This window comes from Dendrobates tinctorius, unplaced genomic scaffold (genome assembly GCF_039654945.1).
Source record: "Dendrobates tinctorius isolate UK_male_01 unplaced genomic scaffold, ASM3965494v1 ptg000020l, whole genome shotgun sequence".
In the NCBI taxonomy this organism is placed as follows: Eukaryota; Metazoa; Chordata; class Amphibia; order Anura; family Dendrobatidae; genus Dendrobates; species Dendrobates tinctorius.
The window spans coordinates 936236-1080414 of NW_027361688.1; the positions used below are offsets into that span (position 1 = coordinate 936236).

Genomic DNA, 144179 nt, shown 5'->3' on the forward strand with positions numbered 1-144179 from the left:
GGGGGTCATTATACTATATGGAGGGCTATGTGATGGCCATTATACTATATAGAGGGCCATGTGGGGCCATTATACTATATGGAGGGTTATGTGGGGGCCATTATACTATATGGAGGGCTATGTGGGGCCATTATATTGTTTGGAGGACTATGTGGGGGACATTATACTGTTTGGAGGGCTATGTGGGGGCCATTATACTATATGGAGGGCTATGTGGGGCCCATTATACTATATGGAGGGCTACGTGGGGACATTATACTATATGGAGGACTATGTGGGAGCCATTATACAGTATGGAGGACTATGTGGGGGCCATTATACTATATGGAGGGCTATGTGGGACATTATACTATATGGAGGGCTATGTGGGGACCATTACACTGTATTGAGGACTATGTGTCAGCCATTATACTATATGGAGGGCTATGTGGGGGGCAATATACTGTTTGGAGGGCTATGTGGGGGACATTATACTGTTTGGAGGGCTATGTGGGGGCCTTTATACTATATAGAGGGCTATGTGGGGGTCATTATACTATATGGAGGGCTATGTGATGGCCATTATACTATATAGAGGGCCATGTGGGGCCATTATACTATATGGAGGGTTATGTGGGGGCCATTATACTATATGGAGGGCTATGTGGGGCCATTATATTGTTTGGAGGACTATGTGGGGGACATTATACTGTTTGGAGGGCTATGTGGGGGCCATTATACTATATGGAGGGCTATGTGGTGGCCATTATACTATATAGAGGGCTATGTGGGGCCATTATACTATATGGAGGGCTACGTGGGGGGCAATATACTGTTTGGAGGGCTATGCGGGGGACATTATACTATATGGATGGCTATGTGGGGGCCATTACACTGTATGGAGGACTATGTGTCAGCCATTATACTATATGGAGGGCTACGTGGGGGGCAATATACTGTTTGGAGGGCTATGCGGGGGACATTATACTATATGGATGGCTATGTGGGGGCCATTACACTGTATGGAGGACTATGTGTCAGCCATTATACTATATGGAGGGCTACGTGGGGGGCAATATACTGTTTGGAGGGCTATGTGGGGGACATTATACTGTTTGGAGGGCTATGTGGCACCATTATACTATATGGAGGGTTATGTGGGGGCCATTATACTATATGGAGGGCTATGTGGGGCCATTATACTGTATGGAGGGCTCTGTGGGGCCATTATACTGTATGGAGGGCTATGTGGGGCCATTATACTGTATGGAGGGCTATGTGGGGCCATTATACTATATGGAGGGCTTTGTGGGGGCCATTATACTGTATGGAGGGCTATGTGGGGGCCATTATACTGTATGGAGGGCTATGTGGGGCCATTATACTGTATGGAGGGCTATGTGGGGCCATTATATTATATGGAGGGTTATGTGGGGGCCATTATACTATATGGAGGGCTATGTGGGGCCATTATATTGTTTGGAGGACTATGTGGGGGACATTATACTGTACATAAGCAATTATACAGTCTGAAAGGTTTTCTGGGGTCCATAGTACTCTGTAGGGGGCTGTATGTGGGTCAGTATGATGTTTTGAGGGCTGGGTGGGGGCCATTATATTATTTGGAGGGCTAGTTGGGGCCACTATACAGTGTGGATGTTGTATTGGGGCCATCATACAGGGTAGGGGTATGGAGGCCATTATACTGCATGGCGGGCTGTGTGGGGATCACAGTTGGGGCATTATATTATGTTGGGGTCACCATACCTTGCCGGTGGAGTGTGGAGGGTCAGGAGGGGGGGTACAGTAGGGTCATCATACCGTGTGTCGGGTGCTGTAGAAGAATTCACTGTGGGGGTATCAAACTGTGTTTCAGGGGGACACTAAAGTTGGCATCATACTTTATGGGGGGTAATGAAGGGGGCTCCAATAGGGGGGAAATTACTTTGTAATAGCTGCCAAGTTGTGAGACATGCTCCTCTGTGACCCCGCCGGATATTATGTTTTCTTTGGGGGTGGGGGGAAGCCCCATGCTTAATCTGCACACCCCTGGCACCGGGTGTAAGGGGGAGGAGCATGATACTGAGCCATGCCCCGCCCCCTGCTACGAGGTTTTCTCAGGGAAATTCCTCAATGTCCCAATCCGAGAGCTGGAGTCTCCGCCATCATCTCACTCCATTGCTCGTCTCTGATGATCCGTCACCGTCTGACTCATCCGCATAATTGCGGCTCATGGAAATTATTCCAGGAAGAGAAACGACTGATTACATGATCAACTCTGAGATCACCGACCACAAAGCCGATGACATCACAGCGAGACCCAAATTACTGTCACCGCCCCCACCGAAAATACTCTGTGCTACAGGATAATGAGCGCAGCTCTGGGGTAGAATACCGCATGTAACTCAGGATCAGTAATGTAATGTATGTACACAGTGACTGCACCAGCAGAATAGTGAGTGCAGCTCTGGAGTATAATACAGGAGGTAACTCAGGAACAGTAATGTAATGTATGTACACAGTGACTGCACCAGCAGAATAGTGAGCGCAGCTCTGGAGTATAATACAGGATGTAACTCAGGATCAGTAATGTAATGTATGTACACAGTGACTGCACCAGCAGAATAGTGAGTGCAGCTCTGGGGTATAATACAGGATGTAACTCAGGATCAGTAATGTAATGTATGTACACAGTGACTGCACCAGCAGAATAGTGAGTGCTGCTCTGGAGTATAATACAGGATGTAACTCAGGATCAGTAATGTAATGTATGTACACAGTGACTGCACCAGCAGAATAGTGAGCGCAGCTCTGGAGTATAATACAGGATGTAACTCAGGATCAGTAATGTAATGTATGTACACAGTGACTGCACCAGCAGAATAGTGAGTGCAGCTCTGGGGTATAATACAGGATGTAACTCAGGATCAGTAATGTAATGTATGTACACAGTGACTGCACCAGCAGAATAGTGAGTGCCGCTCTGGAGTATAATACAGGAGGTAACTCAGGATCAGTAATGTAATGTATGTACACAGTGACTGCACCAGCAGAATAGTGAGTGCAGCTCTGGAGTATAATACAGGAGGTAACTCAGGATCAGTAATGTATGTACACAGTGACTGCACCAGCAGAATAGTGAGTGCAGCTATGGAGTATAATACAGGATGTAACTCAGGATCAGTAATGTAATGTATGTACACAGTGACTGCACCAGCAGAATAGTGAGTGCAGCTCTGGAGTATAATACAGGATGTAACTCAGGATCAGTAATGTAATGTATGTACACAGTGACTGCACCAGCAGAATAGTGAGTGCCGCTCTGGAGTATAATACAGGAGGTAACTCAGGATCAGTAATGTATGTGCACAGTGACTGCACCAGCAGAATAGTGAGTGCCGCTCTGGAGTATAATACAGGAGGTAACTCAGGATCAGTAATGTAATGTATGTACACAGTGACTGCACCAGCAGAATAGTGAGTGCAGCTCTGGGGTATAATACAGGATGTAACTCAGGATCAGTAATGTAATGTGTGTACACAGTGACTGCACCAGCAGAATAGTGAGTGCAGCTCTGGGGTATAATACAGGATGTAACTCAGGATCAGTAATGTAATGTATGTACACAGTGACTGCACCAGCAGAATAGTGAGTGCCGCTCTGGAGTATAATACAGGAGGTAACTCAGGATCAGTAATGTAATGTATGTACACAGTGACTGCACCAGCAGAATAGTGAGTGCAGCTCTGGAGTATAATACAGGAGGTAACTCAGGATCAGTAATGTATGTACACAGTGACTGCACCAGCAGAATAGTGAGTGCAGCTATGGAGTATAATACAGGATGTAACTCAGGATCAGTAATGTAATGTATGTACACAGTGACTGCACCAGCAGAATAATGAGTGCAGCTCTGGGGTATAATACAGGAGGTAACTCGGGATCAGTAATGTATGTACACAGTGACTGCACCAGCAGAATAGTGAGTGCAGCTCTGGAGTATAATACCGCATATAACTCAGGATCAGTAATGTAATGTATGTACACAGTGACTGCACCAACAGAATAGTGAGTGCAGCTCTGGGGTATAATACAGGATGTAACTCAGTATCAGTAATGTAATGTATGTGCACAGTATGTGCACAGTGACTGCACCAGCAGAATAGTGAGTGCAGCTCTGGAGTATAACACAGGATGTAACCCAGGATCAGTAATGTATGTACACAGTGACTGCACCAGCAGAATAGTGAGTGCAGCTCTGGAGTATAATACAGGATGTAACTCAGTATCAGTAATGTAATGTATGTACACAGTGACTGCACCAGCAGAATAGTGAGTGCAGCTCTGGGGTATAATACAAGATGTAACCCAGGATCATTACTGTAATGTATGTACACAGTGACTGCACCAGCAGAATAGTGAGTGCAGCTCTGGGGTATAATACAGGAAGTAAATCAGGATCAGTAATGTGTGTACACAGTGACTGCACCAGCAGAATAGTGAGTGCAGCTCTGGAGTATACCGCATATAACTCAGGATCAGTAATGTAATGTATGTACACAGTGACTGCACCAGCAGAATAGTGAGTGCAGCTCTGGGGTATAATACAGGATGTAACTCAGGATCAGTAATGTAATGTATGTACACAGTGCCTGCACCAGCAGAATAGTGAGTGCAGCTCTGGGGTATAATACAGGATGTAACTCAGGATCAGTAATGTATGTACACAGTCACTGCACCAGCAGAATAGTGAGTGCAGCTCTGGAGTATAATACAGGATGAACTCAGGATCAGTAATGTATGTACACAGTGACTGCACCAGCAGAATAGTGAGTGCAGCTCTGGAGTATAATACAGGATGTAACTCAGGATCAGTAATGTATGTACACAGTGACTGCACCATCAGAATAGCGAGTGCAGCTCTGGAGTATAATACAGGAGGTAACTCAGGATCAGTAATGTACAGTATGTACACAGTGACTGCACCAGCAGAATAGTGAGTGCAGCTCTGGGGTATAATACAGGATGTAACTCAGGATCAGTAATGTATGTACACAGTCACTGCACCAGCAGAATAGTGAGTGCAGCTCTGGAGTATAATACAGGATGAACTCAGGATCAGTAATGTATGTACACAGTGACTGCACCAGCAGAATAGTGAGTGCAGCTCTGGGGTATAATACAGGATGTAACTCAGGATCAGTAATGTATGTACACAGTGACTGCACCATCAGAATAGCGAGTGCAGCTCTGGAGTATAATACAGGATGTAACTCAGGATCAGTATTGTATGTGCACAGTGACTGCACCAGCAGAATAGTGAGTGCAGCTGTGGAGTATAATACAGGATGTAACTCAGGATCAGTAATGTATGTACTCAATCACTGCATCAGCACAATAGTGAGTGCAGCTCTGGGGTATAATACAGGATGTAACTCAGGATCAGTAATGTATGTACACAGTCACTGCACCAGCAGAATAGTGAGTGCAGCTATGGGGTATAATGCAGGATGTAACTCAGGATCAGTAATGTAATGTATGTACACAGTGACTGCACCAGCAGAATAGTGAGTGCAGCTCTGGAGGATAATGTAGATGGTTAGTCTGATACTCTGTACATAATTCTCGGTTGCTCCTGATTTTTACTCTTCTGGTGATGGTCTCCACCCTGTGCTGTGGAGGGTCAGACACCATTTACATATAGATGCCAGGCAGAGATGATGCGTGTCCGGGCGAAGCACAAGGGTAAGGTTTAGGAATATTAATGATGCCATACCCTCTCTGCAGATCCTGGAGCCAACCACACCCGTACGCTGCAGCAGCGAGGCACGATCTCGTGATTGGCACCATGACATATGTGAGTTATACATGGCAGATGCTGCACAGGCGGCCCGAGGACATGTGAGCTGGGCCGACGAGTGACAGCACACGAGCCATCACCACACCATGTCTGTCTGCGAAGAGGAGTGCGGCCACCGTGCCCTCTAGTGGAGGTTAGAGACTTAGAGAAGACGCCGTGCCGTCATCAGAAAACATCTTTATTAGTTCTAGTTGGGTTTATTGCATGAATGCCGTCACTGAAGAGCTGAGATTGCTTATATGGCCAAAACGCGCAACCACTGCCTCAATGGGTACAGTGCGCTAGAAAGTCTGCAGTCATCAGTGTCCTATCTGCCAAAGCGCAGGGTACAAAGATGCTGTAGAGTCTCCAGTGGGAGGAAACAATGACCAAGCCCATCTGTGGCCACCACTAGAGGGAGCTCACAGCACAGGAATGTATACAGAGTCTGAGTTCCATACTATACATAGCACTCTGTATTTCACTCCCTCATACATCACCATCATAATCCGCAGCGCTTTACTGATATCACTGTCACCGTCCGGACTCACAGTCAAAGCTCCTCATCAGTATGTTTGTGTGTGCGAGAAAACAGGAGGGAAACCACACAAACACGGGGAGAACATACAAACTCCTGCAGATGTTGTCCTTGGTGGGTACATGCAGTGAGCTCCCTCTAGTGGCGACTGTATAAATCTGTATGCAGTGAGCTCCCTCTAGTGGCGACTGTATAAATCTGTATGCAGTGAGCTCCCTCTAGTGGCGACTGTATAAATCTGTATGCAGTGAGCTCCCTCTAGTGGCGACTGTATAAATCTGTATGCAGTGAGCTCCCTCTAGTGGCGACTGTATAAATCTGTATGCAGTGAGCTCCCTCTAGTGGTGGGTAAAGGAAAAAGTTTAGAATAGGAAAAAAATAATCACTTCCATAGATATTAGAGGGGATTCGACTTTATAATTCACTTTTGTGTTTTTCAACCAGCATTAAAGGTTTGTGTTTGCTGTCAGTGAATGGAGCTTTCTTTTTTTGCTTCCACTGCCGGGGCATGCTGGGAGTAGTAGTTTCACAAGAACTTAAGTGCTGCACATTGTCGACCTCTGGGCCCGCATAATGCTCCGAGCGTGAAAACAACTGGAACAAACCCTCATAAAATTACACGTTGCAGATCTGAACCCGATCAAATATTTTAATATATATATTGCTCTTTTTCTTTACTTTTTCATCCATTATTAGAAGCAGCCTCTTCCACCTGGAGGTCAGTAACGAATATTAGAAGGATGCCGGACCCCGACCGTGGAAAGAAATGAAGATTAAATTCTAACCGGACACCGTAGAATAAATAATCATAAAATTAAAAATGTACAAATAAAAAAGTAACAGGGAAAAATCATGGTTTTCTCCACCGACCGGCAGCTGCCCCTTTAAAACAAAACACAGCCCCTACGATCCCAATCATCCCTGGAATCCCGTCATGGAACGGTCGTCATCAGATCCCAGAGTGACGGTGATCGGCGGCAGAGTGCAGCTCTGGGGGTCTCATAATGCAAAAAAAAAAAATGGCAAGAAAAACAAAAAAGACCCCCGTGGTTAATTGCAGGGCCTGAGGCTCTTGATCCAGTACCCTCATAACATAATTTAAGCCCCTCCTTAGTTCCTAAATATAAAAAGGTGGGAAAGGAAGTCTCCGGGCGCGTGCTGCCATCATGCGAGAAATCCAGGGCCTGCAGGATCTCCTTGGCATTGGCGTCGCTCCTGCGCAGCTCCTGATGACCAACCGAGTCAGTCTGACAGATTCCCGAGAATCTTTTTTGTAATATTTTTTTCTCATTTTAAGCTCAAGTCAAAAAAGCAGCAGATGCATCTCATAACTTTCCAGACTTCATGTAGGACGGGATGGAGCCGCGCTGCGTCAGACCCTCAAAGCGCTTGTAGGTGTAGTTTAGGAAAACCCAGTCCTTGGATTTGTAGTCTGGCTCCGTCGTGTTTGGTACTAACGAGACAACAGAGAAAAAAAAGCTTCAGAAGTCTAAAGATGTATAGGAAAAAGCGCAAAATAAGAACTAAGGAGGCGGCAGAGAGCGGCCGAGCGAGCGAGAGGCGGCAGAGAGCGGCCGAGCGAGCGAGAGGCGGCCGAGCGAGCGAGAGGCGGCAGAGAGCGGCCGAGCGAGCGAGAGGCGGCAGAGAGCGGCCGAGCGAGCGAGAGGCGGCAGAGAGCGGCCGAGCGAGCGAGAGGCGGCAGAGAGCGGCCGAGCGAGCGAGAGGCGGCAGAGAGCGGCCGAGCGAGCGAGAGGCGGCAGAGAGCGGCCGAGCGAGCGAGAGGCGGCAGAGAGCGGCCGAGCGAGCGAGAGGCGGCAGAGAGCGGCAGCAGGCACAGAGAACCTTCAATAAGTTATTCCCGGACAAAAGCTTTAATGGAGTAGTCACTTATTTTCACTACAGAAATGCATGGAGTGGATCATACTTACACTTACCTGGCTGCAGAATATCTGATTCTGGGAATTCATCAAAGTTGGACGTGTCATCAATGCTCTTTATCTCAATGTTAATAGCGGCTGGTCTCTCCCTGTATCAAGAAAAGAAAAGACTCAACATGACAACGGAAAAATTGTATCTAACTATATCGAAAGCACGGACAGGATCTTATCATGTATCTCTGTATACAGGGAGCTCCCCCTAGTGGTGACTGCAGACAGGATCTTATCATGTATCTCTGTATACAGGGAGCTCCCCCTAGTGGTGACTGCAGACAGGATCTTATCATGTATCTCTGTATACAGGGAGCTCCCCCTAGTGGTGACTGCAGACAGGATCTTATCATCTATCTCTGTATACAGGGAGCTCCCCCTAGTGGTGACTGCAGACAGGATCTTATGTATCTCTGTATACAGGGAGCTCCCCCTAATGGTGGCTGCAGACAGGATCTTATCATCTATCTCTGTATACAGGGAGCTCCCCCTAGTGGTGACTGCAGACAGGATCTTATGCATCTCTGTATACAGGGAGCTCCCCCTAGTGGTGGCTGCAGACAGGATGTCATCATGTATCTATACAGGGAACTCCCCTTAGTGGTGACTGCAGACGTCTCTCGTGTTGGATCCTCTGTACCTGATATGTCCCCAGTCCACACATTCAAAAAACGGGTGAGTTTTTATTTCCTCTACTCCAATTGCACCAATTCGGTTGTCCGCGTCGTTGCAAAACCTGTTTGGAAGAAACATAGGCTGTAATATTGGGGACAGTAAAGTCTCCATTCCTTGAATGTATTAAATATCTATCCTGGGACGGCGCCAGCAATCACGGAGGGTCCGCGTCTCCGGCTCTAACGGCGTCACACGCACCTGAGGATTAAGTCTTTGGCCTTTTCGGATATTGGCACCTCTGGAGGGAACACGAGGGTCTCTTTCCAGGTCATCACTTTCCGATACGTCTCTTGAGGAGTTTCCGAGCAGAAGGGAGGATATCCTGCGAGAGGCGAAACACTGCGATGAGCGCGCGGGTTATTGCGACAGCGCAACATGACAGGAGGGTTCTCATCACACCCCGGCAGTGAAATATGGGGGGTCCGTACCTATCAGCATCTCGTACATAATGACTCCGAGCGACCACCAGTCACACAGCTTGTTGTATCCCGTCTGCATGAAGACCTCCGGAGCGATGTAGTCAGGGGTCCCGACTGTAGAATAGGCCTGTGCGCAAACACAAAGGACACCACACCATAACTGACAGAAACAGTGAGGGTCCGACATCTGGGGGTCTGCTGCATCCCATCCACAGCAGCACTACAAAACCTGGGTGTCCGGGGAACAGCGACACATCCAGTAACGCGCCTATAAGATAAGGGGCAGTCCACAGCAAAGTATGACAGCGACCTACCAGCTGCCGACGATTCTTTTTCCAAGTCTCCGCTTTCCTCTTTGAGTTCATATTCTGAAAAGCTGAAAAAAAAAAAAAAAAAAGAATTTTCATCTAACTTTATACTGATTGCAGCTCAGTATATCTGATACAGAGTCTGTCTGCAGCCACCACTAGGGGGAGCTCCCTGTATACAGAGATATATGATGAGATTCTGTCTGCAGCTACCACTAGGGGGAGCTCCCTGTATACAGAGATACATGATAAGATCCTGTCTGCAGTCACCACTAGGGGGAGCTCCATTGTATACAGAGATACATGATAAGATCCTGTCTGCAGCCACCACTAGGGGGAGCTCCCTGTATACAGAGATATATGATGAGATTCTGTCTGCAGCTACCACTAGGGGGAGCTCCATTGTATACAGAGATACATGATAAGATCCTGTCTGCAGCCACCACTAGGGGGAGCTCCCTGTATACAGAGATACATAAGCCACTAGGGGGAGCTCCCTGTATACAGAGATACATGATAAGATCCTGTCTGCAGCCGCCACTAGGGGGAGCTCCCTGTATACAGAGATACATGATAAGATCCTGTCTGCAGCCACCAGTAGGGGGAGCTCCTTGTATACGGAGATACATAAGCCACTAGGGGGAGCTCTCTTTATACGGAGATACATGATAAGATCCTGTCTGTAGCCACCGCTAGGGGGAGCTCACTGTATACAGAAAAACATGATAAGAACCTGTCTGCAGACACCACTAGGGGGAGTGCCCTGTATACAGAGATACATGATAAGATCCTGTCTGCAGCCACCACTAGGGGGAGCTCCCTGTATACAGAGATACATGAGATCATGTCTGCAGCCACCACTAGGGGGAGCTCCCTGTTTACAGAGATACATGAGAAGATCCTGCATGCAGCCACCACTAGGGGGAGCTCCTGTATATGGTTTAGTATACATCACACAGTGAGCTCCCTCTACTGGTGGCTCTTGGCAGAAAGAATGCACATAGTTGCCCCAGAGCTGGGGGTCTGGAGCTGTGTATCAGTGTGTTACATCCTTGTACTTACAGAAGTCGCTGGGCGGATTGTGGCTGAGATTCCGGTAGAATTCGGTCCGATGAGCTTTTTTCAGGCCTGTGCAAAGGCCAAAATCTGAGAGCTTGACGTGACCCTGCAAGTAGAAGAAGAGTTGGAGGTCTCCACTATACACTACACCTCCCCAAACTGTAGCAGCAGATAACAGGGAGCAATAGCTCATTATCTGTGATGTTAGACGGTCCCATAAGGGCGAGAGACAGTAAAGCAGCGGCTGCACCGGATCTCACCTTCGCGTCCAGCAGGAGATTGTCCGGCTTGATGTCTCGGTGGATGAAGCCCAACTGGTGAATGGCATCAATGGCCAAGACCGTCTCTGCAATGTAGAACTGCGTCTCCTCCTCCGACAGCGTGTCCTTCTTCATCAGCAGCGTCATCATGTCACCTACACACCACAGAGCGGAATAGTGAGTGCAGCTCTGGAGTATAATACAGGATGTAACTCAGGATCAGTAATGTAATGTATGTACACAGTGACTGCACCAGCAGAATAGTGAGTGCAGCTCTGGGGTATAATACAGGATGTAACTCAGGATCAGTAATGTAATGTATGTACACAGTGACTGCACCAGCAGAATAGTGAGTGCAGCTCTGGAGTATAATACAGGATGTAACTCAGGATCAGTAATGTAATGTATGTACACAGTGACTGCACCAGCAGAATAGTGAGTGCAGCTCTGGGGTATAATACAGGAGGTAACTCAGGATCAGTAATGTAATGTATGTACACAGTGACTGCACCAGCAGAATAGTGAGTGCAGCTCTGGGTATAATACAGGATGTAACTCAGGATCAGGAATGTAATTTATGTACACAGTGACTGCACCAGCAGAATAGTGAGTGCAGCTCTGGGGTATAATACAGGATGAAACTCAGGATCAGTAATGTAATGTATGTACACAGTGACTGCACCAGCAGAATAGTGAGTGCAGCTCTGGGGTATAATACAGGATGTAACTCAGGATCAGTAATGTAATAATAATAATAATAATAATAATCTTTATTTATATAGCGCCAACATATTCCGCAGCGCTTTACAGTTTAACAGTTTCAAAACACAAGTCATAAGTAACAACGCTAACAATACAATAATTAAAGCAAAATAAGACGAAATAAGACGACCCTGCTCGTGAGAGCTTACAATCTACAATGAGGTGAGGGAGATACAGAGTACAGGTGTGTATTTACAATGGTGGATTTACAATGAAGGTCCAGCCATCTTGCGGGAGTCAAGGATGGATGGAGATAGTGAATGGGCTACACACGCACACTTACACAGAGAATGACTTTGATTAGTGAATGTGATAGGCCGCTCTGAACAGGTGTGTTTTGAGGGAGCGCCTAAAACTATGCAAATTGTGGATAGTCCTGATTTCTTGGGGTAGAGCATTCCAGTGGATAGGAGCAGCACGGGAGAAGTCTTGGAGTCGGGAGTGGGAGGTACGGATTAGTGCAGAGGTTAGTCGAAAGTCGTTTGCAGAGCGCAGCGATCGGCTAGGCCGATAGACAGAAATGAGAGAAGAGATGTAAGGGGGTGCCGCACTGTAGAGAGCTTTGTGGGTGAGAACAAGTACTTTGAATTGGATCCTATAATGAATGGGCAGCCAATGTAAGGACTGGCGAAGAGCGGACGCGTCCGAGTACCGATTACCCAGATGGACGATCCTGGCCGCTGCATTAAGTATGGACTGGAGAGGGGATAGTCGAGCGACGGGGAGGCCAATTAATAGAGCGTTGCAGTAATCCAGGCGAGAGTGGATGTAATGTATGTACACAGTGACTGCACCAACAGAATAGTGAGTGCAGCTCTGGGGTATAATACAGGAGGTAACTCAGGATCAGTAATGTATGTACACAGTGACTGCACCAGCAGAATAGTGAGTGCAGCTCTGGGGTATAATACAGGATGTAACTCAGGATCAGGAATGTAATGTATGTACACAGTGACTGCACCAGCAGAATAGTGAGTGCAGCTCTGGAGTATAATACAGGATGTAACTCAGGATCAGTAATGTAATGTATGTACACAGTGACTGCACCAGCAGAATAGTGAGTGCAGCTCTGGAGTATAATACAGGATGTAACTCAGGATCAGTAATGTAATGTATGTACACAGTGACTGCACCAGCAGGATAGTGAGTGCAGCTCTGGAGTATAACACAGGATATAATTGATGACACTACCTCCGGGTAAGAACTCCATGATCAGATACAGGTTACTTTTGTCCTGGAAGCTGTAGAACATTTTCACCACCCAGGCCCCGTCCGCTTCCACCAATATGTCTCTCTCGGCTCGGATGTGCGCCACCTATGGGGGGGGGGGGGATGTAGAGACTGTGACTTGTACAGGATGAGACACAATGACTGCAGAAAAATCCCATAGACACAGACAGCAGTGATCTATAGACCCCGCCGTGCTTCACCTGCTCCTTCTCCAACATGTCTGCTTTCCTGAGGATCTTCATTGCATAGATGTGGCCCGTGTCCTTCTTCTGAACAAGTCGCACCTACAATGGGATAATATTATTTTCCCCATGCGCCCACATTGGCGATCACTACTGAACGGCTGGAGCTCTATGACTGGACGCACCTCCCCGAAGGCTCCTCTCCCGATAACCTTCAATGACTCAAAGTCATCCAGGCCCAGCCTCGTCCTCTTCAGGCGCAGGAACTCAGTCTCTTTCCGTGCGTGCTGCGACCGCCGCAGCCTTTTCTGCAGGAATTAATCATAATTTAAGTGAAAGGTGCATTTCCTAGTCCTGACACTAGAGGGCAACATGGGACTAAGAGGGTGCAGTTCTCAGTCCTGACACCAGAGGGCAGATAGTTTAATAACGCAGTGTGCAGTTCTCAATCCTGAAACCAGAGGGCAGACAAGGGAATAATGGAGGGAGCAGTTCTCAGTCCTGACACCAGAGGGCAGACAAGGGAATAATGGAGGGAGCAGTTCTCAATCCTGAAACCAGAGGGCAGACAAGGGAATAATGGAGGGAGCAGTTCTCAGTCCTGACAGCAGAGGGCAGACAAGGGAACAATGGAGGGAGCAGTTCTCAGTCCTGACACCAGAGGGCAGACAAGGGAGTAATGGAGGGAGCAGTTCTTAGTCCTGACACCAGAGGGGAGCAGACAAGGGAATAATGGAGGGTGCAGTTCCCAGTCCCGACACCAGAAGGGAGCAGACAAGGGAACAATGGAGGGAGCAGTTCTCAGTCCTGACACCAGAGGGCAGACAAGGGAGTAATGGAGGGAGCAGTTCTTAGTCCCGACACCAGAGGGGAGCAGAAAAGGGAATAATGGAGGGTGCAGTTCCCAGTCCTGACACCAGAGGGCAGACAAGGGAATAATGGAGGGAGCAGTTCTCAGTCCCGACACCAGATGGGAGCAGACAAGGGAATAATGGAGGGAGCAGTTCTCCGTCCTGACACCAGAGGGCAGACTCACATCGTCGTCTGCTAGTCCCTCTTCGTCCATGGCGATCTCCAACTTCTTTTGCCTGTTGGAAAGGGAATCTCCCGTTATGCTCCTGCTCGGCTCTGGGCTATCACCATTGTATTACATCGCAACCAGTCTCCAGCTGATTGTTAACTACAACTCCCAGCATGCCCTGTGCCATCTGTTAGAGCATGCTGGGAGTTGTAGTGCAGCAGGGTGCGGCCCCGGTACCTGGTCTCGCGCTCCTCGTGCTGCAGGATCAGGTTGCTGTAGAAGGTCTCCAGCGTCAGTTTGGCCACCGTCACCCGCTCCCGGGTGTGATTACTCATGGGGAAGGCAGTGGCGTTCGTGGCCGTCATCGCCATAGTAACGAGCGCTGGAAAAGAAAACAAAAAACTATTAAAGTGGAAGTGTCGAAAGGGGCAGCGGCCCACCCCAGAGGGGACACTGCACCGGCCCGCCCCGCCCCAGAGGGGACACCACACCGGCCCGCCCACCCCAGAGGGGACGCCCGACCTGCCCACCAACCCCAGAGGGGACGCCCGACCGGTCCACCAACCCCAGAGGGGACGCCCGACCGGCACCGACTCACCCACCCCAGAGGGGACGCCTGACCTGCCCACCAACCCCAGAGGGGACGCCCGACCGGCACCGACTCACCCACCCCAGAGGGGACGCCCGACCGGCACCGGCTCACCCACCCCAGAGGGGACGCCCGACCTGCCCACCAACCCCAGAGGGGACGCCCGACCGGCACCGACTCACCCACCCCAGAGGGGACGCCCGACCGGCACCGACTCACCCACCCCAGAGGGGACGCCCGACCTGCCCACCAACCCCAGAGGGGACGCCCGACCGGCACCGACTCACCCACCCCAGAGGGGACGCCCGACCGGCACCGACTCACCCACCCCAGAGGGGACGCCTGACCTGCCCACCAACCCCAGAGGGGACGCCCGACCGGCACCGACTCACCCACCCCAGAGGGGACGCCCGACCGGCACCGGCTCACCCACCCCAGAGGGGACGCCCGACCTGCCCACCAACCCCAGAGGGGACGCCCGACCGGCACCGACTCACCCACCCCAGAGGGGACGCCCGACCGGCACCGACTCACCCACCCCAGAGGGGACGCCCGACCTGCCCACCAACCCCAGAGGGGACGCCCGACCGGCACCGACTCACCCACCCCAGAGGGGACGCCCGACCGGCACCGACTCACCCACCCCAGAGGGGACGCCCGACCGGCACCGACTCACCCACCCCAGAGGGGACGCCCGACCGGCACCGGCCCACTGGCAGATACTCCGCCTTTCTGCTAATGACCTCGACCCTAGAAAGAGAGGGTCATACTCATCACAACTACAACTCCCAGCATGCCTCTCTTGGTCTCCAATGCCATGCAGATGCCCCGTGCCCCCTCTCAGCACCATGGTACGGAGCTGTCTGTCTCTCCTGAGTGCCAGCTACTGTTTTCTGCTATCAGCCACTGCCCGCGGCGGTCTCTAAGGGTCTTGTGTTTCCGGGTGCGGCAGTAAGGAAGATCCTGTGTCCCCTCAGAGCAGCGGTCAGGTTCTTACACCCGGGTGCGGTATGTGACACGTCCACACGGCATGCGGGGTGGCCGCTGTACACTGTGGGGGGGGCAGCCACATATAGCAAGATCCCCCTCCGAGCTGCCGGGGAAAGCTGGGTGACGACTGCCACCATTGCCACCCTTACATAAGACTCTGAGCTGGCAGAGCGCCCCACACTGGTGGAGTAGGACAACTCCCAGCATGAACCGGAGAAGCCACGGTGCCCAGGAAAGTACAGAGATCTCATATCTGGGGAGCGACAGCTACTGCAGGACTACAACCCCCAGCACTGCCCTGCCCCCAGACATGATGAGGGGTGAGGCCGCCGGGGTCGGGGGCTTCCTCGCTGCCCCTCCTCTAGTTTGCAGCTATTTTTAGTCATTTGATGAATGAAGTGGAAAAAGCGACTGAGAAAGGAAATCTGCAAAATCCCATCGGTGCGACGTAATAAGGACAGTGGGAGCAGAACTCCCCCGTATAGAGTCACTGCCCGGACAACCATCTGCCCCCGGAATCACTTCAGGGTCGGCAAGAGAGAGGAAGGACCCCAAAAGCGGCATCAACTAGTAACGCCCTAAGATTGATATAGGACCCCCAGAGACTGTGTGACAAAGTGATAACCTGCACCCCAAAATCACTGCACCTCATGTAATGCAGGAGGAAGAGGAGGCAGCACATTACTGCCATCATCCAAATACTATAATACTGCCCCCTATGTACAAGAATATAACTACTATAATACTGCTCCTATGTACAAGAATATAACTACTATAATACTGCTCCTATGTACAAGAATATAACTACTATAATACTGCCCCTATGTATAAGAATATAACTACTATAATACTGCCTCCTATGTACAAGAATATAACTACTATAATACTGCCACCAATGTACAAGAATATAACTACTATAATACTGCCCCTATGTACAAGAATATAACTACTATAATACTGCTCCTATGTACAAGAATATAACTACTATAATACTGCCCCTATGTACAAGAATATAACTACTATAATACTGCCCCTATGTACAAGAATATAACTACTATAATACTGCCCCCATGTACAAGAATATAACTACTATAATACTGCCCCTATGTACAAGAATATAACTACTATAATACTGCCCCTATGTACAAGAATATAACTACTATAATACTGCCCCCATGTACAAGAATATAACTACTATAATACTGCCCCTATGTACAAGAATATAACTACTATAATACTGCTCCTATGTACAAGAATATAACTACTATAATACTGCCCCTATGTACAAGAATATAACTACTATAATACTGCTCCTATGTACAAGAATATAACTACTATAATACTGCACCCTATGTACAAGAATATAACTACTATAATACTGCCCCCTATATACAAGAATATAACTACTATAATACTGCCCCTATATACAAGAATATAACTACTATAATACTGCCCCCTATGTACAAGAATATAACTACTATAATACTGCTCCTATGTACAAGAATATAACTACTATAATACTGCTCCTATGTACAAGAATATAACTACTATAATACTGCCCCCATGTACAAGAATATAACTACTATAATACTGCCCCTATGTACAAGAATATAACTACTATAATACTGCTCCTATGTACAAGAATATAACTACTATAATACTGCCCCCATGTACAAGAATATAACTACTATAATACTGCCCCCATGTACAAGAATATAACTACTATAATACTGCCCCTATGTACAAGAATATAACTACTATAATACTGCTCCTATGTACAAGAATATAACTACTATAATACTGCCCCTATGTACAAGAATATAACTACTATAATACTGCTCCTATGTACAAGAATATAACTACTATAATACTGCCCCTATGTACAAGAATATAACCACTATAATACTGCTCCGATGTACAAGAATATAACTACTATAATACTGCACCCTATGTACAAGAATATAACTACTATAATACTGCCCCCTATATACAAGAATATAACTACTATAATACTGCCCCCTATATACAAGAATATAACTACTATAATACTGCCCCTATATACAAGAATATAACTACTATAATACTGCCCCCTATGTACAAGAATATAACTACTATAATACTGCTCCTATGTACAAGAATATAACTACTATAATACTGCTCCTATGTACAAGAATATAACTACTATAATACTGCTCCTATGTACAAGAATATAACTACTATAATACTGCCTCCTATGTACAAGAATATAACTACTATAATACTGCCCCCTATGTACAAGAATATAACTACTATAATACTGCCCCCATGTACAAGAATATAACTACTATAATACTGGCCCCTATGTACAAGAATATAACTACTATAATACTGCCCCTATGTACAAGAATATAACTACTATAATACTGCTCCTATGTACAAGAATATGACTACTATAATACTGCCCCTATATACAAGAATATAACTACTATAATACTGGCCCCTATGTACAAGAATATAACTACTATAATACTACCCCCTATGTACAGGAATATAAATACTATAATACTGCCCCTATATACAAGAATATAACTACTATAATACTGCTCCCTATGTAGAAGAATATAACTACTATAATACTGCTCCTATGTACAAGAATATGACTACTATAATACTGCCCCTATATACAAGAATATAACTACTATAATACTGGCCCCTATGTACAAGAATATAACTACTATAATACTACCCCCTATGTACAGGAATATAAATACTATAATGCTGCCCCTATGTACAAGAATATAACTACTATAATACTGCCCCCTATGTACAAGAATATAACTACTATAATACTGCCTCCTATGTACAGGAATATAAATACTATAATACTGCCCCTATGTACAGGAATATAAATACTATAATACTGCCCCTATATACAAGAATATAACTACTATAATACTGCTCCTATGTACAAGAATATAACTACTATAATACTGCCCCTATATACAAGAATATAACTACTATAATACTGCCCCTATGTACAAGAATATAACTACTATAATACTGCCCCCTATATACAAGAATATAACTACTATAATACTGCCCCTATGTACAAGAATATAACTACTATAATACTGCCCCCTATGTACAGGAATATAACTACTATAATACTGCAGATGCGGATTGGAGCGGTAGCAGACGACAGTGGATTGCGGTATTACGTTATTACACCTCGCCCTCGCCTGACACCTGTGTACACAGGACGGGGGAGGGGATTGTGCCGCCTGACAGTCACTGAGAACCGTCCTTACCTGCAGACCCCGTTACCCCCGGGGAATATACGGTATATACTGGAGGTGTATGCCGCCAGTGATTACACAGCCCGGTCGCAGTCACGGTGCAGATATTTGGGGCGGTGTCACGATTACTGTACCAGGTGTAAACACTGTACCGCCACGTGGGGCACGAATACTTTTATCCCGCGTCACGCGCTGATGTGATTGGCTGGCAGTCAGCAGGGTGTGTGGCCCTTTAAATAGCAGACATGTTATAAAGTGAGTGGTACACCACAACTCCCAGCATGCCCTCAGTACAGACACACACTGGGGGTCCTGCAGAACGAGACCCTTTATACCCCCTACCTCTGCCTGCTGTCAGTGACTTGCCTCCTCCCCTCTCACAGCTGCGGCTTTGTTACAATGTGTCAGGGCGACCAGAACATAGTGACAGGAAGCAGAGGAACCGCCAGCCGAGCGCACTGCGCCTGCGCACGTACCTGCTCCGTGGTCTCCCCCGCACTGACGTCCTGTCTCACCGGTGACCAGACCCGTACTGACTACTGAGCGCAGCCCGCCTCCTCCGGCCGCTTCACTCACCGCCACTCGCGAGAACTGCGCACCTGCCCCGCTGTCCCCGCCCCCTGGTCACACCCACCGTCTTAGGACACGCCCCTGTTCCATCTGCTCAGTCTTGGGCACAAGAGGGCGAACAGTCCTCATCACTAGCTCTCCTTGACGTCCATTTTGTTGTAGTCTTCTCTCGCTTAACATATATAGGAAATCATCACAAGAATGGACTCCACACTGGGGACAATATTTATCTTTCATTTTCAATAGAGTTGACGTGACGTCGTGTCGGTTGTTATTTTAAAATCCTCAGCAGGTGCGTATTCAAAAGTCGCGCAACTTTATTGAATTGTGAAGTTTACATTTTCCAGATAAGTACTAGCCAGTGTCGTGCCTCAGTGGTCACCAGTGGGATTTTATCGTGTGTCTATGTGGCTAGGGCGACACATTGTAAAATCCTTTTTAAAGGGAGAAAAAAACAAGTCAAATGAGATGTCCGCTCGTCTCAGTGTGTCCATTCATCAGTGTGTTGTATCTATGTGACGTATTCGAGTCCCTCAAAAAACAACATTATTCTAGGACAAGCACGGAAAAAAAAAAACACCCTGAAAGGACCTTCAGTGTAAATAAAAAATGTGAAAACGGATTTTTAATAACTTTCTTCTAGGCTGAGATATATGCATTTGGAGGCACAGGCCCGAAGCCTGAGGCTGCACTACTGCAGTGTTGTCATGGAGACCGTGTGTTTATCACTGATATCAGAACTTGAAGCCAAAGTTTCCATGACAACGCTGCAGCACCAGGGAGTCGGCGGCCTCAGTAGTGCAGCCTCAAGCTTCAGGCCTTAACGTGTAGACACTGTATCGCAAATCACAAGTGAGTTATTTGGAAATGGTTTCATCAGTGTTAATATAGAGGGGTAAATCTGCAGAGTGATGAGGGGATCCGGATCCACCATGTCATACAAAATGTGCAAGAAATGCCAGGTAGAAGGGGAGACACCACCCCGCGGATCCCTCACATCTCACCCACACACTCGGCTGCACTTCCATCCTCCTCGGGTGCAGCTGGAGACATTGTACTGACTGGGGAAAAGTGCAGGCTATAAACCAATCTGTACGTATACAGGAGGGGTCTGGTCTGGGGTCTGTATACAGGAGGGGTCTGGTCTGGGGTCTGTATACAGGAGGGGTCTGGTCTGGGGTCTGTATGTGTAGTGGTCTGCTGCTTGTATACAGGGTGCTCTGGTCTGAGGTCTTTATACAGGAGGGGTCTTGTCTTTGATCTGTATACTTGAGTGATCTGGGGTTTGTATACAAGGAGCGGTCTGGGGTCTGTATACAGGAGGGGAATGGTCTGTTGTCTGTATGTATTTAGGGGTCTGGGGTTTGTATACAGGAAACGTCTGGTCTGGGATTTGCATGCAGGAGGCGTCTATTCTGGAGTCTGTATATGTGGGGTCTGTATATATTTAAGGGTCTGGTCTGGGGTCTGTATACAGGAGGAGTCTGGTCTGTATGGTCTGGGGTCTGTATACATGGGGGTCTGATCTAGGGTCTGTATACATGACGCTCTTCAACATTTACATCAATGAGCTGGCTACCGCTCTGGAATCTTCCACAGCACCAGGTCTCACCCTCCACGACGTGCAGGTGAAATTCCTGCTGTATGCAGATGACCTGCTGCTTCTGTCACCAACCGAGAAAGGCCTCCAAGACAACCTGAAAATCTTAGAGAAATTCAGCTCCACCTGGGCTCTACCGGTCAACCTAAAGAAAACCAACATCATGGTGTTCCAGAAGAGAAAGAGAAAATCAGACCAGCACCCTTCATTTATCCTCAACAACTGCGCCCTTTCAGGAACGGACAAATATACCTACCTGGGCCTAGAGATTCACCGGTCAGGGAGCTTCAAACAAGCCATAGAGACCCTGAAAGACAAGGCCTGCAAAACCTTCTATGCCATCCGAAAGAAACTCTACCATCTAAAGCCACCAGTGAGGGTCTGGTTAAAAATCATCGATTCTATCATCGCCCCAATCCTCCTGTATGGCAGCGAAGTCTGGGGTCCTCACACCTACCCAGACTGGTCAAGGTGGGATTCCAGCCCAACAGAAATATTCCACCTGGAATTCTGCAATCACCTTCTCCAAGTCCATCGGAGCACCTCCAACAGCGCTTGCCGGGCCGAGCTGGGCAGATTCCCTCTACACCTAACGGTTCTAAAGAGGGCACTGTCATTCCGGGCTCACCTACGTAGGAGCAATCCAAGCTCCCATCACCATAAAGCCCTGACACATGTAGGGAAAACAGAAAAACCAGGACCCTTGGAACAGCCCACCCAAACCCAACCTGACCAGAACACCAATCACAACAACCTGACAAAAGCCGGAATCAGGAAGATGGTAGACGAAGGCCAGGAGAGGTACGTAAGTGACTGGAAGAGCGACATCATCAGCTCACAGAAACCATGTACCGGAGTCTACAGGGAGACTACAGACTGGCCCCATACCTGGAGAAACTCCCGCACCCCAGAGACCGCAAGATCCTGAGCCGGTATAGACTCAGTGCCCACAGTCTGGCCATCGAATCCGGCCGACACAGGCAGAGCTACAAGCCCAGGGAGGAAAGACTGTGCCAACACTGTGACCAGGAGGCCCTGGAGAATGACACCCACTACACTGCCCCAAATACTCAGCAGTGAGGGACACTCACTTCAGGAGACTCTCACATCTCTTCCCGGATTTCACCACCATGAAGGAGGAAGAGAAAACATACATCCTGCTGGGGAAGAAGAGAGAGCAGTGGAGATAGCAGCGCAATATGTGAGCGAATGCCATAGACTGCGAGAAAGAGAACTATGATATGCCATGGTCTTCTATGGCCCCCACCCTGGATAGCCCCAATCCCCCATCCACCTTCCCTATGCCATGGACTTCTATAGCCCCATCCTGGATCTGCCCCCATGCCCCCATCCACCTTCCCTATGCCATGGACTTCTATAGCCCCAACCTGGATCTGCCCCCATCCACCTTTCCTACAGCCCCTTCCCAACATCCCTACAGTCCCTATCCCTATTCCCTTCTGTACACCTGCTTTGGCAAAACTAATGTGTATTTAGTCCTGCCAATAAAGCTTCTTTGAATCTTAAAATACATGGGGGTCTGATCTAGGGTCTGTATACATGGGGGTCTGGCCTGGGCTCTATTTATAGGAGTCTGGTCTGTATGGTCTGGGGTCTGTATACATGGGGGTCTATATACACAGATGTCTGATCTAAGGTCTGTATACATGGGGGTCTGGTCTGGGGTCTGTATTTATTTAAGGATCTGTATACATGGGGGTCTGGTCTGGGGTCTGTATACATGGGGGTCTGGTCTGGGGTCTGTATACATGGGGGTCTGGTCTGGGGTCTTTATACATGGGGGTCTTGGTCTGGGGTCTGTATACATGGGGGGGGTCTGGTCTGGGGTCTGTATACATGGGGGTCTGGTCTGGGGTCTGTATACATGGGGGTCTGGTCTGGGGTCTGTATACATGGGGGTCTGGTCTGGGGTCTGTATACATGGGGGGGGTCTGGTCTGGGGTCTGTATACATGGGGGTCTGGTCTGGGGTCTGTATACATGGGGGGGTCTGGTCTGGGGTCTGTATACATGGGGGGGTCTGGTCTGGGGTCTGTATACATGGGGGGTCTGGTCTGGGGTCTGAATACATGGGGGGGTCTGGTCTGGGGTCTGTATACATGGGGGGTCTGGTCTGGGGTCTGTATACATGGGGGGTCTGGTCTGGGGTCTGTATACATGGGGGGGTCTGGTCTGGGGTCTGTATACATGGGGGTCTGGTCTGGGGTCTGTATACATGGGGTCTGGTCTGGGGTCTGTATTTAAGGGTCTGTGCACAGATAGACATGAGTTAATAGATAGGTCTTTGCTTTTCATCCTGCGGTCAGTCGGCCATGTTGTGACGGCTCGGTCCCCGGCGCAGTCTTGTCTTCCAGGCTTTAGGTCACATTCTTCTTATATGCTGTGATTTTAGTCATTTTGCCCCTAGCGCCCCCCGCAGGGCAGACACTTTCTCACTCGGTCACATACTTTCATCCATAACTGCCTCCACATCGGTCTCATTACATTTTTAAGAGCGTAAGCTAGAAGTGGCGCCCATTAACCCCTTCAGACCAGTTTGTCAGGTTCCTAGCGCCTACAGCCAGTAACCCTATGAAGCCACGTTCACACATTCAGTATGTGGTCAGGATTTTAATATGGCCGCCGTTACCTCACAGATCAGTTATCTCACACCCCACAGGGCTCCCTGGGCAGCCATTATGGGGTGAGAAACCTCTGGCCTGCGAGGTAATGGCGGCCATACTGTCGTCACACAGCTTCTTGGAGGAAGATTTATCAAAACTAGTAGAAGCGTTGTCAGTGCTGCCCCAGCAACCAATCACAGCGCAGCTTCCATTTCAGAATACTTATTTGAAAAATGAAATCTGCGCTGTAATTGGTCGCTAGGGAGTAACCATGACAGATTTGATAAATGAGGCCTAGTGAGGCTTTCTGCGCTGTGTGTACAGGGCTCGGCCTCCCTCAGCAATAAAATAACATTAAACTTCACTACATTACACTGTCAGACGTGAGACCGCCGGAGCAGCCCCATGTAAGGTGTAAACACAGCGCCGCCCTGCTGGGCACACCACCCTCACCAGAATCACAGACAACCCCATAATCAGGATTCCTGGCGCCCCGCACGCTCCTATCAATGTGTCACATTCGAGAGACAATAATAATTAAGCGTGGCTCATCACATAAACCGTGTGCGAGAGCCGAGGAGTCATCATGGCGGGAAGTAACAGCACCTGACTAACCAGCGCTGAGAAAATAATCATTACTGACTAATGTGCCCATGTCTGTTATGTCACAGGACGGCGAAGCCTTCAGACAAGTGATCCCAAAATTATTAGGGAACCTGGACAACAAAAGAAGAAAGAAAAAAAAAACAATAAAAAAAATAAAATAAAACAGAATTAAAAAAATGCATAAAATAAACAAAATAAAAAAGGAAAAAAAACAACGAAAACAATAGAATAAAATAAAAAAAATACTAGAATAGAAAAAAATTGAAAAAATATAGGAAAAAAAATAAATCAATGTCGGCCATATTGGTTGTTACCCAGCTTTTGACAGCAATAAAAGAGCTGACTGGAAATTTTCCAACAACCTTCCAGACGAGGAGGACTAGGACAACACCCGCATCTGGACTGGTGATTATGGTGGCTCTGGTGCTGCTTCTGACTCCTCTGATGTCTTCTCTGAGGGGAAATGGAGGCATAAAGGGACTTTGGCGCCATGATAAGATGGCTGCTCATGCCGCGACACCTGACCGACTCTAGACTGCCTGGGGAATTGGGGGAAAGTGGTCACCGGCTTTTCTAGAGACTGAAAAAAAGGAGCCATTTTGAAAAGTGTCTCCATGGTGACAGACTACAAACAACCCCGCTGTAGTCACGCTTTAGTCCCCCCCTTCCTGGGTCCTCCATGCGTTTCCATGGTTACAGACTACAATCTACCTCCGTGTAGTCTGGCCCTGAAGTCGTGTGTTATCCCCCTTTGTCTGACTGCAGGATCAGACTACAAGGCTTTTGTTTGTAGTCTGTAACTATAGAGACGCATAGAAGCTGTATACACAAAACGGTAAGGGGTTTTTGTCTTTAAGAAAATTTTTAAAAGTTTTCAATGTTTGCGCGGAAGGCGTGTGATGTGGGAGAGTCGGGAATGGAAATAGGATGCTTACGCTTAATAAATAATGCCGCCATGATGTGCAGACACATCTGTTCACCACCGATATGATAGCGGCCAGCTGTACCACTGTTGTATAGTATAAATAATAACGCCATATGTGACTCCTCCAAATAATGCCGCCATAAGAGGCTCACACAATACTGATCGGTATTGCTCCAACAGTGCGATACCAAACCTAAAAAATACCACTAAACTTATTACACCCATACAGTGTCCGTAGAAAGCTGGGTGGAAGCTCTTAAAGGCACAGTAACAGCACAAGTCATACACAAGTCATGGATTTCCAGGGTGTGTTCCTCTGCCAAATCATCCAATTAGTAGAGCGACAGGAAAGGATTTTTTACTTTTAATACAGAAGGGAAAAAAAAAAAATGCGGCGGCGCTTCACCCCACCATCCACAGCGGACTGAATTCCTTTCTGATTATGTGACGTCTGTATATATGTATTTATAGCTCGCCAGGCCACTCTGGCACCGCAAGGAAATTGTACATATATACACATACACATATAAAGCTCATTTAAAGGGGTGGAAAAAACACACAGTGCCCCCATCTGCCTGTAGGTTGAGTCTGGCACTGCAGCTGAGCTCGATTACAAGTCAATAGGACAGAGTTGAAGTACCAGACATGGCCTGCGGAGATGTGAGGCGCCGTTTTGGTCCCACACAATCCTTTAATTCACTTTTCCTATAAAAATATCACCTATCCTCCGAGGCAGAAGACAGTGGGATATTTCAGTGGGGCGACGTCACCCTCGTATCCCACCCACCGTCTTATTCCACAATGACACCAGTGTTCCTGGACAGACTCCTGCATGTTCTTATGAAGCCCCTGCTAGAAATCCCCCCCACACCTTCTTAAAGGAGCCTTTGAGGATCATGACGTGTTTTCCTCCAGGCTAATAAATGGCTGTTATATGATCCAGACAGGGAGGGGAGAGGATTGTGGTGGGACACAGAGCGGCCCTGTAGGAAAACCCACAAGATGAACACACTTATTGTAACCACGCACCGGTCTGTACATCGGGAGTCTGTATACTGAGGGTCTGTACGCTGGGGGTCTGTAGGCAGGGGTACTGTATACTGAGGGTCTGTATGCTGGGGGTCTGTAGGCAGGGGTACTGTATACAGAGGGTCTGTACGCTGGGGGTCTGTAGGCAGGGGTACTGTATACAGAGGGTCTGTACGCTGGGGGTCTGTACATTAGGGGGGGGAACTTCCCCCTGATGATACAGCAAATGCAGCCAAAAAAAAAGCTGAAACCAAAGTGCGATCACACTACTCTTCCTGTATAACACCCAGGTGCCACCACTACTCCTCCCGCCCTCCCGCATAATACCCAGGTGCCACCACTACTCCTCCCGTATAATACCCAGGTGCCATCACTACTCCTCCCGCCCTCCCGTACAATACCCAGGTGCCACCACTACTCCTCCCGCCCTCCCGTACAATACCCAGGTGCCACCACTACTCCTCCTGCCCTCCCGTACAATACCCAGGTGCCACCACTACTCCTCCCGCCCTCCCGTACAATACCCAGGTGCCACCACTACTCCTCCCGTATAATACCCAGGTGCCATCACTACTCCTCCCGCCCTCCCGTATAATACCCAGGTGCCACTACTCGCGCCCTCCCGTATAATACCCAGGTGACACCGCTTTTTCCTCCCGTATAATACCCATGTGCCACCACTACTCCTCCCGCCCTCCCGTATAATACCCAGGTGCCACCACTACTTGCGCCCTCCCGTACAATACCCAGGTGCCACCACTACTCCTCCTGCCCTCCCGTACAATACCCAGGTGCCACCACTACTCCTCCTGCCCTCCCGTACAATACCCAGGTGCCACCACTACTCCTCCTGCCCTCCCGTACAATACCCAGGTGCCACCACTACTCCTCCTGCCCTCCCGTACAATACCCAGGTGCCACCACTACTCCTCCTGCCCTCCCGTACAATACCCAGGTGCCACCACTACTCCTCCTGCCCTCCCGTACAATACCCAGGTGCCACCACTACTCCTCCTGCCCTCCCGTACAATACCCAGGTGCCACCACTACTCCTCCTGCCCTCCCGTACAATACCCAGGTGCCACCACTACTCCTCCTGCCCTCCCGTACAATACCCAGGTGCCACCACTACTCCTCCTGCCCTCCCGTACAATACCCAGGTGCCACCACTACTCCTCCTGCCCTCCCGTACAATACCCAGGTGCCACCACTACTCCTCCTGCCCTCCCGTACAATACCCAGGTGCCACCACTACTCCTCCTGCCCTCCCGTACAATACCCAGGTGCCACCACTACTCCTCCTGCCCTCCCGTACAATACCCAGGTGCCACCACTACTCCTCCTGCCCTCCCGTACAATACCCAGGTGCCACCACTACTCCTCCTGCCCTCCCGTACAATACCCAGGTGCCACCACTACTCCTCCTGCCCTCCCGTACAATACCCAGGTGCCACCACTACTCGCGCCCTCCCGTACAATACCCAGGTGCCACCACTACTCGCGCCCTCCCGTACAATACCCAGGTGCCACCACTACTCGCGCCCTCCCGTACAATACCCAGGTGCCACCACTACTCGCGCCCTCCCGTACAATACCCAGGTGCCACCACTACTCGCGCCCTCCCGTACAATACCCAGGTGCCACCACTACTCGCGCCCTCCCGTACAATACCCAGGTGCCACCACTACTCGCGCCCTCCCGTATAATACCCAGGTGCCACCACTACTCCTCCCGTATAATACCCAGGTGCCATCACTACTCCTCCCGCCCTCCCGTATAATACCCAGGTGCCACCACTGTTACTCCTGCCCTCCTGTATAACACAGGTGCCACCACTACTCCTCCCGCATAATAACCAGGTGCCACCACTACTCGCGCATAATACCCAGGTGCCATCACTACTCCTCCCGCCCTCCCGTACAACACCCAGGTGCCACCACTACTTGCGCCCTCGCGTATAATACCCAGGTGCCATCACTACTCCTCCCGCCCTCCCGTATAATACCCAGGTGCCACCACTACTCCTCCCGCATAATACCCAGGTGCCACCACTACTCCTCCCGTATAATACCCAGGTGCCACCACTACTCCTCCCGCCCTCCCGTACAATACCCAGGTGCCACCACTACTCCTGCTGCCCTCCCGTACAATACCCAGGTGCCACCACTACTCCTCCCGCATAATACCCAGGTGCCACCACTACTCCTCCCGCACAATACCCAGGTGCCACCACTACTCCTCCCGCACAATACCCAGGTGCCACCACTACTCCTCCCGCACAATACCCAGGTGCCACCACTACTCCTCCCGCACAATACCCAGGTGCCACCACTGCTCCTCCCGCCCTCCCGTACAATACCCAGGTGCCACCACTACTCCTGCCGCCCTCCCGTACAATACCCAGGTGCCACCACTACTCCTCCCGTACAATACCCAGGTGCCACCACTACTCCTGCCGCCCTCCCGTACAATACCCAGGTGCCACCACTACTCCTCCCGTATAATACCCAGGTGCCACCACTACTCCTCCCGCACAATACCCAGGTGCCACCACTGCTCCTCCCGCCCTCCCGTACAATACCCAGGTGCCACCACTACTCCTGCCGCCCTCCCGTACAATACCCAGGTGCCACCACTACTCCTCCCGTACAATACCCAGGTGCCACCACTACTCCTGCCGCCCTCCCGTACAATACCCAGGTGCCACCACTACTCCTCCCGTATAATACCCAGGTGCCACCACTACTCCTCCCGCACAATACCCAGGTGCCACCACTGCTCCTCCCGCCCTCCCGTACAATACCCAGGTGCCACCACTACTCCTCCCGCCCTCTTATTTAGCCCATTCACTATCTCCATCCATCCCTCAAGATGGCTGAACCATCACTGTAAATACACCCCTGTCCTCTGTATCTCCCCCACCTCACTGTAGACTGTGAGCTCTCACCAGCAGGGGCGGCTGATTGTGCTTTCATTATTGTTAACGTTGTGACTTGTGTTTTGGAACTGTTAAACTGTAAAGCGCTGCGGAATATGTTGGTGCTGTATAAACATTATTATTGTACCCCGGTGCCATCGCTGCTCCTCCCATCATCCTGGATTGTGGGTTTGGGGAGCCTCAGCAGATGACCGTGCTGTTACTCAACATAAATTACTAAATAAATGCCCTGAGCATGTGCCCACTTATAATGCCCCATGTGCCCCTTTGACGGTCACAGTACTGTGAGTGCCCCTATAACAATAATGTTTTTTAAGTGCCCACTAAACATTTAAAGGGAACCTGTCACCTCGTTTTTCAGCTGTAAGGTGCAGCCACCGCCTTTCAGGGCTGATATACAGAATTCTATAATGCAGGGTTCCCCAACTTCAGTCCTTAAGACCCACCAACAGGTCATGTTTTCAGGATTTCCTTAGTATTGCCCAGGTGATAATTGCTTCACCTGTACAAGGGAAATCCTGAAATCATGACCTGTTGGTGGGTCTTGAGGACTGGAATGGGTGAACCCTGCTGTAGAGAAGCCCCCGATCCGACCTGGAAGATTAGAAAAATAAGTTTTATTATACTCACCCAGGGGCGGTCCGGTCCGATGGGTGTTGCAGGTCCGTTCCGGCGACTCCCATCTTCTTGCGATGCCGCCCTCCTGTTTCTACCTCACTCCCGGCATCGCCCTCCTGCGCAGCCGTGCTTCTCTGTCCTGTTGAGGGCAGACCAAAGTACTGCAGTGCGCAGGGCCTCTCTGACCTTTCCTGGTGTCTGCGCACTGCAGTACTTTGGTCTGCCCTCAACAGAAGTACGGCTGCGCAGGAGGGCGGGCGGGCGGACCCGGACCTGCGACACCCATCGGACTGGACCGCCCTCAGGTGAGTTAACAAAAAAAAAAACAACTTATTTTTCTTCACTTGCAGGTCGGACCAGGGGCTGATCTACAGCATTATAGAATGCTGTAGATCAGCCCTGACAGGCAGTGACCGTATCTTATAGCGGCCCAAACTGCTGACAGGTGCACTTTAAAACTATCCCGAGTCCCATTTCCAGCTGCCCAATACACAATGTGATGGGCCCCCCCCCATAGACACGAGAAGCAATGGGATGAAACTGAAGGGGAGAAGATACAGATTAGATATTAGAAAGACTTATTGACACTGCGGATGATCAATGAGTGGAGCAGGCTGCCACGAGAGGTGGTGAGTTCTCCTTTAATGGAGGTCTTCAAACAAAGGCTGGACAGACAGACAACTGTCTGAGAGGGTTTAGTGACTCCTGCATTGAGCATGGGGTTGGACCAGATGACCCAGGAGGTCCCTACCAACACATTCAGGGATTCTATGAATATGATGCCCCACAGCTCCCCTATACATAGTATGATGACCCGACAACTTAACAGTATGATGCTCCTCCAAAACATTGTACAGCAGCCCCCACACCGTACAGCGGCCCCCTCAGCAGTCCCCACACCGTGCAGCGGCCCCCTCAGCAGTCCCCACACCGTACAGCGGCCCCCTCAGCAGTCCCCACACCGTACAGCGGCCCCCTCAGCAGTCCCCACACCGTACAGGGGCCCCCTCAGCAGTCCCCACACCGTACAGCGGCCCCCTCAGCAGTCCCCACACCGTACAGCGGCCCCCTCAGCAGTCCCCACACCGTACAGCGGCCCCCTCAGCAGTCCCCACACCGTACAGCGGCCCCCTCAGCAGTCCCCACACCGTACAGCGGCCCCCTCAGCAGTCCCCACACCGTACAGCGGCCCCCTCAGCAGTCCCCACACCGTACAGCGGCCCCCTCAGCAGTCCCCACACCGTACAGCGGCCCCCTCAGCAGTCCCCACACCGTACAGCGGCCCCCTCAGCAGTCCCCACACCGTACAGCGGCCCCCTCAGCAGTCCCCACACCGTACAGCGGCCCCCTCAGCAGTCCCCACCCTGTATAATGGCTCATCCGCCTTCCCGCTCTGGACGATCTCGGCTGTGCGCTCCTTGGCCGGGACTCTTTCTACAAGTGTCTAAAAAATTTTTTGTTGAAAAATGGATGATATCTATGAGCCGAATATAACCCGACCCATCGAGCTGTAGACAAAGTACAAACATTTCCAGTGATGGGGGAATGATAGAAAACGCCCCCTTATCAGATAAGGACAACTCTCAGATATGAGAACTGGCCCTTTAAATACCAGGACGGCTCCTATTATCGGTGCACCTGGACCGGTCGGGGTGACGGAACGCAGTGACACAGACTGAGGGCAGCCGAGAGATTAACTCACGAGAGGAAGTGACTGACAGCGGTAATCATCTGAGGCTGGAGATCACTGTTATGATGTCACGCGACAATCATCGATGACATCATACGATCTTGTGATATTATGGACTGAATGTACCATCACAAATACATACGAGTGCAAAAACAAAACTGCAGCTCCATCCCCCTCCTCCCCCTACATCAAGGAACTACAACGTGCGGCTCAGACGGTCAGTATCCTGTGACTGCAGCAGGAGCCTCCCCCCTCTGTAGTAGGACCTACCTGTTGATTTTTAAAGGGATTGAATATTATTGCACATATAAACCAAAATAAATAAATCTAATATTTTTCATCCAATTAATTTTTATTAACAAAAACCTTGTTACAAACGTCGGCAGAGATCCCGGGATCCGGTGCAGGGGGCCTCGCTGTAGAAAATCCACTCCGACCTCCCGGGCCTCATTTATCAGTGACACTGGGGCCACCTACTGGTCGTGAGTGGGAAGTACGGCGCCCGACAGACTTTCCAGAGACGGGCGGGGGCTGTTTTCTGCCATCCTGGGCAGCAGCTTAAGGGGGTCTCCTCCCATAAAATGGTCAGAAGAAGGTTTTCTAAGCACGAGGATACCGAGACTCCCTCCGATGGCTAACACGAAGGCACAGACTCTCAGACACCATCGGTCCGGATGGACGGCAGCGCTGCTTCGCTTTAGCGATCGGCAGGGGCCGGCCTCCATCGCACACAGTGATGTCACGCGGCAGATAGTTCAGTATCTCAGTCCTGAGGCGGGAGAGCGCCCCCTGCTGCTAGCTCTCAGACAGCGGCTGCATGTGGATGATGCTCCTCGTCTTCAGCTGGGACTGAGCGATGTCTGCCAGGGCCGTCTGGATCTTCTCCAGCAACATGTCCCCCCGGTACACCACCTCCTCCAGGCGCGCGGCCGCCGCGTGGTTCTCCTCCTCCAGCTGGTACAGGCTGGCAGCCTAAAGGAAAAAGCGACAAAACAGCCTGATAATCCGGCACCTTGTCCCCGATCTCCTGGACCCTCCGCCGGGGCCCGCAGAGCGTCTCACCTGTAGGGCCGCCGTAGACTCCTCGCTGGGTAAAGACTCGATCAGAACGTCGATATCTTTTGCGGTGCGAGCGATGAGGGCGGCGAAGAGCTGAGCATATTCTGCAAGACAGAAGAGAGGAGGATACAACATGTCTGCTGGGAGGAGGAGGACGGCGAGGACGGGTGAAACTCACCTTCCGTGGGGCTGGAGGGCTGCTCCTTATTTACAGACGTCTGGATGTTACTGAACGAGGCGGGAGGAGCGCACTGCTGCAGCACCCCGATGGCGTTACAGAACTGGTCCGCAAGCTGCAAAACACGGCAGAAGAGTGAGCGCAGCTCTGGGGTATAACACAGGATGTAACTCAGGATCAGTAATGTAATGTATGTACACAGTGACTGCACCAGCAGAATAGTAAGTGCAGCTCTGGGGTATAATACAGGAGGAAACTCAGGATCAGTAATGTAATGTATGTGCACAGTGACTGCACCAGCAGAATAGTGAGTGCAGCTCTGGAGTATAATACAGGATGTAACTCAGGATCAGTAATGTAATGTATGTGCACAGTGACTGCACCAGCAGAATAGTGAGTGCAGCTCTGGGGTATAATACAGGAGGTAACTCAGGATCAGTAATGTAATGTATGTACACAGTGACTGCACCAGCAGAATAGTGAGTGCAGCTCTGGGGTATAATACAGGAGGTAATTCAGGATCAGTAATGTATGTACACAGTGACTGCACCAGCAGAATAGTAAGTGCAGCTCTGGGGTATAATACAGGAGGAAACTCAGGATCAGTAATGTAATATATGTACACAGTGACTGCACCAGCAGAATAGTGAGTGCAGCTCTGGAGTATAATACAGGAGGTAACTCAGGATCAGTAATGTAATGTATGTACACAGTGACTGCACCAGCAGAATAGTGAGTGCAGCTCTGGGGTATAATACAGGAGGTAATTCAGGATCAGTAATGTAATGTATGTACACAGTGACTGCACCAGCAGAATAGTAAGTGCAGCTCTGGGGTATAATACAGGATGTAACTCAGGATCAGTAATGTAATGTATGTACACAGTGACTGCACCAGCAGAATAGTGAGTGCAGCTCTGGAGTATAATACAGGATGTAACTCAGGATCAGTAATGTATGTACACAGTGACTGCACCAGCAGAATAGTGAGTGCAGCTCTGGGGTATAACACAGGAGGTAACTCAGGATCAGTAATGTAATGTATGTACACAGTGACTGCACCAGCAGAATAGTGAGTGCAGCTCTGGAGTATAATACAGGATGTAACTCAGGATCAGTTATGTAATGTATGTGCACAGTGACTGCACCAGCAGAATAGTGAGTGCAGCTCTGGGGTATAATACAGGAGGTAACTCAGGATCAGTAATGTAATGTATGTACACAGTGACTGCACCAGCAGAATAGTGAGTGCAGCTCTGGGGTATAATACAGGAGGTAATTCAGGATCAGTAATGTAATGTATGTACACAGTGACTGCACCAGCAGAATAGTAAGTGCAGCTCTGGGGTATAATACAGGAGGAAACTCAGGATCAGTAATGTAATATATGTACACAGTGACTGCACCAGCAGAATAGTGAGTGCAGCTCTGGAGTATAATACAGGAGGTAACTCAGGATCAGTAATGTAATGTATGTACACAGTGACTGCACCAGCAGAATAGTGAGTGCAGCTCTGGGGTATAATACAGGAGGTAATTCAGGATCAGTAATGTAATGTATGTACACAGTGACTGCACCAGCAGAATAGTAAGTGCAGCTCTGGGGTATAATACAGGATGTAACTCAGGATCAGTAATGTAATGTATGTACACAGTGACTGCCCCAGCAGAATAGTGAGTGCAGCTCTGGAGTATAATACAGGATGTAACTCAGGATCAGTAATGTATGTACACAGTGACTGCACCAGCAGAATAGTGAGTGCAGCTCTGGGGTATAACACAGGAGGTAACTCAGGATCAGTAATGTAATGTATGTACACAGTGACTGCACCAGCAGAATAGTGAGTGCAGCTCTGGAGTATAATACAGGATGTAACTCAGGATCAGTTATGTAATGTATGTACACAGTGACTGCACCAGCAGAATACTGAGTGCAGCTCTGGAGTATAATACAGGATGTAACTCAGGATCAGTAATGTAATGTACGTACACAGTGACTGCACCAGCAGAATAGTGAGTGCAGCTCTGGGGTATAATACAGGATGTAACTCAGGGTCAGTAATGTAATGTATGTACACAGTGACTGCACCAGCAGAATAGTGAGTGCAGCTCTGGAGTATAATACAGGAGGTAACTCAGGATCAGTAATGTATGTACACAGTGACTGCACCAGCAGAATAGTGAGTGCAGCTCTGGAGTATAATACAGGATGTAACTCAGGGTCAGTAATGTAATGTATGTACACAGTGACTGCACCAGCAGAATAGTGAGTGCAGCTCTGGAGTATAATACAGGAGGTAACTCAGGATCAGTAATGTAATGTATGTACACAGTGACTGCACCAGCAGAATAGTGAGTGCAGCTCTGGAGTATAATACAGGATGTAACTCAGGATCAGTAATGTATGTACACAGTGACTGCACCAGCAGAATAGTGAGTGCAGCTCTGGAGTATAATACAGGATGTAACTCAGGATCAGTAATGTAATTTATGTACACAGTGACTGCACCAGCAGAATAGTGAGTGCAGCTCTGGGGTATAATACAGGATGTAACTCAGGGTCAGTAATGTAATGTATGTACACAGTGACTGCACCAGCAGAATAGTGAGTGCAGCTCTGGAATATAATACAGGAGGTAACTCAGGATCAGTAATGTAATGTATGTACACAGTGACTGCACCAGCAGAATAGTGAGTGCAGCTCTGGGGTATAATACAGGATGTAACTCAGGGTCAGTAATGTAATGTATGTACACAGTGACTGCACCAGCAGAATAGTGAGTGCAGCTCTGGGGTATAATACAGGATGTAACTCAGGATCAGTAATGTATGTACACAGTGACTGCACCAGCAGAATAGTGAGTGCAGCTCTGGAGTATAATACAGGATGTAACTCAGGATCAGTAATGTAATTTATGTACACAGTGACTGCACCAGCAGAATAGTGAGTGCAGCTCTGGGGTATAATACAGGATGTAACTCAGGGTCAGTAATGTAATGTATGTACACAGTGACTGCACCAGCAGAATAGTGAGTGCAGCTCTGGGGTATAATACAGGATGTAACTCAGGGTCAGTAATGTATGTACACAGTGACTGCACCAGCAGAATAGTGAGTGCAGCTCTGGAGCAGACATCACACACAGATGATACTGGTGGTCGTGCACTATCATGCAGTCACGAGGGTGTTTACATACAATCTTTCTCGCTATATCGCGGTCTCCTCGGATATACACCGCACAGCGGACGGAGCACGAGCCTCGGGCGGACACCGTGAGTCACTTACCGAGTTGAGCGCGTCCTGCAGCTGCGTCAGGCGATCCGCCATCTTTGACTCGGGCAAAAGCGAAACTGCGCCCACAATCACGACGTGCTCTCCTATTGGTCCGTGACTACTGGGCGTGACACGTACGGTCGACGTAAATTTTTTTCTATTCACCGATTTTTTTTTTTTCTGTATTTACTTTATTGACATCACTCACAACGAACACTTGCGCTGTAGTGACAATGAACCTGTGTAATTCCAGGAGTCGTCTCTGTCTCTGAGGCTCAGGAATGATTTGTCTCTGACATTAAATAAAAACAGATCACCTGTAAATTAAAAGCTCAATACAGCAGTGAGCTGCGCTGTACATGGGGCAAGTACACTAGGGGAAGGTTAAGACAAACCGTGCAGTTCCACCACTAACCTCCAGGTGTCGCACTTGATTCTTTGTGTCCAGAGATTTAACCCCTTCCTGGTGATTTTTTAAAATTTTTTCCTCCCTTATTTTTTACATTTCCCTTCCCCATGTCCACACAAGCATTTTATTTTATTTTTTTTTTTTTAATCGAGTTGTGGTTTCCAACGACACCATATAGTGAAAAAATGGGGAGAAAAAAACTCCAAGTTAGATGAAGCGGTTAAAAAAAAATATCTATAGGGTTTTGTTTTAGCAGTAATCATTGTATGGTAAAAACGAGCCCATCATATAATTCTCGGGGTCAGTACGATGACGGTGATACCAAACTTCAATAGATTTTATTGGCTTAAAATAGGAAAAAACAATTCAGAACTTTTTACATAAAGTTTTTTTTTTAGTCTGTGTCGCCATTTTCTGAGACCTGTAACGTTTTAATCTTCTGTTGATGGAGCTGTTTGTGGGCTCGGGGGTTTTTATTGCATGTAGTTTTCGTGGCTGGGCGCTGACGGGGGTCTTCGTCACACACCTTGTTGTCATGGCAATCCATCTGCGCACAAAAAAATCCTTTCTCAAGAATAAATGACGGCAGCAGCAATCAGATCCAATAATGACTACAATTATTGGTTTTTTTTCTTGTACATGAGGAAAAAATGGACTCTATGGATGCGATTTTCATCCGTTTTTGATCCGAGTGCCCATTTTTACCATTACTGTGAAAAATGGACGCCTGTATGAGGCCTCAGTCACAGACCGAGTCTGAAATGTAAGGGGATCAGCCATATTTCTTCACTATAGCCCCTTTAGGGCCCCCCAATAGCAGCGATCTGAAGACCGCCATTATACAGGAGGGTTGTCGGTAATTTGCCAGGACTGTTTCCATAAATTCTGCAGTGTCTCGCTCAATTTGGGGCTTTTATTATCTAGGCCCATTGTTGTACTGGATAGAGACCTGCAGACGCAATGGTTGGGATATATATTATTATGTTTTTATATAGCACCACTGACATATAATATATATGTCTCTATCACTGTCTCTGTTCTCCAGTTAGTCCGTAAGTCCTCAGCGCCCGGGATCGGCACAGTCGGATCAATCAGAAGGAAGAAAAAGGTGTAGAAATCAGCCTTCAAGAATAAACCAGCCTCGTTGCCCTTAGCAACCAATCAGAGCTCAGCTTTCAGTCTCCCACAGCACTGTGAGGAATGAAAGCTGCGCTCTGATTGGTTGCCATGGACAACGAGGCCTGCTTTACCTTTCTGATAAATGAAGCCTACATACACACAATTCTTTTGGGTCGTTTTTTTTTTTAATTTTTTTGATTCTGCAGCCTTGTGTAGACATAATCTATGTACATCTAAGAGGGACTTGTTCCATGACAGTCCAAAGTCAAACACGAAGAACCTGTCTTTCTGAAACCTAAAGGGCTGCATTAAATCCAACGTATATTTCCAGTAAAAAAAAATAGTGTCTCCTCTCTCCAGCTCCCTGATAGGTCTGTCCATACGTCTGCAGCGTGCGGGAAGCAGAGACGGATGAATCACAAGGAAGAAGTGGTAGAAATCGGTCATCAAGAAGAAACAGGCCTTATTGCCCTTAGCAACCAATCAGAGCTCAGCTTTCATTCTCCCACAGCACTGTGAGGAATGAAAGCTGCGCTCTGATTGGTTGCTAAGGACAACGAGGCCTGCTTTAAATTTCTGATAAAATGGATCCTAACTACACGCAATTCGTTGGGGTCTTTTTATTATGTGTACATCTCCGGCGAATGATCCATGACAATGCAACGCAAAACACGCACAACCCGTCTGGCGGCATTGAATCCAACGTGTATTTCCAGTTTTAGCACCATTGTCATTCAGTGGGCTGATTTTAGGCCTTGAAAGTACTTTTAATTCCTCTGTAGATTCACTGGAGGGGGTCCTCATAGTTTACCTGATAGAATCTGTACAGGAGATAAGGAGCTGCCAAACAGACGCTTATCTCCGCCATTAAACATGATCACTGGTTATGTCATCCATATAGAGATGGAGAGAATAATGGCCGCCCTCTGCATTGTAGGGATTGCCGCTCCCCAGATACTGAGTAACGGGATCTCTGATTTGCATGTCCATTGGTCTTGGAGGCGGGGGTCCGCTTACTCCCCTCCAGCGCTTGTTTACAGGAACGCCTGTCTATCTGGATGTAGAGGAGGCGCAATTCTGATACTAAAACCATTGATCCTGATCCAATGATCCCAAAATTCTTGGGTGGTCTCGTAAAGTAGATGTGCGGCCGACATGAAAGGAAATTGTACGGGGACCCGATGAATGTCCAAATGATCGATTCTTGAAACCTTCCCGGTAATCGAAGAATAACGAGCGCAAACGGACCGGCTACAGTGTTGGATGGCGGAAAAAGGGGAATCGACAGCATTGGCCATTCTTTGGCCACCACTTCCGACTCAAAAATGCAATGAAACCCGCCAAAACATTATACCGACCCCGCAATGGTGTAAAGAACCATCAGCTCGCCGCGCGATAAACGGCCGACACGGCTGCATCGACAGAAGAGTCAAAAAAGTGACCTCACCGGGCTGGAGAGTAACGCCACCGGGCTGGAGAGTAACGCCACCGGGCTGGAGAATAACGCCACCGGGCTGGAGAATAACGCCACCGGGCTGGAGAGTAACGCCACCGGGCTGGAGAGAAACGCCACCGGGCTGGAGAGTAACGCCACCGGCTGGAGAGTAACGCCACCGGGCTGGAGAGTAACGCCACCGGGCTGGAGAGTAACGCCACCGGGCTGGAGAGTAACGCCACCGGGCTGGAGAGAAACGCCACCGGGCTGGAGAATAACGCCACCGGGCTGGAGAACGTCACCGGGCTGGAGAATAACGCCACCGGGCTGGAGAATAACTCCACCGGGCTGGAGAGTAACGCCACCGGGCTGGAGAGTAACGCCACCGGGCTGGAGAGTAACGCCACCGGGCTGGAGAGTAACGCCACCGGGCTGGAGAATAACGCCACCGGGCTGGAGAATAACGCCACCGGGCTGGAGAGTAACGCCACCGGGCTGGAGAATAACGCCACCGGGCTGGAGAGTAACGCCACCGGCTGGAGAGTAACGCCACCGGGCTGGAGAATAACGCCACCGGGCTGGAGAGAAACGCCACCGGGCTGGAGAGAAACGCCACCGGGCTGGAGAATAACGCCACCGGGCTGGAGAATAACGCCATCGGGCTGGAGAACAACGTCACCGGGCTGGAGAATAACGCCACCGGGCTGGAGAATAACGCCACCGGGCTGGAGAGAAACGCCACCGGGCTGGAGAATAACGCCACCGGGCTGGAGAATAACGCCACCGGGCTGGAGAATAACGCCACCGGGCTGGAGAGAAACGCCACCGGGCTGGAGAATAACGCCACCGGGCTGGAGAACAACGTCACCGGGCTGGAGAATAACGCCACCGGGCTGGAGAATAACGCCACCGGGCTGGAGAGTAACGCCACCGGGCTGGAGAGTAACGCCACCGGGCTGGAGAATAACGCCACCGGGCTGGAGAGTAACGCCACCGGGCTGGAGAGTAACGCCACCGGGCTGGAGAATAACGCCACCGGGCTGGAGAATGACGCCACCGGGCTGGAGAGTAACGCCACCGGGCTGGAGAGTAACGCCACCGGGCTGGAGAATAACGCCACCGGGCTGGAGAATAACGCCACCGGGCTGGAGAGTAACGCCACCGGGCTGGAGAGTAACGCCACCGGGCTGGAGAATAACGCCACCGGGCTGGAGAATAACGCCACCGGGCTGGAGAGTAACGCCACCGGGCTGGAGAGTAACGCCACCGGGCTGGAGAATAACGCCACCGGGCTGGAGAATAACGCCACCGGGCTGGAGAGTAACGCCACCGGGCTGGAGAATAACGCCACCGGGCTGGAGAGTAACGCCACCGGCTGGAGAGTAACGCCACCGGGCTGGAGAGTAACGCCACCGGGCTGGAGAATAACGCCACCGGGCTGGAGAGTAACGCCACCGGGCTGGAGAGTAACGCCACCGGGGTACGATCACCGTACAGCGAGAACGTAAAAACATCAGTGGCAGAAATGTGCGGAGGGAGCGGCGGGGGGTGGTGGGGGGCACCATGTCACTGCATTTGGGGTTTTCCCCAGTTTTTCACATTATATGAGAAAGTGAACGGTGTCATTTAAAAGTAAAACTCGCCCCACAGATAACGAGCCGTAATACATAAAGACAAGTCATGGCTTTTGGGAAAAGGGGAGGAAGAAAAATGAAAGAGCAAAAATGGAAAATGACCCTGAAGGAAAGGGTGAAGGAAGGAGTGCGGACACTTATATATCTATGCACTGAGTTTTTTTTAATCTATTATCTATGTATCTATTATCTAGCTATCATCTATCTATTATCTATCTATCTATCTATCTATCTATTATCTATCTATCTATTATCTATCTATCATCTATCTATTATCTATCTATTATCTATCTATCTATCATCTATCTATTATCTATCATCTATCTATTATCTATCTATCATCTATTATCTATCAATTATCTATCATCTATCTATTATCTATCTATCTATTATCTATCTATTATCTATCATCTATCTATTATCTATCTATCTTCTATCTATCTATCTATTATCTATCTATCTATCTATCATCTATCTATTATCTATCTATCATCTATCTATTATCTATCTATCTATCTATCATCTATCTATTATCTATCTATTATCTATCATCTATCTATTATCTATCATCTATCTATTATCTATCTATCATCTATTATCTATCAATTATCTATCATCTATCTATTATCTATCTATCTATCTATCATCTATCAATTATCTATCATCTATTATCTATCTATCATCTATCTATTATCTATCTATCATCTATCATCTATTATCTATCTATCATCTATTATCTATCAATTATCTATCATCTATCTATTATCTATCTATTATCTATCATCTATCTATTATCTATCTATCTTCTATCTATCTATCTATTATCTATCTATCATCTATCTATTATCTATCTATCATCTATCTATTATCTATCTATCTATCTATCATCTATCTATTATCTATCTATTATCTATCTATCATCTATCTATTATCTATCATCTATCTATTATCTATCTATCTTCTATCTATCTATCTATCTATTATCTATCTATCATCTATCTATTATCTATCTATCATCTATCTATTATCTATCTATTATCTATCTATCATCTATCTATTATCTATCATCTATCTATTATCTATCTATTATCTGTCTATCATCTATCTATCATCTATCTATTATCTATCTATTATCTATCTATCATCTATCTATTATCTATCTATCTATCATCTATCTATTATCTATCTATTATCTATCTATCATCTATCTATTATCTATCATCTATCTATTATCTATCTATCTTCTATCTATCTATCTATCTATTATCTATCTATCATCTATCTATTATCTATCTATCATCTATCTATTATCTATCTATCTATCATCTATCTATTATCTATCTATTATCTATCTATCATCTATCTATTATCTATCATCTATCTATTATCTATCTATTATCTGTCTATCATCTATCTATTATCTATCTATCTATCATCTATCTATTATCTATCTATTATCTATCTATCATCTATCTATTATCTATCTATTATCTGTCTATCATCTATCTATTATCTATCTATCTATCATCTATCTATTATCTATCTATTATCTGTCTATCATCTATCTATTATCTATCTATTATCTGTCTATCATCTATCTATTATCTATCTATCTATCATCTATCTATTATCTATCTATTATCTATCTATCATCTATCTATTATCTATCTATTATCTATCTATCATCTATCTATTATCTATCTATTATCTATCTCATATCCAGTATCACAAAAGTCAGACATTTTTATAGTGTGTGGGCAGTGTGTGTGTGTGCAGTGTGCGGGCAGTGTGTGTGTGCAGTGTGCGGGCAGTGTGTGTGTGCAGTGTGCGGGCAGTGTGTGTGTGCAGTGTGCGGGCAGTGTGTGTGTGCAGTGTGCGGGCAGTGTGTGTGTGCAGTGTGCGGGCAGTGTGTGTGTGCAGTGTGTGGGCAGTGGGCAGTATATATGAGGCCTCTGGCTCTGGCAGACAGCGGGTGGATCCCTGGGCAGCATTCCTGGACCACTGAAGACATCCTGCAGCAAGGAAGGGGTTATACAATGGCGGGTGAAGCCCGGGAGGGGGCGTTGCAGGAACAGCCAGACATTAGGTGACAGCAGCCGCCTCCACCCACAGCAATGAGGAGGGGAAGAAGCCTGTGAACATGGCAGGAGGCGACTAACCCTGCCGGCTCTGCAGTGGCACCGGCCGCAGCCTGCCCCCGCTCCTCCCCGGGGGTCGCTCCGCATTGTCTGTGGACGGGCAGCAGGATGAGCTGCAGCCGCGGAGCTGAGGGGGGCGCCCAGTAGCAGCTGAGCCGGCAGTGTGCGCCATGCTGCCCGGGGTCGGGGTGTTCGGCACCAGCCTGACCTCCAGGGTCATCATCCCGCTGCTGAAGGACGAGGGCTTCTCGGTGAAGGCTCTGTGGGGCCGGACCCCGGAGGAGGCGGAGGAGCTGGCCAAGGAGATGAGCGTCCCCTACTACACCAGCCGCATCGACGACGTCCTGCTGCACCAAGACGTGGACCTGGTGTGCATCAACCTGCCGCCCCCCCTCACCAAGCAGGTGGCGGTGAAGACCCTCGGTGAGTGCTGCAGAGACTGGGGGGCATCCATCTGTAGGGGAGGGGGGCTGCAGAGACTGGGGGGCATCCATCTGTAGGGGAGGGGGGCTGCAGAGACTGGGGGGCATCCATCTGTAGGGGAGGGGTGGTACCTGCTGAGAGGAAGACCCCAATGTGCTGCCATTATCACTATTATCGATCTATCCATCTCTCTATCCATCTCTCTATCTATCTATCTATTATCCATCTATTATCTCTCTGTCTATTAGTTTTCCGTGAGACTCTTATAGATGAATGGAATGATTCCAGAAATCTTGGTAACAAATCCCCCGTGTGAATATATTCCTGAGCTCTAGTCCGGAGGCCTGAACCGTCACTGATTCGTTGTACAGCTCGAATGCAGAGGTCTGCGTCTCCATGGTAACAGACTACAAACTACCGTAATTCTGTGTAGTCAGATCATAGAATCGTAGAGTTGGAAGGGACCTCCTGGGCCATCTGGTCCAACCCCCTGCTCAAAGCAGGATTCACTAAATCATCCCAGTCAGATGTCTGTCCAGCCTCTGTTTGAAGACTTCCATTGAAGGAGAACTCACCACTTCTCGTGGCAGCCTGTTCCACTCATTGATCACTCTAACTGTCAAAAAGTTTTTTCTAATTTCTAATCTGTGTCTCCTCCCATTCAGTTTCATCCCATTGCTTCTAGTCTTTCCTTGTGCAAATGAGAATAAAGTTAATCCTTCTACAATGTGACAGCCCTTTAGATATTTGTAGACAGCTATTAAGTCTCCTTTCAGTCTTCTCTTTTGCAAACTTAACATTCCCAAATCCTGCAACCTTTCCTCATAAGACAGGGTTTGCAGACCGGTCACCATTCTGGTCGCTCTTTTCTGAACTTGCTCCAGTTTGTTGATGTCTTTTTTAAAATGTGGTGCCCAAAACTGGACACAATATTCCAGATGAGGTCTGACCAAAGAGGAGTAGAGGGAAATAATGACTTCACGTGATCTAGACTGTATGCTTCTGTTAATACATCCTAGAATTGCATTTGCCTTTTTTGCTGCTGCATCACACTGTTGACTCATATTCAGTCTGTGATCTATTAGTATACCCAAGTCTTTTTCACATGTGCTGTCACTTAGCCCTATTCCTCCCATTCTGTATATGCTTTTTTCATTTTTATTGCCCAGATGTAGTACTTTGCATTTTTCCCTGTTAAAAACCATTCTGTTAGTTGCTGCCCACTTCTCCAGTTTATTTAAATCTTTTTGAATCCTCTCTCTCTTCTCTAGTATTAGCTATCCCTCCTAGCTTTGTGTCATCAGCAAATTTAATCAGTTTACCCTGAGACGGATAATTTTTCCCTCTCTCTACTAATTATTTTTTTTTGTATATATTCTTTATTTAGCGTCTACTAATTGTATATTTGTAATGATGGGGAATAGATGGGACGTATGACGGCCGGATCAGACTACACGGGCGTTGTTTGTAGTCTGTTACCATGGAGACACATCACCTGTAGAACCAAATTCTTACTAAACACCAGTGGCAAATTAGCTTTTTTTTAATTTTAGAATCACTGGCTGATATTTAGAGGCTGCCGTCGGGTTTTGGTTTAATCCGGAAGCATAAATGACAATTCAGTGGTCATAAATGAGGAACAAAGTCAGAAGAAGCTCATGCCGGACGTGTCGCTAGACTAAATATGGCACTTTCTGTAGAACAATCACTAGATTATTACTACATGGGACGATTCCTTGTTTGGGATCAGATTTTGCTCAAGTTTCGTTTTTTTTTTTTTTATTATTTACTTAGAAAATGTAATTTTTACTTACTCTCCATCACATCCGTGGCCGGGTCTGGGTGCGGACTCTCCGCCGTCAGTCCTGTAACTTCTCACAATCTTTTTCCAGGCGAGATGACGTATTTCAGGCGTACACAACATTTTTTGGTCCAAGGGCCACATTGTCATACTAAACCAATCTGAAGGGCCACAAAATATTTAAAGGAGTATTTACATGAATATATCTGCAGAAGCAAGTTTTGAGTATTTTGAGAAGGATTTTGAGAGTTTCTGCTCCAAAAAATCAACGTGAACAACACACCCAAACTGAGTTTTTGGAACAGAAACTAAATTAAATCCTCATAATCTCAAAACTAAATTTTGAGGGTTTTTAAGTTTTGACATGAAACATGGTATGGATTGCTGCATGATCAGAACCACAGTCATTACATGAAAGAAGCGCCAGAACCACCGTCAGTACATGAAAGCAGTGTCAGAACCACCGTCAGTACATGAAAGCAATGCCAGAACCACCATCAGTACATGAAAGCAATGCCAGAACCACCGTCAGTACATGAAAGCAGTGCCAGAACCACCAACAGTACATGAAAGAAACGCAGGAACCACAGTCAGTACATGAAAGCAGTGTCAGAACCACCGTCAGTACATGAAAGCAGTGTCAGAACCACCGTCAGTACATGAAAGCAATGCCAGAACCACCGTCAGTACATGAAAGCAATGCCAGAACCACCGTCAGTACATGAAAGCAGTGCCAGAACCACCAACAGTACATGAAAGAAACGCCAGAACCACAGTCAGTACATGAAAGCAGTGTCAGAACCACAGTCAGTACATGAAAGCAGTGTCAGAACCACCGTCAGTACATGAAAGCAGTGCCAGAACCACCGTCAGTACATGAAAGCAGTGCCAGAACCACCGTCAGTACATGAAAGCAGTGCCAGAACCACCGTCAGTACATGAAAACAGTGTCAGAACCACCGTCAGTTCATGAAAACAGTGTCAGAACCACCGTCAGTTCATGAAAGCAGTGTCAGAACCACCGTCAGTACATAAAAGCAGTGTCAGAACCACCGTCAGTACATGAAAGAAGCGCCAGAACCACCGTCAGTACATGAAAGCAGTGTCAGAACCACCGTCAGTACATGAAAGCAGTGTCAGAACCACCGTCAGTACATGAAAGAAGCGCCAGAACCACCGTCAGTACATAAAAGCAGTGTCAGAACCACCAACAGTACATGAAAGCAGTGCCAGAACCACCGTCAGTACATGAAAGCAGTGCCAGAACCACCGTCAGTACATAAAAGCAGTGTCAGAACCACCAACAGTACATGAAAGCAGTGTCAGAACCACCAACAGTACATGAAAGAAGCGCCAGAACCACCGTCAGTACATGAAAGCAGTGTCAGAACCACCGTCAGTACATGAAAGAAGCGCCAGAACCACCGTCAGTACATAAAAGCAGTGTCAGAACCACCAACAGTACATGAAAGCAGTGTCAGAACCACCGTCAGTACATGAAAGAAGCGCCAGAACCACCGTCAGTACATAAAAGCAGTGTCAAAACCACCAACAGTACATGAAAGCAGTGTCAGAACCACCGTCAGTACATGAAAGCAGCATCAGAACCACCGTCAGTACATGAAAGCAGCATCAGAACCACCGTCAGTACTGGAATATATCACCAAGCTTAGTACAGTGATCACTTGGAGTTTCAGCTCAGCCTCATATACACTTGTTTCACGTAAAACTGCAACTCCCAGTATGTTCTTAAAAATGGTAAGGAGATACTAGGAGTTGTTACCAGCCATCAAAAGACTTTGAACCACAGTACTGTTTAGACACAGGCAGTATCATCAATAAACATTTGCATCCAGGTACCTTATAGGTGACATCTTCTCTGATCATTCCCATCTCTATTGTCTCCACGTAGTATAGACGTCATGATGAGATTTCATGCCCAGTGTTCGTATGTGCAGGCTTCCCTCTGTCTTCAGCAGTGCTTCCCCACATGGTGGCCTTAAAAATAATAGTATCATTATATTGCCCTATAAATAAAGATTTCTCCCATGCTGTGCCCCTGAATAAATAATTGCCCCTTACTGTGCTCCCTGCACAAAATATCCCTCCCACACTGCCCTTCTCCAAAATATCCTTCCCACTGCCCCTCTCCATAATGTCTCACCCACACTGCCCCTCTCCATAATGTCTCACCCACACTGCCCCTTTCCATAATATTCCCCCACACTGCCCCTCTCCATAATATTCCCCCACACTGCCCCTCTTCATAATATTCCCCCACACTGCCCCTCTCCATAATATTCCCCCACACTGCCCCTCACCATAATATTCCCCCACACTGCCCCTCTCCATAATATTCCCCTACACTGCCCCTCTCCATAATGTCTCACCCACACTGCCCCTCTCCATAATATTCCCCCACACTGCCCCTCTCCATAATATTCCCCCACACTGCCCCTCTCCATAATATTCCCCCACACTGCCCCTCTCCATAATATTTCCCCACACTGCCCCTTTCCATAATGTCTCACCCACACTGCCCCTTTCCATAATATTCCCCCACACAGCTCCTCTCCGTAATATTCCCCCCACACTACCCCTCTCCATAATATTCCCCTACACTGCCTCTCTCCATAATGTCTCACCCACACTGCCCCTCTCCATAATATTCCCCCACACTGCCCCTCACCATAATATTCCCCCACACTGCCCCTCTCCATAATATTCCCCCACACTGCCCCTTTCCATAATGTCTCACCCACACTGCCCCTTTCCATAATATTCCCCCACACAGCTCCTCTCCGTAATATTCCCCCCACACTACCCCTCTCCATAATATTCCCCTACACTGCCCCTTTCCATAATATTCCCCTACACTGCCCCTCTCCATAATGTCTCACCCACACTGCCCCTCTCCATAATGTCTCACCCACACTGCCCCTCTCCATAATGTCTCACCCACACTGCCCCTTTCCATAATATTCCCCTACACTGCCCCTCTCCATAATGTCTCACCCACACTGCCCCTCTCCATAATGTCTCACCCACACTGCCCCTTTCCATAATGTCTCACCCACACTGCCCCTTTCCATAATGTCTCACCCACACTGCCCCTTTCCATAATGTCTCACCCACACTGCCCCTTTCCATAATGTCTCACCCACACTGCCCCTTTCCATAATATTCCCCCCACACAGCTCATGTATGTAATATTCCTTGCACACAGTTTCCCTCCTTAAAGGGGTTGTTCACTGCTAGGACAACCCCTTCTTGATCTAAATGATTGTCCCTGATAAAGTAATAAAGCCTGTACTCCCCTCCCCTCTGTGGCTGTTCTAGGTGGGAACCGGGGTCACAACATTGTTCGGCGGACCATTGATTTTTCTTGCCCCCAAACCGCTATAAAGTCATGTGGGTGACGCGCCCCTTCTCCTTTCCTAGAAGTGGAGGACCCCGGATCATCCGGGCTCGTGGCTCTTACACACGCAGTTATCCGGTTTGTCTCAGATCTTCCGTCATCAGTAATTCCAGCTTTTCCACATTCCGTCCTTCAGGGTGTGTTTACTTTTGCATTGGACTTTTTTTTTTGTGGTTAGGGTTGTAATTCTTAGATCAATTCCCAGTTCTCCTACCCCAGCGCCGCCCATCACAAGACCTCTCCGAAAGGAGAAGGGTCACCGCTAAATCCTTACCCCCTACTCCAAATCCTCTCATTTGGAGCTGAGATTAGACCTTCCGGTACTCAGACTTATTGAAAGGAATTTTTTATATTATTTTATTTATATATTCTTGTAATTTTATTGTTAATTATTATTTTTTACTTTTCTTTAATCATGGAGATTTTCAGCTTTTCCTTCCCCTCCTCTCCTCAGGAAACTATTTTTTGTATTACCCCCTTTATAAAAATGTACATTTTTGCTCATGTCCAGTTTCTGCAGTGCTCGGAATGCTGAGCTGTGTGTAACCCCGCCCGCACCCCTGATTGGCAGCTTTCCGTGAACATTCCGTGATGGGGGCGGAGTTACACAAAGCTGTTGACTAGAAGGCACGAGACGCCTAGTCCATCGGCAGTGATAATCTCCTGCTGATAAAACACAGATTTTATTGAAACAGCCTAATAAGGGATACATCGCCGGAATCGGGAACTCGTGCTGCTCTCAGATTACATAGTAGAAAAATTTGCTGATCATTTTCTGTTTATAATATTCCGAGGCTTCGGGAACCGTCACATTTTTGAGATTGTATATAGATGATAGACTTCAGACTATCTTTCATACTTACATTAAAAATTAACTAATGATGTAAAACGCTTCATTTACATTTCCTCGGTGGATCCGGTGTCTGGTGATTACTGTCAGCGAAAAGATGGAAAAATCTATGTTGGGCGCAGTTCACTGTCTTATCGATCCCTGTAAAAGAGCCCCTGAGCGCCTCTATTATATGAGCTGCAATACCCTGAGCGACCACTACATGGTGTTATGAACACTGTTTATATCTGACCGTTGCCGGAGGTGGTCCGTGGGGTGTACCGGGTGTCAGACCCCCGCCAATCTGATATAGGAAACCTTATATTATGCCACCATGTACTGAGTCTCCACCCATTCAACCCAATTGGAAGAGCTCATGCGTCATTGTTTCCTGCCCCTTAAAGGGTTTTTTTTTTCCTCATCTGGGTATCGTCAGAACTCGTAAATACAAGCAATTTTGCAATTTACAGCTTATTAAAATTTTCAACCCTTCTTGAGATATTAACACTTTTCCATTGTTTCCAGCTCGTTACCGCGGAGACTGACCACCGCTGCTCGACAGTAAAACAAGTGCAGAGCTTACAAACTTTTACTGTTGAGCTTGGAAGCGCCATTGCAGCTGGCCAGGATTGCTGGAATGCCCTCATGTCTCTTAATCCCGGGCAGTGCCAACAAACAAGGCAGCAGCGGTGGTCGGTCTCCTAGGCAACAAGCTGTAAATAAAACAAAAGTGTTAATATCTCGAGATCGGCTGCAAAATTTAATAGGCAGCAAATTGCAAAAGTGCTTGTTTTTAGAAGCACTATCCGACAATACCAATCTATGAAGATGGGATTAAACCCATAGTTAGCGGTCTACCAAAGGTCAGCAGCTAGTCCTCCTGACCCCCCCCTCCTAATACTCATGTGACCCCCCCCTCGCTCCATGGAGTGTCCATGTCATGAGAGGTGAGAAAAAAATCTCCTCTGGTGGCTGCTCATCTCCCCGGAGAACAACGGATCGGGCATATTGAAATCCCACAGCCCCATCCTTCTTTTACCCAACATCTAGTCTGAAAATGTTAGGACCCCCCATGAGAATCGTCAGGTGGTCCCACTGATATCAGTGGCTCATCCGTCATTAATCTAATGTGTATGATCACGTCTAGGCTAAAGAAGAAAGTGTCTTGTCTCGGGTGCCATTGTAACCAGTCAAGGTTGGCAAAAAGTAATGTGTGATTGTTGTGGATGATAGTTTTGCACGGTATTGGACCACTGTATTTTGGGTACAGTGTGGTAGTATTATTTAGCCACAAAAGCGTTTTTTAGTTACGCATTATATGACGGTATTAATAAGGTACTATACAACTAGTATTGTAGGTATTACAACTTATGGGTTGGCAGAAAGTAATGTGTGATCGTTGTGGCTGATAATTTGGCACTGTATTGGACCACTGTATTTTGAGCACTGTGTGGTAGTATTATCTAGCCACTATATTTGCCCCTTTTATTTTTGCATTATATGACGGTATTAATAAGGTACTATACAACTAGTATTGTAGGTATTACAATTTATGGGTTTGCAAAAAGTAATGTGTGATCGTTATGGCCGATAGTTTGACATTGTATTGGCCCACTGTATTTTGGGTACGGTGTGGTAGTATTATTTAGCCACTATATTGTGCTTTTTATTTATGCATTATATGACGGTATTAATAAGGCACTATATGGTGGTATTACAACTTATAGGTTGGCGAAAAGTAATGTGTGATCGTTATGGCCGATAGTTTGACATGGTATTGGACCGCTGCATTTTGGGTACCGTGTTGTATTACTATTTAGCCACTATAAAGCTTTTTTATTTATGCAGTGTATGACGGTATTAATAAGGCACTATATGGTGGTATTACAACTTATAGGTTGGCAAAAAGTGTTGTGGTTGATAGTTTGGCACTGTATTGGCCCACGGTATTTTGGGTACGGTGTGGTAGTATTATTTAGCCACTATATTGTGCTTTTTATTTATGCATTATATGACGGTATTAATAAGGCACTATATGGTGGTATTACAACTTATAGGTTGGCGAAAAGTATTGTGTGATCGTTGTGGGTGATAGTTTGGCACGGTATTGGACCACTGTATTTTGGGTATGCTGTGGTAGTATTATTTAGCCACCATATTGCTCTTTTTATGAATTGTATGACAGTATTAATTAAATTTATGGCAAATTACATGTAAAAATGCCACCCAGGGTCCAGATAGCCCTTTTGCCCACACGTCTGAGGGTCCTACAGCTTACATTCACTGCCTTATTCTACAACATCAGGATACGGGGGCTGCGTTTTCCTTCTCCGTTAGTCAGCATTACACATGGAGGAAACGGCACAGTGACCGCCTTCCTCCACCCACTTCCTGACCAATTGTTCAGATATTTACATCGGTGAACACAATAGTATGACGGGCACGTGTTTCATTTTGTGCCAGTTAATCCCTGGGAATCTCTCATGAGTTGTGCTCCGTTATTTCTTCACGATACGGTCTGGACATTCTTTTTAGACCATGTATTTGACTTTTGGGGTTTTTTTGCGTTGTTTACTATCGACCATGTCTCGCCATTTTTGGTCCCTAACCCTTCCATAGGATCTTGGACCATGTAAACATTTAGCATAAGATATGTGACACGAGATCACTTCCCACCACCAGCACTGTCACACTTACATCCCAAACGGTAGTTTTAATTATTGACATAAGGACATAATTATTTTTAATGAGGAGATAAAATTGCTCCGATAATGGACGCCATTTATCAAAACTGTGTTACAGTCATCTGTCACTGTGGCCCCTAGCAACCAATCAGAGCTCAGCTCTCATTTGTAAAAGTGCTCTGGTGAGATGAAAGTTGCGCTGTGATTGGTTGCTAGGGGTAACACAACATTGTTTTGATAAATGAGGCCTAGTTGCTCAGTTTCAGGCCTCAGCAGCATTGTTTCTAACATTATTTTTTTTATATTTTAATATATACTGTCCCAAAATGGACAAAATACTTGATTTTATGAGCCATTTTGGAAAGTTTTATTTTTAATAGAAAGGAAGCGAGAAGTTTCAGCGCCCTGAGTACTTGAAAATTGGGATTTTCTCCACTTTAATATGATAGATATTCTATATAGCCCACATGTAGCGTTCGGTATCATTCATCCATTATATCATGGTGCTTCCTAACATTTGAACCGTGGTGTAGCCAAAATAACAATATGGCTGCCGTTGGGGACTTGTAAATAAGCCACCTATGGAGGCTCCTGAAATCTACCAGAACTTGGGTATTTGGGTAGATCGTTCGGCCGACACTCCTACACACGGAAGCGCTTGCTCGGCCAAGAGCTCCTGTGACCTCTGAGTATGTCGCCGGCTGACATGTCAGCCGATGTCTTTTCTCGGAGGTCAGCAGCCTGAAATCGGACGTATGCGGTCAACATCTCCATTGGCCATCAGCGCCAACATAGACATCAGACCGTCGCCCGAGCCTGTCAGTATCAATGTTTTCAGCTGACTTTAGTTTCGTGTATGAGGGCCTTAAATCTTCCGTGCTCGCTTAGCTCGTTATTTCCCCTTGCGCGTGCGTTCAGCCTGATGAAGGTCAGAATTAGGATATCAAGATGGCACTTGCCTACAGACTGGGTGAGATAATAGAGGAGTAGGGAGGTGTGGTGGTCTGATTTGGTTACTATGCAAGCTGAGAGATGTTGGCAGAAAGCCACCACAGTATGTGGCACGTAATGAAGCAGGTGAGCGCAAGTGCAATTAGGATCGTCCAGGTAGCAGCAAGATCATAAAAGGTGTTTTGTGGGCTGTGTGTCAAGTTTTACAACGCTGAATGGTATTTAAAAAAAAACAACAAAAAGTGGAAAACCCCATTAATGTAAATGTTGGTAGATATAGAATATTGTCATTTTCTGCAAGGAATTAAATGGAGTGTGCAGCTGGTGCCAGTTACAACAATCTGACCATAACGCGATCAAAAACAGACACATTGGAGTCACACGGTCTGAAAAAGTTACGGACATGTTAGCGGCACCATAAATTGCAATGGGTGCTTGTTTTATTTGGATAAAACACATAGGTGAAAAATAGACATCTGAACAAGGCCTAAGGTTGACAGCTGCTATCCTTTTAAAACATGCAACAGGCAAAGTCCATAAGATTTCAAGTTTTTTATGTTTTCTGGCAAACAGACTACAGGTTAGCAGGAAATCTAGTAACAGGGTATGAAGGACCAGAAAGAGCCGTTTGTGTAGTAAAAAAAACTTACCTGTAAGGCCGGTTTCACACGTTTGTGAAACATGGATGGTGCTTGACTCAGAATTCTTGGTCTGCCCACCAGGCCACCTGGTATATATACAGTATGAGACAGGTATTCCAAGCCAAGCACGGTCCTTTCGGCATGGGTGTGTGAAGACGGCCCAATACTCGGTTCCAAAATTATTTTTTTCTGTTCAGTCATATGGGTTTCTGGGATTCTCAATTCATGATTTATCTTTAAGGCCCCAATACACATTGGACGAAAATCGACGGGTTCAGCCGAATTGTGTGTAAGGTAGCTTTGGCTCTCTCCAGACAGATGATGTTGGAGGAGGTGAAGATCCCTCATGTCCCATTTCAGACTGTTAATCCTTTTGTTCTTTAATATAAAAGCCACTGCCACATGTGTTTGTCAGTGGCTTTCTCATAGAGAAGAGCATGGACGAGCGAGCAAGTAGCTGAGTCAGGTAAGATAGCTGCCTCTCGAACGATCATCCATCAGCTATGTAAAGTGTCTGAGGGGGCTTTAAAGGGGTTGTGTGTCCTTAGGGTACAAATCTGTAGTCCCTCTATGTGACCACAGACGTGTGAATCCTCATAAGGCACGCTGTGACAATTTTCCGGTGAAGGTGGCAGGGGCAATTTGCACATTGCAACTAGACATGTCCGGCTTATACTTGTATTGAGCGAGGCTGCGCAAGTCTAGTCGGCACTTGTTCACATGTATGCAAATCACAAATGTGCTGTCATGCGTCCTTCGCTCCCAGCACCGGAGAATCCTCACAGTACTCATATAGTGACTGCAGACTTGTATCCTAAGGCCGGACAAACCCTTTTTCCTAAAAAGCATTATGTGTAAAACCAAGGTTCACAAGTGTCGGATTTGCTGCGTATTTCTTGCGTAGGCAAAATCCATAGCTGGTTACAGTACCCTACCCTACCCTAGATGAGATTTTGCAACTAAAATCCAAACGCTAAGTGTAAAAAAGCTAGGGATTTTATAGACAATTTTTTATTTATTTATTTATAAATTTTCCGTTATAATCCAGCACAGGTAAAATCCCGTCCTTACTAATATATCTTTACTGTATAATATGCATTTTTTTTCTATCTCACATGTGTTTCGCTTTTCATATCATCTGTATGTCTTACTTAGACGGTTTAGGACAGGAAGGAAGGATGCAACATTCATTACCGCGGTCCAGGACGGCGTTTTTTAGCTTAGAATAACAAGACCCTATATTAGTACAATCATCTGCTTCCTTTCCTCTTTTATAATAGCATCATGACCACAGAAACCCAACAGGGAGTGTCGTACATTGCATCAGGCAGGCATCTACTTTACTAATACTTCACATGCTTCCTCCCTATTACAACACCGTCAATTTCACCAATACACTAATGTATAGAATGTATACGATCGCCATCTCCGCAAATAATTTGCTGTGTACGACTGTGAGCACAATTTATATATTCATACCCTTGCAGGTGGAACAACAGAGGCATGGTAGACCCATGCCTCTGTTGTTCCAAGGAGAGGGTGTTTGCCTCACCATAAACTTGTAGCCTTAATCCTCCCCTCTTAAAACCTCAGTCTCTTCTTCCCCAACACCCCGGGACACAAGAAACCTTAAATCTCTGACTTTTGGGAGATTTCTCTCTTTTTTTTTTTTTTTAAGCCTTTCAGACCTTTCCATAAAAAAAAAAAGTTATTTTAAACTTTAGAAATTTGCAAACGCTTTTCGAACGTCTTCGAAATGTGGTAACAGAGATAACACTATGGATGGCGAGAAGAACAAGCAAATTACCGTAATTTCGGAACAAATCAAGCCAGACTTGTCACTCGGAGCAAGGATCACCAAGCTACGACTTGCCTACTTTGGACACGTCCTAAAAAGAGAGCAATCACTGAAGAAGGACATCATGGTCAGAAGAATACAAGGAAGGAGGAAGACAAGCAACCCAATGGCTATCAAGATAACGGTGGAGAAGACCATTGTGAGAAGACCCTGGTGGACCTAACTAGGCTTCCACAAGAATGATTTCCCTACACATCGTTCATCCATCAAGTCGTCATGACTTGAGACCACCCTGAAGGTCAACACTGAAGCCAGGAAGAATTTAGTTCCCCTTCACATTGCTGTTGAGGTTTCACCATTTTTTTGTAAGGGGTGACATTTAGTCAGAAAAACCTTGATCCAGCAGCAACTTGTTGACAGTTACACATTTACGGTGAAAATTGATGGTCGTTGTATATCAGACAGGTTCTAGCCTGTTTCCTTCTGTTTTTCTCAAGTCGATCAGCTGCTTCTAAGGCCAGTGGAATATTGTTATGTCGCGCATTGACTTGCAAGATAGGGATGAAACATTTCCACCTTACAAACCATAGATGTGGTCATGTATGGAAAATGCAAAGATCTGGGCACCAGTTCTCCTGAAAGGATGCCTGGGAAGATGTAAAGTAAAAGAGCCAGAAATCTGATTAGGGGCATGGAGAATTTTTCCTAAAAAAGTGATTAAAAGAACAACCCTTATAGGACTCTCATCTCTCCCAGTTGCCTACTGTCTGGAAAGATGACAGCTCAAACAGGACTAGATATAGGAGCATGCTAAGATGTTATGAAGAAGGATAAGAAGAGAAGTCTTCTGAGCAGACATCAGGACTTGCGTCATCGGTGCTCACTCACACTCTCTACAAGGCAAGAACTGACATTAATATTCATTACGAGCTGTCGGCCTCCCGCTTTGTAGATCTGTCGCGCAGGCCCATAGATCCAGCGTGACGGCTCATAGAAATTAAGGAACTTGTAGAATCGTTTCATTACCCTGGTTTACATTCCTTATAATTAACGGGAAAAATGACGGCATCGAGGAGAAATATTCCAAGTATGGCATTCATACAGCCGGGTGACAACTACTAATAATGTGCCTTGTACTTAGTCATTCATGGTACATCCGAGGCCTAAATACTTGGGCTTAATTCGAGTACTTAGAAGGTTTAAATAAAGAAACGGAGCTGTGCCAAACCTGGTCCCAGAACATGTCTACTAATTCCCATAATCAGTTGTGTACGATCAAAGTTTTTACCTGCCGAATTCAGATATTTGGCATTCAGGAGATCAATAGATGAGCCGGGGCCAGATAACACAGGACTCTTTTGGAGGTTTGGTGGAGTCTACTACTCAAGAGTCCACTACTCAATCGGTCACAGAAGGCGCGCTAGATAGATAGTATTAGGTAGGTGGTAGTAATGCCCAACTGATAGGAGCTTTAATCTTCACATTGTTTCTCTGTGTAAATACATGTACACTTATGCTATAAAGGAAAGACCTGTCCTTGGCCTAAGTCCAACCTTACTATCTCTACAGTTGTGAAGAGCGGTGACTCTAGTACCAGGTACCAAGTATCTAATGTGTGTATAAAACTGATCAGAAGAACGTCGGGTAAACAAAAGAATTTTGTTCTGTGCCGACCACAAATACTTAATTGCGCCTCGCAGAGAATGTACCCATGATTAGATTGGTTACCCAGTGAAAATAAGTTGTCACCTGTCAACGGAAAAGTGATAACTTAGTGTTCGGTGGGGCAGTTGCTCTACCTGCTGGAGCAGTCAGCAGGTAGAGCAATCAGTAGATAGAGCAGTCAGCAGCTAGAGCGGTCAGAAGGTAGAGCAGACAGCAGGTAGATCATTCAGCAGATAGAGCAGTCAGCAGCTAGAACAGTCAGCAGGTAGAGCAATCAGCAAATAGATCAGTCAGCAGATACGTAGAGCAGTCAGCAGGTTGATCAGTCAACAGATAGAGCAGTCAGCAGATAGAGCAATTAGAACAGCCACCAGCTACTGAATCCAGATCGACATGAAATTCCAGCACTTGTCTTGCAGATAAAAACCTATGTACTTTTATTTCATTATTTAAAAATCTAGAGAAGTATAAAAATAACAAATATTCCAAGTTTAAAAAAAATAGCAATAGACGCCAACACATTTAGAATCCAAAGTATAAAAGGGTTCTTAGTCATTGCATCTTTCACGACTCTGTTGTCATTTGTCACCAGGACCAGAGGCTCCTTCTCTGTCCTGTTCTCTGCTTTACTTCTGATGGTGAAGATGCTGGGGCCACGTATGTGGCCTTAGCTCCTGAATCCTTGCTCAGTCTGTACCCTTCTCCCACTCAGGAAAGATGGGAGTAGTAGTTTACCGTAATACATCAACCAGACTAACAAGGTGATACAAATAGGGTTAACACAAAATACCAAACGTACAATTATACTCGCACATATAACAGAGGAATGCATTGTGGAGTGGAGGATGGGGTTAAACCAAAGTAGGAGCAGAAAAGAAATTATCACACACTGAAAACCTAGCAAAAGTCACATATAAATCCACCAAACACCTTCTCTAATAATAACCACTAACAACTTACAGCCATGCAGCATAAGCTTCCTCTGACAGAGTGCTAGCCAGGGCCCAGATTATACAGGAGATGGGAGGAGCAAACAGTGAGCAGCTGAGAGCCTTAATGCTCCGGGAGCTCTCAACTGAGCAGATTATCCCCTGCACTGCTAAAATAAATTTACACCATTTAATATGAAGGTGAAGTGCTTCTAATTAGTACAACAGTAGGACAAATCAGGCGCTGCAGTCTTCTGGCTCCACAATAAACCTGTGACATCATCCTATAAATCTAAATTAAAAAAATTGAATGCTTAATTTCTCCTGTGGGGGCAGTGCAGGAAAACTGAACACCTTTACTGTCAGGTTTCCGCAGAGATTAAAGCTCATTTCTGGAGGTCTCAGCATGGGGGACTTTATGTGATCTAGCCCCATAAATTCTGTCTTGAACTACAATAGGGTCTGACTGTATTTTAACCCCCAAGGGTGGTTTGCACTTTCATGACCGTGCCAATTTTTACAATTCTGACCACTGTCCCTTTATGAGGTAATAATAATAATCTTTATTTTTACATAGCGCTAACATATTCCGCAGAGCTTTACAGTTTGCACACATTATCATCACTGTCCCCGATGGGGCTCACAATCTAAATTCCCTATCAGTATGTCTTTAGAATGTGGGAGGAAACCGGAGTACCTGGAGGAAACCCACGCAAACACGGGGAGAACATACAAACTCCTTGCAGATGTTGTCCTTGGTGGGATTCAAACCCAGGACCCCAGCGTTGCAAGGCTGCAGCACTAACCACTGAGCCACCGTGCCGCCCACTATGAGTTAATAACTCTGAAACGCTTCTATGGATCTCGGTGATTCTGACAATGTTTTCTCGTGACATATTGTACTTCATGTTAGTGGTAAAATTTCATTCAAATAACTTGCATTTATTTGTAAAAAAAACGGAAATTTGGCGAAAATTTTGAAAATGTCGCAATTTTCCAACTTTGAATTTTTATGCCCTTAAATCACAGAGATACGGCACACAAAAAACTTAATAAGTAACATTTCCCACATGTTTACTTTACATCAGCACAATCTTGGAACCAAAAAAAATTGGTTAGGAAGTTATAAGGGTGTGTCCACACGCTGCAGATTCTGCTGCGGTTCCGCAGCGGATTTGGCCACTGCGGGTCCGCAAAACTGCGGTGTACAGTACCATTATTCCCTATGGGAATAAAAAACGCTGTGCAGACAGTGCGGATTTTTCCGCGCGGTTTTCCTGCGGTTTTGAAACCGCAGAAAGAATTGACATGTCAATTCGTTCTTCGGATTCCGCTGCGGTTTGCCATCTCCTCCATTGTGGAGATGAAAAACCGTAGAGCAATCCACAGGTAAAACCGCAGGTCTTTTGACCTGCAGATTTACCTGCGGATTTTACAAAATTTGCGCAGCCAAATCCACACCCCATTCCGCAGCGTGTGCACGTAGCCTTAGGGTTAAAAGTTGACCAGCGATTTCTCATTTTTGAAACACCATTTTATTTTTAGGGACCACATCACATTTGAAGCCACTTTGAGGGGTCTATATGATAGAAAATACCCAAAAGTGACACCATTCTAAAAACTGCACCCCTCAAGGTGCTCAAAACCACATTCAAGAAGTTTATTAACCCTTCAGGTGCGTCACAGGAATTTTTTGAATATTTAAAAAAAATGAACATTTTTTTTTCACAAAAAAAATTCTTAAGGTTCAGTTTTTTTTATTTTACCAAGGGTAACAGGAGAAATTGGATGGCAAAAGTTATTGTGCAATTTGTCCTGAGTACGCTGATACCTGATATGTGGGGGGGAACCACTGTAGAGCTCAGAATGGAAGGAGCGCCGTTTGACTTTTTCAATGCAAAATTGGCTGGAATTCAGATCAGACGCCATGTCACATTTGGAGAGCCCCTGAAGTACCTAAACAGTGGAAACCCCCCCACAAGTGACCCCATTTTGGAAACTAAACCCCCAAGGAACTTATCTAGATATGTGGTGAGAACTTTGAACCCATAAGGGCTTCACGGAAGTTTATAACGTACAGCGGTACAATTAAAAAATCATATTTTTTCCACAAAAATGATCTTTTCACCCCCAATTTTTATTTTTCCAAGGGTAACAGGACCCTAAAAGTTATTGTGCAATTTGTCCTGAGTACGCTGATACCCCATATGTGGGTGTAAACGACTATTTGGGCGCATGGCAGAGCTCAGAAGGGAAGCAGCGCCATTTGACTTTTTTGGCTGGAATTTAGATCGGACACCATGTCGCGTTTGGAAAGCCCCTGATGTACCAAAACAGTGAAACCCCCCAACAAATGACACCATTTTGGAAAATAGACCCCCCAAGGAACTTATCTAGATGTGTGGTGAGCACTTTGACCCCCCTGTGCTTCACAGAAGTTTATAACGCCCGGGTGTGAAAATAAAAAAATCGTATTTTTTCCACAAACATGATCTTTTAGTCACCATTTTTTTTATTTTCCCAAGGGTAACAGGAGAAATTGGACCCCAAAAGTTGTTGTCCAATTTGTCCTGAGTACGCTGATACCCCATATGTGGGAGAAAACTACTGTATGGGCACACGTCGGGGCTCGGAAGGGAAGTAGTGACGTTTTGGAATGCAGACTTTGATGGAATGGTCTGCGGGTGTCATGTTGCGTTTGGAGAGCCCCTAATGTATCTAAACAGTGGAAACTGTTACGGGCTGGCGGAACACACCAAATAATAAGATGGTGTTTAGGTGTGTTCGCAGCCCGGGGTCCACCGTGCAGAGGTGTTAACTGCTGCTCGGTAATGGCGGACGCGATATGGCGGTGAAATAACGGCACACACGGGGTTAACCTCACCCAAGGTGTACCGAGGCGAACTCATGACTTAGAGCCGCACTACCGCAAATAATAGATGCCGTAGCCTGTTTTTGCTCACATAGCTCGGCAGAGTAAGCGCTAGCGTAACGTCACAGAACTCAGCCCTTAGACAGCAGGACTGAAGTCCCTCTAGACCGCTAGCGCCCGGCACCGCGACTGCGATACCAACAGGGATCAAATAAATGGCGTGTTCAAGTGTGCAGACGGCGGGTATGCACTGTGGCCTACAGGCTAGCCACTAGCAGGCGCTAACTCAGTCTCTAAACCCTAACAACAGACGTATCAAAGGGTAGGGGTTTCATAATGAGTCAGACACCAGATACATGCATCCATCATCATACACACCAAACTATTTGAGTCTATCTTAGCGCATGGCCGAGCGGCCATGCGAACCTTTTATAGCCGCAGGCGTCCGTGATCCTCCTTGCTTCTCGGATGGGCCAATCCGAACACGAGCAGGACCTGAGCACATGACCTTTGATCTCCAAAGGGAGTTCACTCCACAGGCATGCTCAGTGGCCCGACATGAGGACTTAGTCCCTGGAGGATCTTGCTGCTGAGCAGCATGCATTGCCAAAGCTGAACCAGGGGTGGCAGCAGCAAGCAAACCCACGGAGCTGGTCTGGACAGAGCGCTGGGAACGACGAGTTTGCTGAGCAAGCTCCTCTGCGGCTGGGGAGGAATGGGAGACCGCCGGAGGCAAGGCTCGGGATTCCCGCTGTGCAGCGCCGGAAATCCGACGCCTAACAGAAACCCCCCACAAGTGACCCCATTTTGGAAACTAGACCCCCCACGGAACTTATCTAGATGTGTGGTGAGCACTATGAACCCCCAAGTGCTTCACAGAAGTTTAACGCCCAGGCGTGAAAATAAAAAAATCATTTTTTTCCACAAAAATGATATTTTTGCCCCCAATTTTTTATTTTCCTAAGGGTAACAGGAGAAATTGGACCCCAAAAGTTGTTTTGCAATTTGTCCTGAGTAGGCTGATACCCCATATGTGGGGGTAAAACACTGTTTGGGCGCATGGCAGAGCTTGGAAGGGAAGGAGCACCATTTGACTTTTTCAACGCCGAATTGGCTGGAATTGAGATCAGGCGCCATGTAGCATTTGGAGAGCCCCTGATGTGCCCAAACAGTGGAAACCCCCAATTCTAACTCCAACCCGAACCCCAACACACCCCTAACCCTAATCTCAGCCCTAACCCTAGCCCTAGCCCTAATCTCAGCCCTAGCCCTAATGGGAAAATGGAAATAAATACTTTTTTTTAATTTTATTATTTTTCCCTAACTAAGGGGGTGATAACGGGGGGTTTGATTTACTATTTATGGCGGTTTTTATGTCTGGCAGCTGTCGCACGCTAAAAGACGCTTTTTATTGTAAAAATAGTGTTTGCATCACCACATATTGAGAGCTATAATTTTTCCATATTTTGACCCACCAAGTCATGTGAGGTCTTATTTTTTGCGGGACGAGTTGACGTTTTTATTGGTACCATTTTCGGGCATGTGACCTCTTTTGATCGCTTTTTATTCCGATTTTTGGGACGCAGAATGAACAAAAACCAGCGTTTCTTGAATTTCTTTGGGGGGGGGCGTTTACACCGTAACGCCTGTGGTAAAATTGATAAAGCGGTTTTATTCTTCGGGTCAGTACGGTTACAGCGATACCTCATTTAGGTCGTTTTTTTATGTTTTGTCGCTTTTATGCAATGGAAACAATTTTATATAAAAAATAATTTTTGCATCGCTTTATTCTGCGAGCTATAACGTTTTTATTTTTTTGCGGATGATGCTGTGTGGCGGCTCGTTTTTTGCGGGACAAGATGACGTTTTCAGCGGTACCATGGATATTTATAATATGCGTCTTTTTGATCACGCGTTATTGCACTTTTTGTTCGGTGGTATGATAATAAATCATTATTTTTTGCTTCGTTTTTTATTTTTTAAGGGGTTCGCTAAAGGGGTTAACTAATTAACTAATGGGACAATTTTATAGGGCGGGTCGTTACGGAGGCGGCGATACCAAATATGTGTACTTTTATTGTTTTTTTATTTTTTTCATTTTCAAAAAATGAATTTATTGGGGAATATATATATATATATATATATATATATATATATATATTTTAATTTATTTAGCGATTTTTTTTTTTAAAGTTATTTTTACACTTTTTTTTCTAACTTTATCTGTCACAGGCACTGCACAAGGCTTCCTCGTGCCTGCGCTTTGCAGGCACTGAGGAAGCCAGCTCCCTGCAGGCCCCCAAAGGTCCCCGTCGCCATCTTGGATTCGGGGACCTGCAGGGATGTAGCCCCCCGCAGCAGCGCTGCACATTGCGCTGCTGTGGGGGGCTCAGGGAAGCACGGAGGGAGCCCCCTCCCTGCCGATGCTTCCCTTTAACCCCCCCGGTACACCGCGATCGTGTTAGATCGCGGTGTGCAAGGGGTTAACGTGTCGGGGGCGGTCCGTGACCTCCCCTGACACATTGTGCCGGGTGTCAGCTGTGATAATCAGCAGACACCCGGCCGCGATCAGTGGCGTTCAACACGTGGGCGCCGCTGATCGCTGTGACGTACTATCCCGTCCCTGGGAATTAAGTCCCAGGGCACATGGACGGGATAGTACGTCAGATGACAGAAAGGGGTTAAAAGTTTGCATCATTTTTCGATTTCAGAATGTAGGGTCTCATTTTACAGTTCCCCTTTAAGGTAGAAGAACATCTGTTTGCTAATCGATGTAAAAATGTTTGCATCTTGGTATATATTTTGCTCGGCCTACACTGCAGGGTGTGTGTCCCCCAGAGCGGTGCGTAACAGGAATTTCTGGAAAGGCGAGTCCTGCATAAAAAACCTTCCTGTCAGTATAATTTGTATGTCAGGATTAAGAGACACATCCTCCCAGCTAAATGGTAAAGACTCCACGAATAGTTTCCTGAATTGTGCAGTAGGGGGCGCTGCTTCAGATTAGTCTTGTATTTGAGGTATGGACAGAGAAAGCGTTGCAAGTAATTGTTGGGTATCGGCAGTGCACACAAGTCGCGGTTGCTTCTTTAGGGTGAGGTGTATAGAGTCTTTTTGCTGAGTTTTTGGAGCAGAAACTCAAGAGTTTTTGAGGAGTTTTGTGATGGATCTGGAGAGTTTCTTCTCCAAAAACTACCCAATTCCCTCATAGATCCGTAGGACTGTGCTCTAAAATGCTCCATCAGAATTGGACAGAGCGTTATCTCCACTAGTCCCATAGAGAATGAGCAAAGCAATGGGGCAAATGTGCGACCAGCACTCCATTCTGAAGGTTGGTGGAGGATTCGGTAGGGGTACAACCACCTTTACTTTTATCCTTTAGACAGGTGATAACTTTTAGGGATCAGGCAGTTTATATTTAATCACCCGATCCGTTTGTTCCCCAGGTAGATGAGCTGCTACCAGATATGTTGTTAGGGATAATTTTTAGGCATGGGAATAATTCTGTAAAGTGCCTGAACCCTTTGTTTTCAACAGGATCTGACAACCGGCAAATGTTTATGGGACCTCCCGACTCTTCCCCGACAGATGATATTGGGGCAAAGAAGGATCAGGCAGCTTGAATTCAATCGCTCTATCCTTTCTTTTCTTCCTGATAAGTCTCTGGTAATAATTTTTAGGGATGGTAATAATCCTTTGAATTGGCTGAACCCTTAGTTTTCGTCAGGATCTGACAACCATCAGATGTTCATGGGACCTCCCGACTCTTCCATGACAGATGATATTTGGGTAAAGAAGGATCAGGCAGCGTAAATTCAATCGCTCAATCCTTTTCTTCACTAGAAATAAGCCGCTACTATATAAGTTGGGCAGCGGCTTGTTCCACCCTACCCCATTCATTAATGCGCCTTTTCCCACCGTGGACATTTTTAGAATTTGACTTTGTGACTTTGGACTTCATAGAGAACAAGTCTGATGGTGACTCTTAAGGATCATATTGATGGCCTACGACAGTTTTTTTTTGTTTTTTTTTTTCGCCAGACGTAAAGAAATTTCTTTCATGTGGGGCGGAGGATAAGCTTCAGGCAGGAGAAAGTGTTTCTCCCTTACTAAACCGATGTAAAGTGGACGGCAAAAAAAAAGTGGAAACGGTGTGTTAAGTCGAGAACAAAGCAACTTCCTGAAAGTAATCAAGACCGGAAGAGCGCAGAAATGTCAGGAAAGTCACCAAGTGTCACTCTGGTAAACGAGCTTCTTGTTATAAAAGTTAATAAAATTGATTGTAAAAAGAAAATAAATAATGTAGGGAAAAAGTGACGCAAGTACATTTATTCCTAAAAACTTCTAAAACTACCATAAAACAATCAAAATTCCAAAAAAAAATACTAAAAGTTGGATGAGTATTTTAACCACATACTATATATGCAGTTTTATAATACTACACATTATTATACGGGGTGGCCAAAGTAAAAAGGATGTTACTAAAAATGTTAATATTATGTCCACCAAAATAGGTTTAGATACTCTTAGTGTCTGCTTAGTGTGTCCTACAAGAGGGAACTTGTGACTGTAAAGTTAGCCACTTGCCCAGGCCAAAGTGACAGATGTCATCATCAAGGTTTGCCAATTTCTGGACTTTGCATAGAACACAATGGGAGAACCAATTTACCTATTTTTCTCGTAAGCTGATTAAAAAGTGTGCCCACAGTAGGCAAATGAAAAATCAAACTAAATATACTTTTGCCTTTAGACAGGATCTTGAAGTTTACTTTATACAGAAAATTGTTAAATATCAGCCATCTCAATAGATTTTTCTGTGTATTATTCAGCCCAGCTAGTGGTGGAGAATATAGCTGCCTGTAAAGGGTTACTCAGCTAGAGGAAGAGGAGGACATAGCTGCTTGTAAAGGGATGATTTTGCTTCAGGAGTACACCCCTGTTTGTAATGGGTCAATTAGCTTCTAAAGGGTTAATTGACTTGAGGAGGACACGGCTGCTAATAAAGGGTTATTCAGTTAGGAGAGGACACAGCTGCTTGTAAAAGGTTAATCTGCAGGAAGAGGCAGAGGATGAAGCTACTTGTAAGGGTGATTGCACGATCTGTGTCATGCTGCATGTATTCAAGACTCCACTCATCATGATGTCGATTGGCCGCACAATTTTGAAGCCAAGTCGTGAGGCCATTGGGCTTCAAAGTGGATGAAGTTTGGGGCTCATGAAGCAAGATGGAGTTAGTGAGCTCACAATAAAGTAGTAAACTGATAGACGATAAATACACTGTGCTAGAGAAGGAAGATGCAGCTGCTACTAAAGGAGTAATCTGCTAGAGGAGGAGGATATAACTGTGTGTAAACTGTTCATGCTTGCATTATGGCGTTTGCTCATACACTGTTGGATCATTATGCAGTTGAATATCACCAGTATTCAAGCAACCCCATTGGTTCAGCCAACGTTTTGCTGAAAAAAAATTATATATACTGCTAAAATAATATACATCGTACTTGCCAACTCTCTCAGAATGCCAATGGGGCTTGGCCAAATAGAGACCTTCTGAACCCACGGAAAGGCTGGCAAATCTTGGGTGTACACACCAAAACCTTTACTGTTGCATACACAGTCATAAAGGGAGGAGGCATGAAAGAAGCTTAGAGGGGAAGTGGCCTAAAAAGGGGCATGGTGAATGGGTGCTGCATCCCATCTTCTCTCGGAAGTACTTAGCTAAACGATGGCAAGTATGATATACATGTTGGGGACTAATATCCAGTTAATAGTAATTTTTTTAATTAAAATCTATTCCCCAGGTCAAAGAAGAATAAAAAATAGACACACTTGTGAGATATGTTTGTATATGACATCCACATATCCTCTATATCCAACAGAGAGATGGCTGCACATACACACTGCACAGTCTTTTAGAATTAACCTAGCACCTCCCATCAAATTCAGCCTCGATGGCCACCACATTTTGCAGATCAAGGGATCTTGTTGCCAACTTAGCTGCTGGTTCCAGAGATGACACTTGCGTCTATAAGACATTAATCTTTGTGGGCAATGCCTTAAATGTCCCTTTAAAAAATGCTCCAGGATCCTCGGACTAATGACGGATAAGCTGGTCCGTCAGTGTTCTAACCATTGGACATGGGAATCACCTTGTATTTATTTGGTGTATTTGTACAAAAAAAATAAAGAAAGTACATTGTGCCTAATAATACTCCAAGACTCCGGTACTGCGCCCGCGACTCCATTAATAGAGTAATCAGGGGAATAGAGGCCATCGTATAAAATATGCAGCGAGCATCAAAAGTCTGTTTAGAGCTAATGGTTCTGAAATTCTCTTGGATTCTCATTCATCATCTTTGCTAAAAGATCGTACTAATTGATTGTGGAAGAATTTAGTACGGCTGACAGGGTTTTCCGGGAGCTCCCCGAGCAGCCGTGTATTTTTCGAGCAGCCATTTATATTTTACCTGTGCTGATCTCAAGGAGTGTCTGAAACTGATATGACCCTATATAAAACGGGGGCTCAATATATAAGTAGCTACCCAGTAAGTCAATGTCTGACCCAATAAAGTGCCTTGAAACAAGCCCAGGGATGGAGGTGATTTTATGACATATGTCTGCTAAGGACAACAGATAAGATTAGTCATCCAAAAAGACAACCCTCGAAAAAAAAAAATTCAGTTTTCTAAAAGAGCCTCTAAAATCTTCTGCATACTCCACACCTAAAGCCTAGAGGTACATGATGACTTTTTTTGTATACCGGTACCTTAGACTGCAGCAATGAACATGTTCCCACATCTAGAGGAAGGGATTCACCATCATCGCAGACAGGGATTCTTTACTGTAAGAGCAGTGAAATTATGGGACTTTCTACAACATGATGATTCATCATCTTCTGGAGTAATTTTGATGCCTTCGTGGAACAAAAAAAATATATAAAATCTTATGAGTACTAAATTTTTACAGGTAGAAAATTGATCCGGGGCATTTGTTCTGCGATATTAGGAATTTTTCCCCTAATATGGGACAATTAACTTCTGACTAGAGAGGTTGGCCTTCTTCTAGATCATCAAGTTAGAATTATAGGTTGGACAAGATGGACCTGTGTGTCTTTTGTTCCAAAGCTAATGATTCAGCAAAGCAATTATGCAAGAATTCTTGTGTAAATCAGTTAGAAAATGTCCAAAAGCTTTGCAATTTTTGGTATTTTCATGACACTTTTGCGTGTACCTCTTAATGAATCAGAAGGTTCGGATGAAAATTACATTTATAGAATGGGAGGAATAGAACTAAGCAACAGCCTGTGTGAAAAAGACTTGGGTATACTAATAGATCACAGACTGCACAAGAGTCAACAGTGTGATGCAGCAGCAAAAAGGGCAAATACAATTCTGGGATGTATTAAGAGGAGCATAGAGTCTGGATCACATGAAGTCATTATTGCCCTCTACTCCTCCTTGGTGAGACCTCATCTGGATTACTGTGTCCAGTTCTGGACACCACGTTTTAAAAGAGCATGATCCCTCATCAAGACCAAAAATTGCCGGTTTTGATTAATCGGTGTCAATGTATTTTTGCTATATTAGGTGAATAAGTAGTGAAGTAATCCTCACATATGACCTCCAGGATTTAGGGTTGGAACTGGGACTATATGAGTAGTTACAGTGTAATGCCGGGTACATTTTTATGAATCTACTAATAGTTTGGTGGATTTTTAATGAATGACCAATAAGAAAATAATCACCTTTAATGACTGTATTAGACTTGCACAAAAAAAATATGTTTCAGTATTATTCATGGTGTCCGTGTCATTGACTCACAGTGTATTTTTTGCAAGAAGTCCGCATTGTCAGACATTATTTCAAATTTCTGAAAAAATTACTGTATGGTATTTAATCTCCAGAAACTTTTGGGCTTGTGTTATATAGAAGACCAAGTGTGAAAAAATTGTGTCCCTAATCATTTCCAAAAATATAGTGTCATACCATGGAGTAGCGGTACTCAACTAATGTTAGTAAGGAAATTTTTTTTGGGGGGGTATGCGTTAAAGATAAAAGGCCGCCAGTAAAGATGGCATATATTTTTCAAGATTTTGCAAACTATAGGACACTAGACGAGCTGAAAGGTACTTATGTGTAGTGTATGATTTCCCGATCGCTCCCCTTGAAGAGTCTGCCACATGTGCTCGCCTTCATATCTACACTATATTGCAGATTAGCATGTCTGGTCTGCCCTCACTGAATACTTGGATGCTTTCCCCTGTTCCACTCTCTCATTTACTCAGTATAGTCATCTTCCCCATCCCTGATACTAACTGTAATAGACCCCTAAAATAATCAGTTCACAAACTTCAACTCTAAAATGAATAAGAACCCAGACTAGACTACTTATATTAATCTTACACTTGACCAAACCATTAATATTAATCAGTAACAAGATCAGGTGAAAGACACTGATGCTAAGGAGTGAGTCACTTCTTCATTCTCCCTCTGATGAGTCTTCTATTTGTGTTTACTTCCCAATCTACACTATCAGATGAGGTTGTGTGATCTGCCCTCCCTGAGTACTTAGATGCTTTCCCCATTTTCTATGCTTTTACCTGCTAAGTACAGTCTTCTTCCCCCTCCCTGTTGCTATCTACAAATAACATCTAAAATTAATCAAGCCCTAAAAAAGACCCCTAAAATTGTCAGAATGCAGACCAGACTCTTAAAATTAATGAGATCCTTAACCAAAGCCATAAAGTTAATCAAACTCCAGATCAGTTGAAAGGCATCAATGCAGTAGTGTGTGTAATTTACCTATCCCTCACCTTGAAACGTTTGCCATGTGTGCTCTCCTCCCTACCTACTCTATGATGGAGATCAGCCGGTGTGATTTGTCCTCCCAGACCACTGGCTGTATTCCTCTTTTTCATACTCTCACCTGCTAAGTACAATCTACTTCTCCTTCCCTCTAAGACAGGGGTGGGGAACCACAGGCCCCAGGGCCATTTACGGCCCTTAATGACCTTTTATCTGGCCCCCAGGCAGATTCTCAGGGACCGTAGTGCTTTGGCAGGAAGCTGTATTTTGACTGCCACCAGCTCATTAATTCTTGCTCTGTGAGCATACACACGCAGTATTCACTACTGAACACTGAAGGGTATGCAATGAAAGATTACGTCCTGACACCAGAGCCAGAGTCAGGATGTACTTTGTGGGGGCGGAGTTTGTATGGCCCCCGAAGGATGGTATAAATATCCAAATGGCCCTTGGCAGAAAAAAGATTCTACACCCCTGCTCTAAGAGAACCCTACAATTTAATCAGACCCTAAACTAGACCCCTAAAATGAATCAGAACCCTGACCAGACCCCTAAAATTAGTCAGACTCTACACCAAACCCTTAAGAATCATCAGACTCCACACCACCTCGTGAAATAAAATAATACCCTCCTAAAATTATCTCGGACCCCTAAAATGTATTCAGAATTTCAGACCTAAAAGAAGATCTATACAGAACGTCCCGGCTCTGGGTATCATCAAGATCTGGTCTGTTATTCGACTGAACACACTGAAGGTAACAATGTCCTTTTGCAAGGCATGTATGGTGGCAGGTCTTTGGGGTCTGTTCATCTGGACCATCACTCTGGATTTGGACATAATCAACAATCTATCAGTTGGGTATCTCTGACTAAACTAAGGGATTGGATTTGAATCCAGTGATGGACGGACATCTTGAAAAATGAGTTAGCAATTATTAGTTTTCTCTTTCTAGTATCGGAACTGAGTTTTTATTTATTCTGTAGTGGTATCGATATCTAATTCTCGTCTTCTTCTCCTGCAGGCATCGGCAAGAACGTCATCTGCGACAGAACGGCGACACCTCTCGACGCGTTTCGTATGATGTCGGCTGCTCACTATTATCCCAAGCTCATGAGCATCATGGGAAATGTCTTGCGATTTCTTCCCGCTTTTGTGAAGATGAAGCAGCTGATACAAGAAGGATATGTGGGGGAACTTCAAGTGTGCGAGGTCCAGGTCCATGGTGGAAGTCTACTGGGCAAGAAATACAACTGGAGCTGTGACGACCTGATGGGCGGTGGTGGGCTGCATTCTGTCGGTAGCTACATCATCGACCTCTTGACTTTCCTCACCAACCAGAAAGCGGTGAAGGTCCACGGACTTCTGAAAACCTTCGTCAAGCAGACGGACCACATCAAAGGAATCCGGCAGATAACCAGTGACGACTTCTGCACATTTCAGATGGTCCTTGAAGGTGGAGTGTGCTGTACGGTGACCCTCAACTTTAACGTACCCGGAGAGTTCAAACAACACGTTACAGTGGTCGGGTCATCCGGTAGACTGACTGTCATGGGGACGGATCTGTACGGACAAAATAACAGTTCAGCCGAACGAGAATTGCTCTTAAAAGACTCCACACCCGTCAGTAATTCCCTCTTGCCTGAAAAGGCTTTTAGCGACATCCCTTCCCCGTACCTTAGAGGGACTATCAAAATGGTACAGGCGGTGCGGCAGGCGTTTGAAGACCAGGAAGACAGGAGAACATGGGACGGCAGGCCGTTGACCATGGCGGCCACCTTCGATGACTGCCTCTATGCTCTTTCTGTAGTGGATGCGATAAAACAATCGAACCTGACATGTGAATGGCAGAACATAGAAATTATGACGGAGGAGCCAGAGTTAAGCCCGGCCTACTTAATAAGCGAAGCGATGCGCAGGAGCCGCATGTCCTTGTACTGTTAGCGGCCCCACCAGATGGGGAAATGTTAGCATTTATGTATATATATATAAATATATATGCTGCTTACAAGGGCATTTCTGTACCGAGGCAGATGGTACAGGTCTATGTTATAACTTATGCATCTTTCTATTACTGCTGCTGTCGGAGAGGAGTCAAATTTTCTCTTTCGGCAACAGAAAAACTGTGAACACTGTTCGGAATGTATTTATGCGCGGGATGAATATCCATTAGGACGTCACATCCTCGGCCTTTGAGTTCTAGAAATGTCATAATTTTCGTGGCGATTGTGAATGTCAGCTCCATGCTCGAAGTTGTCGTCTGTGTCTTGTATACGGGGTGTCTTGGCTATGGCTGACTTTTCGAAACACATTGCATACAATTCTCACTTGAATTGCTGTTTTTTGTATGTAGTCTACTGATTAGGATGTGTTCGGCCATAGCCACTGCGTTATCGAATTGTACTGTATTATAGTATACGTTGTGTACTATTAAAGGCCATGGACACCCTTGACATAGAAGAAATAGTTTGTGCATAAGTTAGTGGTTAACATCAGTTGGTTGCACTTAGTTTTAGACTGCTCTTCATTCTTTCAGAGATTCCAATACCACTTAATGTTCAGATTACTTCTTGTTCCTGGTTTCGGACTTTTCTCCTCTGGTTGTGTCCCTCAAAGTGTTACATGCTGCATGTGAGGTCTGTCTTCAGAAGCTGTCATGTATCAGCACAGCTTCATTCCTGGACTGATTTTTCCCTGCAAAGTCTGCATTGTGTGCTTTTCTCTCTAGCTGATACAGTACAGTCTATGAGAACTTATGAACTGCCCTCTCTGAACACTTGGATGCTTTTTTAACTTCTCCTCAACCTCCTCACCCTCTCTCCGCCCGCCTCTATCTTTCAGGCTTGCCATACACGTTTGATTGACAGCTGTATCTCCTTTCCCCAATCTTCTTTGGCTTGGCCAAGTGTGCATGAGAGAGGAAAATATGGTGCTGCTCCCGAGAGTTTCCACAGCTGAGAGCAGTGTGCTGTCTAGGGAACAGCAGGATAACCAGCTAGTTGAAGAAGATACACAACCTCTACAACATAAAAATGGTTAGTCTTTGGCAGGTCATACACAGCTTTGGTTGACAGCTTAGCATCCTCCTCACACCCTTCCATCGATGTGGCCAATGGTGCAAATATTCTGTATAGAGAGCGGGAAATAAGGTGCTAACAAACACCTTTGACCTCAGGTTATCTTCCTTGAAAAAAAGAAAAGGGCACTTCAACTTTCCAACACCTTGGAGAAAAACAGAGAGGTCCTTATTTGGTCGTCCTGTCAAAATTGGTGCTTTCCACCAACATTAATCTAATATTTATGACTAGCTTAACACAAGAAGGGAAGCAGAGAGCGTTGCCACAGTCAAGGGCAGTGTGCTGTCTTGGAAGCAGCAGAATAACCAGCTATTGGAAGAAGTTATGCAAACTCTACGGCGGAAAAATGGTAAGAGTCTTTGCCTGGCCATACACATTAGATAACTACTTGCCAAACGCTTCTTTGGTTGACAGCTTCGCGTCCTGCTACCACCCTCCCTCAGCTTGGCCAAGTGTGCATGTGTTCTGTACGGGTCGTCCGCCAGGTAACTCTAGCGAAGGATTATTTTCTGTGAGAACATAAGAATCAGATATGTTAAAGTCCATCTGCCTGATTGCGGTCCTCAGTTGGTTGTTCTATTGAAACCGGCACGTTTGACCCTCGTTGATCTAATCTATAACACTGAAAGAAGGAAAGCACGGAGCGTCGTAACAATCGAGAGCAACGTGCTGTCATCTATGTAGGAAGCAGCAGGATAAATCTAGGCGAAGGAGTTACTCAGACCCTACAGCAGAAGAATATTAGGGCATTTTTAATTATTATTTATAAAGTTGCCAATTTTTTTTGTTTAAGATGTAAATGATCAATAAAAAAAAAAAATCTGTGCAAAGGTGTCCATAGCCTTTATGGCTTCTTATAGCTTTCCAGAAATGTCCTTGCAGAATAGTTAAAACCTCGTTTATTCCAAGTTTCCATACTGTAATGTTGCTGAAGTGATCCTTACTTCGATTTTCTCCACTTTTCCTCGCCTATTGCTGGTCTACCCTATGAATAGTCTGTTTTTATCAGATGCCTAAACGAAGTACCAAATAAGTTTTAACTTGTCAGAAAAGGCCCTATTTTAGAACTGCAGGAGTGAAATAATTGTTTTCCCCTAGAAATAAAAGGTGCATCCTTCCTTAGATTTCTACATTATTTAATTCCTGTTATTCCTCATGGAAATATATATAAAAAAATGGGTTTCCCTACACTGTCCAATCAGGGCTGACTGTCAGATTGTTTAGCCCCTTTTTCAAGCGAGATGGTAACACCCACTTGTCTCTTAGCCATAAATTTCCCGGAAGAATAATAAAGGAATTCATGGTGCCTCGTAGTTCCGCAGCAGGTTGGTGATCACTGTTTTAAGTGGTTTTCCGCACATGAGAAAAACTGAGCCAGTTTATCTAAATCTAAAAACCTTATGGCTAGACCAACGTTCTACCTAAACCTTCATGTATGGTGGATTCCTCGCACCGTGTAACTTACTACTAGTTGGTGTGGATCGGGCATGTGCATGGGAGTCACGTGCTCAGCTTTAGTCATGGAGGTCCTCATGTCGTGACTCGTAGAGACCCTGTGGTAGAAGCATTATCATAGATATCTCGCTAATATTTAGACTAAGGTTCATCGTTGAAACGTTAAATAAAGTTCGGATTAATTCACACTGTTTACTCCGAACCTTTATTTAACACCAGGGAAATCTGAAGTTAGTAAATCCCAGCCCGTCTATAAATGGCTAATAAAGCCCGATATATACGTAAACTGGCACACTAGTGTCTGATCATAATGCCGGACACTAGCGCCGTGTTCACACATCGTGGCAACAGAAAACTTTTTTTTACTAATTTTTCCTTAATGGTGGCGGAAAAAAAAACCTCACAGCACTTTTTACTTGGGAACCCAACGCAATGATAGTGGGGCTGCAACAGGGGCATTGAAAAGTGAAAATCCCTCTTAGCTAAACATTAAGCCTCAATGTGGAATAAGAAAGCGACACCTAAATTCTAATGACACCAAACCAATAAATTATCAGACACCCAAACCCTTAAAATTAGCACACCCTAGACCAGTCTCCTAAAATGCAAACCATAGAACACCTGACAGCACAACAGGAATAATCAGGATGCACGCTCAATTTCCATAGACCCAATTGGACAAAAGTATCCACAGAAAAAAAAGAGAGAGAGCAGCTTCCAATCCAGGTGAAAAAAGTGAAAAAAAAGTTTATTCAGCCATCGTAACATACGGCGTTTCGACCAAAGCATGGTCTTTTTCAAGTAGTAAACATACTTGAAAAAGACCATGTTTTGGTCGAAACGTTGTATGTTATGATGGCAGAATGAACTTTTTTTCACCTGGATTGGATGCTGCTCTCTTTTTTCTGCAGTCTCCTAAATTATCAAACCCGTATTTAGGCCACCAAACACATATTAGGGCACCAGACCCATAAATTATCAGGTCCTAGACCTAGCAATTTTAGGTCCACAGAACCTTATATTCTTCAGACACCAAATCACTAAATTATCAGACCATGGACCAGAACCCTAAATTATCATATGCCAGACAACCTAAATCGTCACACCCTAGACCAAACCTCAGAAATTACAGATTCTAGACCTTATATTGTCAGAGACCAAACACATAAATTGAAGGACCTTATTAGGCCACAAAGGTTAAGACCACAGGCGTCCTAAATTCTGCTGCCCCAAAACACCATGTTCCTAAAGTATCAGACCCAAGACCTCCACGTTCTTAGACTTCTGAACAGTCCCCTAAATATATCAACTCACTAAATGATTATACCCCTGTATTGTCAGACACCAAACCAGTCCACAAAATGATCACACCCCAAATCAGACTCCAAAATTATCAACTCTTAAACCAGATCCCTTAGTTTTCAGGCGTTAGACCGTATGAACACAAAAAAAATCATACCCCAGACCAGAACATTCCTCCCAATCTCTAGGTTCTTCTCGATCCAGGCACCATTTTGCTGAAAACTTATGACATTGGCCACCGTAAACTGCTCATACTGTCCTGCTGATGACCGGTGTCCGGACATTATGTCTACGGCCCTGTACAATTTATATCAATGAACATTTGCATTTTTTGGGATACCGTATATTAACTTTTTTAAAAATAGACGCTTAAATGCTGTGTCCACTTTTATTTCAGTTAATTGAGAATTTAAAAAAAAAAAAAACAACTTTGCCAATATCTTTTAAGTAAAAAATATACAAATCCCTTTGTGTCTCCGTGGTAACAGACTACAAACAAAACCTGTGTAGTCGTACTTCTATCTGTCCAAACAGGTGTTAAGAAGAAATAATGGACAGATAGAAAGAAGTGCGAATTTAGGATCGGACTAAACAGAATTTCAGCTACCATGAAGAAAAATAAACCTGTATAACAAGGATGTGGCCCAAACTGTGTTACCAAATTCAGACAAGCCGGGGTGTCACTTATAGAGGGTGTCATTTTTTTCTTTTAACTTCTCCCCGGGTTCTATTTTATTTAATTTATGTGAAAATGTGTTCGTCGGCGAAGAGTTGCTGAATGTACTGTCATTTGTGATGGCAATCAGGACTTTCTGGAGTAGAAACATGAATATTTGCACCAGTTATCCACCAAAATAAAATGTTGTTTTACTTAAAAAAATATTACCGTCATATTTGATAAGGGATGAGCACAAATTACTATCATTTATGGCTTCTTGTGAACATCTGATGCCACGTGTGTGGTTAATAATTCATGGAATGGACACAATAAATTCTGTGCTTATCTGGTGTTGAAGTCCAAGGCTCATAGATCTCTCTTTCTTATTAATATCAGTAGCTTCTTCAATATTTCGTTATACCAGGGGGACTCCTATTAATTTGGAGTTTGGGTCCGTCGGCAGGAGAAGATCAGAGGTAAATACCAGCAGGAACAATGCCTTCTTCATAAAATTTTGCAAACTTTGTAGAACTGTTTATGTTAAGATTTATATATACAGCAAGTGGGAAAAACAGACCTAACCCATAAACTAATTAATCAAGATCCAAATCCATTCAGACCAAACTCCAAATTTAATTGAGACCCCCCCCCAAGCGAATTAACATCCATGATCAGATTCCTAAACTCATAAGCCCAAATCAGACGTTGACTCGCCCCCAAATATGTAATTCATACGATAGACAAGATCCCAGATTAAATCCCTGAATTTAAAACAGACCCAAGAGATCACACCTCTAAAATTAATTTAGACTCCATACCAGACCCTTAAGATTAAATCATGCTTCTAAAATTAATTCAGACCTTGAATCTAACATCTAAAACTAATTAAGACCCCTGAAATTAATCAGAACATAGCCCTAAATTTAATTCAGAACTCAGATTTGACACCTAAAATTCAGACCCTAAAATTACCGTAGTTCAAACCCCAGATTACGCCCATAAAATTAATTCAGAATGAAATGAAAAGAATCATACCCTAGACCAGTGTTCCCCAACTCCAATCCTCAAGAGCCACCAACAGGTCATGTTTTCTATTCTGTGGTTGAGTTTAGAATCTGGGAGCCTAAATAATTTTGGAGTCTGGTGTGGGGTCTGAATGAATCGACAAGTCTGGGGTCTTTAATAATTAATTTTAGGTGACAATCTAAGGTCTGAAAAAGCTTCGTGGTCCTATTATGTGGTTGAGATTAAGATCAACCAACATTGAGCCAGTATGATTTACTAGGAAGACAGTATAATTATCCCACCCCCTATAATATAAATAAGCTGTCAGGAAAGCCTTGATATGATCTCTGTCATTATAAGTTTGGAATAGGAGCTGTCTGAATATCATCAGGAACTGCGATAAGCGTTCTGTCCCTCCATATGGAGAACTGTTACAGTACTATCCATATAGTCTCAATTACCGTTTATTGTCCCTGTATGGGTGGCACATAGATCCCTATAGACTGGGCTACGGTTCTTCTCATAGGCTGCTGAGTTGTGTGCTACGGCAATGGGCGCCTGAGCGCCATTGATTAAGGTTAATTGCCTGTCCTCGCTTTCACTCCTGGTTTGACTATGTTTGCCTTGGATTGTTTGCCTGACGTCTTTTGTTCTCCTGATTCTGATCCTTCATTTTGTTTTTGACTAAGTTGTCTCATCCTCTGGCCAGCGGTATCCTGACAGTTTTCCCGATGATGACCCTGTTCTTGACATTACTATGTCTACATCTACGCCACTACAATCTACTACAACTCTGGGGACTGTGGATTAGAGTTTGTTAATACATTGAGTCCATCAATAAGATGTGGTCAGGCCTCATAATCTTGTTCTGCAGGTTTGTTGTAGAGTGTCGTATGGTGCCCTGTCGTAAATGTGTCCCATTGGCCGTTATATGGTTTGTCATAGGATCGATCAATAGTAAAGTAAGGGCAGAAGTCTACAAGGAATTACACCAAAGTCATCTAGTGGATGAGTTTCCATGGAAAAATTGACCCAGTCGTCATCCACAAATGGCTCTGGGAAAGAAAGAGATCATGACACTTGAGCAAATCTCCAACCACAGTATGAACAGCAATGTAAAATGGAGATTGTGCGCTCGGCCTCTCCCCAACATCAGTATCTGACCTTACTCCGCTAGATAGAGGGGTAAACATTTCCACCGTCGCCACTAAAATCTTATAGCAATCCTTCCCAGAAGAGTGGAAGTTGTTATATCTTCACCGACTTCATAATAATGGAATTACAATAGGAGGTCAGAAAAGGATAGAAGGTGTAAGAAGGAGTTCCAGTACTTTCATCCCGAGTAAGTCTTCTTAGTAATGAGCGCCCCCTAATGGAAGCACACAGAACTTATATGGGTGCATTATAGCAACTGTTCTTCACTATATTTATTGCTTATTACAGCTTTTAATCCTCTTCCATCCTAATGATTTTTATGTTCCAATTATATGAACTAATTTCCAGACCCAGCCAATTTTCGAGAGATTCAAAATACTCGACTGTGTAGATAAACCCTGCTTGTCAACTTCCCTGGAAAGTTTAGAAAGTTTTTGGAAAAATGGGAGACTTTCTGGAAGAGTCTAGAGATCTCTAGAGCCACATTGATGCAAATCCCTTCCCTCATTGACTACCCCTTTCTTATGTGAAGAAATAAGTGAAGACAAGAAGTGTCCACAAGTTTTGGTTTCCACTTAACAACTGTGCTCTTTGGTGAAAAAGCTCAATCTTTTCATGTGGTAAACAGCAGCGGGGGGAGGCTCCTGCTGCAGCTAGTTGTCTTGCAGCCAGACACAGGACATTGATGACGGGAACAGAAGAAAATGCCGATCTCTTGAGAAGCCCAAAGAAGATTTCTTTATAGTTTTCTCAGCTTCAGTTTTAATATGTTCAAAATCAGATGAAGAAATTAAGATTAATGTTTTAACAGAAGCATAGAGTCTAGATCACGTGAAGACATTATCTCCCTCTTCTCCTCCTTGGTCAGGCCTCATCTGGAATACTGCGTCCAGTTCTGGGCATCACATTTTAAAAAGGCCATTGAAAAACTGGAGCAAGTTCAGAGAAGAGCGACTAGGATTGTGAGCAGACTGCAAAGTATGTCCTGCGAGGTACGGTTAAAGATCTGGGTATGTTTAGCTTGCAAAAAAGAAGGCTAAGAGACTTAAAGGCGGTCTACAAATATCTGAAGGGTTGTCACAGTGTAGAGGGATAATCCTTATTCTCATTTGTACACGGAAGCACGAGAAGCAATGGAATAAAACAGAAAGAGAGAAGAAACGGATTAGATATTAGAAAAAAAAATTTGACAGTGAGGGCGATCAATGAGTGGAACAGGCAGCCACGAGAGGTGGTGAGTTCTCCTTCAAAGGAAGTCTTCACACAGTCTGGACAGACATCTGTCTCGGATGATTTAGTGAGTCCTGCATTGAGCCGGGGGTTGGACACGATGATTCTGGAGGTTTAGGGAAGTATTAGGATAGAATTTTATGTGCATTTTCAGTGATAGTGTTCCTTTATGATCCCTGTAGCTAAAATTTCACCTCCAGCTCCCCCAGGAATATTTATTTCATGAAGGATGACTTCTCCAATCTGACAGACCTTACTCAGCAACTTTCAGGTAACTCCTCATGAAGAGTCATATGCAGATACACAGACATGGATGCGAAACCTGGATGATAAAGAAACAACACAGAAAAAGAATCTACACCTTTGAAATGTGCTGGAGAAAGATATCAATTCCATGGATGGCAAGAAGAACCAACATCAGTTTTGGAACAAATCAAGCCAGACATGTCACTCGAAGCAAGGATCGCCAAGCTACGCCTTGCCTACTTTGGACACGTCATACGAAGAGATTAAGTGTGTGCTGGATCCAGGGTATGGCATGGATCTCTAAAAAGAGAAGAAATTGTATAACAAATTGAGGGGTTTATTTACATATAAACTTTTGTAGCCAAAACTACATAAAAAAAAAGAAAAACTGTAATTTTTCATTTTTACAGACCAAAGCTAAAAGACATACATAGCACCAATCAATCAAAATCAGCTCCCCCTCCCCTCTGGCCTGTGTGCCTACACAACACTTCTATGAAGCCATGCTGGGTATTGAAATGCTCAGGAGAGAGTACGGGAACGTTCCTGTTATAATGTCCCCCATTCTGGGCCTCTCACTTTAATGAGGTTCGAGATCAAGGGCCTTTTCCTGTAATAATGTCCCCCCATCCTAAGCCTTTTCCTACTGCATTGTCTCCCATCCTGGGCCCGTCCCTGTAATAATGTCCTCCATTCTGAGCCTTTGCTGTAATAATGTCTCCCATCCTAGGCCTCTTCCTGGTATAAAGTTCCCAACCCTGGGCTCCATTCTGCAATAATCTCCTCCATCCTGGGTCCCTTCCTGGTATAATGTCCCCCATTCTGGGCCTCTTAATGGTACAATGTCCCCCATGATTGGTTCCTTCTGTTTATAAGGTCCCCGATCCTAAGCCTTTTCTTGGTACAATGATCCCAATCCTGGGGCTCTTCCTGTTATAATATCCCCCACCTTAAGTCTTTTCCTGGTATAATGAACCCCTTCTTTGACCTATTACTGGTATAATGTCTTCCATCCTGGGTTTCTTCCTGTAATTATGTCTCTCATTCTGACCGTTTAAGTAATAATGTCCCCCAACCTGGGCACAATCCTCTGATAATCTCCCCCATCTTGGGTTCCTGGTATAATATCCCCAATCCTAAGCCGTTTCCTGGTGTAATGACCCCTATCCTTTGCTCCTTCCTGTAATAATGTCTCCCATACTAAGTATTCTCCTGGTATAATGTCTCCTATCTTGGGCCTCTTCCTGGTATAATGATCCACATCCGGGGCCCCTTACAGTAATAATGTCGCCCCTGTCCCCTTCCTATAATAATTGTCTTCCATCCTGGGCCTCATCCTTGTATAATGTCTGTCTATTGCAGTGGAGGGAGACGGCAAGTCTCTAAGTCGCAATACATTTCAGCTGAATGTGCGTCCTTGGACACACATCCAACTGAAATAGGCACTGGCAGGCCTGCGCCCTGCATTCGTGCAATTATGCGGACCTTTTCCTCCCTGCTATGGGCATTGGCTTCATTGTTCTTCTGCGCAGGCGCTGTTGAGTTACTGTTAGTGAAGTAGAAGTGACTCGCCGGCGCCTGCGCAGAAGAACAGTAAAGACATTGCCCATAAAATTGCGGAAAAGGCACGCATAATCGCTCGAATGCAGGTCGCAGGTGCGGGATTCCGGCACCAAAACTGCACATCACACGGCACTGTGACGTGCATGGGAGGAGGGTGGTACGCAACAGATCACCGGAGGAAGAGTTTTCTTCCCAGCACCGCACATCCCGAAGCCTTGATGATCTAATTAACATAAAATATTAAACGTCTATTTCTCAGCAACAAGATAGCAGCTATAAGGAATACAGGTTGGACAATATTAAGGATTCTATCACCTGTATGCCCATAGTAATAGCTATACCTACATTACAAAAGAGCAATAGGAGAGTGAGGAAATGATCTGATCACAGGAGCTTACACTCTAATAAGAGGGCAGAGTATAAACATGGAGAAATCAATGCCTTCCCTGTTATCTATTTTTCTTTTCCCAGTTAGCACATTATATGGTTAATAGACGACTCTCAGACACAAGGCGTACAATGTCAGATTTCATGAAACGCCCTGTAACATTCACTGTCAGTTTCCTTTTTTGCAAGAAACGAAACGAAGCCATGGCGTCCGCTGATCTGAGAGAAGAACTGGAATGTTCCATCTGTCTGACCCTGTATACAGATCCTGTAACCCTGAGATGTGGACACAACTTCTGCCGGGACTGTATTGATCAGATCCTGAATACACAGGACGATTCTGGAGTTTATTCCTGTCCTGAATGCAGAGAAAAGTTTAACAAGCGGCCGACACTGAAGAGGAACATGACTCTGTGTAATGTCGCAGAACGTTTCCGGTCTACTCATCCACCTCAGGAGGAGATCACTGGGATCTGCTGCACTTACTGCATTCACTCTCCTGTACCTGCTGTTAGATCCTGTCTACACTGTGAGGCTTCTCTGTGTGATAATCACCTAAAAGTTCACAGTAAAGGAGCAGAACACGTCCTCACTGATCCCAGCACTTCTCTGGAGACCAGGAAATGTTCTGTCCATAGGAAAATCCTGGAATATTACTGTACTGAGGACGATGCTTGTATCTGTGTGTCCTGCAGATTGGACGGAGAACATCGGGGACACCGGGTGGAGATGTTGGATGAGGCCTCTGAGAAGAAGAAGAAGAAGAAGAAACTGAGGAATGTTCTACAGAAATTGATCACAAAGGGAGAGGAGACTGAGGAAAGAGTCCGGAGTCTGGAGGAGCGCAGGAGAAAAGTTAAAGAAAAATCATCTGGAGAAGCCGAGAGAGTCACTGCCCTGTTTATAGACATCAGGAGACGGGTGGACGACCTGGAGAAGAAGGTCCTGAGTGAGATCTCCAGGCGGGAAGAGCAGGAGTCACTGTCACTGTCTGATGTGATCCAGAAGGTGGAAATAAAGAAGGACGAGCTGTCCAGGAAGATGAGACACATTGAGGAGCTGTGTAACATGACGGATCCACTGACTGTCTTACAGGATCCAGACATCGGTGACTTGTGTGATCCTGAGGAGGAGGGAGGTGATGAGGACACAGGGGGACATGATGGAGGTGATGAGGACACAGGAGGACATGATGGAGGTGATGAGGACACAATGGAGGTGATGAGGACACATGATGTGGATGTGATTGCAGGGATGTTATATGCAGGTTTCTCTGATATAATAACATATCTACAAACCATCTCACCCCAAAAAACAAAAGAAATGAGGCCACAACCTCTCAGCGCCCAATCTGTGACCGGTCACATCAAAACTGTATCTTTTTCAGGTATAAAATATGGGGGAGGTGATGTAATAGTCAGGACTTGGGGTGATGGTGAGAAGGTAACGGGAGGGATCTATGGGGAGGGTCCTGCAGACATATTACTGGATGTAAACACGGCTGCTAATAATCTCCTTATATCAGACGACCTGACGACTGCGACCTGGACAAAAATAACAGAGAATTGTCCAGAAACAGCAGAGAGATTCCAGTATAATCAGGTGATGAGCGGGAGGAGATTTACCTCAGGACGACATTACTGGGATGTGGAGATCAAAAAGCCAGAATTGTGGAGTGTGGGGATGTGTTACCCCAGTGTAGACAGGAGGGGGCGTCAGTCACATATTGGATATAATAACAAGTCCTGGTGTTTATTTGGAGTGCTGCGGTGTAAAAATCAGTATTCGGTGAGACATGACAGTAAAGTGATCCCGTTACGTCACCGGAGCTCCAGTGATAGGTTCAGGATCTGTCTGGATTATGAGGCCGGGCAGTTGTCCTTTTATGAGCTGTGTGACCCCATCAGACACTTACACACCTTCACTGCCGCCTTCTCCGAGCCTCTACATGCTGTGTTATGTGTATTTGATGGTTCTATAAAGATATCAGGAGGAGCAGCTGTGAGGAAACATCACTATGGAAGAAATCTACTCAGCGACTGGTGACGTCACATTGAGCCCAATATATGATTGGTGCAGCATTCAGCCAGTGTGAGGAGCCTCAGGAAGGATCTGATTCCTCGGGGGTGTATTTAAGTGAATCATTTTTGTTGCATCTTGTAGGCTAAGTGCCCACGTTGCAGAAATACTGCAGAATTGTCCGCAGCACTTCCGCAACTCCCTGCCGCGGGTAAAACGCATGCGGAATTCGCATGCATTTTCCCGCAAACCACAATCGCTTTGCAAGCGTTTTTAGTGTCAGGTTGGTCACACTTGTCAAGCATAGTGCTTGACAGGTGTGACCAACTTTTTACTATTGATGCTGCCTAAATCGGATTACAAAAATATTTAGACACAGATTGTAATATAACAAAACAGGTAACAGCCAAGGTGGGTGACTACTGTCACAAGCCGGTGTAGTTCCCTAGATGGGGAAGGAGACACAGAGCCGCGGGTGGAGTGAAGGACTCTTACTAGCTGAGCTGTCGTGCTGAACAGGGTTGTGGTGAGGAATCGTGAAGACAGACGATAAATAAAGAGAGAGAAGAGAAAAGGGATTACATTTGTATGAGAAAATATTCCGCATTGTCAGGGAGACGTTGGAGAAGATATGTGCCCGCTGTCTATTGTATATAACTCTAATAATAATAGTAGTGATACGATTGTGTTCTTCTCCTGACCCTTGTATATGGGTAATTTTACCTTAATAATATGGAAAGTTATATTTTAGGGTATTTTTTTTCTGCATTGGTTTAAATATTGATATATACTCCGGTGTCTGTAACATTTAGTATATTCACGTTACAATTTAACAACAGGAGTAAAGTGGATGAAATATTAACCCATTCGGGACTGAACAATTTTTACTGTTTGCATTGACATTTTTTCCTCGCTTTCTTCCAGAGACATCATTTTTTTTTTACTTTTCCTTCACCATAACTGTTTTTGTGGGTTTGGGATCTAATTCTCAATTACAACATTCATTTTACCGTATCATGTACTGAAAAATGGTTAAAAAAAATCCTAGTGCAGGTAAATTGTGAAAAAAAATGGAATCTGCCATTGTTTTTCAGTTTTTGTTTTCATGGTGTTCATTGTGCAGTAAAAATGACCTGGAAATGATTATTTAGGCCACTACGAATGCAATGGTGTCAAACTTGTATATTTTATATATTTTCTTAAATAAATAAAAAAAATTGGTTCAGTTTTTTTGAGTCCTGTACCTTACGGTAATTATTTTTCGTCCATTGAGTTGTGTGAGAGCTGACAATTTTATTAATACATATTTAGGGCACATACAGCTTTTTTTTAAATCACTTTTTATTGTATTTTTGTGAAACTGCGGGTTAGAACAACCTCAAATTTAGTGTTTTGAAATGTACTGAATTTTTTTTTATTGTCGTGCTTAATGTATGTTTTAAATTATTTTATATTTTGATCGGCATTTTTTGGACAAGGTGATTTCAATTACCTTTATTACTTTTTTTAAGTTATAATTTTAAAACTGGAAATAGGGGGAGTGATTTTAATAGTTAATATTGTTTTTAAAAAAAATTTTTTTTATTTTTTACTCTGTCCTCCTTCAGGGGACTTTAAAGAAAAACTGTAAAGTGAAAAAATGCTATTAACTTGCAGATATGAAGTTAATCTACAGGTTAACGGTTACTCTCTGGCCTCCCCTCTAGCACTCTGGCTCCGCTCCAGTCCATCCTACACTCTGCTGCCCGACTAATCCATCTGTCTCCCCGCTATTCCCCAGCCTCCCCCCTATGCCAGGCCCTTCACTGGCTTCCTATCGCCCAGAGGCTCCAATTCAAAACCCTAACCATGACATACAAAGCCATCCACAACCTGTCTCCTCCATACATCTGTGACATACCTACCCGCACGCAACTGTGGCGCCCCTGAGGCTTCAGTCGCCACAGAGGTACTGCACCTTCTCCTAAGGTGTAGTGCCCCTCCATCCAGGTAAGGTGGGAACTCCTGACCACGCTCCACACCTGCATTCCACACACAAGATAGTTCAGTGGGGCCACCTAACAGCTTCAGGCTGGGGGTTAGCAGAGCACTCCTTGTGGAACCCTACTTCGTAACACGAGATGTGCTGGGAGGCGGGTGGAGAGTGATGATACAAAAGAGAGGGAAAGTGTAGGATTTGAGGTTAATCTGGGGTGAGTCCCAGGGAAGATGGTCAGCCTGAGAGGGGCTCAAGGCGGAGGAAGGCAGTCAGTCAGGAGAGGCTGAGGACTGGTCTTAGGCTGGTTTCACACTTGCGTTTTTTTGCGCTGAATTTTAGCTCTAAAAAACGCATGCGTTTTTTTTCCTATACTTTGCATGGGATGCGCTTATGTGCGCATACACATGCGTTTGTATGCGTTTTACCACGCATGCGTTTTTTTGCGGTATGCGCTCGGGCGCACAAAATGCATCCTGTTGCATTTTTTGGGCGTCCGACTTGCCTCAAAAAAACGCATGCGCGCGCAATGCGTTTTTTTACAGCAAGACACCCATTATAAGTCTATGGGTGCACATATGTGCGCATTGGCATGCTTATGTATGCGTTTTTTTGCGCATGCATTTTTTTTTTTACCATTAGTTAGACAATGGAATTTAGGGGTTTGGGTTAGAGCTAGGGTTAGTTAGGGGGGTTTAGGGTTAGGGTTTAGGGTTAGGATTTGGGTTAGGGTTAGTAGGGTTTGGTTAAGGGTTAGGGTTAGTATGGTTTGGTTAAGGGTTAGGGTCAGGGTTAGGGTCAGGGTTAGGGTTAGGATCAGGGTATGGTTTGGTTAAGGGTTAGGGTCAGGGTTAGGGTCAGGGTTAAGGTTAGGGTTAGTAAAGTCATGGTTTGGGTTACTGTGAGGGGGCACCTAATGTTGGAAAAAAACGCAAACGCGGTAAAAACGCACTAAAAACGCATACAAACGCATAAAAACGCTGCGTTTTTTCATGCATGCTCATAAAAATGCTTGAAAAAAACGCAGCATTTGTATGCGTTTGTATGCGTTTTTCCAATGCGTTTTTTTGCGGGAAAAACGCGCTGCAAAAAAAACCAAGTGTGAAAGTAGCCTTAGTGGAACGAGCTTCTCAGGGAAGGAAGAGAAGGAGAAAGAGACGTAGACTGAAGACTACAGACTCCATAAGAGAGATAGAACAGATCGGAACGAAGGAGAATAGAAGGACGGTGGGAAGCTGGTTGAGAAAGAGAGAACCCTTCCATTCCAGAAAGCGTAAAGGCCGGGGCCCGGTCCCTGAGGTTGATTGGATCTTTATGTCTGGCAACAGACACCGGAGGAGTAGTGAGCCGCTAACGCCTTACTCCCACCATAGACTTGGGACACAACAGCAACCGATTTGCGAGCCAGGACTCTGAGAGGCGTCCCCGATAGAGGCTACAGCTGTCTGTCATACAAATAAAGACTAGGAACACCTAGAGAGAGGCATTCCAGGGCAACTAAGTACTGGAGTGCTTTGCACCTATAGGCGCATTGGAGGAATCGTTCAGTAAGGTACATATTGGCGGAGTGTGGAAGGGAGAATCCTATCCTGCCTGGAGGTTTGCTGGAGCCCTGACCTGGAGAACACAGTATGGAGGCAGGCAGTTGTGTTAACTGCAAACAGTGAGTAAAGCTTTGGAACCGCATACTCTGGTGTCCTCCAGTTATTCCCGTACCGCTACACCTGGGTACCAGCATCCATACCATACTGCCCCTCTCCTCATCCATTGCACCTACACTGCCCTGGGACTACAGCTCCGCCTGTGGAGAGCTACACCATCTTTGCTGCACCACCCCATCAGTCCCAATGGATCTGTATGCAGCGTTGGCCTAACACCATACTTGCCAAGTACCACGGGTGGAGTCACGAACTATTCTAATAAACTCTAACACTTATAACATCACCGCCATTGACATTGGACGCCTAGGGCCACGGACCGGGTCGCAGCGGCCGTGACACGTGCCCGGTACCAGGTACCCTCGCTGCCCTGGGCGAGAGCGCGGGGGCGACCCAATTTTGGCGTCACGAACAGGATGACGAGACCCGATGCCATCGGGTTCTGTGTGCCTTGGATTTACAACTTTTGAAAATGTGCAGAAGACCAAATTTAATAGACTGTAAAATGGACATTAGAAATGGCCGCTGGCGCGGAGAAGAAGGGCGTGAAAAGATGGGAGGTCCTAAGAAAAGACTGCGAAGAGTCTTGGGCCATCCCTGCCTGAATTACTATGTGACCGATGCATGGCCCACCCCCCGAGGGGTTCGTATACTGGCTTGGTATGGAGGCGCGGGAAGAAGACGCCGCCCCCGGAAGGAGGGGCAGAGAAAGCCAGTGGCGAGCAGAAGGGCGGAGCAAGGAGAACACCAGAACGCCATTTTGGAGAGTAAGGGAAGGAGGCCTGCAGAGCGCGGGGAAGTGCAAACCCCCGGCGCCATGGTTGACGGCTCCAACCCGAACTCCGGCATGAACCGTCAACAACTAGAAGCTGAGATAGCCGAAGAGATAGTCACGCTGACCACCCGGCTGCGGCTGAGGCAGGAGGCCTTGGGGAGACTGAGCTGGCAGCACGCCCAGGAGGGGCTTACACTTGCGGCACCCGTGACACCGGTACCCACCGCTGCTGCACCGGATCTTTTCCTGGCAGACCTTGCGGAGCTTGGAGCTGCTGCCATGCCACCGGCAGTGTATACTGTCCCCTCCTTGCCACTGATACCGGAGGAGTTGTATGCAGCCGAGGGAGCCGAAGCAGAGGAAGGGGAGCTTCTGCCCGGACCTGGCGCGGCTGCGCAGTTCTCGCCAGCGACTCCCGCGGAACCGGAGCTGTTATGGGCTACACCGCTATCACCCGCCACCACCACGCCTACACCGGAGCAAAGGTCGCACCACTGGGTATTCCCGGGTATATATCCCGGCCTTCCTAATGGGTTGATGAAGAGAAGGACCCTGCTGGTGGGGGTACGGTTAGAGCCGGCGCGCCCGATTCGACATCTACAGGTCAGAGGAGGATCTGGATCGTTTTGGGACGGTGATTTCGGGATCCCTTCACTGCTAAATCCCCAGGCAGTTGCTCATCAGCACCAACACTGCAGGGGCCCTAGGAGCTAGAGCGCGTACCAGAACAGTAGAACCACCCATTGAGGATGATGCCACCTCTGAGGACAGTTCCAGTTCAGCCACCAGAACCCCAGGAGGGGACCACAATTAAGAAAAGAAAAATTTAAATCTCGTTGCCCAGAAGGGTTTTGTTTGCACCAGTTGTGCCTTTTGCTATCATGTTTTTTCTGGTAGCACTTTTGTTGCCCTGTTTTTGATTGGCAGCCTTTTCTACAATGGAACTGTGGAGATCATGAACGCTGTATGATCCAAAACTTTCTTGTAAATAGTTGCACCTCTTTAGGTTCCCTTTCTTGGTTTTACATATAAAGACTCTTTGCGAAGATAATGTTTTTGCATGGACACTTTTCAAAGAATGATGTCTACCTCAAGGGACACTGCAAGAGATCCCGGCTGGGAGCAATGTTCAGCACCTTACAAGAATTTTTAATGTTTTATTGATAACGTATTTGATAATGTTGTGCCTTATGAAAAGTAAATGTCTTTTATAGAATATTTGATACAGAGAATTAGAAAAGTTTTTAGACAGAATGTGAGAATTGAATAAAGACTGGAGAATTGAAAGTGACAGGTGACAGGCCAAGTATAGATGGTCAGTGTCTTGCGTCCAGTAGAAAGAGAGAGAAAGAATAATTGCACTTTGAACTAGGAATTGCACTTAAGTATATTTTTGATACTTAGATAGGAAGTTAGCCTGTTTGTAACATTTAAGAAATGTGCCTCCTACAGTAGGAAGATTAGATAAGTATTGCTAAACAGCATTTAAAACTTTTTGTGTGTTCCTGTATTGCACCTTTTGTTGTCTTACAGCCCGCGGACGTGCTGTGTTTAACGCGGGGGGTATGTGGCGCCCCTGAGGCTTCAGTCGCCACAGAGGTACTGCACCTTCTCCTAAGATGTAGTGCCCCACCTTCCAGGTAAGGTGGGAACTCCTGACCATGCTCCACACCTGCATTCCACACACAAGATAGTTCAGTGGGGCCACCTAACAGCTACAGGCTGGGGGTTAGCAGAGCACCCCTCGTGGAACCCTACTTCATAACACGAGATGTGCTGGGAGGCAGGTGGAGAGTGATGATACAAAAGAGAGGGAAAGTGTAGGATTTGAGGTTAGTCTGGGGTGAGTCCCAGGGAAGAAGGTCAGCCAGACGAGGGTCTGAGGAAGAGAGCAGGCTGACAGCAGGTCAGCCTGAGAGGGGCTCAAGGCGGAGGAAGGCAGTCAGTCAGGAGAGGCTGAGGACTGGTCTTAGTGGAACGAGCTTCTCAGGGAAGGAAGAGAAGGAGAAAGAGACGTAGACTGAAGACTACAGACTCCATAAGAGAGATAGAACAGATCGGAACAAAGGAGAATAGGACGGTGGGAAGCTGGTTGAGAAAGAGAGAGAACCCTTCCATTCCAGAAAGCGCAAAGGCCGGGGCCCGTTCCCCGAGGTTGATTGGATATTTATGTCTGGCAACAGACACCGGAGGAGTAGTGAGCCACTAACGCCTTACTCCCACCATAGACTTGGGACACAACAGCAACCGATTTGCGAGCCAGGACTCTGAGAGGAGTCCCCGATAGAAGCTACAGCTGTCTGTCATACAAGTAAAGACTATGGATTAAACGTGCGCTTCTTGACAAATCACTCATTCCAGATAATATTAATTGTACTTTTATTTCCCAACGCGTTTCGAAGTCTATACTTCTTCCTTAGGGGATGACATGTACCTACATGTCATCCCCTGAGGAAGAAGTATAGACTTCGAAACGCGTTGGAAAATAAAAGTACAATTAATATTATCTGGAAGGAGTGATTTGTCAAGAAGTGCACGTTTAATCCATAAACTTTCTCCTTTTGAAATCTGATGATTCGTGGTCACGGAGTGACCCTTTGGATGTGCAGCAGGCTGACTTCTTGCTTCTATATGTCTGAATCTCCCCTGTATAAGGTGAGTATAATGATTTGATTTTATATCAATCTCTACTCGGGTAAGACCCTATTGCGCTCTTTTTCAGTTGTTTGACTATACAAGTAAAGACTAGGAACACCTAGAGAGAGGCATTCCAGGGTAACTAAGTACTGGAGTGCTTCGCACCTAAAGGCGCATTGGAGGAGTCGTTCAGTAAGGTACATATTGGCGGAGTGTGGAAGGGAGAATCCTATCCTGCCTGGAGGTTTGCTGGAGCCCTGACCTGGAGAACACAGTATGGAGGCAGGCAGTTGTGTGAACTGTAAACAGTGAGTAAAGCTTTGGAACCGCATACTCTGGTGTCCTTCAGTTATTCCCGCACCATTACACCTGGGTACCAGCATCCATACCATACTGCGCCTCTCCTCATCCATTGCACCTACACTGCCCTGGGACTACAGCTCCGCCTGTGGGGAGCTACACCATCTTTGCTGCACCACACCATCAGTCCCAGTGGATCTGTATGCAGCGTTGGCCTAACACCATACTTGCCAAGTACCACGGGTGGCGTCACGAACTATTCTAATAAACTCTAACACTTATAACATCACCGCCATTGACATTGGGCACCCAGGGCCACGGACCGAGTCGCAGCGGCCGTGACACCGGCCCAGTACCGGGTACCCTCGCTGCCCTGGGCGAGAGCGCGGGGGCGACGCACAACCTTCGATCTTCTCAAGATCTCCTTATCTACTCCCCCCTTATCTCTTCTTCCCACAACCGCATACACGACTTCTCCCGTGCTTCCCCCATACTCTGGAACTCTCTGCCGCAACACATCTGACTCTCACCATCAACAGAAACCTTCAAGAAGAACCTGAAGACCCACCTGTTCCGACAAGCCTACAGCCTGCAATGTTCCTCGGTCTACTGAACCACCGCACGACCTGCTCTACCCTCTCCTACTGTATCCTCACCCATCCCTGTAGACTGTGAGCCCTCGCGGGCAGGGTCCCCTCTCCTTATGTACTTGTGTGTCCCTTGTCTCACACATGTTTATTATTCTTGTCTATATTTTCCCTTTTCACATGTAAAGCGCCATGGAATAAATGGCGCTATATAAATGCATAATAATAATAAAGGGAACCTGTCAGCGGATACATGCTGCCCAAATCGTGGGGCGGTGGAGTTACATCGCTCTGCTCTCACACTCACATTCAATTACCGGTAAATAAAAAAAATATTCTCTTTTCTTGTGATTTGGTCTCTCTGGGATTCAGGCCCCCAGCTATATCATTAGAGTCAGTAATAAAAGTTATGTTTGGATAGTAAAGAGAAAAAGAGGTACAATAATAGCGCACATGTTAGATAAAAGAACTTAAAACCACTAAAACAATGGATACAAGGATTCACAGTGCCATATAGATGCAAAAATATGCCTATTGCACACTAGCCAATGAAAATAATGCCTAGTATCATATATTAATCACATAGCAAAAAAATATATGCTGTTTCATAGTGTAAATACATATATTGATTAAAAGACTGCAAAAAATTGGAATAGAGAGCTCTATAATGCAAATCAGCAAAACGGTATAATATAAATACATATCGATAAATTCATATAATTTCTTATAATGAAGCATAGAGCTCTTTAATGTAAGTCAGAAACCAAATTCATCTATTGGCAAGGAGACTATAGGCTCTGAATCCTGGTCATGTCATGTAATACCACTGCAACATCTTAAATCACCCATAAATTGTGGTCACACAGCGTGATATAAAGGTGGAACATACTCACCAGAATGCTCAATGCACGGTAACATGAATGATCCCCACCATCCCTACGCGTATCGCTAACAATAGTAGCGTCGTCATTTTTGATGCAGTTTTTTAAAAAAGAAAATAAACATCACAAGTCAGCAAATAACAGACATATTTGGTGCCCTATAATCGTAACAACCCGCACAACATAGTGAAAAGATTTTTTGAGGTGATTGGTAAATGATGTGATTGATCTTTTTCTCTATTAAACCCGTAAAAAATGTAATAAAAATGTAACACAGACTGTGTTCACATGTAGCGTAAACGCTGATTTTTTTTCCGCTGCTTTTTATATGCACGTTTCCTGCAGGTGTCCGCACCACATGGCGCAATAACAATCTTCTCTGATTCTTGCGTTTTTGATGCATTTTTTAAAAGTTTTCCCCCTTACTGATGCATTTTTGGTGCAGGTGTGAAGAAGTTTTTCGATGCATTTTTAATAGTACAGAAAAGCTTTGATTCTACACTGAAAGATGTGATGGCATTTTCTTTTACAGGAGTTTTTTTGAAGCTAAACATAGAAGCCTATAGAGAGAAATTCACCAAAACGCACAGTGTCGGCACCATCTTTAGGGTTCATCCCCATCAGCGTTAATAAAATCAGCCCCATGTTGTTCCTGAAAAGTCGGACGTGCGTCACACAAGTGTCCTGTGAGTACAAAGCGATTTTCATCCCCTAGCATCTGTATGACATGCGTATGTGATCTGTACACAATGCGATTTTAACATTAGCTTTTACATAGAGTAATTTTCTTTCTAGTTTTGTTAGTGGTGTAGAAAATTCTGAATTTGACAAATTAAAAAAAAAAATAGTATCACCATATTCTAAAACTTTGTCTTCATTTTTGCCCAGCGGCACTGGCTATCTCTTGATATAAATGCCGTTGTCAGTGATAATGGCATGTAAGTGGTTAAACAGCAGGAATCGGAGTCAGCTCTGGTCACTGCTGTTACAGACAGATACCGGCTGTGTTACACAGACGACATTTGCTGCTTTTGTGCGGGCTCAGCTCCTGACATGCAGCTGCTTCGATTTGCGCTGTGAGGTTATAACAGTCGGGTCAGCCATCAGAAAGGAGGGCAGCCAGCCGGACGGCTTCATAGTGAATCATGGTGCACTCCCGGGCTCTCACCATTGCTCCTGCTTCTTTGCCTCTCTTCTAAAATGGAGGACGGGATTGATGAATTGCTTGTGACAGACACATGAACACCTAATATCCCATATCTGCTAGGGACTAACAAAAAAAACAATATTAGCGGTGGAAAATAATTCCCTGCACCGGTCTTCTGCCGTTAATATCGGCCGGTATGATGAGAGAGAATCACCCGACTGACTGGAAGGAAGGGACAGGCCTCACACTTCTCTTACACGGCTGAGGTAAAGTGAAAGTTGAGCACTGATTGGTTGCTGACTGTGGTAAAATGGAAACTGAGTGCTGATTGGTTGCTGTGGTAGACTATAAGCCGACTCTGATGATTTCTGAGGTAACATAAAAGCTGAACTCTGATTGGTTGCTATGGGTATAAAAGCCGTTTTGTTGTGAGGTATTTCTTCTGACTGAAATCGAATAAGCGTCATCCTGTATAGACCACACAAGGGGAACAGCGGGATAAATCTGTGACCCCACAAAATGGCATGAGAGGGTAACATACAACCAGTCTGATGTGTGTTTTGAAAGTAGACAGGAGCATACTTGATAAAATAGGCCAACATAGTGATTCAGAACTCAGATTTGCGATTAACAACAATCACATCCACAAATATACAAAAAAAATGGAAGACTTGGAACAACAAATTCCATATCAAGTAAACCTATTAAGAGGTATTATATTTTGAGGCCTAAACATGGCCGTTGTAGTACCGGGATGTCGCATCTCCTTCCAAGAATGTTACCCCATAATAAGGATTGTCGATTTTCTTTTCCTTTTATGTTGTTATTTGCTATATGCTATTTAATGCCTATTTGTGGGTTCTCTAGTTTTAAATTTTTTCTGTACCTGTACAAGGTTCTTTACTTCCCATTCCCTTTCCTCCCTTCCTACCTTCCTTCCCTTACCCTGTTTAATGACTGAAAACCAATAAAATTATTTGAAAAGAAAGTAGACAGGAGCAAGTGTATTGAGATGGATCTCCGACTGCTGCTGTTTAACCTGTCTACAACCTTAGGCCCCTTTCACAGGTCAGTGTCTCCGGTGCGTGTGGTGACAGTTTTCACACATACCAGAGACACTGACACGGGTAGACCCATCTGTGCACATGTCAGCGTTTTTCCACAGACCGTGTGTCCGTGGGCAAAACACGCTGACATGTCCGTTTTTTTTTCCTGTATCACGGGCCGCAAAATGTCCCGCACAAGGAGAACACACAGTGGGCAGCTGTAGGCTGCTGTTTTAGGCTGGGGGGCCCATATCCATGGCCCCTTACCAACCTGAGAATAGCAGCCCCCAGCTGTGAGTTTTGCCTGGTTGGTTCAAAAACATACGGGGACCCCACGTCGGGTTTTTCATTCATTCATTCATTTTGTTACTCTCTTCATTGTCCTCTGCTCGCGCTGATCACTGGCAGAGCAGGGGAGAATGATGAGAGCTGCGTTCAGCACCTGCCGCCAGGGAACAGCGCTTACAGTAGGACTTCCCCGGCGGCTGTCCGTGTGGTACTGATGCGTAGGGGCGTATCTAGGGGGGCAACCGGCAGGGGGCGCAGTCGGGCCACCTAATGCAGCGGTCCGCAGTGTCCTCCCTGGCGGCTGTGCTCTGCCGCCCCCCCCAGCCTGAGAGTCGGCAGTTCTCTGTGTCAGCTGTCAAGCTGACAGCTGGCGCAGAGAAGGTGCGCGTGCCGACTCCCAGGGAGCAATTGTACTGGCATCTATACAGACAACAGTACAATTGAAGCTCTGACCACAGGGTCAGAGCGACGTCAGCAGCGTGACATGTCATGTGATCACGCTGTTGACGTCACTCCCTGGCGCCCAGAGCGAACGCTCAGCGCTGGTGGTAAGTGCTCCACTGTGGAGCTGAAGATGGGAGATGGGGGGTGTTAATGTGGGGAAGGGGGTTAATGAGTGGGGATGGGGGTTAATGTGGGGAAGGGGGTTAATGAGTGGGGATGGGGGTTAATGTGCGGGGGTTAATGAGTGGGGATGGGGTTAATTTGTGGGGGGTTAATGAGTGGGGATGGGGGTTAATGTGTGTGGGGGGGTTAATGCATGGGGGGGTTAATGAGTGGGGATGGGGGTTAATGTGTGTGGGGGGTTAATGAGTGGGGATGGGGGTTAATGTGGGGGGATGGGGGTTAATGTGGGGAAGGGGGTTAATGAGTGGGAATGGGGGTTAATGTGTGGGGGGTTATTGAGTGGGGATGGGGGTTAATGTGGGGAAGGGGGTTAATGAATGCGGATGGGGGTTATTGTGTGGGGGGTTAATGTGTGGGGGGGTTAATGAGTGGGGATGGGGATTAATTTGTGAGGGGGTTAATGAGTGGGGATAGGGGTTAATGTGGGGGGTTAATGAGTGGGGATGGGGGTTAATGTGTGGGGGGTTAATGAATGGGGATGGTGGTTAATGAGTGGGGATGGGGTTTAATGAGGGGGGATGGGGGTTAATGTGTGTGGGGGTTAATGTGTGTGTGGGTTAATGTGTGTGGGGTTAATGAGTGGGGATGGTGGAAAGTGTGTGGGGGGTTAATGAGTGGGGATGGGGGTTAATGTGCGGGGGTTTAATGAGTGGGGATGGGGGTTAATGTGTGGGGGGATTTGGAGTGGGGATGGGGGTTAATGAGTGGGGATGGGGTTAATGTGTGGGGGGATTTGGAGTGGGGGGTACATAATGTGGGAGGATTTGGGAGTAGGGACGGGGGTTATTGAGTGGGGATGGGGGGTTGTTTAATGTGTGGGGGGGTTAATGAGTGGGGATGGGGGTTAATGTGTGGGGGGTTAATGAGTGGGGATGGTGGTTAATGAGTGGGGATGGGGTTTAATGAGGGGGATGGGGGTTAATGTGTGTGTGGGGTTAATGAGTGGGGATGGGGGTTAGTGTGTGGGGGGTTAATGAGTGGGAATGGGGGTTAATGAGCGGGGGGTTAATGAGTGGGGATGGGGGATACTTAATGTGTGGGGGGATTTGGAGTGGGGGGTACATAATGTGGGAGGATTTGGGAGTAGGGACGGGGGTTATTGAGTGGTGATGGGGGTTGTTTAATATGTGGGGGGATTTGGAGTGGGGATGGGGGTTATTTAATGTGTGGGGGGATTTGGAGTGGGGAAGGGGGGTTATTTAATGTATGTGAGGGATTTGGAGTGGGGATGGGGGATTTAATGTGTGTGGTGGGATTTGGAGTGGGGATGGGGGTTATTTAATGTGTGTGAGGGATTAGGGATGGGGGATTTGGAGTGGGGATGGGGGATTTAATATGTGTGTGGAAATTTGAGGACACAAAATGTATGTATGAGGAAACAGTATGGGGGATGGGTGCAGACAGTATGGGGAGCGAACGGGTAAATGTGGACACAGTATGGGGAGTGAGAGTGATGGGATATGTGCAGACACAGTATGGGGAGTCGGGGGTATGTGTGAGCAGACAGTATAGAGAGTGAGGGGGTAAATATATGAGGAGATGGTATGGTGAACAGGTGGAATGCTAGAGGAGACAGTATGAGGAGGGAGGGGAATAGTGTGAGGCGACAGTATATTGCAGAAATTTTTAATTCAGGAGCATTATAATGACACTTCTATCTTTAAGGGCAACGTCTGGAGATTTGCTGCAGAATACCGGAGAAGATGGAAGTCTGCAGAGACGGCTGTGGATGAGAAAACTCATCATGGGGTCTGGACAAGAAGAAGAAAAGGAGACCGACTCCAGAGACGACGTCATCTATAAGGTACCTGGATGTAAATGTCATTTGTGATACTGACTAATTCTCATGTTTTTATTTGTTAGGAACATTAAAGGGGTTGTCGAGGTTTGTGCTGAGTCTGCAGTCATTCTATGTGACTGCAGACTTCTGAATTCTCACAGTGCTTACTGAACACTGTCAGGATGCTCTCATGCTGGTAATTTACATACATGCGGTCACATGCTGACTGTCGCGACTAGTGACCGCGTTCGTGGCCGAGCCAGCGCCTCCACGTCGACGTGTGGCGAGCATCCCAGGTGGGAACGGAATGTGGACCCACTGGACCACAGGGGGGACCCTGGCATACCCAGACTAGGGAAGAGTAGTGACCGGGGTCTGTGGCAGCTGAGCATGTGGACGAGGAGGCAACACGACACCGCACAACTTCAGGTATAGACAAAGTTTACTTGAACAAGATATGGTACAGAAACGAAACAGTTATGCAAGGCTCCCGGTTCCGCACATCAGGGAATGGTACACGTCTCAGGATAACAGACGAAGGCAGGAGGACATCACGGGTTGATGCAGTCCAGGGTTGTCTGGCACGGGCATACTAGGGCGGCCTCTCTCTCAGGCCTCAGGCGTAGCACAGGCTCAGCAGGAGAGCATCAGACACCGACCTCAGACTGACTTCAGATGATGGCAGGGGTCATCACGGGTTGATGTAGTCCAGGGTCGTCTGGCACGGGCATACTAGGGCGGCCTCTCTCTCAGGCCTCAGGCGTAGCACAGGCTCAGCAGGAGAACATCAAACACCGATCCCAGAAGGACGTCATCACTGGGTGGACCTCAGGGAATTGGCGGAACATCGGAAGACGGAACACGGACATCAGGCCACCAGGAACACGGACATCAGGACACCAGGAACACGGACATCAGGACACAGGCAGGGCATCAGGACTCAGATCTCAGATAGAGCATCAGCACACTGGCATCGGACTCCGGACATCTGGCAGCGACCGACAGGATCCGGACATCAGGCTGCGGACATCAGCTCCGGACATCAGGCCGCAGTCATCAGGCTCCGGACCACTGGCAGCGACCGGCAGGCTCCGGACATCGGGCAGAGAAGCATAGGATCCGGACATCTGGCAGAGGACATCAGGCACAGCACATCTGGAAGGGGTCGTCAGACACCGGACATCAGGCCGTGGTCATCAGGCTCCGGACGAGAGGCCACGGTCATCAGGCTCCGGTCATCTGGCAGCGACCTAGAAAGGAACCCCAGCGGTCTGGTGCAAACCCTGCTGGGTTGGACTGGAACCGGCAGGGAATTGCACCGAATCCCCAGCTGAGCACAGAGTGGCAGAAACTCAGCGGACACACCGGACTCCTACTTCCAAGATGAACCCAGGTTAAATCACAGCAAGTCAGGTAGCAAAGAGTCACAGTCACTGGGCACAGGGTTCAAGACACGAAGGGACCTCAGGAACATCCCACAGAGGACACAGTTCAGACAGGGTCAGGTAGAGGAGCAGGTCCAGAATTCAAGGAACAAGACACAACATAGACAGGCCTGGATATGCAGCCTCCAGGAAGGGCGATCTGGGTATTACTGCCCCCGGAGCAGACAAAGAAACAAGACACCATTCAGACAGAGTTAGGTGCAGGGATAGATCCAGGATCAAGGATTCAGGAAAAAAAAAACACAACATGGACAGGCCTGGATATGCAGCCTCCAGGAAGGGCAGTCTGGGTATTTCTGCCCCCAGAGCAGGCAAACAAGACACAGTTCACACAGGGACAAAGAGCCACAGCTCCCCTAGAACTGATCAGAATCAGAGCAGGAGCTGAACACACACTCACATGGCTAGGTTCAGGAACTCAATGCGAAGCTCTGGCGATGCCCCAAAGGGGGGGGAACTTTATATAGCAGCTGCCTCACAGTGATAGGCTGGAGCAGCAATTGTAGCACACACCCTTTCCTCATAAAAGCAGGGGAGGTGTGGCCGCGCGCACCCTAAGCAAGGCCAAACAAATCAGCATTGCAAAGGACACCTGGCGAGAGCTGCAAGCCTGAACAAACGTGGTAAGCCATACACAATGTAGAGGACCTATTAACCCACGGATAGCTTTCCACAGCAGCAGCCAGGGACCACACCAGCGGGTGGTCTTGCAAAGCAGCGGAGCCACGCACGCATGTACGGCTACGCAGCGGAGCAGGGACCTGAGCAGCATCCATAACGGTAACAGGCAACAGTATCCCCGCTAGTTAGGAGGAGAGGAGCAAAGGGTTAATGCAGACATGCAGAGTAACGCCGGGGAAGCAAAGTACAAACACACCGGCGTTACACTGACTAGACATGTGTGGCCTCAGTCAATGAAAATGAACCGAGCGAGGACGGGCACGTCTAGTCAGAATGTGGCCAGAAGTATACAAATCACATACTTGTGCTGTGCTGACTGTATATCGGCAAGGGAGGATACTAAATGTGTGCAGTGCATTCGTTGTGAGAATTCAGAAGCTGCAATGTCAGGACTCAGCTCTGCAGGTTCCAGTAGTCATCACATGGACACTTCACTCATATGCGATTTTCATACTTATGGTCATGTGACAACGAGCTTCTCTTCCTGCTTTCAGTTTTTTACTGAACATTGAGAGGATTAGGGAGAGCAGCTCGTGGGTACATGACAAACTGTGCAAGTCGCATATGTACTTGGGGGGGCGCCGAACCAAATTCTTGCCCCGGTTGCCAGAAAGACTAGGTACGCCTCTGCTGATGTGGCAACCGGTTGCCACACGTGTGCCGCACGTATTACACACATGGACACACGGACACGGAAATATCAGGACGTGTGAAACCGGCCTCAGACGTATCCATACGTACAGGTTGGTAGGCACTTACCGACCTTGGACGTATGAATATGTCCAGGCAATTTTGCGTGCACAGGAGTTGTGCACGCGATCACTGCCAGATGTCAGCTGATTCTGACACCCAGCACTCGGTGCCAGGAGCATACTCCTCCATAAGTACGCAGCGTCCAACCCGCAGTGCTTACTGATAGTGTGCACATACCCTAAATGTTCTGTCCATAATAGGATCCTAGAATATTACTGCACTGAGGACGATGCTTGTATCTGTGTGTCCTGTAATTTGGCTGGAGAACATCGGGGACACCGGGTGGAGATACTGGATGAGGCCTCTGAGACAAAGAAGAAGAAACTAAGAAATGTTCTACACAAACTGATTAGAAAGAGAAAGAAGACTGAGGAAAGAGTCAAGAGCCTGAAGGAGCAGAGGAGAAAAGTTAAAGAAATATCATCAGGAGAAGCCAAAAGAGTCACTGCCCTGTTTATAGACATCAGGAGACGGGTGGACGACCTGGAGAAGAGGGTCCTGAATGAGATCTCCAGACAGGAAGAGGTGTCACTGTCCTTGTTTGATGTGATCCAGAACCTGGAAATAAAGGACGAGCTGTCCAGGAAGATGAGATACATTGAGGAGCTGTGTAACATGACGGATTCACTGACTGTTTTTCTATGTACAATGTAAATATTGTAGTTTGTTTGGTCGGAACGACCAAATTTTAGGAAAGGGGCAATGTAAGGGATTGAAGTAGAATATCCCTTTAATGCTGCTTCCCCTTTAAGGAGTTCTAATATTAATATATTGTAAATGTTGTGTAGATATGATTATGCTCGGTACTGCTACACTATTATGTATTACCTCCGCTCTCATTGGTACTGCCACATTATATGTGTTACCATGTTGTACATATTGTATTGTATTATGCTTGCATATTGATGTGTAAGTTTAGGGTAAGTCAGTGCATCCTTTGGGTTCAATAGTGGAGGGTACTATTAGTATAGAGTTCATAGATATGGGTAAGTATAGTTCCGTTGCAGGCCACTAAATGGGGGTATACTAGTGGGCCTTGTTAGGTATAGCTGATAGGAAATTCACATAGGGGTTATCTGTAGGAGTAGCTGCTATGGGTTAAGCAAGTGTAGGAGTTAGGAACAGTTCAGAAGGCGAGCACGCCCGACAAGTCCACAAGGGCTATAAGCCCAGAACACCATAGCAGCTACGTAACGTTGTAAGGAAGAAGAAAAGCAGACGGGTGCAGGATAAGATCGGAGCACCCTGGAAATTGCAGTTTGTGACAGCAGTAGGAACAGGAAGGAAGAAGTGGTCCAAAAGTCGTGCAGGGTGCAGAGTATTCACCATGTGGCAGATCTTACATAGGGCTGAAGCTTGCAAATCCAGGGCAAAACGGATGAACGGGATCCCCTATGTCTTGAGGTCCTACAAGAGTGATGCTGCGGTACCGCCAAGGGCACTACTACCCCGTAATGTGCGTAAGGATACAGAAAGTAAGAAAGGGAAAGTGCAGAAGGAATGCTGTGTGGACTGTAATGTAACTGATGTGTCCGGGACCGTTGAAGAACAAAGTAAAAAAAATTGAGATGACTTCTGAACCGGTATCTGTATCTGTTATTTCAACCTTAAGCACTGAAACCAAGTGTACACGAGCTGGGTTGCACCACAGTGAAATCCCTGTTTGTGGACCAGCACTCCAAACAGGTACGCCGGTAGAAGCTGATAGTTTTCCTGTGGGAGGCCCCTTCCTACATGCAGCATCCTCTTATATAGCTGGAACAGAGGCCGGCAGCTGACTTTGGCGTGCCCGTCATGGGTGGTGCATGCCTGCGCTGCCTGTGACAGGCACGCCGAAGTCAGCTGCCAGCAGCGTGTATTGCAGTGGAGGGAGACGGCAAGTCTCTAAGCCGCAATACATTTCAGCTGAATGTGTGTCCCTGGACACACATCCAGCTGAAATAGGCATTGGCAGGCCTGCGCCCTGCATTCATGCAGTTATGCGTACCTGTTCCTCCCTGCTATGGGCATTGGCTTCATTGTTCTGCGCAGGCGCTGGTGAGTTACTGTTATTGAAGTAGAAGTGACTCACCAGCGCCTGCGCAGAACAGTTAAGACATTGCCCATAAAATGGTGGAAAAGGCACGCATAATCGCTCGAATGCAGGATGCAGGCTCGGGATTCCAGCCCAACTCCACATCACACTGCACTGTGACTTGCATGGGAGGAGGGTGGTACGCAACAGTTCACCGGCGCAAGAGTTTTCATCCAGACACCGCACATCCCAAAGCCTGGATGATCTAAATAACATAAAATATTAAAAGTCTATTTCTCAGGAACAAGACAGCAGCTATGAGGAATACAGGTTGAACTACACTAACAATTCTATCACCTGTATGCCCATAGTAATAGCTATACCTACATTACAAAAGAGCAATAGGAGAGTGAGGAAATGATGATCTGATCACAGGAGCTTACACTCTAATAGGAGGGCAGAGTATAAACATGGAGAAATCAATGCCTTCCCTGTTATCTATTTTTCTTTTCCCAGTTAGCACATTATATGGTTAATAGACGACTCTCAGACACAAGTTGTGCAACGTCATATTTCCTGAAACACGCCCTTTTTTACAAGAAATGAAAGGAAGCCATGGCGTCCGCTGTACTGAGAGAAGAGCTGGAATGTTCCATCTGTCTGACCCTGTATACAGATCCTGTAATGCTGAGATGTGGACACAACTTCTGCCGGGTCTGTATTGATCGTGTGCTGGATACACACGACGATTCTGGAGTTTATTCCTGTCCTGAATGTAGAGAAGAGTTTCAGGAGCGGCCGACACTGATGAGGAACATAACTCTATGTAACGTAGCAGAACGTTTCCGGTCTACTCAGACACATCAGGAGGAGATCACCGGGATCTACTGCACTTACTGCATTCACTGTCTTGTACCTGCTGTGAAATCCTGTCTGCTGTGCGAGGCTTCTCTGTGTGATCATCACCTGAGAATTCACAGTAAAGGAGCAGAACACGTCCTCACTGATCCCAGCACTTCTCTGGAGACCAGGAAATGTTCTGTCCATAAGAAGATCCTGGAATATTACTGCACTGAGGACGCTGCTTGTATCTGTGTGTCCTGCAGTTTGGCCGGAGAACATCGGGGACACCGGGTGGAGATGCTGGAGGAGGCCTCTGAGAAGAAGAAGAAGAAACTGAGAAATGTTCTCCAGGAACTGATCACAAAGAGAAAAAAGACTGAGGAAAGAGTCCTGAGTTTGGAGGAGCAGAGAAGAAAAGTTAAAGAAAAATCATCTGGAGAAGCCAAAAGAGTCACTGCCCTGTTTATAGACATCAGGAGACGGGTGGACGACCTGGAGAAGAAGGTCCTGAGTGAGATCTCCAGGCGGGAAGAGATGGTGTCACTGTCACTGTCTGATGTGATGCAGAAGCTGGAAAAAAAGAAGGACGAGCTGTCCAGGAAGATGAGGGACATTGAGGAGCTGTGTAACATGACGGATCCACTGACTTTCCTACAGGAACCAGACACCGGTGACTTGTGTGATCCTGAGGAGGAGGGAGGTGATGAGGCCACAGGAGGACAAGATGTAGGTGATGAGGCCACAGGAGGACATGATGGAGGTGATAAGACACATGATGTAGATGTGGATGTGATTGCAGGGATGTTACATGTAGGTTTCTCTGATATAATAACATATCTACAAACCATCTCACCCCTAAAAACAAAAGAAATGAGGCCACAACCTCTCAGCGCCCAATCTGTGACCGGTCACATCAAAACTGTATCTTTTCCAGGTATAAAATATGGGGGAGGTGATGTAATAGTCAGGACTTGGGGTGATGGTGAGAAGGTAACGGGAGGGATCTATGGGGAGGGTCCTGCAGACATATTACTGGATGTAAACACGGCTGCTAATAATCTCATTATATCAGACGACCTGAAAACTGCGACCTGGACAGAAATAACACAGAATCGTCCAGAAACAGCAGAGAGATTCCAGGATAATCAGGTGATGAGCGGGAGGAGATTTACCTCAGGACGACATTACTGGGATGTGGAGATCAGGGGGTCATGGGAGTGGTGGGTGGGGATGTGTTACCCCAGTGTAGCCAGGAGGGGGTGGCATTCACACTTTGGATATAATAACAAGTCCTGGTGTTTATTTGTAGCGCTGGGGTATAATAATAAGTGTTCAGTGATACATGACTGTAATGAGATCCCGTTACCTCACCAGATCTCCAGTGATAGAGTCAGGATATATCTGGATTATGAGGCCGGGCAGTTGTCCTTTTATGAGCTGTGTGACCCCATCAGACACTTACACACCTTCACTGCCGCCTTCTCCGAGCCTCTACATGCTGCGTTACATGTGTGGGGAGGTTCTATAAAGATATCAGGGGGAGAAGCTGTGGGGAAACATCATTAATGAAGAAATCTACCCAGTGACTGGTGACATCACATTGAGCACAATATATGATTGGTGGAGCATTCAGCCAGTGTGAGGCGCCTCAGGAAGGATCTGATTCCTCGGGGGTGTATTTATGTGAATTGTTTTTGTTGCATCTTTTACTGTTATTTTCATAAATGCAGAACAAAATCAAGACTTTTTTTTTCAAAATACGACATCCTTTGATTATACAGCTAGTGCTCCTCAGAAAGATGTGTGACCATGTACAAATCCCATTAATATTCATACAACTTTTTTGCAAAATAGGAAATCATGAGATGATTTTTCTGTGACCGTCACCTGTGGAAAAGTCACTGCCCTCCGGAGATGAAGCCTCTCACAGAATAAATAAGGATTATTACACAATAGGGAGCGTCCACACGGGTCTGTGGGTTTTCTGTCCTGGAATGGCTTGTAGAAAATCTGCAGCATTTTGTCAGGAGATGGACATAAAACCTGCGTTCAACCCTTGAAGAAACAAATGTTATGGTAATGTGAACTGCTATGTGCGTTAATGATGTTGATATTGTGAATTGCTGACATCAGGGATAGCAGGAGTTAATGTTTGGGGACAAGCCCAGAATGGGAAGGGATAAGCTAAAGGGAAAGTGACAGATTCCTGCCGGAACGTCAGAAAGGGTCCAGCGTGTGTAGAGAAAGGGCTCTAGGTCTAAAGTGAGCAGTGCCGCATGATGTGGGTGTATTTAATGGGAGAGGAGACCGTGAGAGAGTGTAATGCGGAGCAGAACCAAGGAAGCGTTACCGAGAGGCAGTGTGATTGATCGGAGACTGGTCCTGGGAGAGGAATATAGGAAGGAGTGGAAAAAGAACCACTAAAATGCGACTACAGATCCAGTATAAAAATAGAATATCTTTATTAAGACAAGTATACAGTACAGGACAAAGACAGTGTAGATTGGTGCATATAGAAAAACCCACGCAGTATGGCATGCATGGCAGACCACCTCAGGAACTCATAATGTTATATTCCAAAACAGATCAAATACATATATGGAAAATACATATGTAGACACCTAAATACCTTCATCCATAATATGAATCTCAATTTGTTATATCTATCTTAAACCAACCCAAACGGCATATCACAACATCAGTATGAGCCTATAAATCACTACCTCACAAATACCAAATAAATACTATACAAGAGACCTCACTCCTAATGTCACTGTTTGAATTGTCTTAACTTGTATTGAATTTATTGTCTGTACATGTCCCCGCTTAATTGTAAAGTGCTGCGGAATATGTTGGCGCTATATAAATAAAAATTATTATTATTATTATTATTATATGACGCGCGGACCCCCTCAGGACTCCTCCACCCACCTACTTACTTTGGTGAGATTCTACCGCTATGGTTCTTAGGCAATATACTGCCCTCTTGGGTAAACATGGTTCTATATATTGAATGAGCGTGATTCTGATTAAGTAGGATTTGGACTGTCACCAGGGCCAGAGTTATACTATGTTTATCTCGGTATGGTGGGATTGTGCAGGCACCTATACCCCATATATATATAAACCATACTGCGTGGGTTTTTCTATATGCACCAATCTACACTGTCTTTGTCCTGTACTGTATACTTGTCTTAATAAAGATATTCTATTTTTATACTGGATCTGTAGTCGCATTTTAGTGGTTCTTTTTCCACTCCTTCCTATAGTGCTTTGGCGATGGATCTGTATTTAGGTCCCATTTAACAAACGGAGACATCCAGGTGTGATATATATTATGCCTGGAGTATGTTCTCTTAGTTTGATTATGTTTATGAGTATTTCTTTTGATTCCTGGGAGAGGAAGCCTAGCAGTAAGGTCCAGAGTTTATACCTCCAAGAGGTAATGGGCTCAGACTGAATGGTGCACGTAAGATGATTTCTAGAGCATCAGGAACAGAGATGATAAGTACCAGCCATACTGGCAATATAGAGTGGCTTGCAATAGTATTCATCCCCTTGGCATTTTTTGTGTTTTGCTACAACACATCCCGAAATGTCATTGTTTTTTTCTGAGGGTTTCCATCAATTCATGCAAAGAACATGCCGACAACTGTGAACATTTGGTTTTCTTTTTATTGTGTAGCAAACAAATAGGACAAAACCTCTGAAACCTTCAGTGTGCATAACTATTCACCCCACTAAAGTCAGTACTTTGTAGAGCCCCCTTTTGCAGTAATTACAGCTGCAAGTCGCCTTGAATGAATCTCCATCAGCTCTCCACTGGGATTTTTGCCCATTCCTCAAAGCAAAACTGCTCCAGCTCTTTCAAGTTACATGGTTTCCTCTGGTGAACAGCAATCTTCAAGTCTGACCACAGACTCTCAACTGGATTAAGGTCTGGGCTTTGTCTAGGTCACTCCAAAACATTGAAAAATTTCCACTTAAACCAATAGAATGTTGCTTTAGTAGTTTGCTTTGGGTCCTTGTCTTGTTGGAAGGTGAACCTCCATCCCAGTCCCAAATCACTGACAGACTGAAACAGGTTTTGCTCAAGAATATCCCTGTATTTTGCACCATCCATCTTCCACTCGACTTGGACCATCTTCCCTGTCCCTGCTGCTTAAAAACATCCATGCAGCATGATGAAGCCACCACCATGTTTCACTGTGGGGGTGGTGTTCTTGGGGGTGATGATCTGTGTTAGTTTGGCACCAGATGTAGCATTTACCTTGATGACCAAAAAGTTCAATTTCGGTCTCATCTGACCACAGCACCTTCATCCAGACATTTGGGGAGTCTCCCATGTCTTTTGGCAAACTCCAAACAATCCTTACAATTTTTGTGTGAAAATAAAGATTTTTTTCTGCCCACTCTTCCATAAAGGCCACCACTATGGAATGTACGGCTTTCATAGTCATGTGGAAAGATACTGGGACATTTTTTTTTTAGAACCCAACCCTGACTTGCATTTCTCAACAACTTTGTCCCTGACTTGTTAAGAGATCTCCTTGGTCTTCTTGGTGTTTGGAGATCCCCTTGGTCTTCATGGTGGTGTTTGGATATCTCCTTAGTGTTCATGGTGATGTTTGGATATCTCCTTAGTCTTCATGGTTTTGTTTGGAGATCTCCTTTGTCTTCGTGGTGTTTGGTTAGCCTCTTGTTAATTATGTTGCAGCCTCTGTGGCCTTTCAGAAAAGGTAAAATGCAGGCCCAGATTGGCAATATAACCAAACGGGCATTTTCCCGCTGGGCCGCTGTCATGTGGGCCGCGGGCGGCAGCGCCCAATCATCTGGCCGCTTGCCAGCTGCTGCGGCCACTGTTGCTCCTGCCGCCGGCCCTCTGCGGGCACGGCGGTGATAGTTTCCAAGTTCCTCCCGCACTGCAGGGAGATAAGCCACCACGCCTCCCCCACGCACCCCATCCTCGCCGTAGCATGAGACCCCCCGCCCCCGCAGCCACTCACAGTGTCGCTTGCCTTCTCTGTTCGCAGGACCTGTGATGAGGTCACAGGAGGGGAGGAGTCAGGGGGTCACATGATCAGGAGCCTTTGTCCAGACCCCTGATGATATGACCCCTGACTCCGCCCCTCCTGTGACCTCATCACAGGTCCTGTGCGTACAGCCTTGCCTCTTGGTGTCTGCAAGACTCTGCTGTGCTGTTGTCATGGTGCTGGATGAGATAAGTATGTGTGGGGTCAGGAGGGGTTTACAGGGTAGATGTAGCAGGGCTGTGTGTGCATGGGGTGTACTGAGCGGAGCCATGTGTGTATGAGGTGTACGGAACAGAGCCGCGTGTACGAGGTGTATGGAGTGGAGCCGCGTGCACGAGATGTACGGAACGGAGCCGCGTGCACGAGGTGTACGGAACAGAGCCGCGTGCACGAGGTGTACGGAACAGAGCCGCGTGTACGAGGTGTGCGGAACAGAGCCGCGTGTACGAGGTGTACGGAACAGAGCCGCGTGTACGAGGTGTACGGAACAGAGCCGCATGTACGAGGTGTACGGAACAGAGCCGTGTGTATGAGGTGTACGGAGCGGAGCCGTGTGTGTACGAGGTGTACGGAGCGGAGCCGTGTGAACGAGGTGTACGGAGCAGAGCCGTGTGTACGAGGTGTATGGAGCGGAGCCGCGTGTGTACGAAGTGTATGGAGAGGAGCCGTGTGTGTATGAGGTGTACGGAACAGAGCCGTGTGTACTTGGTGTACGGAGCGGAGCCGCGTGTGTATGGGGTATACGGAGCGGAGCCGTGTGTGTACGGAGTGGAGCCATATGTGTACGGGATGTACGGAGTGGAGCCAAGTGTGTACGAAGCATGCAAAGCGGGCTTTTCCCACGGACACAGGAGTACACGGCGGAGCCCCGAGGAGCATTTTAAAACACACACATGATGTTCCACCTGAAGTGATGTGCTTGAAGCTGACCGGAAATGAGATTTCTTGAGGAGATTGTAACAGAACCAGGAATGCTTCAGATCCATCACCGTGTCCTCCTCCGACAGCGCAGACAGCAGGATCGCCTTGGAATTGGGGATGCCGGCCATGTGAGTGGATCATGATATGTCCTGCATCGGGAGGCTCAGGTGGGCACTACAATGGGAGCCGGGCTGCTATAGTATCTTTATAGAATCTTTCTTTATTTCTTTCTCTATTTTTCTTTCTTTCTCTGTTCTTTCTCATTCTCTGTTCTGTCTTTCCCTCATTTTCTTTCTCTCTCTCTGGTCTTTCTTTCTCTCTCTAATCTTTCTTTTTTCTTTCTCTCTCTCTCTGTTCTTTCTTTCCCCTCTTTCTTTCTTTTTTCCTCTCTTTCTTTCTCTCTGTTCTTTCTTTCTCTCTGTTCTTTCTTTTCTTTATTTCTTTCTCTCTCTATTCTTTCTCTGTCTCTCTCTGTTCTTTCTTTCTTTCCCCTCTTTCTTTCTCTCTCTGTTCTTTCTCTGTCTCTCTCTGTTCTTTCTTTTTTTCCCCTCTTTCTTTCTTTCTCTTTTTTCTCTCTCTCTCTGTTTTCTCGCTTCCTTAGTGCCAGTCAGTGTGCCCATAATGCCAGCCACTGTGCCCTCAGTACAAGTCAGTGTGATCAGCAGTGCTAAATGGGTGCGATTAGGCGTGGACATGGGTGTGACTAGTTGCAGAATGGGTGTGGCCAGGCGTGGCCTAAAATTTGCAGCGGCGGGCTGCGCGCACCACAGTCTTTGTCCCTCTTTCCGTTCCTCAAAAGTTGGGAAGTATGATAGGGGCAGCTATGACCATGGGGTCTGGTTGCCCAATGGATAGCAGTTCTGCCAGGAATTCTGTCACCATGTGTACAAAAGGGGACAGAGCTTTGGGAGGAGTACTGTACCTAAAAGCAATAAACAGGACTGAGCTGAAATACTGGGCACAGCTGTGACTACATGTTATATAGTCGTGTTAATCTCCTCTCACTGCTTGTAACCAACAACTGTACAAAAATATTATATAGTCATCATGTGACTAGTGGGCCTGTGTAACTTCAAATGCCAGGGCTGAATTTTAGTCCCAGTCCGGCCCTGGTAAAGTGTATATACTGACAGCCAGGTGACAACAGTTAGATTGCACACAGGGGGACGTCTGTCACTAAACGTGGAACGTATGAAGGGAATTGCATGCAACATAAATTTTAAGGGGCTTCATTACAAAAAGGGAGAATACATATGCACATGCCGATTTTCAGTTATTTGATCCCAAAAATGTAATTTATACCTATATTTTTCTCGCTTCACTTTACCAAATTAGACCATTTAGTGCTGATGCATCACACACTAATAAGATTACAAAAATATTTAGACACAGATTGTAATGTAACAAAATAGGTAACAGCCAAGGTGGGTGACTACTGTCACAAGCCGGTGTAGTTCCCTAGATGGGGAAGGAGACACAGAGCCGCGGGTGGAGTGAAGGACTCTTACTAGCTGAGCTGTCGTGCTGAACAGGGTTGTGGTGAGGAATCGTGAAGACAGACGATAAATAAAGAGAGAGAAGAGAAAAGGGATTCCATTTGTATGAGAAAATATTCCGCATTGTCAGGGAGACGTTGGAGAAGATATGTGCCCGCTGTCTGTTGTATATAACTCTAATAATAATAGTAGTGATACGATTGTGTTCTTCTCCTGACCCTTGTATATGGGTAATTTTACCTTAAGAATATGGAAAGTTATATTTTAGGGGGGTTTTTTTCTGCATTGGTTTAAATATTGCTATATACTCCGGTGTCTGTAACATTTAGTATATTCACCTTACAATTTAACAACAGGAGTAAAGTGGATGAAATATTAACCCATTCGGGACTGAACAATTTTTACTGTTTGCATTGACATTTTTTCCTCGCTTTCTTCCAGAGACATCATTTTTTTTACTTTTCCTTCACCATAACTGTTTTTGTGGGTTTGGATGTAATTTTCAATGACAACATTCATTTTACCGTATCATGTACTGAATAATGGGGAAAAAAGATCCTAGTGCAGGTAAATTGTGAAAAAAATGGAATCTGCCATTGTTTTTCAGTTTTTGTTTTCATGGTGTTCATTGTGCAGTAAAAGTGACCTGGAAATGATTATTTAGGTCACTACGAATGCAATGGTGTCAAACTTGTGTAGTTTATATATTTTATATATCTTCTTAAATAAAAAAACAATGGTTTTGGTCACATATCTTAATTATGTTTCATTCATTGAGTTGTGTGAGAGCTGATGATTTTATTAATACAATCTTGAGGCACATACAGCTTTTTGATCACTTTTTATTGCATTTTTGGGATCTGCGGGATTGGAAAACCTTACATCTAGTGTTGTGAAATGTATTGAATTTTATTTTATTGTCGCGTTTAATGTATGTTTTAAATAACTTCATATTTTCATAGACCGGACAGGTATGGACATGGTATGTTTATCTTTATTACTTTTTATTTTTAAAACTGGAAATAGGGGGAGAGATTTTTATAGTAACGGTAATATTTTTTTTTTTTTTAAACATTTTGTTTTATTTTTCATTTATTTTTTACTCCCCCCCCCTCACCCCAGGGGACTTTAAAGATAAACTGCAAAGTCAAAAAATGCTATTAACGTGCAGATATGAGGTTAATCTGCAGGTTAAAGGGAACTCTACCTTTCCAACCGCACATTCAGCGTCTCCCACTCCCACACCACCTCCTCATCCCACCCTCTCTCTGTTGGAGTCCCCCAAGGCTCTGTTTTAGGACCCCTACTCTTCTCAATCTATACACTTGGTCTGGGGCAACTCATAAAGTCCCACGGATTCCACTACCACCTTTATGCTGATGACACTCAGATCTACCTCTCTGGCCCAGACGTCACCTCTCTGCTGTCCAGAATCCCAGAGTGTCTATCAGCCATATCCTCCTTCTTCTCCTCTCGCTTCCTCAAACTCAATGTAGACAAATCTGAACTCATCATCTTTCCTCCATCTCACAGACCTTCTTTACCCGACCTAGCTATAACAATTAATGACATCACACTTTCCCCAGTACCAGAAGTCCGCTGCCTCGGAGTAACCTTTGCCTCTGCCCTGTCCTTCAAACCGCACATCCAAGCTCTTTCTACCTCCTGTCGCCTCCAGCTCAAAAATATTTCCAGAATCCGTCCTTTCCTCAACCCTCAATCTACTAAAATGCTTGTGCATGCCCTCATCATCTCCCGCCTCGACTACTGCAACATCCTTTTCTGTGGTCTCCCTGCTAACACCCTCACACCTCTGCAGTCCATCCTTAATTCTGCCGCCCGACTAATTCATCTCTCACCTCGCTACTCCTCCGCTTCTCCCCTCTGCAAATCTCTTCACTGGCTCCCATTCCCTCAGCGTATCCAATTCAAATGACTAATTCTGACCTACGAGGTCATCTATAACCTGTCTCCCCCATATGTCTCTGAACTAATCTCCCGATACCTTCCCTCACTTAATCTCCGGTCCTCCCAAGACCTCCTTCTCTCCTCCACACTTATTCGCTCCTCACCCAACCGCCTCCAAGACTTCTCCCGAATAGCCCCTATTATCTGGAATTCTTTGCCCCAACAAGTCCGACTATCAACCACATTTGGATCCTAAAGACGGAACATGAAAACCCACCTCTTCAAGAAAGCCTACAGCCTGCAATGACCCCGCTACCTCCTTCTCTCTCACCACTACCGGTGATATCACCGCAACCAACACCAGAACTGCTGCAACCCACCAACCTACTGTCTCCTTCCCCACCATCCTGTAGCATGTAAGCCCGAAAGGACAGGGTCCTCTCCACTCTGTATCAGTCTGTCATTGTTAGTTTGTTTACTGTAAGTGATATCTGTAATTTGTATGTAACCCCTTCTCATGTACAGCACCATGGAATCAATGGTGCTATATAAATAAATAATAATAATAACCTGTCAGCGTCTACATGCTGCCCAAATCGTGGGGCGGTGGAGTTACATCGCTCTGCTCTCACACTTACATTCAATTAAATACAAAATGATTCTCTTTTCTTGAGATCTGGTGTCACTGGGATTCAAGACCCCAAACTATATTATTAGAGTTAGTAATAAAAGTTATGTGCCACAGGCTACACTGAGAAGATTGAGAGCATTTTCTCTATTTGATTGTGCAGTGCATGCTCCGAAATTACAGGTAGAGTCTACTGGTACATAGAGATACATGTCTACATACCAGTGCAATTCTATGTCCCTGTATTCTAGAGAGAAATTACAACTGACATTTTTTTTTCTTACTTTAAAATTACTAAAAAAATAATGAAAATCACAATAATGTCATTTTTGATGCACTTTAAAAAAAAAAAAAAAGAAAATAAACATCACAAATCAGCAAATAACAGACATATTTGGTGCCCTATAATCGTAACAACCCGCACAACATAATGAACAAATTTTTTGAGGTGATTGGTAAATGATGTGATTGATTTTTTTTCTCTATGAAACCCATAAAAAATGTAATAAAAATGTAACACAGACTGTGTTCACATGTAGCGTAAACGCTGAGTTTTTTCCGCTGCTTTTTATATGCACGTTTCCTGCAGGTGTCCGCACCACATGGCGCAATAACAATCTTCTCTGATTCTTGCGTTTTTGATGCATTTTTTATATGTTTTCCCCCTTACTGATGCATTTTTGGTGCAGGTGTGAAGAAGTTTTTCGATGCATTTTTAATAGTACAGAAAAGCTTTGATTCTACACTTAAAGATGTGATGGCATTTTCTTTTACAGGAGTTTTTTTGAAGCTAAACATAGAAGCCTATAGAGAGAAATGCACCAAAACGCACAGTTTCGGCACCATCTTTAGGGTTCATCCCCATCAGCGTTAATAAAATCAGCCCCATGTTGTTCCTGAAAAGTCGGACGTGCGTCACACAAGTGTCATGTGAGTACAAAGCGATTTTCATCCCCTAGCATCTGTATGACATGCGTATGTGATCTGTACACAATGCGATTTTAACATTAGCTTTTACATAGAGTAATTTTCTTTCTAGTTTTGTTAGTGGTGTAGAAAATTCTGAATTTGACAAATTAAAAAAAAAAATAGTATCACCATATTCTAAAACTTTTTCTTCATTTTTGCCCAGCGGCACTGGCTATCTCTTGATATAAATGCCGTTGTCAGTGATAATGGCATGTAAGTGGTTAACCCCTTCACTACCAAGGGTGGTTTGCACGTTAACTACCGGGCCAATTTTTACAATTCTGACCACTGTACCTTTATGAGGTCATAACTCTGGAACGCTTTCATGGATCCTGGTGATTCTGACATTGTTTTCTCGTGACACATTGTACTTCATGTTAGTGGTAAAATTGCATTCAAATAACTTGCGTTTATTTGTGAAAAAAACGGAAATTTGGCGAAAATTTTGAAAATTTCGCAATTTTCCAACTTTGAATTTTTATGCCCTTAAATCACAGCGATACGGCACACAAAAAACTTAATACATAACATTTCCCACATGTTTACTTTACATCAGCACAATTTTGCAACCAAAATTTTTTTTTGCTAGGAAGTTATAAGGGTTAAAAATTGACCAGCGATTTCTCATTTTTGCAACACCATTTTATTTTTAGGGACCACTTCACATTTGAAGCCACTTTGAGGGGTCTATATGATAGAAAATACCCAAAAGTGACACCATTCTAAAAACTGCACCCCTCAAGGTGCTTAAAACCACATTCAAGAAGTTTATTAACCCTTTAGGTGCGTCACAGGAAATTTTTGAATATTAAAAAAAAAATGAACATTTAACTTTTTTTCACAAAAAAAATACTTCAGGTTCAATTTTCTTTATTTTACCAAGGGTAACAGGAGAAATTGGACTGCAAAAGTTATTGTGCAATTTGTCCTGACTACGCTGATACCTGATATGTGGGGGGGAACCACTGTTTCGGCGCATGGCAGAGCTCAGAATGGAAGGAGCGCCGTTTGACTTTTTCAATGCAAAATTGGCTGGAATTCAGATCGGACGCCATGTCACGTTTGGCGAGCCCCTGATGTACCTAAACAGTGGAAACCCCCCCAAGTGACCCCATTTTGGAAACTAGACCCCCCAAGGAACTTATCTAGATATGTGGTGAGAACTTTGAACCCACAAGGGCTTCACAGAAGTTTATAACGTACAGCGGTACAATTAAAAAATCATATTTTTTCCACAAAAATGATCTTTTCACCCACAATTTTTATTTTTCCAAGGGTAACAGGACCCTAAAAGTTATTGTGCAATTTGTCCTGAGTACGCTGATACCCCATATGTGGGTGTAAATGACTATTTGGGCGCATAGCAGAGCTCGGAAGGGAAGCAGCGCCATTTGACGTTTTTGGCTAGAATTGAGATCGGACACCATGTCGCGATTGGAAAACCCCTGATGTACCAAAACAGTGGAAACCCCCCACAAATGACACCATTTTGGAATCTAGACCCCCCAAGGAACTTATCTAGATGTGTGGTGAGAACTTTGAACCCCCAAGGGCTTCACAGAAGTTTATAACGTACAGCAGTACAATTAAAAAATCATATTTTTTCCACAAAAATGATCTTTTCACCCACAATTTTTATTTTTCCAAGGGTAACAGGACCCTAAAAGTTATTGTGCAATTTGTCCTGAGTACGCTGATACCCCATATGTGGGTGTAAATGACTATTTGGGCGCATAGCAGAGCTCGGAAGGGAAGCAGCGCCATTTGACGTTTTTGGCTAGAATTGAGATCGGACACCATGTCGCGATTGGAAAACCCCTGATGTACCAAAACAGTGGAAACCCCCCACAAATGACACCATTTTGGAATCTAGACCCCCCAAGGAACTTATCTAGATGTGTGGTGAGAACTTTGAACCCCCAAGGGCTTCACAGAAGTTTATAACGTACAGCAGTACAATTAAAAAATCATATTTTTTCCACAAAAATGATCTTTTCACCCTCAATTCTTATTTTTCCAAAAGTAACAGGACCCTAAAAGATATTGTGCAATTTATCCTGAGTACGCTGATACCCCACATGTGGGTGTAAACCACTATTTGGGCGTATGGCAGAGCTCGGAAGGGAAGCAGCGCCATTTGACGTTTTTGGCTGGAATTGAGATCGGACACCATGTCGCATTAGGAAAGCCCCTGATGTACCAAAACAGTAGAAACCCCCCACAAATGACACCATTTTGGAAACTAGACCCCTCAAGGAACTTATCTAGATGTGTGGTGAGCACTTTGAACCCCCCAGTGCTTCACTGAAGTTTATAACGTCCGGGCGTGAAAATAAAAAAATCGTATTTTTTCCACAAACATGATCTTTTAGTCCCCATTTTTTTATTTTCCCAAGGGTAACAGGAGAAATTGGACCCCAAAAGTTGTTGTCCAATTTGTGCTGAGTACGCTGATACCTCATATGTGGGAGAAAACTACTGTATGGGCACACGTCAGGGCTCGGAAGGGAAGTAGTGACGTTTTGGAATGCAGACTTTGATGGAATGATCTGCGGGTGTCATGTTGCGTTTGGAGAGCCCCTGATGTACCTAAACAGTGGAAACCCCCCACAAGTGACCCCATTTTGGAAACTAGACCCCCTAATGAACTTATCTAGATGTGTGGTGAGCACTTTGAACCCCCCAGTGCTTCACAGAAGTTTATAACGACCGGGCGTGAAAATAAAAAAATCGTATTTTTTCCACAAACATGATCTTTTAGTCCCCATTTTTTTATTTTCCCAAGGGTAACAGGAGAAATTGGACCCCAAAAGTTGTTGTCCAATTTGTCCTGAGTACGCTGATACCTCATATGTGGGAGAAAACTACTGTATGGGCACACGTCGGGGCTCGGAAGGGAAGTAGTGACGTTTTGGAATGCAGACTTTGATGGAATGGTCTGCGGGTGTCATGTTGCGTTTGGAGAGCCCCTGATGTACCTAAACAGTGGAAACCCCCCACAAGTGACCCCATTTTGGAAACTAGACCCCCTAATGAACTTATCTAGATGTGTGGTGAGCACTTTGAACCCCCCAGTGCTTCACAGAAGTTTATAACGACCGGGCGTGAAAATAAAAATATCGTATTTTTTCAACAAACATCATCTTTTAGTCCCCATTTTTTTTATTTTCCCAAGGGTAACAGGAGAAATTGGACCCCAAAAGTTGTTGTCCAATTTGTCCTGAGTACGCTGATATCTCATATGTGGGAGAAAACTACTGTATGGGCACACGTCGGGGCTCGGAAGGGAAGTAGTGACGTTTTGGAATGTAGACTTTGATGGATTGGTATGCGGGTGTCATGTGCATTTGGAGAGCCCCTGATGTACCTAAACTATTGAAACTCCCCACAAGTGACCCCATTTTGGAAACTAGACCCCCCACGGAGCTTATCTAGATGTGTGGAGAGCACTTTGAACCCCCAAGTGCTTCACAGAAGTTTATAACGCCTGGGCGTGAAAATAAAAAAAACATTTTTTTCCGCAAAATTATATTTTTGCCCCCAATTTTTTATTTTCCTAAGGGTAACAGGAGAAATTGGACCCCAAAAGTTGTTTTGTAATTTGTCCTGAGTAGGCTGATACCCTACATGTGGGGGTAAAACACTGTTTGGGCACATGGCAGAGCTTGGAAGGGAAGGAGCACCATTTGACTTTTTCAACGCAGAATTGGCTGGAATTGAGATCAGACGCCATGTTGCCTTTGGAGAGCACCTGATGTGCCCAAACAGTGGAAACCCCCAATTATAACTCCAACCCTAACCTCAACACACCCCTAACCCTAATCTGAGCCCTATCCCTAACCCTATCCCTAACCCTAACCCTAGCCCTAACCCTAGCCCTAACCCTAACCCTAGCCTTAACCCTAGCCCTAACCCTAGCCCTAACCCTAGCCCTAACCCTAGCCCTAACCCTAGCCCTAACCCTAGCGGGAAAATGGAAATAAATACATTTTCTTTTAGTTTTATTATTTTTCCCTAACTAAGGGGGTGATAACGGGGGGTTTGATTTACTATTTATGGCGGTTTTTATGTTTGGCGGCTGTCGCACGCTAAAAGACACTTTTTATTGTAAAAATAGTTTTTGCATCACCACATATTGTGAGCTATAATTTTTCCGTATTTTGACCCACCGAGTCATGTGAGGTCTTATTTTTTGCGGGACGAGTTGTCGTTTTTATTGGTACCATTTTCGGGCACGTGACATTTTTTGATCGCTTTTTATTCCGATTTTTGGGATGCAGAATGAACAAAAACCAGCTTTTCATGAATTTCTTTTGGGGGGTGCGTTTACACCGTTCCGCGTGCGGTAAAATTGATAACGCGTTTTTATTCTTCGGGTCAGTACGGTTACAGCGATACCTCATTTAGGTCGTTTTTTTATGTTTTGTCGGTTTTTTGCAATGAAAACAATTTTATATAAAAAATAATTATTTTTGTATCGCTTTATTCTGCGAGCTATAACTTTTTTATTTTTTTGCGGATGATGCTGTGTGGTGGCTCGTTTTTTGCGGGACAAGATGACGTTTTCAGCGGTACCATGGATATTTATATGCGTCTTTTTGATCGCGCGTTATTACACTTTTTGTTCGGTGGTATGATAATAAATCATTATTTTTTGCTTCGTTTTTTATTTTTATTTTTTAAGGGGTTCGCTAAAGGGGTTAACTAATGGGACAGTTTTATAGGGCAGGTCATTACGGACGCGGCGATACCAAATATGTGTACTTTTATTGTTTTGTTTTTTTTTTATTTTCAAAAAATGGATTTATTGGGGAATATTTTTTTTTTTTTTAACTAATTTATTTAGCGATTTTTTTTAAATTATTTTTAACACTTTTTTTTTTTTTTTTTTTACTTTATTACCTTGTCCCAGGTGGGACATCACTGTCCTGTGACAGATCGCTGATCTGTCACATCACAGATCACTGTGACAGATCAGCGATCTGTCACAGGCACTGCTGCAGACTTCCTCATGCCTGCGCTTTGCAGGCACTGAGGAAGCCAGCTTCCTCAGGCCCCCGAAGGCCCCCGTCGCCATCTTGGATTCGGGGGCCTGGAGGAAGGGAGTCCCCCGCAGCAGCGCTGCACATTGCGCTGCCGTGGGGGGCTCAGGGAAGCAAGGAGGGAGCCCCCTCCCTGCCGATGCTTCCCTTTAACCCCCGGTACACCGCGATCGCGTTTGATCGCGGTGTGCAAGGGGTTAACGTGTCGGGGGCGGTCCGTGACCGCCCCTGACACATTGTGCCGGGTGTCAGCTATGATAATTAGCTGACACTCGGCCGCGATCAGCGGCGCTCACCACGTGGGCGCCGCTGATCGCGATGATGTAATATTCCGTCCATGGTAATTAGGTCCATGGTCACATGGACGGAATATTACGTCAATTGTAGGTAAGGGGTTAAACAGCAGGAATCGGAGTCAGCTCTGGTCACTGCTGTTACAGACAGATACCGGCTGTGTTACACAGACGACATTTGCTGCTTTTGTGCGGGCTCAGCTCCTGACATGCAGCTGCTTCGATTTGCGCTGTGAGGTTAAAACAGTCGGGTCAGCCATCAGAAAGGAGGGCAGCCAGCCGGACGGCTTCATAGTGAATCATGGTGCACTCCCGGGCTCTCACCATTGCTCCTGCTTCTTTGCCTCTCTTCTAAAATGGAGGACGGGATTGATGAATTGCTTGTGACAGACACATGAACACCTAATATCCCATATCTGCTAGGGACTAACAAAAAAACAATATTAGCGGTGGAAAATAATTCCCTGCACCGGTCTTCTGCCGTTAATATCGGCCGGTATGATGAGAGAGAATCACCCGACTGACTGGAAGGAAGGGACAGGCCTCACACTTCTCTTACACGGCTGAGGTAAAGTGAAAGTTGAGCACTGATTGGTTGCTGACTGTGGTAAAATGGAAACTGAGCGCTGATTGGTTGCTGTGGTAGACTATAAGCCGACTCTGATGATTTCTGAGGTAACATAAAAGCTGAACTCTGATTGGTTGCTATGGGTATAAAAGCCGTTTTGTTGTGAGGTATTTCTTCTGACTGAAATCGAATAAGCGTCATCCTGTATAGACCGCACAAGGGGAACAGCGGGATAAATCTGTGGCCCCACAAAATGGCATGAGAGGGTAACATACAACCAGTCTGACGCTTGTTTTGAAAGTAGACAGGAGCAAGTGTATTGAGATGGATCTCCGACTGCTGCTGTTTAACCTGTCTACAACCTTAGGCCCCTTTCACAGGTCAGTGTCTCCGGTGCGTGTGGTGACAGTTTTCACACATACCAGAGACACTGACACGGGTAGACCCATCTGTGCACATGTCAGCATGTTTCCACAGACCGTGTGTCCGTGGGCAAAACACGCTGACATGTCCGTTTTTTTTTCCTGTATCACGGGCCGCAAAATGTCCCGCACAAGGAGAACACACAGTGGGCAGCTGTAGGCTGCTGTTTTAGACTGGGGGGCCCATATCCATGGCCCCTTACCAACCTGAGAATAGCAGCCCCCAGCTGTGAGTTTTGCCTGGTTGGTTCAAAAACATACGGGACCCCACGTCGGGTTTTTCATTCATTCATTCATTTTGTTACTCTCTTCATTGTCCTCTGCTCACGCTGATCACTGGCAGAGCAGGGGAGAATGATGAGAGCTGCGTTCAGCACCTGCCGCCAGGGAACAGCGCTTACAGTAGGACTTCCCCGGCGGCTGTCCGTGTGGTACTGATGCGTAGGGGCGTATCTAGGGGGGGCAACCGGCAGGGGGCGCAGTCGGGCCACCTAATGCAGCGGTCCGCAGTGTCCTCCCTGGCGGCTGTGCTCTGCCGCCCCCCCCAGCCTGAGAGTCGGCAGTTCTCTGTGTCAGCTGTCAAGCTGACAGCTGGCGCAGAGAAGGTGCGCGTGCCGACTCCCAGGGAGCAATTGTACTGGCATCTATACAGACAGCAGTACAATTGAAGCTCTGACCACAGGGTCAGAGCGACGTCAGCAGCGTGACATGTCATGTGATCACGCTGTTGACGTCACTCCCTGGCGCCCAGAGCGAACGCTCAGCGCTGGTGGTAAGTGCTCCACTGTGGAGCTGAAGATGGGAGATGGGGGGTGTTAATGTGGGGAAGGGGGTTAATGAGTGGGGATGGGGGTTAATGTGGGGAAGGGGGTTAATGAGTGGGGATGGGGGTTAATGTGCGGGGGTTAATGAGTGGGGATGGGGTTAATTTGTGGGGGGTTAATGAGTGGGGATGGGGGTTAATGTGTGTGGGGGGTTAATGCATGGGGGGTTAATGAGTGGGGATGGGGGTTAATGTGTGTGGGGGGTTAATGAGTGGGGATGGGGGTTAATGTGGGGGGATGGGGGTTAATGTGGGGAAGGGGGTTAATGAGTGGGAATGGGGGTTAATGTGTGGGGGGTTATTGAGTGGGGATGGGGGTTAATGTGGGGAAGGGGGTTAATGAATGGGGATGGGGGTTATTGTGTGGGGGGTTAATGTGTGGGGGGGGTTTAATGAGTGGGGATGGGGATTAATTTGTGAGGGGGTTAATGAGTGGGGATAGGGGTTAATGTGGGGGGTTAATGAGTGGGGATGGGGGTTAATGTGTGGGGGGTTAATGAATGGGGATGGTGGTTAATGAGTGGGGATGGGGTTTAATGAGGGGGGATGGGGGTTAATGTGTGTGGGGGTTAATGTGTGTGTGGGTTAATGTGTGTGGGGTTAATGAGTGGGGATGGGGGAAAGTGTGTGGGGGGTTAATGAGTGGGGATGGGGGTTAATGTGCGGGGGTTTAATGAGTGGGGATGGGGGTTAATGTGTGGGGGGATTTGGAGTGGGGATGGGGGTTAATGAGTGGGGATGGGGTTAATGTGTGGGGGGATTTGGAGTGGGGGGTACATAATGTGGGAGGATTTGGGAGTAGGGACGGGGGTTATTGAGTGGGGATGGGGGGTTGTTTAATGTGTGGGGGGGTTAATGAGTGGGGATGGGGGTTAATGTGTGGGGGGTTAATGAGTGGGGATGGTGGTTAATGAGTGGGGATGGGGTTTAATGAGGGGGATGGGGGTTAATGTGTGTGTGGGGTTAATGAGTGGGGATGGGGGTTAGTGTGTGGGGGGTTAATGAGTGGGAATGGGGGTTAATGAGCGGGGGGTTAATGAGTGGGGATGGGGGATACTTAATGTGTGGGGGGATTTGGAGTGGGGGGTACATAATGTGGGAGGATTTGGGAGTAGGGACGGGGGTTATTGAGTGGTGATGGGGGTTGTTTAATATGTGGGGGGATTTGGAGTGGGGATGGGGGTTATTTAATGTGTGGGGGGATTTGGAGTGGGGAAGGGGGGTTATTTAATGTATGTGAGGGATTTGGAGTGGGGATGGGGGATTTAATGTGTGTGGTGGGATTTGGAGTGGGGATGGGGGTTATTTAATGTGTGTGAGGGATTAGGGATGGGGGATTTGGAGTGGGGATGGGGGATTTAATATGTGTGTGGAAATTTGAGGACACAAAATGTATGTATGAGGAAACAGTATGGGGGATGGGTGCAGACAGTATGGGGAGCGAACGGGTAAATGTGGACACAGTATGGGGAGTGAGAGTGATGGGATATGTGCAGACACAGTATGGGGAGTCGGGGGTATGTGTGAGCAGACAGTATAGAGAGTGAGGGGGTAAATATATGAGGAGATGGTATGGTGAACAGGTGGAATGCTAGAGGAGACAGTATGAGGAGGGAGGGGAATAGTGTGAGGCGACAGTATATTGCAGAAATTTTTAATTCAGGAGCATTATAATGACACTTCTATCTTTAAGGGCAACGTCTGGAGATTTGCTGCAGAATACCGGAGAAGATGGAAGTCTGCAGAGACGGCTGTGGATGAGAAAACTCATCATGGGGTCTGGACAAGAAGAAGAAAAGGAGACCGACTCCAGAGACGACGTCATCTATAAGGTACCTGGATGTAAATGTCATTTGTGATACTGACTAATTCTCATGTTTTTATTTGTTAGGAACATTAAAGGGGTTGTCGAGGTTTGTGCTGAGTCTGCAGTCATTCTATGTAACTGCAGACTTCTGAATTCTCACAGTGCTTACTGAACACTGTCAGGATGCTCTCATGCTGGTAATTTACATACATGCGGTCACATGCTGACTGTCGCGACTAGTGACCGCGTTCGTGGCCGAGCCAGCGCCTCCACGTCGACGTGTGGCGAGCATCCCAGGTGGGAACGGTATGTGGACCCACTGGACCACAGGGGGGACCCTGGCATACCCAGACTAGGGAAGAGTAGTGACCGGGGTCTGTGGCAGCTGAGCATGTGGACGAGGAGGCAACACGACACCGCACAACTTCAGGTATAGACAAAGTTTACTTGAACAAGATATGGTACAGAAACGAAACAGTTATGCAAGGCTCCCGGTTCCGCACATCAGGGAAGGGTACACGTCTCAGGATAACAGACGAAGGCAGGAGGACATCACGGGTTGATGCAGTCCAGGGTTGTCTGGCACGGGCATACTAGGGCGGCCTCTCTCTCAGGCCTCAGGCGTAGCACAGGCTCAGCAGGAGAGCATCAGACACCGACCTCAGACTGACTTCAGATGATGGCAGGGGTCATCACGGGTTGATGTAGTCCAGGGTCGTCTGGCACGGGCATACTAGGGCGGCCTCTCTCTCAGGCCTCAGGCGTAGCACAGGCTCAGCAGGAGAACATCAAACACCGATCCCAGAAGGACGTCATCACTGGGTGGACCTCAGGGAATTGGCGGAACATCGGAAGACGGAACACGGACATCAGGCCACCAGGAACACGGACATCAGGACACCAGGAACACGGACATCAGGACACAGGCAGGGCATCAGGACTCAGATCTCAGATAGAGCATCAGCACACTGGCATCGGACTCCGGACATCTGGCAGCGACCGACAGGATCCGGACATCAGGCTGCGGACATCAGCTCCGGACATCAGGCCGCAGTCATCAGGCTCCGGACCACTGGCAGCGACCGGCAGGCTCCGGACATCGGGCAGAGAAGCATAGGATCCGGACATCTGGCAGAGGACATCAGGCACAGCACATCTGGAAGGGGTCGTCAGACACCGGACATCAGGCCGTGGTCATCAGGCTCCGGACGAGAGGCCACGGTCATCAGGCTCCGGTCATCTGGCAGCGACCTAGAAAAGAAACCCCAGCGGTCTGGTGCAAACCCTGCTGGGTTGGACTGGAACCGGCAGGGAATTGCACCGAATCCCCAGCTGAGCACAGAGTGGCAGAAACTCAGCGGACACACCGGACTCCTACTTCCAAGATGAACCCAGGTTAAATCAAAGCAAGTCAGGTAGCAAAGAGTCACAGTCACTGGGCACAGGGTTCAAGACACGAAGGGACCTCAGGAACATCCCACAGAGGACACAGTTCAGACAGGGTCAGGTAGAGGAGCAGGTCCAGAATTCAAGGAACAAGACACAACATAGACAGGCCTGGATATGCAGCCTCCAGGAAGGGCGATCTGGGTATTACTGCCCCCGGAGCAGACAAAGAAACAAGACACCATTCAGACAGAGTTAGGTGCAGGGATAGATCCAGGATCAAGGATTCAGGAAACAAGACACAACATGGACAGGCCTGGATATGCAGCCTCCAGGAAGGGCAGTCTGGGTATTTCTGCCCCCAGAGCAGGCAAACAAGACACAGTTCACACAGGGACAAAGAGCCACAGCTCCCCTAGAACTGATCAGAATCAGAGCAGGAGCTGAACACACACTCACATGGCTAGGTTCAGGAAATCAATGCGAAGCTCTGGCGATGCCCCAAAGGGGGGGGGAACTTTATATAGCAGCTGCCTCACAGTGATAGGCTGGAGCAGCAATTGTAGCACACACCCTTTCCTCATAAAAGCAGGGGAGGTGTGGCCGCGCGCACCCTAAGCAAGGCCAAACAAATCAGCATTGCAAAGGACACCTGGCGAGAGCTGCAAGCCTGAACAAACGTGGTAAGCCATACACAATGTAGAGGACCTATTAACCCACGGATAGCTTTCCACAGCAGCAGCCAGGGACCACACCAGCGGGTGGTCTTGCAAAGCAGCGGAGCCACGCACGCATGTACGGCTACGCAGCGGAGCAGGGACCTGAGCAGCATCCATAACGGTAACAGGCAATAGTATCCCCGCTAGTTAGGAGGAGAGGAGCAAAGGGTTAATGCAGACATGCAGAGTAACGCCGGGGAAGCAAAGTACAAACACACCGGCGTTACACTGACTAGACATGTGTGGCCTCTGTCAATGAAAATGAACCGAGCGAGGACGGGCACGTCTAGTCAGAATGTGGCCAGAAGTATACAAATCACATACTTGTGCTGTGCTGACTGTATATCGGCAAGGGAGGATACTAATTGTGTGCAGTGCATTCGTTGTGAGAATTCAGAAGCTGCAATGTCAGGACTCAGCTCTGCAGGTTCCAGTAGTCATCACATGGACACTTCACTCATATGCGATTTTCATACTTATGGTCATGTGACAACGAGCTTCTCTTCCTGCTTTCAGTTTTTTACTGAACAGAGAGGATTAGGGAGAGCAGCTCGTGGGTACATGACAAACTGTGCAAGTCGCATATGTACTTGGTGGGGGCGCCGAACCAAATTCTTGCCCCGGTTGCCAGAAAGACTAGGTACGCCTCTGCTGATGTGGCAACCGGTTGCCACACGTGTGCCGCACGTATTACACACATGGACACACGGACACGGAAATATCAGGACGTGTGAAACCGGCCTCAGACGTATCCATACGTACAGGTTGGTAGGCACTTACCGACCTTGGACGTATGAATATGTCCAGGCAATTTTGCGTGCACAGGAGTTGTGCGCGCGATCACTGCCAGATGTCAGCTGATTCTGACACCCAGCACTCGGTGCCAGGAGCATACTCCTCCATAAGTACGCAGCGTCCAACCCGCAGTGCTTACTGATAGTGTGCACATACCCTAAATGTTCTGTCCATAATAGGATCCTAGAATATTACTGCACTGAGGACAATGCTTGTATCTGTGTGTCCTGTAATTTGGCTGGAGAACATCGGGGACACCGGGTGGAGATACTGGATGAGGCCTCTGAGACAAAGAAGAAGAAACTAAGAAATGTTCTACACAAACTGATTAGAAAGAGAAAGAAGACTGAGGAAAGAGTCAAGAGCCTGAAGGAGCAGAGGAGAAAAGTTAAAGAAATATCATCAGGAGAAGCCAAAAGAGTCACTGTCCTGTTTATAGACATCAGGAGACGGGTGGACGACCTGGAGAAGAGGGTCCTGAATGAGATCTCCAGACAGGAAGAGAAGGTGTCACTGTCCTTGTTTGATGTGATCCAGAACCTGGAAATAAAGGACGAGCTGTCCAGGAAGATGAGATACATTGAGGAGCTGTGTAACATGACGGATCCACTGACTGTTTTTCTATGTACAATGTAAATATTGTAGTTTGTTTGGTCGGAACGACCAAATTTTAGGAAAGGGGCAATGTAAGGGATTGAAGTAGAATATCCCTTTAATGCTGCTTCCCCTTTAAGGAGTTCTAATATTAATATATTGTAAATGTTGTGTAGATATGATTATGCTCGGTACTGCTACACTATTATGTATTACCTCCGCTCTCATTGGTACTGCCACATTATATGTGTTACCATGTTGTACATATTGTATTGTATTATGCTTGCATATTGATGTGTAAGTTTAGGGTAAGTCAGTGCATCCTTTGGGTTCAATAGTGGAGGGTACTATTAGTATAGAGTTCATAGATATGGGTAAGTATAGTTCCGTTGCAGGCCACTAAATGGGGGTATACTAGTGGGCCTTGTTAGGTATAGCTGATAGGAAATTCACATAGGGGTTATCTGTAGGAGTAGCTGCTATGGGTTAAGCAAGTGTAGGAGTTAGGAACAGTTCAGAAGGCGAGCACGCCCGACAAGTCCACAAGGGCTATAAGCCCAGAACACCATAGCAGCTACGTAACGTTGTAAGGAAGAAGAAAAGCACGGGCACAGTCAGACGGGTGCAGGATAAGATCGGAGCACCCTGGAAATTGCAGTTTGTGACAGCAGTAGGAACAGGAAGGAAGAAGTGGTCCAAAAGTCGTGCAGGGTGCAGAGTATTCACCATGTGGCAGATCTTACATAGGGCTGAAGCTTGCAAATCCAGGGCAAAACGGATGAACGGGATCCCCTATGTCTTGAGGTCCTACAAGAGTGATGCTGCGGTACCGCCAAGGGCACTACTACCCCGTAATGTGCGTAAGGATACAGAAAGTAAGAAAGGGAAAGTGCAGAAGGAATGCTGTGTGGACTGTAATGTAACTGATGTGTCCGGGACCGTTGAAGAACAAAGTAAAAAAAATTGAGATGACTTCTGAACCGGTATCTGTATCTGTTATTTCAACCTTAAGCACTGAAACCAAGTGTACACGAGCTGGGTTGCACCACAGTGAAATCCCTGTTTGTGGACCAGCACTCCAAACAGGTACGCCGGTAGAAGCTGATAGTTTTCCTGTGGGAGGCCCCTTCCTACATGCAGCATCCTCTTATATAGCTGGAACAGAGGCCGGCAGCTGACTTTGGCGTGCCCGTCATGGGTGGTGCATGCCTGCGCTGCCTGTGACAGGCACGCCGAAGTCAGCTGCCAGCAGCGTGTATTGCAGTGGAGGGAGACGGCAAGTCTCTAAGCCGCAATACATTTCAGCTGAATGTGTGTCCCTGGACACACATCCAGCTGAAATAGGCATTGGCAGGCCTGCGCCCTGCATTCATGCAGTTATGCGTACCTGTTCCTCCCTGCTATGGGCATTGGCTTCATTGTTCTGCGCAGGCGCTGGTGAGTTACTGTTATTGAAGTAGAAGTGACTCACCAGCGCCTGCGCAGAACAGTTAAGACATTGCCCATAAAATGGTGGAAAAGGCACGCATAATCGCTCGAATGCAGGATGCAGGCTCGGGATTCCAGCCCAACTCCACATCACACTGCACTGTGACTTGCATGGGAGGAGGGTGGTACGCAACAGTTCACCGGCGCAAGAGTTTTCATCCAGACACCGCACATCCCAAAGCCTGGATGATCTAAATAACATAAAATATTAAAAGTCTATTTCTCAGGAACAAGACAGCAGCTATGAGGAATACAGGTTGAACTACACTAACAATTCTATCACCTGTATGCCCATAGTAATAGCTATACCTACATTACAAAAGAGCAATAGGAGAGTGAGGAAATGATGATCTGATCACAGGAGCTTACACTCTAATAGGAGGGCAGAGTATAAACATGGAGAAATCAATGCCTTCCCTGTTATCTATTTTTCTTTTCCCAGTTAGCACATTATATGGTTAATAGACGACTCTCAGACACAAGTTGTGCAACGTCATATTTCCTGAAACACGCCCTTTTTTACAAGAAATGAAACGAAGCCATGGCGTCCGCTGATCTGAGAGAAGAGCTGGAATGTTCCATCTGTCTGACCCTGTATACAGATCCTGTAATGCTGAGATGTGGACACAACTTCTGCCGGGTCTGTATTGATCGTGTGCTGGATACACAGGACGATTCTGGAGTTTATTCCTGTCCTGAATGTAGAGAAGAGTTTCAGGAGCGGCCGACACTGATGAGGAACATAACTCTATGTAACGTAGCAGAACGTTTCCGGTCTACTCAGACACATCAGGAGGAGATCACCGGGATCTACTGCACTTACTGCATTCACTGTCTTGTACCTGCTGTGAAATCCTGTCTGCTGTGCGAGGCTTCTCTGTGTGATCATCACCTGAGAATTCACAGTAAAGGAGCAGAACACGTCCTCACTGATCCCAGAACTTCTCTGGAGACCAGGAAATGTTCTGTCCATAAGAAGATCCTGGAATATTACTGCACTGAGGACGCTGCTTGTATCTGTGTGTCCTGCAGTTTGGCCGGAGAACATCGGGGACACCGGGTGGAGATGCTGGAGGAGGCCTCTGAGAAGAAGAAGAAGAAACTGAGAAATGTTCTCCAGGAACTGATCACAAGGAGAAAAAAGACTGAGGAAAGAGTCCTGAGTTTGGAGGAGCAGAGAAGAAAAGTTAAAGAAAAATCATCTGGAGAAGCCAAAAGAGTCACTGCCCTGTTTATAGACATCAGGAGACGGGTGGACGACCTGGAGAAGAAGGTCCTGAGTGAGATCTCCAGGCGGGAAGAGATGGTGTCACTGTCCTTGTTTGATGTGATCCAGAACCTGGAAATAAAGGACAAGCTGTCCAGAAAGATGAGATACATTGAGGAGCTGTGTAACATGACGGATCCACTGACTGTTTTTCTATGTACAATGTAAATATTGTAGTTTGTTTGGTCGGAACGACCAAATTTTAGGAAAGGGGCAATGTAAGGGATTGAAGTAGAATATCCCTTTAATGCTGCTTCCCCTTTAAGGAGTTCTAATATTAATATATTGTAAATGTTGTGTAGATATGATTATGCTCGGTACTGCTACACTATTATGTATTACCTCCGCTCTCATTGGTACTGCCACATTATATGTGTTACCATGTTGTACATATTGTATTGTATTATGCTTGCATATTGATGTGTAAGTTTAGGGTAAGTCAGTGCATCCTTTGGGTTCAATAGTGGAGGGTACTATTAGTATAGAGTTCATAGATATGGGTAAGTATAGTTCCGTTGCAGGCCACTAAATGGGGGTATACTAGTGGGCCTTGTTAGGTATAGCTGATAGGAAATTCACATAGGGGTTATCTGTAGGAGTAGCTGCTATGGGTTAAGCAAGTGTAGGAGTTAGGAACAGTTCAGAAGGCGAGCACGCCCGACAAGTCCACAAGGGCTATAAGCCCAGAACACCATAGCAGCTACGTAACGTTGTAAGGAAGAAGAAAAGCACGGGCACAGTCAGACGGGTGCAGGATAAGATCGGAGCACCCTGGAAATTGCAGTTTGTGACAGCAGTAGGAACAGGAAGGAAGAAGTGGTCCAAAAGTCGTGCAGGGTGCAGAGTATTCACCATGTGGCAGATCTTACATAGGGCTGAAGCTTGCAAATCCAGGGCAAAACGGATGAACAGGATCCCCTATGTCTTGAGGTCCTACAAGAGTGATGCTGCGGTACCGCCAAGGGCGCTACTACCCCGTAATGTGCGTAAGGATACAGAAAGTAAGAAAGGGAAAGTGCAGAAGGAATGCTGTGTGGACTGTAATGTAACTGATGTGTCCGGGACCGTTGAAGAACAAAGTAAAAAAAATTGAGATGACTTCTGAACCGGTATCTGTATCTGTTATTTCAACCTTAAGCACTGAAACCAAGTGTACACGAGCTGGGTTGCACCGCAGTGAAATCCCTGTTTGTGGACCAGCACTCCAAACAGGTACGCCGGTAGAAGCTGATAGTTTTCCTGTGGGAGGCCCCTTCCTACATGCAGCATCCTCTTATATAGCTGGAACAGAGGCCGGCAGCTGACTTTGGCGTGCCCGTCATGGGTGGTGCATGCCTGCGCTGCCTGTGACAGGCACGCTGAAGTCAGCTGCCAGCAGCGTGTATTGCAGTGGAGGGAGACGGCAAGTCTCTAAGCCGCAATACATTTCAGCTGAATGTGTGTCCCTGGACACACATCCAGCTGAAATAGGCATTGGCAGGCCTGCGCCCTGCATTCATGCAGTTATGCATACCTGTTCCTCCCTGCTATGGGCATTGGCTTCATTGTTCTGCGCAGGCGCTGGTGAGTTACTGTTATTGAAGTAGAAGTGACTCACCAGCGCCTGCGCAGAACAGTTAAGACATTGCCCATAAAATGGTGGAAAAGGCACGCATAATCGCTCGAATGCAGGATGCAGGCTCGGGATTCCAGCCCAACTCCACATCACACTGCACTGTGACTTGCATGGGAGGAGGGTGGTACGCAACAGTTCACCGGAGCAAGAGTTTTCATCCAGACACCGCACATCCCAAAGCCTGGATGATCTAAATAACATAAAATATTAAAAGTCTATTTCTCAGGAACAAGACAGCAGCTATGAGGAATACAGGTTGGACTACACTAACAATTCTATCACCTGTATGCCCATAGTAATAGCTATACCTACATTACAAAAGAGCAATAGGAGAGTGAGGAAATGATGATCTGATCACAGGAGCTTACACTCTAATAGGAGGGCAGAGTATAAACATGGAGAAATCAATGCCTTCCCTGTTATCTATTTTTCTTTTCCCAGTTAGCACATTATATGGTTAATAGACGACTCTCAGACACAAGTTGTGCAACGTCATATTTCCTGAAACACGCCCTTTTTTACAAGAAATGAAACGAAGCCATGGCGTCCGCTGATCTGAGAGAAGAGCTGGAATGTTCCATCTGTCTGACTCTGTATACAGATCCTGTAATGCTGAGATGTGGACACAACTTCTGCCGGGTCTGTATTGATCGTGTGCTGGATACACAGGACGATTCTGGAGTTTATTCCTGTCCTGAATGTAGAGAAGAGTTTCAGGAGCGGCCGACACTGATGAGGAACATAACTCTATGTAACGTAGCAGAACGTTTCCGGTCTACTCAGACACATCAGGAGGAGATCACCGGGATCTACTGCACTTACTGCATTCACTGTCTTGTACCTGCTGTGAAATCCTGTCTGCTGTGCGAGGCTTCTCTGTGTGATCATCACCTGAGAATTCACAGTAAAGGAGCAGAACACGTCCTCACTGATCCCAGAACTTCTCTGGAGACCAGGAAATGTTCTGTCCATAAGAAGATCCTGGAATATTACTGCACTGAGGACGCTGCTTGTATCTGTGTGTCCTGCAGTTTGGCCGGAGAACATCGGGGACACCGGGTGGAGATGCTGGAGGAGGCCTCTGAGAAGAAGAAGAAGAAACTGAGAAATGTTCTCCAGGAACTGATCACAAGGAGAAAAAAGACTGAGGAAAGAGTCCTGAGTTTGGAGGAGCAGAGAAGAAAAGTTAAAGAAAAATCATCTGGAGAAGCCAAAAGAGTCACTGCCCTGTTTATAGACATCAGGAGACGGGTGGACGACCTGGAGAAGAAGGTCCTGAGTGAGATCTCCAGGCGGGAAGAGATGGTGTCACTGTCCTTGTTTGATGTGATCTAGAACCTGGAAATAAAGGACGAGCTGTCCAGAAAGATGAGATACATTGAGGAGCTGTGTAACATGACGGATCCACTGACTGTTTTTCTATGTACAATGTAAATATTGTAGTTTGTTTGGTCGGAACGACCAAATTTTAGGAAAGGGGCAATGTAAGGGATTGAAGTAGAATATCCCTTTAATGCTGCTTCCCCTTTAAGGAGTTCTAATATTAATATATTGTAAATGTTGTGTAGATATGATTATGCTCGGTACTGCTACACTATTATGTATTACCTCCGCTCTCATTGGTACTGCCACATTATATGTGTTACCATGTTGTACATATTGTATTGTATTATGCTTGCATATTGATGTGTAAGTTTAGGGTAAGTCAGTGCATCCTTTGGGTTCAATAGTGGAGGGTACTATTAGTATAGAGTTCATAGATATGGGTAAGTATAGTTCCGTTGCAGGCCACTAAATGGGGGTATACTAGTGGGCCTTGTTAGGTATAGCTGATAGGAAATTCACATAGGGGTTATCTGTAGGAGTAGCTGCTATGGGTTAAGCAAGTGTAGGAGTTAGGAACAGTTCAGAAGGCGAGCACGCCCGACAAGTCCACAAGGGCTATAAGCCCAGAACACCATAGCAGCTACGTAACATTGTAAGGAAGAAGAAAAGCACGGGCACAGTCAGACGGGTGCAGGATAAGATCGGAGCACCCTGGAAATTGCAGTTTGTGACAGCAGTAGGAACAGGAAGGAAGAAGTGGTCCAAAAGTCGTGCAGGGTGCAGAGTATTCACCATGTGGCAGATCTTACATAGGGCTGAAGCTTGCAAATCCAGGGCAAAACGGATGAACGGGATCCCCTATGTCTTGAGGTCCTACAAGAGTGATGCTGCGGTACCGCCAAGGGCGCTACTACCCCGTAATGTGCGTAAGGATACAGAAAGTAAGAAAGGGAAAGTGCAGAAGGAATGCTGTGTGGACTGTAATGTAACTGATGTGTCCGGGACCGTTGAAGAACAAAGTAAAAAAAATTGAGATGACTTCTGAACCGGTATCTGTATCTGTTATTTCAACCTTAAGCACTGAAACCAAGTGTACACGAGCTGGGTTGCACCGCAGTGAAATCCCTGTTTGTGGACCAGCACTCCAAACAGGTACGCCGGTAGAAGCTGATAGTTTTCCTGTGGGAGGCCCCTTCCTACATGCAGCATCCTCTTATATAGCTGGAACAGAGGCCGGCAGCTGACTTTGGCGTGCCCGTCATGGGTGGTGCATGCCTGCGCTGCCTGTGACAGGCACGCCGAAGTCAGCTGCCAGCAGCGTGTATTGCAGTGGAGGGAGACGGCAAGTCTCTAAGCCGCAATACATTTCAGCTGAATGTGTGTCCCTGGACACACATCCAGCTGAAATAGGCATTGGCAGGCCTGCGCCCTGCATTCATGCAGTTATGCGTACCTGTTCCTCCCTGCTATGGGCATTGGCTTCATTGTTCTGCGCAGGCGCTGGTGAGTTACTGTTATTGAAGTAGAAGTGACTCACCAGCGCCTGCGCAGAACAGTTAAGACATTGCCCATAAAATGGTGGAAAAGGCACGCATAATCGCTCGAATGCAGGATGCAGGCGCGGGATTCCAGCCCAACTCCACATCACACTGCACTGTGACTTGCATGGGAGGAGGGTGGTACGCAACAGTTCACCGGAGCAAGAGTTTTCATCTAGACACCGCACATCCCAAAGCCTGGATGATCTAAATAACATAAAATATTAAAAGTCTATTTCTCAGGAACAAGACAGCAGCTATGAGGAATACAGGTTGGACTACACTAACAATTCTATCACCTGTATGCCCATAGTAATAGCTATACCTACATTACAAAAGAGCAATAGGAGAGTGAGGAAATGATCTGATCACAGGAGCTTACACTCTAATAGGAGGGCAGAGTATAAACATGGAGAAATCAATGCCTTCCCTGTTATCTATTTTTCTTTTCCCAGTTAGCACATTATATGGTTAATAGACGACTCTCAGACACAAGTTGTGCAACGTCATATTTCCTGAAACACGCCCTTTTTTACAAGAAATGAAACGAAGCCATGGCGTCCGCTGTACTGAGAGAAGAGCTGGAATGTTCCATCTGTCTGACCCTGTATACAGATCCTGTAATGCTGAGATGTGGACACAACTTCTGCCGGGTCTGTATTGATCGTGTGCTGGATACACACGACGATTCTGGAGTTTATTCCTGTCCTGAATGTAGAGAAGAGTTTCAGGAGCGGCCGACACTGATGAGGAACATAACTCTATGTAACGTAGCAGAACGTTTCCGGTCTACTCAGACACATCAGGAGGAGATCACCGGGATCTACTGCACTTACTGCAATCACTGTCTTGTACCTGCTGTGAAATCCTGTCTGCTGTGCGAGGCTTCTCTGTGTGATCATCACCTGAGAATTCACAGTAAAGGAGCAGAACACGTCCTCACTGATCCCAGAACTTCTCTGGAGACCAGGAAATGTTCTGTCCATAAGAAGATCCTGGAATATTACTGCACTGAGGACGCTGCTTGTATCTGTGTGTCCTGCAGTTTGGCCGGAGAACATCGGGGACACCGGGTGGAGATGCTGGAGGAGGCCTCTGAGAAGAAGAAGAAGAAACTGAGAAATGTTCTCCAGGAACTGATCACAAAGAGAAAAAAGACTGAGGAAAGAGTCCTGAGTCTGGAGGAGCAGAGAATAAAAGTTAAAGAAAAATCATCTGGAGAAGCCAAAAGAGTCACTGCCCTGTTTATAGACATCAGGAGACGGGTGGACGACCTGGAGAAGAAGGTCCTGAGTGAGATCTCCAGGCGGGAAGAGATGGTGTCACTGTCACTGTCTGATGTGATGCAGAAGCTGGAAAAAAAGAAGGACGAGCTGTCCAGGAAGATGAGGAACATTGAGGAGCTGTGTAACATGACGGATCCACTGACTGTCCTACAGGAACCAGACACTGGTGAATTGTGTGATCCTGAGGAGGAGAGAGGTGATGAGGCCACAGGAGGACAAGATGTAGGTGATGAGGCCACAGGAGGACATGATGTAGGTGATGAGGCCACAGGAGGACATGATGGAGGTGATAAGACACATGATGTAGATGTGGATGTGATTGCAGGGATGTTACATGTAGGTTTCTCTGATATAATAACATATCTACAAACCATCTCACCCCTAAAAACAAAAGAAATGAGGCCACAACCTCTCAGCGCCCAATCTGTGACCGGTCACATCAAAACTGTATCTTTTCCAGGTATAAAATATGGGGGAGGTGATGTAATAGTCAGGACTTGGGGTGATGGTGAGAAGGTAACGGGAGGGATCTATGGGGAGGGTCCTGCAGACATATTACTGGATGTAAACACGGCTGCTAATAATCTCCTTATATCAGACGACCTGAAAACTGCGACCTGGACAGAAATAACACAGAATCGTCCAGAAACAGCAGAGAGATTCCAGGATAATCAGGTGATGAGCGGGAGGAGATTTACCTCAGGACGACATTACTGGGATGTGGAGATCAGGGGGTCATGGGAGTGGTGGGTGGGGATGTGTTACCCCAGTGTAGCCAGGAGGGGGTGGCATTCACACTTTGGATATAATAACAAGTCCTGGTGTTTATTTGTAGCACTGGGGTATAATAATAAGTGTTCAGTGATACATGACTGTAATGAGATCCCGTTACCTCACCAGATCTCCAGTGATAGAGTCAGGATATATCTGGATTATGAGGCCGGGCAGTTGTCCTTTTATGAGCTGTGTGACCCCATCAGACACTTACACACCTTCACTGCCGCCTTCTCCGAGCCTCTACATGCTGCGTTACATGTGTGGGGAGGTTCTATAAAGATATCAGGGGGAGAAGCTGTGGGGAAACATCATTAATGAGGAAATCTACCCAGTGACTGGTGACATCACATTGAGCACAATATATGATTGGTGGAGCATTCAGCCAGTGTGAGGCGCCTCAGGAAGGATCTGATTCCTCGGGGGTGTATTTATGTGAATTGTTTTTGTTGCATCTTTTACTGTTATTTTCATAAATGCAGAACAAAATCAAGACTTTTTTTTTCAAAATACGACATCCTTTGATTATACAGCTAGTGCTCCTCAGAAAGATGTGTGACCATGTACAAATCCCATTAATATTCATACAACTTTTTTGCAAAATAGGAAATCATGAGATGATTTTTCTGTGACCGTCACCTGTGGAAAAGTCACTGCCCTCCGGAGATGAAGCCTCTCACAGAATAAATAAGGATTATTACACAATAGGGAGCGTCCACACGGGTCTGTGGGTTTTCTGTCCTGGAATGGCTTGTAGAAAATCTGCAGCATTTTGTCAGGAGATGGACATAAAACCTGCGTTCAACCCTTGAAGAAACAAATGTTATGGTAATGCGAACTGCTATGTGCGTTAATGATGTTGATATTGTGAATTGCTGACATCAGGGATAGCAGGAGTTAATGTTTGGGGACAAGCCCAGAATGGGAAGGGATAAGCTAAAGGGAAAGTGACAGATTCCTGCCGGAACGTCAGAAAGGGTCCAGCGTGTGTAGAGAAAGGGCTCTAGGTCTAAAGTGAGCAGTGCCGCATGATGTGGGTGTATTTAATGGGAGAGGAGACCGTGAGAGAGTGTAATGCGGAGCAGAACCAAGGAAGCGTTACCGAGAGGCAGTGTGATTGATCGGAGACTGGTCCTGGGAGAGGAATATAGGAAGGAGTGGAAAAAGAACCACTAAAATGCGACTACAGATCCAGTATAAAAATAGAATATCTTTATTAAGACAAGTATACAGTACAGGACAAAGACAGTGTAGATTGGTGCATATAGAAAAACCCACGCAGTATGGCATGCATGGCAGACCACCTCAGGAACTCATAATGTTATATTCCAAAACAGATCAAATACATATATGGAAAATACATATGTAGACACCTAAATACCTTCATCCATAATATGAATCTCAATTTGTTATATCTATCTCAAACCAACCCAAACGGCATATCACAACATCAGTATGAGCCTATAAATCACTACCTCACAAATACCAAATAAATACTATACAAGAGACCTCACTCCTAATGTCACTGTTTGAATTGTCTTAACTTGTATTGAATTTATTGTCTGTACATGTCCCCGCTTAATTGTAAAGTGCTGCGGAATATGTTGGCGCTATATAAATAAAAATTATTATTATAATTATATGACGCGCGGACCCCCTCAGGACTCCTCCACCCACCTACTTACTTTGGTGAGATTCTACCGCTATGGTTCTTAGGCAATATACTGCCCTCTTGGGTAAACATGGTTCTATATATTGAATGAGCGTGATTCTGATTAAGTAGGATTTGGACTGTCACCAGGGCCAGAGTTATACTATGTTTATCTCGGTATGGTGGGATTGTGCAGGCACCTATACCCCATATATATATAAACCATACTGCGTGGGTTTTTCTATATGCACCAATCTACACTGTCTTTGTCCTGTACTGTATACTTGTCTTAATAAAGATATTCTATTTTTATACTGGATCTGTAGTCGCATTTTAGTGGTTCTTTTTCCACTCCTTCCTATAGTGCTTTGGCGATGGATCTGTATTTAGGTCCCATTTAACAAACGGAGACATCCAGGTGTGATATATATTATGCCTGGAGTATGTTCTCTTAGTTTGATTATGTTTATGAGTATTTCTTTTGATTCCTGGGAGAGGAAGCCTAGCAGTAAGGTCCAGAGTTTATACCTCCAAGAGGTAATGGGCTCAGACTGAATGGTGCACGTAAGATGATTTCTAGAGCATCAGGAACAGAGATGATAAGTACCAGCCATACTGGCAATATAGAGTGGCTTGCAATAGTATTCATCCCCTTGGCATTTTTTGTGTTTTGCTACCACACATCCCGAAATTTAATTGTTTTTTTCTGAGGGTTTCCATCAATTCATGCAAAGAACATGCCGACAACTGTGAACATTTGGTTTTCTTTTTATTGTGTAGCAAACAAATAGGACAAAACCTCTGAAACCTTCAGTGTGCATAACTATTCACCCCACTAAAGTCAGTACTTTGTAGAGCCCCCTTTTGCAGTAATTACAGCTGCAAGTCGCCTTGAATGAATCTCCATCAGCTCTCCACTGGGATTTTTGCCCATTCCTCAAAGCAAAACTGCTCCAGCTCTTTCAAGTTACATGGTTTCCTCTGGTGAACAGCAATCTTCAAGTCTGACCACAGACTCTCAACTGGATTAAGGTCTGGGCTTTGTCTAGGTCACTCCAAAACATTGAAAAATTTCCACTTAAACCAATAGAATGTTGCTTTAGTAGTTTGCTTTGGGTCCTTGTCTTGTTGGAAGGTGAACCTCCATCCCAGTCCCAAATCACTGACAGACTGAAACAGGTTTTGCTCAAGAATATCCCTGTATTTTGCACCATCCATCTTCCACTCGACTTGGACCATCTTCCCTGTCCCTGCTGCTTAAAAACATCCATGCAGCATGATGAAGCCACCACCATGTTTCACTGTGGGGGTGGTGTTCTTGGGGTGATGATCTGTGTTAGTTTGGCACCAGATGTAGCATTTACCTTGATGACCAAAAAGTTCAATTTCGGTCTCATCTGACCACAGCACCTTCATCCAGACATTTGGGGAGTCTCCCATGTCTTTTGGCAAACTCCAAACAATCCTTACAATTTTTGTGTGAAAATAAAGATTTTTTTCTGCCCACTCTTCCATAAAGGCCACCACTATGGAATGTACGGCTTTCATAGTCATGTGGAAAGAAACTGGGACATTTTTTTTTTAGAACCCAACCCTGACTTGCATTTCTCAACAACTTTGTCCCTGACTTGTTAAGAGATCTCCTTGGTCTTCTTGGTGTTTGGAGATCCCCTTGGTCTTCATGGTGGTGTTTGGATATCTCCTTAGTGTTCATGGTGATGTTTGGATATCTCCTTAGTCTTCATGGTTTTGTTTGGAGATCTCCTTTGCCTTCGTGGTGTTTGGTTAGCCTCTTGTTAATTATGTTGCAGCCTCTGTGGCCTTTCAGAAAAGGTAAAATGCAGGCCCAGATTGGCAATATAACCAAACGGGCATTTTCCCGCTGGGCCGCTGTCATGTGGGCCGCGGGCGGCAGCGCCCAATCATCTGGCCGCTTGCCAGCTGCTGCGGCCACTGCTGCTCCTGCTGCCGGCCCTCTGCGGGCACGGCGGTGATAGTTTCCAAGTTCCTCCCGCACTGCAGGGAGATAAGCCACCACGCCTCCCCCACGCACCCCATCCTCGCCGTAGCATGAGACCCCCCGCCCCCGCAGCCACTCACAGTGTCGCTTGCCTTCTCTGTTCGCAGGACCTGTGATGAGGTCACAGGAGGGGAGGAGTCAGGGGGTCACATGATCAGGAGCCTTTGTCCAGACCCCTGATGATATGACCCCTGACTCCGCCCCTCCTGTGACCTCATCACAGGTCCTGTGCGTACAGCCTTGCCTCTTGGTGTCTGCAAGACTCTGCTGTGCTGTTGTCATGGTGCTGGATGAGATAAGTATGTGTGGGGTCAGGAGGGGTTTACAGGGTAGATGTAGCAGGGCTGTGTGTGCATGGGGTGTACTGAGCGGAGCCATGTGTGTATGAGGTGTACGGAACAGAGCCGCGTGTACGAGGTGTATGGAGTGGAGCCGCATGCACGAGATGTACGGAACAGAGCCGCGTGCACGAGGTGTACGGAACAGAGCCGCGTGCACGAGGTGTACGGAACAGAGCCGCGTGTACGAGGTGTACGGAACAGAGCCGCGTGTACGAGGTGTACGGAACAGAGCCGCGTGTACGAGGTGTACGGAACAGAGCCGCATGTACGAGGTGTACGGAACAGAGCCGTGTGTATGAGGTGTACGGAGCGGAGCCGTGTGTGTACGAGGTGTACGGAGCGGAGCCGTGTGAACGAGGTGTACGGAGCAGAGCCGTGTGTACGAGGTGTATGGAGCGGAGCCGCGTGTGTACGAAGTGTATGGAGAGGAGCCGTGTGTGTATGAGGTGTACGGAACAGAGCCGTGTGTACTTGGTGTACGGAGCGGAGCCGCGTGTGTATGGGGTATACGGAGCGGAGCCGTGTGTGTACGGAGTGGAGCCATATGTGTACGGGATGTACGGAGTGGAGCCAAGTGTGTACGAAGCATGCAAAGCGGGCTTTTCCCACGGACACAGGAGTACACGGCGGAGCCCCGAGGAGCATTTTAAAACACACACATGATGTTCCACCTGAAGTGATGTGCTTGAAGCTGACCGGAAATGAGATTTCTTGAGGAGATTGTAACAGAACCAGGAATGCTTCAGATCCATCACCGTGTCCTCCTCCGACAGCGCAGACAGCAGGATCGCCTTGGAATTGGGGATGCCGGCCATGTGAGTGGATCATGATATGTCCTGCATCGGGAGGCTCAGGTGGGCACTACAATGGGAGCCGGGCTGCTATAGTATCTTTATAGAATCTTTCTTTATTTCTTTCTCTATTTTTCTTTCTTTCTCTGTTCTTTCTCATTCTCTGTTCTGTCTTTCCCTCATTTTCTTTCTCTCTCTCTCTGGTCTTTCTTTCTCTCTCTAATCTTTCTTTTTTCTTTCTCTCTCTCTCTGTTCTTTCTTTCCCCTCTTTCTTTCTTTTTTCCTCTCTTTCTTTCTCTCTGTTCTTTATTTCTCTCTGTTCTTTCTTTTCTTTATTTCTTTCTCTCTCTATTCTTTCTCTGTCTCTCTCTGTTCTTTCTTTCTTTCCCCTCTTTCTTTCTCTCTCTGTTCTTTCTCTGTCTCTCTCTGTTCTTTCTTTTTTTCCCCTCTTTCTTTCTTTCTCTTTTTTCTCTCTCTCTCTGTTTTCTCGCTTCCTTAGTGCCAGTCAGTGTGCCCATAATGCCAGCCACTGTGCCCTCAGTACAAGTCAGTGTGATCAGCAGTGCTAAATGGGTGCGATTAGGCGTGGACATGGGTGTGACTAGTTGCAGAATGGGTGTGGCCAGGCGTGGCCTAAAATTTGCAGCGGCGGGCTGCGCGCACCACAGTCTTTGTCCCTCTTTCCGTTCCTCAAAAGTTGGGAGGTATGATAGGGGCAGCTATGACCATGGGGTCTGGTTGCCCAATGGATAGCAGTTCTGCCAGGAATTCTGTCACCATGTGTACAAAAGGGGACAGAGCTTTGGGAGGAGTACTGTACCTAAAAGCAATAAACAGGACTGAGCTGAAATACTGGGCACAGCTGTGACTACATGTTATATAGTCGTGTTAATCTCCTCTCACTGCTTGTAACCAACAACTGTACAAAAATATTATATAGTCATCATGTGACTAGTGGGCCTGTGTAACTTCAAATGCCAGGGCTGAATTTTAGTCCCAGTCCGGCCCTGGTAAAGTGTATATACTGACAGCCAGGTGACAACAGTTAGATTGCACACAGGGGGACGTCTGTCACTAAACGTGGAACGTATGAAGGGAATTGCTTGCAACATAAATTTTAAGGGGCTTCATTACAAAAAGGGAGAATACATATGCACATGCCGATTTTCAGTTATTTGATCCCAAAAATGTAATTTATACCTATATTTTTCTCGCTTCACTTTACCAAATTAGACCATTTAGTGCTGATGCATCACACACTAATAAGATTACAAAAATATTTAGACACAGATTGTAATGTAACAAAATAGGTAACAGCCAAGGTGGGTGACTACTGTCACAAGCCGGTGTAGTTCCCTAGATGGGGAAGGAGACACAGAGCCGCGGGTGGAGTGAAGGACTCTTACTAGCTGAGCTGTCGTGCTGAACAGGGTTGTGGTGAGGAATCGTGAAGACAGACGATAAATAAAGAGAGAGAAGAGAAAAGGGATTACATTTGTATGAGAAAATATTCCGCATTGTCAGGGAGACGTTGGAGAAGATATGTGCCCGCTGTCTGTTGTATATAACTCTAATAATAATAGTAGTGATACGATTGTGTTCTTCTCCTGACCCTTGTATATGGGTAATTTTACCTTAAGAATATGGAAAGTTATATTTTAGGGGGGTTTTTTTCTGCATTGGTTTAAATATTGCTATATACTCCGGTGTCTGTAACATTTAGTATATTCACCTTACAATTTAACAACAGGAGTAAAGTGGATGAAATATTAACCCATTCGGGACTGAACAATTTTTACTGTTTGCATTGACATTTTTTCCTCGCTTTCTTCCAGAGACATCATTTTTTTTACTTTTCCTTCACCATAACTGTTTTTGTGGGTTTGGATGTAATTTTCAATGACAACATTCATTTTACCGTATCATGTACAGAATAATGGGGAAAAAAGATCCTAGTGCAGGTAAATTGTGAAAAAAATGGAATCTGCCATTGTTTTTCAGTTTTTGTTTTCATGGTGTTCATTGTGCAGTAAAAGTGACCTGGAAATGATTATTTAGGTCACTACGAATGCAATGGTGTCAAACTTGTGTAGTTTATATATTTTATATATCTTCTTAAATAAAAAAACAATGGTTTTGGTCACATATCTTAATTATGTTTCATTCATTGAGTTGTGTGAGAGCTGATGATTTTATTAATACAATCTTGAGGCACATACAGCTTTTTGATCACTTTTTATTGCATTTTTGGGATCTGCGGGATTGGAAAACCTTACATCTAGTGTTGTGAAATGTATTGAATTTTATTTTATTGTCGCGTTTAATGTATGTTTTAAATAACTTCATATTTTCATAGACCGGACAGTTATGGACATGGTATGTTTATCTTTATTACTTTTTATTTTTAAAACTGGAAATAGGGGGAGAGATTTTTATAGTAACGGTAATATTTTTTTTTTTTTTAAACATTTTGTTTTATTTTTCATTTATTTTTTACTCCCCCCCCCTCACCCCAGGGGACTTTAAAGATAAACTGCAAAGTCAAAAAATGCTATTAACGTGCAGATATGAGGTTAATCTGCAGGTTAAAGGGAACTCTACCTTTCCAACCGCACATTCAGCGTCTCCCACTCCCACACCACCTCCTCATCCCACCCTCTCTCTGTTGGAGTCCCCCAAGGCTCTGTTTTAGGACCCCTACTCTTCTCAATCTATACACTTGGTCTGGGGCAACTCATAAAGTCCCACGGATTCCACTACCACCTTTATGCTGATGACACTCAGATCTACCTCTCTGGCCCAGACGTCACCTCTCTGCTGTCCAGAATCCCAGAGTGTCTATCAGCCATATCCTCCTTCTTCTCCTCTCGCTTCCTCAAACTCAATGTAGACAAATCTGAACTCATCATCTTTCCTCCATCTCACAGACCTTCTTTACCCGACCTAGCTATAACAATTAATGACATCACACTTTCCCCAGTACCAGAAGTCCGCTGCCTCGGAGTAACCTTTGCCTCTGCCCTGTCCTTCAAACCGCACATCCAAGCTCTTTCTACCTCCTGTCGCCTCCAGCTCAAAAATATTTCCAGAATCCGTCCTTTCCTCAACCCTCAATCTACTAAAATGCTTGTGCATGCCCTCATCATCTCCCGCCTCGACTACTGCAACATCCTTTTCTGTGGTCTCCCTGCTAACACCCTCACACCTCTGCAGTCCATCCTTAATTCTGCCGCCCGACTAATTCATCTCTCACCTCGCTACTCCTCCGCTTCTCCCCTCTGCAAATCTCTTCACTGGCTCCCATTCCCTCAGCGTATCCAATTCAAATGACTAATTCTGACCTACGAGGCCATCTATAACCTGTCTCCCCCATATGTCTCTGAACTAATCTCCCGATACCTTCCCTCACTTAATCTCCGGTCCTCCCAAGACCTCC

The 144179-nt window shown here is 46.0% G+C and overlaps 6 protein-coding genes and 1 pseudogene across 13 annotated transcripts; 5 read left to right on the top strand and 2 right to left on the bottom strand.

The window, feature by feature from the left end:
• Positions 1-6992: 6992 nt before the first annotated feature.
• STK38L (serine/threonine kinase 38 like) lies at positions 6993-19683 on the bottom strand. 6 transcript variants are annotated; one of them, XM_073567383.1, is made up of 15 exons: positions 19532-19606; positions 15471-15540; positions 14439-14583; positions 14217-14268; positions 13366-13488; positions 13199-13282; positions 12960-13083; positions 11007-11161; positions 10750-10852; positions 9694-9755; positions 9389-9506; positions 9159-9282; positions 8926-9021; positions 8286-8383; positions 6993-7810 (listed from the first exon to the last, which is right to left on the bottom strand). In XM_073567383.1, exons 3-15 carry the CDS (start codon positions 14570-14572, stop codon positions 7683-7685), a joined length of 1401 nt encoding a protein of 466 aa, XP_073423484.1. In that variant the 5' UTR covers positions 14573-14583; positions 15471-15540; positions 19532-19606; the 3' UTR covers positions 6993-7682. The 6 variants fall into 6 exon arrangements, with proteins under 6 accessions (XP_073423484.1, XP_073423483.1, XP_073423487.1 ...); XM_073567382.1 differs by having other exon boundaries at positions 15467-15540; positions 19532-19601; XM_073567386.1 differs by lacking the exon at positions 15471-15540 and having other exon boundaries at positions 8292-8383; positions 19532-19683.
• Positions 19684-31987: 12304 nt separating this feature from the next.
• On the bottom strand, positions 31988-36327 carry MED21 (mediator complex subunit 21). Its single transcript, XM_073567387.1, has 4 exons — positions 36176-36327; positions 32892-33006; positions 32717-32817; positions 31988-32626 (listed from the first exon to the last, which is right to left on the bottom strand). Exons 1-4 carry the CDS (start codon positions 36215-36217, stop codon positions 32450-32452), a joined length of 435 nt encoding a protein of 144 aa, XP_073423488.1. The 5' UTR covers positions 36218-36327; the 3' UTR covers positions 31988-32449.
• A 6291-nt stretch (positions 36328-42618) lies between these two features.
• On the top strand, positions 42619-76557 carry LOC141083218 (glucose-fructose oxidoreductase domain-containing protein 1). 2 transcript variants are annotated; one of them, XM_073567388.1, is made up of 2 exons: positions 42619-43321; positions 70733-76557. In XM_073567388.1, the coding sequence occupies exons 1-2, from the start codon at positions 43069-43071 to the stop codon at positions 71650-71652; spliced, it is 1173 nt and encodes a 390-aa protein (XP_073423489.1). In that variant the 5' UTR covers positions 42619-43068; the 3' UTR covers positions 71653-76557. The 2 variants fall into 2 exon arrangements, with proteins under 2 accessions (XP_073423489.1, XP_073423490.1); XM_073567389.1 differs by lacking the exon at positions 42619-43321 and adding an exon at positions 65010-65148.
• Positions 76558-77670: 1113 nt separating this feature from the next.
• On the top strand, positions 77671-85033 carry LOC141083219 (E3 ubiquitin/ISG15 ligase TRIM25-like; annotated as a pseudogene).
• Positions 85034-102775: 17742 nt separating this feature from the next.
• Positions 102776-111451, top strand: LOC141083220 (E3 ubiquitin/ISG15 ligase TRIM25-like). 2 transcript variants are annotated; one of them, XM_073567390.1, is made up of 2 exons: positions 102776-104002; positions 105097-111451. In XM_073567390.1, the coding sequence occupies exons 1-2, from the start codon at positions 103015-103017 to the stop codon at positions 105120-105122; spliced, it is 1014 nt and encodes a 337-aa protein (XP_073423491.1). In that variant the 5' UTR covers positions 102776-103014; the 3' UTR covers positions 105123-111451. The 2 variants fall into 2 exon arrangements, with proteins under 2 accessions (XP_073423491.1, XP_073423492.1); XM_073567391.1 differs by having other exon boundaries at positions 102776-103968.
• A 16974-nt stretch (positions 111452-128425) lies between these two features.
• Positions 128426-142896, top strand: LOC141083699 (E3 ubiquitin/ISG15 ligase TRIM25-like). The gene is made up of 2 exons (XM_073568093.1): positions 128426-129565; positions 134425-142896. The coding sequence occupies exons 1-2, from the start codon at positions 128676-128678 to the stop codon at positions 136256-136258; spliced, it is 2724 nt and encodes a 907-aa protein (XP_073424194.1). The 5' UTR covers positions 128426-128675; the 3' UTR covers positions 136259-142896.
• On the top strand, positions 131230-133388 carry LOC141083223 (E3 ubiquitin/ISG15 ligase TRIM25-like). Its single transcript, XM_073567393.1, has one exon. The coding sequence runs from the start codon at positions 131557-131559 to the stop codon at positions 132349-132351; it is 795 nt and encodes a 264-aa protein (XP_073423494.1). The 5' UTR covers positions 131230-131556; the 3' UTR covers positions 132352-133388.
• Positions 142897-144179: the final 1283 nt, after the last annotated feature.

Bases quoted from the DNA above. Each gene is read 5' to 3' on its own strand.
- STK38L (XM_073567381.1), bottom strand. From the start codon at position 14,572: ATGGCGATGACGGCCACGAACGCCACTGCCTTCCCCATGAGTAATCAC. The intron at 10,853-11,006 runs GTGAGATCCGGT...TTCTACTTGCAG, and splicing joins ATCTCCTGCTGGACGCGAAG to GGTCACGTCAAGCTCTCAGA. The intron at 9,507-9,693 runs GTAGGTCGCTGT...GTTTGCGCACAG, and splicing joins AAAAGAATCGTCGGCAGCTG to GCCTATTCTACAGTCGGGAC.
- LOC141083223 (XM_073567393.1), top strand. From the start codon at position 131,557: ATGGCGTCCGCTGATCTGAGAGAAGAGCTGGAATGTTCCATCTGTCTG.
- LOC141083699 (XM_073568093.1), top strand. From the start codon at position 128,676: ATGGCGTCCGCTGATCTGAGAGAAGAGCTGGAATGTTCCATCTGTCTG. The intron at 129,566-134,424 runs GTAAATATTGTA...TTACAAGAAATG, and splicing joins ACTGTTTTTCTATGTACAAT to AAACGAAGCCATGGCGTCCG.
- LOC141083218 (XM_073567388.1), top strand. From the start codon at position 43,069: ATGCTGCCCGGGGTCGGGGTGTTCGGCACCAGCCTGACCTCCAGGGTC. The intron at 43,322-70,732 runs GTGAGTGCTGCA...CTTCTCCTGCAG, and splicing joins GGTGGCGGTGAAGACCCTCG to GCATCGGCAAGAACGTCATC.
- MED21 (XM_073567387.1), bottom strand. From the start codon at position 36,217: ATGGCGGATCGCCTGACGCAGCTGCAGGACGCGCTCAACTCG. The intron at 33,007-36,175 runs GTAAGTGACTCA...CGTGTTTTGCAG, and splicing joins TGCAGGACGCGCTCAACTCG to CTTGCGGACCAGTTCTGTAA. The intron at 32,627-32,716 runs GTGAGACGCTCT...TTTTTCCTTTAG, and splicing joins AGTCTACGGCGGCCCTACAG to GCTGCCAGCCTGTACCAGCT.
- LOC141083220 (XM_073567390.1), top strand. From the start codon at position 103,015: ATGGCGTCCGCTGTACTGAGAGAAGAGCTGGAATGTTCCATCTGTCTG. The intron at 104,003-105,096 runs GTGATAAGACAC...TTTGCAAAATAG, and splicing joins CACAGGAGGACATGATGGAG to GAAATCATGAGATGATTTTT.